Source organism: Sinohyriopsis cumingii, chromosome 10 (assembly GCF_028554795.1).
Source record: "Sinohyriopsis cumingii isolate HCF-2022 chromosome 10, ASM2855479v2, whole genome shotgun sequence".
NCBI classification, from domain to species: Eukaryota; Metazoa; Mollusca; class Bivalvia; order Unionida; family Unionidae; genus Sinohyriopsis; species Sinohyriopsis cumingii.
In genome coordinates, this window is record NC_142970.1 from 31560053 (window position 1) to 31704231 (window position 144179).

Here is a 144179-nt window from a genome sequence, read left to right on the forward strand (position 1 = left end):
ATGTGCTCAATGATTGATGGATTTCTCCAGGTTGCTGCGATGCCAACAGGTTATTGGTCATTGTTCTCGGAATAAATGTATTCAGAATTAAGTGTGCACTCATTCATTTTACATATCATGCCATTATCATGTGACTATTGGACCTCTTACGTCATGGACAGGTGGGTTGCAAAACTTGGAAAGCAATGTGACTAGCAATGCAAATCGTAAATTCCAGGTTAAATTTCATCAATGCTGTATTTTTGTTTTGCCTGTCAGCAGATTACAGACAATGAATGTTGTCTTCACAGTTTCAGAAAAAAAGAAATCATCTTCCTGTTGAGTCATGCAGATGTGGCTCGATGTATGGTCTTTTTTGCAAGGCTAGCTAGTAATTATTTACCCTATGCCAACACTGCATAGTATTGGTTAATTCCAACATTTCGATAGGCACTTGACTCTGATCCTGCATCCCAACAAGGCAACATTAATGTCCAAATATCAAAATGGGGTGGCAAGTGTTATGTATATTTGATTCAATTATATCTGATTTAATATATATTTATTTAAATTTAATTGTTTGTCAGTCTTAATGTTTTATATTTTTCATTACATTATATTGTAATGTAAATTTATTCGCTAGAGCTGATACTTTATTTTCTTCAGAAATAGTTTGACCTTGACTGTTAGTTTATAAACACCAGGTGTTGATCTAAATCCTGACCTTGTTTCAAAATTTGTGGCAATCCACATAAACAAGTTAAATTTTATTTTAAAATGATTGGTTGTTGTCGAGGTTATGATGGGATTTCATACTTAAGATGTAAACAATATTTTTTTTATTTTTTATTTTTTTAGAATAAATTGATTGGTTTTCCTCAGGGTCACTCTGGGTGTACGTGACCTTTAACAAGTACGTAGTTTCTATAAACTTCTAGAAGATGATCACGTGACCGCTTATTTACGTTTAGAGTACGATATAGACTATGTTTTGTAGAATTATTCCCTGTTGCAGCTGGGCTTTTTCTTATACTAGAAGTTCTATCTTGTGCTGTTTGGAATTATTTCGAATTAATTGGATTGAAAATGATTAATTCTGTTATTTTTCTGGAAAATACACGTGCTCATGTGAAATTCTTAATCAAAGACAGTTCTTTCCAGAAATTTATTTTAGTTTCCAAAACTGGAGTGATAATTCTTGTTTCTACAAGGAACTGTATACTTCAACAATACAGATTGCAGCATACGTCATTGTCTTCTATCTTGGATTCTTTGTCGGAATTCAAACTTGAAATCAATAGTACATTTTGCTATTAGGACTTCAAGAATTTTATTCTTGGATCATTTTGGATTTGATTCTATGAAACCGTAAGTTTATATTTTTTTCATTTTTACAGAATTTTTCCAGGGAAATAAATTATTGTATTTTCAAAGCTTGTTGTTTTTTCTCTTTCTTGTGTTACTGTTTATTCGAGCCTAAATACGTGACACAAGGGTCAGAGGAAACTTGGACTAAAAGGAAGGAAGAAAGAAAGAAATGCAAGAGAAGAGTATGAAAGAATAAGTAAATAATATGGAAATACAGAAAAAAAGAAGACATATAGGATCAGTTGTCTCTTTTGCATTTATTACCATTTTATGACACCACCTGGATGGAAATATATGCAAGATTTTTGTGGGAAAACTCTGTGCTAATTGTAACACCATCATTTATCAGACACTATGGAACCTAATTGTTTAGTTGTGCAACTGACTCAGCTAAGATCTTTCACATGTGATCCCACACACTGTACATAGCAGACCTGCCAACCATTAAAATTTGGCCATAAGTTTTACAAAAATGATCCTTAAAATATGAACTTATGGAACAAAAGCAAAAACTACAGAAATAAGAATCTTAATTTTAGTTGACTCGTCGTCACCCTACAGTTGGGATACAGAATTTGAGCTGCAACCATTAGCAGCATTTGAACCTGTCTCTATGGATTTTATACGTACAATCGTGATGAAGAGTGCACCAAAGACATGTGAACTTGATCCAATTCCAACATCACTGCTGCTTGAGTGCTTAAATCCAGTATTGCCTTCATTAACTGATGTTATTAATACCTCTCTCTCATCTGGGGAATTCCCATCATTTTTCAAACTGCCATTGTAAAGCCTCTGCTGAAGAAACCAACATTAGACCATAACGATTTAAAGAACTACCGCCCAGTTTCTAATCTCCCATTCATATAAAAAATCTTAGAAAAGGTTGTTCTATCCCAGCTTGTATCTAAATTCAAACAGTATTTTCAGCAATGTACAATATGCATATCGCCCTTGCCACAGTACTGAAACTACTCTTCTAAAAGTAGTTAATGACATTCTCTCTGCATTGGATAGCGGAAAGATCCCAGTCCTCACCCTCCTTGATTTGTCTGCAGCATTTGACACAATAGACCATGATATATTATTTCACCGTCTCCTGCATGTATTTGGCATTCATGATACAGCCTTACTGTGGTTCAAGTCCTACTTGGTCAACAGGACACAAATTAATGTGAAATCATGGATGACATGTAACATGCTGCAGATGAATGATGATAAAACTGGGGCCATTCTGATCAAAACACAAAGACCTTCTTATTCACATCCTTTAACTCAAACAATAAATATAGGCATCAGCTCAATTTGCAAATATCTTTCAGTTGATGCCACTAAAACACTTGTATGTTCATTAGTACTTTCAAGACTGGACTATTGTAACTCAGTTCTGTCTGGTTCATCTCAATATCTACTCCAGAAGCTTCAAAAAGTTCAAAACACAGCTGCTCGGATCATACTTAGAGAACCACGATCAGAGCAAACCTCCCCACTGTTCTGTACCCTACACTGGCTATCCATTCGATCCAGAATCAAACACAAAATTTGTTCTCTGAACTAGGTTTCACTCTCGGACTCTAGTCCAACATACCTATCTGATCTATCCCATGTGTATACACCAGCAAGAAACTTACGCTCCTCTTCTGACAATCTTATACTCATTATTCCCCCTATGAAAACAAAGTCATATTGACAGCGTTCTTTTGCATACCAGGGCCCAGCAACGTGGGATGAATTTCCCACTGAACTTAGGCACAAAGACAGTGATCACATTCAAGAGGGCTCTCAAAACTCACTTATTTCGACTGCAAGAACAAACTTAAAGACCTAATAATGTTTCTTACCTTAAATAGTAGTCTCGAATCTTGTTGAGCAAGACACTCAAGTTATTTCTTACATTCAGACATACCCCATCATTCTATGGTAGTTTCAGTACTGAGGAGGTTGAACAAGAAAGGAGGGTCTTATTTTGCATTGTTGGAAATTATTTTGTATAATAGAGGCACAGCTTTAGATGAACTCCTATTTTCAGATACTAAAAGTAAGTTTAGTGCTTCAATTAGTTTTGATTTTTGGGGTTCAGTTTAGGGTTCAGTGATGTGGGACTAATGGTCCCATTAAATTTTCAAAAGTGTCAAGGACTGATAGATCAGTATTTCATATTGTATTTATTGTCTGTTTTGTAAAGAAAAAAAATAAGCTTAATTTCACAATACATGTACTGAAATTACACTCACATTAGAATTTCTTTCTTCATTTGAGTGAAATCATTGCATGATACCGTCTGTACCTGTCCCTTGTAGAAAAATTGCCTGATCTCATCTGCAGTCCTCTTTTAATTATCCCAAGATGGATCTGTATATGAAACTTTGTTTGGGAAAGATCAAAGACAATCAGATTAACTCTTCTCAAGTTTAGTGATGGAAACTGTCCACCAATATTTTGTATTTCACAACAGTCTGAAGTTTTTCATGAAAAGTTCATCTCCACATTTTATACCTTACATGCTTTACTTTGTACAGTGATTTGTTCTTTTATTTACATAGTCAGTTCAAATCTATTCTACTGTACAATATGGGGACTGTTTACCACTCACAAATTTGTCTAGAGCTTTCATTAGGTTCCTGTGGTGGATTGGGTGAAAAGAGTGAAGCATGGCCAGATAATTTTAGTTGGATAAATCTATTATCACTTTTTTATATGCTGATAAAATTTTCAGTGATTCCTTATTTGATTTCACTGGTTTCATGTCATTTAAGATACAGGCAGATTTTTTAATGCAGGTACAATTTAAATATGTTAGCTTATGGAAAGTTAGTATTATGATTATTATCAATTTAGATGATGCTATTATTATTACAGGATTATTATTAGTATTGTTAGTATTCATAGTCCTCCATTTCTGACTGTTGACCCTAACTCTTTCATCCCCACGATAAAAAAATAAAAAAATAAAAAATCACATTAAATGCATATAATGTTTAATAAAAGACCTGCCTACCATAAGTTTAAATCCATTTAAATAGAAACCGCACATATTTTGGGGAAAGGGGCCATCTTGGGCACAAAATAATGTGTTTTTCCAATCAGCCAACCAACCCTGTTTTTCGTTGGTGACCCTAAGACTATTTTCCCCTGGGCCCAGGATTGAAATTTAAAAGAAAGAATAAAAAATGGTTTAATTGATTTGTTCATCTAAATGAGTCAGTTTTTTGCTCAGTACTTTAAGCACTTTGTATATTATACTAATCTTTTCTATATATATATATATATATATATATATATATATATATATATATATATATATATATATATATATATATATATAAACTAATCACCCATTCTCTGCACAGGTGTCCCAATAGAAATTCTGAAAATGGATGACAGATCTATCCAACTTTATGAAGAGGCGTTGAAAGCTGGAAAGGAGAAAGTGTACAACATAAGGGTCATGGTTGTCGGACACGTTGGTGTAGGTAAGACGACCTTGATCAAGCGTCTTCTTGGAGAGGAGGTTGACATTTCTGAGAGACAAAGTACTGAGGGTGTAGATGTCCATGTCAATTGCTGTGATGTTTCTTTATCATCCCTTAAATGGATACAAAGGAAAAAAGGTGTGTGACTTTTAATTTTAAAATATATAGATCTAAGGTGATGCATATCATGTTACAGGGTTCGTTCAGTCTTGGATATTCCTTGCATTAGTGGCACATTTTTTCATCAATGGCACAGGTACAATGTGAAATAAAAAAGCCTTGATTTGTACAGAGTACATCGTTATTGTGCGTTCTTCATCAAGTACTTTGACCAGACTTGTGGATGCCTTGCATTTTATACATAGTAGACATGTTTTCATTTTGGAGTCAGAGGGCAAGATCACAGTCACTAAGGGAAAAAGTGTTCATGTTCTGTATCACATGCCTTGGTTAATCCGTGTAGATTAAATGCATGTGAGACAAGGACACCGACTATTATTAGGTTTCAAAGGTCACTGTAAGAGTTACTTGAAGGGAAAAGCAGATTCCACTGAATAATGTAGGTCTTATGCCACAAACGCTGTTCAGGCTTTGTGAATTGCATGTATTTGAGCCAGTAAATGCAAGTCAGTTTTGGACTTTACTATTCAAACTCAATGTCATTGTGACTGAAAAAATGGTTTGTACAATAGTTTGAGTTGTATGTGTGCTACCCTAAACAGATTTTGAAATGGCACTCATTTAAGACAAAAAAGGTGCTTATTTCTTTTTGGCTTGAAAAAGTCAAGTTTCAAACCAATGTAAAAGAGGTTTACACAGTTGACTATTTAGCTCATGGGAGGCATATAATGTAGTGTTTACAGCTAGTTAGTTACCTCGGATTCTCTGATTCCTCCTCCTGTGCCGGACGTTTCTTCTCTGTGCTATTTTGGCACCTTAATCATTTTACATTTTCTTTGCATCTATAAAGGAAAATGAGATGTTGCAGAGCTGTCATTGGCTTCTAAGTGTCAGGAGTAACATCATTTTCATGGTGCTGTAACTCCATGGTTGTAGATCTGGAGTGAAGCCTCTGTTTTTGTCTGTGCACATGCGTGTGTCTGTGTGTGTGTTTATGTGTGTGCACATGTCTGTGAGCTGTGTGTGAGTGTGTGTGTTTACTGCAGAGATTCAGAAAACAATGAAATCGTTAGACTGTTATTACTCCTGTCATTTGCAAATGTATAAGTTAAAGCAGGTCTTCTTATTTCCATTATCTGTTTCCAAATGCAAGAGTACATTGTTAGGTAGTTATGCAAATATCCTGATGTAGATTACCCAAGAGGAACTATAAAATCTGATATCAACTGTTTGATAGCTTCCCATCTCTAGAATGGTGATATAATTTTGTTATGAAACAGTTGATTTTATACTATTGTTTTTAACTGTTTTGGTAACTTTCCAAGGAGCCCTTAGATGATTTTATCGGATATTTTCAGGTGCCTCTGCCTATTATTTCATCATTTACTATGAATATCACCTGATTCCTACAGCACCACTATTTTAATTTTAATGTTGAGTTAGACTTTCACCTCAGTGCTAAATTATTCCTAAATCTTCTAATATTTTTATTCAAGATAAGAATGCCAATGGATTACATAGTTCTCAGTAGGATATAAGTCCAGGTTTGGAAGGTTTGGTCACATTTCTTTAGTATGTGAGAGTCCAGTACATAGAACACTGTAGATCCAAGTTTAGAAACTAAAACACCAGGGCTAGAAACTGAAGGTCCAGGAAGCAGGGACTCTATAGAAAGCCCTGTCTTTGCATTTAAATGACCAGTGCCATAACAAACCTCCATCACAAGTTGAATATTTTTTTAATGAAATATCTTGCAAGTGTGCTTAGGCAGCGACAGTAACAAGTTCACCGGGCAAATAGTCATTGGAAATTTGTATGTTTCTGTTTGCAGGAAAATTTCGAAACAAGTTTTAGAGCCTGGAATGCATGTATGCATTGATACAGATTCATTTAAGCTCGATTACTTTCATACCTAAGGTCAATTTAAGAGTAGTCTCATTCAGTCTGATGGGGATGGGCCAAGTAGCTAACTTTGTATTTATAAATAAATCCACCATTGGTTCAGTTTTTGGCCCATGACTGTAAAGATTTTGGCATCTTAATTTCTGCTGCCCAGAAACACAAAATTAGGTCCAGCAATGCATCTTACTAAAACTACACCATGTTTGTAGATGTAGGTCACTGGCAACTATGTTTAACTCTTCACTCAGTTGGGTTAAATTTTGTATTTGTTCATTATTGAATCTAGTAAACATACTAAGATGATTCAGTCATGAACAAACATTTTATAAGGGACACATTAAATTAATATATCAGTAGCCATATTTTGTGCAATGAGCTTTAGCAACCTGTAATTTTTTATATAAGGTTAACCAGTATTTATTTTTATACATTACTGATCTGAGTTTAAAGTATTCCATTTTACACAGTTTTATTACGAAATATACATAACACTTCTGGGAATGTCTATAGATGGTATATTCCATTTTACACTGTTTTATTATGAAATGTAACACTTGTGGGAATGTATATAGATGGCATGGTAAAATAACTGCTTCTGATAAAAAAGTCTTTCACAAGAGCTACAAGCCCATTTTGTTTCATGCTTTTATAATTTTATTTAATAATGTGGTTACCTGCTGCTCAGTCATGATCATTATCTAGACTTGCTGTTACTCATAAACCAACTGCTAGCAATTTATAGAATATTTCATTGATATTGTTTGATAAGATCTCTAAAAGAAAAAACATAAAAGCAATTAACATTAATCCTCATAATGTATTAGCAAAACAGGTTAAAGTAATTAAAATTTTAAATAAATAAAGGACTAAATAAATACATGCATAAATAGTAATCAGTTAGAGATAAGTCTGCATCCCATTAGCCCCAGTAGTAAATGGGGATAGATTAGCGACAATGGGAATTAGCATTACAGAGACCCCTGGGTCAGATTAGCGACAATGGAAATTTAACATGGCGAAAAATCGTGGGTCAGATTAGCGACAAGGGAAATTAACATGGGAATAAATCATGGGTCACTCTAGCGACAAGGGGAATTTAACATGGAACTATAGTGTGGGTCTGTCTAGCAACAAGGGGAAATTAACATGGGAATAGAGTTTGGGTTTGTCTAGGGACAAGGGGAATTGAATATGGGATTTTTTTTTTTAAATTTAAATTTAAATTTAAAAAAAGGGTAGGCAATTGAAAGGCTATCTCTTTTCGAGAAATATGGCTGGCCCTGAAAAGGGCCTTTGGGTTTATGTTAATGTATTCATTAACATAAATGGTACCGCATTGGTCTTCTTCTTGTCCTTAGGCTACGTCTCACTGTTGGTCCGTAAATCAGCACTCTTTTCAGGCATCCTTGTCTTTCAACGTAGATCCTACGTATCCACAGGCTGGTGTTTGTCCTGTGGACAACGGTCCACTTGGATCGGACATACATGAGCATGTCCGTCCGGAACATCATGGAAGACACAAGCGTAGAAGATTGCACATAGGTCCACATCTTGAAGCGACGAGAACAAGTGAATCAATGCAGTGAACTGCGCTTATTTATAGGTACAGGAAGGATTGAATCGGATTGAATTCATTCACCAATCCGAACACGCGTTACAAAATTCAGTCAGCTCTCATCCAATCCGAAGAGAGCAGTCTGTGACGTCACGTGGTCTATATAGATTCGTTAGCGCTTGTGTGCAGTCAATCTATGCGACAGTGATTCAACATGACGGAAACTCAGAAAACGATCCATTGGGGTGCACCAGCAGGGGAGACTGCCCAAGGGAACCCGGACTTACTTTCAGAAGAGGTACATTGGGATTTTGTGGATTTTCTTACCTCGCAAGAATTTGTTCCGGAACCTTCGTTACCTTCTTCATTACCGCAAGTGGAGAATTTTAGACAGAGACAGAAAGAAGAATTGGAGAAATTTATGCAACGACAAAAGGAAGCGGAACAAGCTTTTCTCCTACAGCAACAGCAACAGCAACAAGAAGAGGTAAGAAAAAAACAACAGCAACAACAGCAAGAAGAAGTAGCAGCAAAGAAACAAGAGGGTGAAAATCAAACGGCTACGGTACTGTAGGGCATTTTAGCGGAGTTAAGAAGTCTGAAACAAATGTATCAGACTTCTTTATCACGACCGAAGAGAATACGACCTTCCCGAGCTAAACACGCCAACCCTGTGACTAAGCCTGTCGTACCACCCTTAGTGATTTCAACCCAATCATCAGAAGTAGGCCTTGGCCGTGGCAAAGGCTTAAGGCAGTTAAAGTTGATTGGTTAAACTCACCCCTACACCAAAATAAAAAGGCCCTTTTCAGGGCCACCCACATTTCTCGAAAAGAAATACAATTTCAATTTGCCAATAACTCAAAAATAGACCCCACCCATTTTACCCTTATAGCACGTGTCTGTGTATGAGTGCTTGAGTGTAGCTTCTTATTTTAAAATCAAAACTCAAAGACACTTACCTTATATCATTCATGTATTCTTTTATCCATTTTTTACAATCCAATTCACAATTCACCACAGAACACTTTAATTAAAAGTTCATTGACTTCTTCTTTCTCCTTGTTTAGTCTCTCTGTTTTTTGAATTTCTTCACCGTTTTTTCCTCATTTTCTTCTCTTCTTCTTATTTTCTCCTGTTTCTTTGCTTCTTTTAAATAGAATTGTCTTCTTTCTTCCTCTTCTTCCTCTGAAGAATCCCTCTCTTCTTCCGAAGAATCCCTCTCTTCTTCTGAAGAATCCTTCTTTTCTTCTGACTCCTCTTGTTTCTTTTTTGGGCAATCTGGAGACCAATGTCATTTTTCTTTACAATAATAACAGGTATCTTGACTTTTGTCTTTTTTAGCCCCTGTTTTTTTTCTTTTTTGACGGTCTGGACACTCTGAAGACCAATGCCTTTCTTCTGACAGATATAGCAAGTATCTTGACTTTTATCTCGAAAGGAAGGAGAGTAGTCCGTCGGCTGGTCTGAAGATAATTTTCTAATGACCCCTCGCAAAGCTCTGACGAAACGTTCCATCTGGGTAGTCTCTCCCATCGTTGTGCTCGGCTTGAGAGTGAAATGAATAGTGAAAGGACAAGACACACACCCTTTTTATATACGCTGGTTTGCCATGACTATAAATTAGTCTATGGCGTTTGAACTTGAGTCATTTGACGTTTTTCACTCAAGATGAAACGATCCTATTCATTTGAGAAGAAAGAAGAAGAAAGTAAGAGGCAGAAACGTGATCTATCGCCTCGTACCAGGGCTGAAATCTTGGCACAAATTCATGCCAGTGATTTTGAAGAGGACATGAGTGAACCAGAATTTGAAACCTCTAAACCAAGTTCACCACCCTTAGTCAATCCTGAAAAATACTATTCCATTCGAGAGACGGAAAAGCGCTCCTCTAGAAAATTTAGAACCACGGCTTACACCTACACGGTGAAGTTTAAAGATTTCAAGTCCGACGTACCCTTGGAGAAAGCAGAAGGGTTTATCACCGAGATGTGGAATTCTTTGCTCACCGCACTCAAGCGACAATGTCAAGCCAAAGAAGACGATCGCTTGACACTATCCATAGATTACGACGGTTTGAAATCCCCTGTTTGGATCGAGTTTAGCAGACCCGCAGAACTAACCCCTTCCAAAGTCATGGACAGGATTCAACACGTACAACAATCTAATGACCAGTTTGACATCACCGATGGTAAAGCCACACTTAAAATGGCCCACGTCTCTCCTCCTCAAGGAACTGGATGCAAAAAGATGTTATTGGTGGACGACCTTCGCAACACTAAAACGAGTCTCGTCCGAATTAACAACCCTCAAGACCAGATGTGTTTAGCCCGTGCCATCGTGGTGGGACGAACCTATGCCAACAAGAACGACACGGTAGAATGGAAAAGAACCTGGAAAACTATTCAACGATGCGATCGAGCCAAACAACGAAACGAAGCAGAACTCCTGTTACGACAAGCCGGACTGTCCAAAGACACACCCTGTGGCATTCCTGAGATGCAAAAATTGCAAGATGCCCTAGCTCCACGCTACACCTTGAAAGTGCACCCTCAAGAAATGCGTGGAACTCTGTTGTTTCGAGGCCAAGATTTTAAGGACGGAAAATACATTCATGTTTATCATCACGATGAACATTTCGATACCATTACCAGTATCACTGGATTCCTGGGATACGGTTATTATTATGAGAAATGTGACTATGGTTATAACAATCGAGAGCAACACAAGCATTATGGAATGAAATGCCCAGGATGTTTGGCCTCTCCACCCTGTCTGAGCGAAGGACCAGTGCCTTGTTCGACTTGTTTGCGCACGTTTGTCAGTCCTACCTGTTACCAACAACATCTGAAGACGCAAGGTTCACAGCAGAAATGTGCTTGTCAGCTCTTGAGATTGTGCCCTACGTGTAGACAAGGCATACGTACCAATAGTACCAAGGCACACGTATGTTCAGGAAAAAAAAAATGTCACATTTGTCACCACATCGTGGACTTGGAACACCAATAATACGTGCAAAAATACCAACCCCCACCAGAGAAAGAGGACGTTCACAAGAAGAAAGGCAATTTCATCTTTTTCGATTTCGAATGCATGCAAGAGACCGGCATTCACATTCCTAATTTCTGCGTGGCTCATCGAGCGTGCGAGAAGTGCATTCAAGAACCTATCTTCAGTCATTGCCCTCACTGCAGCAAGATTCCTGGAGGACGTGAAAAAATCTTTCGGGGACCGAACACGTTAGCCGATTTTGCCCAATGGGTCTTAGACCCCGTCGACAAGACGTGGAGCCAAGAGGACATCGAACGTTACGGAGATTGTCATCGTCATGCCACGGTGATGGCTCACAATTTCTCCGGATACGATGGACAGTTTCTTTTGAGATACTATACGGAACAAGGCACCGAACGTCCTAAAGTGACTTTGAACGGAGCCAAAATCATTTTCATGCAAGTGGGACAAGTGCAGTTTAGAGATTCGATGAGTTACTTGGCAATGCCTTTGAGTCGAATGCCTAAAACGTTTGGAATGACAGAAATGGCTAAAGGGTACTTTCCTCACTTTTTCAATACTGAAGCCAATCAACATGCCGTTCTACCCCATTTACCTGAGGCTCACTATTACGACCCCGACAACATGCGTACCGAACAACGAGAAGCTTTCTACGCTTGGTACCAAGCTCACGCCTCGGACCCTTTCGACTTTCAGGAAGAAATGCTAAAGTATTGTCGTTCCGACGTGGACATTTTACGGCGTTGCTGTGGAAAATTTCGAGAACTGTTCATGGAACACGGAGGGGTCGATCCTTTGAAAGAAGCTTGCACCATTGCCAAAGCGTGTTCCTTAGTGTACCGCCAACGATTCATGCCTGAAAACACCGTGGCTGTCATCAGTCCTCAAACGACCCACTATGTCAAGCGTCAATACTCGGTCAAAGCTCTACGTTGGTTACATTACTTGTGCGACAAAGAAGATAAATGGATTCAGCATGCCCGCAACGGAGGAGGCGAAAAGACCATCGGAACGTATTCGGTCGATGGCTGGGACTTAGAAAACCCCAAGATCATGTACGAGTTTAACGGTTGCTTATTTCACGGATGTTCCGTCTGTTACCCTGACCGTGACACTAAAAATCAGTTTTTGCAACGAACCATGGAAGACTTGTACCAGGACACTTGTCAGCGACGCCTAAAGTTAGAACAGTAAGGATACCAAGTGGTGGAAATCTGGGAACACTTGTACGATCACCGTTTGAAAACCGATCCCGAGTTTAAACGCCTCGTGGAAAGTTACCAGTTCATGGACCCGCTGAACCCGAGGGATAGTTTGTACGGAGGAAGGACCAATGCCACCTGTTTGCTGTACCAAGCCGACGAAGAGAAAGGAGAAGAAATCAAATACTTGGACGTGTGTTCGTTGTATCTCTACGTGTGCAAATATTGTCGCTTTCCTGTAGGGCAAGTGTTGACGGAACACATCGACCTGAAAAACATTCGACAATACGAAGGCTTGATCAAGTGTAAAGTTTTGCCTCCAACGAACCTATACCATCCCATCTTACCTCACCATTGTCAAGGCAAACTGATGTTTCCATTGTGCCGTACTTGTGCCGAAACGTGCAACCAGGACCAACCTTGCCATCACAGCCAGGAAGAACGTGCCTTGACGGGAACCTGGGTCAGCGTGGAATTGTTCAAAGCTCTGGACATGGGATACCAACTGTTAGAAGTGTACGAAATTTGCCACTTTCCCAAGACACAACAGTACCACAAGGGTGACCCTACTCAGAAAGGCATTTTCGCCGACTACGTGGATGCCTTTTTGAAACTGAAACAAGAAGCCAGCGGCTATCCTTCCTGGTGTCACACTCACGAAGACCAAATACAATTCAAAGAGAAATACTACGAACAAGAAGGCATCTCTTTAGACCACATCGAAAAAAACGAAGGCAGGCGATCGTTTGCCAAAGTAATGTTAAATTGCTTGTGGGGTAAAATGGCACAACGACCGTGTTTACCCAAGACGGAATATTTGACAGAACCTTTCCGCTACTTCCAGATGATTCACGACAAAACCAAATACATGAAACACGTGGACGTCGTTCGCGAGGATTTGATCTTGGTCAATTACGAAGAAGATCTGGACTTTGTACAAGACGACCCTTTTGGAAATGTCATCATTGCGGCTTACGTGACAGCTCATGCTCGCTTAAAATTGTACGAAGCTTTAGAACTGTTAGAAGAACGCGTCCTGTACTTTGACACGGACAGTTGCATTTACATCCATCACCCGATTCAACAGCACCCTGACATCGAAGGAGACCGTTTAGGAGCCTGGACAGACGAGCATCCCGACGACAAGATTCTAAGTTTCGTCAGTGGTGGTCCCAAAAATTACGGCTACGAATACCGTGACAAACAAGGAGAAGTGCACACGACGTGCAAAGTGAAAGGACTGACTCTGAATCATCGTACCAGTCGAGTGGTCAACTTTGGGGTATTGAAAGAAGCCTTGCAATCGGGAGAGGATGGAAACTTTAAAGTGACCACTTATCAACCGAACAAGATTGTACGTTTACCCACTCACCACATCGTCAGTCGGCCCCTAGAAAAAGTCTATCAAATCGTGTACCAGAAGCGAGTGAGACTTTCCAATCACTTTACGTTGCCGTACGGTCACGTCGCTATTGGTCTGTATATAAAAAGGAACCCTAGGCAAGATCGATAGTTCATTGTTCATTGAAGTAACTTACCATGTCGTTGACGAAGAAGAAACCAGATTGGTTAGGAGTCAAATGTTGGACATCACCGAGACCAGGGTTTTGAGGCTTGGACACAAGAGGTGGCCCAGTATGCACGAGAGTTATTCAAGGAAAAAAGTTACTTTTCAACCCGTGTTAGTGACGGTGCCAGAAGAACCCGTCACCCAGGACAGGACTGTCGTGGACAGGCCTGAAAGACCCTTTCGGGAGGACACTTGTGTGACCTTACCCCCTACTATAGAACTGGTTAGAACTTTACCCAAAACATGTGGTTGTTGTACAGACACTTGTTTTTTATTCCACGTTCATGGTTATCATGTGCCTTTTATTCTTGTACTTAAGCCTTTAGCTTTTATGTATTTTTGTCTTTCGTATTCATGTTTGAAAAAAAACATTCAATAAACGTGTTCTGAAAAAAGTATATAAACTCTTGTCTTGTTTGTTTTTCGTGTCACAAGTGACATTCCTCACACCATGGCTACCTCTACTGTCTCTGCTCCCTCTTCCTCTACTGTCAAAGTCATCGACGAACACTTAGATCGTGCCAGTTGGGAGGCTTTGTATCTTCGCCATCCCTTTAACATGCTCATTGCTGGACCTAGCGGTTCTGGCAAAACCGAATTCGTCAAACGTTTGATCGAACATAAACATCATTTGATCGATCGACCCCCTCAACGGATCGTGTGGTGTTACAAAGAGTGGCAATCGGCGTACAGCCTCTTGCGAGAAAGTCAAGGCGATTCCATCGTGTTTGTGGAAGGAATTCCTAAAGAAGACGACGGCATCGTCTCTGACTCCCGTCAAACCCATTTGGTCATTTTCGACGACATGTTAGGAGAAGACGAAGAAGAAATTAAACTGTGGTTCACGCGCAAAGGGCATCACCGTAATGCCAGTGTCGTTTACATCACCCAAAATTTGTTTCAACAAAGTAAAGCCCATCGCACCATCAGTCTCAATGCGCATTACGTGGTCTTGTTTAAAAGCCCTCGAGATAAATCGCAAGTGCAAGTCTTAGCCAAACAGTTAGGAACGCCTTGGCTGACTCAGGCGTACGACGATGCCACTCAAACGCCACACGCCTATTTACTCGTCGATTTGAAACCTACGACTCCCGAGGATTTGCGATTTCGTACCCACTTGTTTCACCACTGGTGCCAAGACGGAGGGCCTGTCCTGTACACGTCTCCGTCCTCGACTTCATTTCACTCCCCATCAAAAAATCTATAAAAACCTCAGACCCTTTTTCGTCTGTCTCACACAGTGCGAACATGACGTCCCTTCAGTCGCATCTTCCCGTCAAATTGATTCGTGCCTTGTATGGCATCAGTCGAGAAAAAGATCCACAAACACGAGCTCGTGTCTTAGAAGCTAGTCTCAAAGAAGTCTTACGATGGTTCACGGTGACGGCACGTCAATTACTCCAAGGAATCATTCAGATTCCTCATCAAACCAAACGCTTTCTCGATCGAAACAAAGTCGCTTTGGTCCAACTGGCCGATCCCCGCATCGGCACTCAAACCAAAAAACAAATCATTTTGAAACCTGGAGGGAGCGGTACTCTAGGAGGGGTCATCATTCGCTCACTCTTAAGATGGGATCCTAATGCCCCCAAAGTTATCCCCAAGACAAAAGTCCAACGATGCCCCAAGAAGAAAAAGACCAGGTCCCCAAGGAGAACTTCTCCAGTGGCAGGACCCTCCTCTGACCAGACACCACCACCACCCCGGAAAAAGAAAAGAAGCCCCCAGAAAAAGAAACAGAGAAAAAGTCCCCAGGAAAAAAAAAGTTCACAGAAGAAAACTAGTTGCAAGAGAGGCACTTCGGCCAGGACGCAACCTTACACTCGCAAACCACGATCTGCCACGGCAGTGACTGCGTCTCCGGCATCCTCACGTTTGTCCACTTCTCCGTTGATGACACCAGGAACTGAAGAGTACTTGGAGACGTTGATCACACCAAGAACTTCTCCATTGATGACCCCCAAAAGAACTTCCCCAGTGGCAGGACCCTCCAATTTAGTGGCAGTGGCTGCTGCTCACAAAGTACCTTCTCCCAAAATCAAAGTTCAAGAAAGATCGGGCATGTTACAGAGTTTACTGGATTTGTCCAAGCAAGAACTGGCTCGATTTAGTCCGTTGCGTACCCCTGCACGACGTGTCATGCCTGTCCTCAAACTGATACGACGTAAAGACAATCAGTGGCGACGCGTTCCAGTATAAAAAAGGCCTGTGACCAAGTCGGGTATCAGTGTTTTTTTTTTTTGGTGCTCCTGAAGACTCAAAGATGTCACCCTCCAGAAAACCCCAAGGAAAGAAAAGGAAAGGACTGCCACCACGTTTAGCCAAACATGGGGACATGTTATCTGTCCTGTCCAAAGCTTCTCCACCCCTACGAAAAAAACTCATTCAAACAGCCTCCAAAGAGGTCATCGATACCGTGTGCGAATGTTGTTTGAACGTTTTGAAAGGCACGATCCCTTTGTCCAAACACCAGAAACAATGCTTAGGCAAACATCGTCACGTTCTTCGCCAAATGGTTCAAAAGAAAATTCCCATTCGTCAAAAAAAGAAGATGTTAGTGCAACGTGGAGGTATTTTACCTCTCTTGTTAGGCCCCATACTGAAAGGAGTCTTGGGAACCATGTTGGGAGGACTGGTGGGAGCAAGATAAAAAGGCCTCGGAAGTTCCAAGATCTCAGAATCGACCCCTGACAACCCCATGGAAGGACGAAAACTAGCTTTAGTGCCTTACAAACGATGGATGGAATACCATCGGTGGCAAGAACAACACACCCCGCATTTACCTTCCAATCCCAATTTGAGCGAGATGTCCCAGTTACAACACGAATTGCAGTCCTTGATGGATCGCCAAGATTTGTCCGAAACAGAAAAATCGCAAAAGTACGGTCAACTCTTGCAACGACTGCAACTCTTTCACCAGAAAGCTTTAGACGAAACAGCTCTACCCACTCTGAAAGATTTTAAGACCTTGATGAAAAGTCCAGCACCATCACCAGTACCAGTACCAGTACCAGTACCACCAGTACCCGTGACCAAGACAGAAAAAGGAGAAGAAGAAGAGGAAGGGTTTCAAACTCCACCAGAAAAAGTACGCAAGTTAACAACACCACCTACCTCCAGAATTGGATGGATTAAAAAGATGATGGCCACCCCTTCTTCATCACAAGAGAAAAAGAAAGTGAAGACAGAAGTGAAGACAGAAGTAAAACAAGAACCGATATCCCCCTCTCAGACATCCTTCTCCTCTTCGACACCTATTGCTGGCCGCACACGCAAAGCATTGCAATCCAAGAAAATACCCCAAGAGAAAAAGAGTAGCATCCTCCAAGAGTGGGTGTCTTATTAACACACCAACCAACACAAAAAAATGGAAAAAGTCTTAGCCAGCATTTACTACGATCCCTCCCATCCTGCAGGTTACGCAGGAGTTCAAAAATTGTATCGTGCTGCCAAAACGCGACTGAAAAGTCTCCGTTTACCTCAAGTGCAACGATGGTTACAAGAACAAGCTACCTACACTTTACACAAACCCATTCGACGCAAGTTTGCCAGAAGTCGCACCCGAGTGGAAGGCATCGATCATCAATGGCAAGCCGATTTAGCCGATGTCTCTCATTTGGCCAGCTACAATCGTGGCTACAAATATTTGTTTTGTGTCATCGACGTCTTTTCCAAATTTGCTTGGGTCGTACCCTTGACTTCCAAATCGAGCAGCGAGTTAGTGCGAGCCCTGCAACGGGTGTTGAAACAAAGCGGTCGTCACCCTCTTCGATGGCAAACGGACAAAGGCACCGAATTTCTGAACCAAGCTTTCCAAAAAGAATTAAAGAAACGTGACATTCATTTTTTTACCACCGAGAATCCCGAAACCAAAGCCAGCATCGTGGAACGTTTTCAACGCACTTTGAAAGAACGCATGTGGAAATATTTTACGCATCACCACACTCTGAAGTACATCGACATCTTACCGCACCTGGTGCAAGCGTACAACCAATCTTACCATCGAAGCATCGGACGTGCCCCGCAAGACGTGACTCCCGACAACGAAGTGTTGGTGTTTGAGCGTCTGTTTGGTACGTCCCCGACGAGGGCTGTCCCCGAGAAAAGTGGAATGTTGGCCGTAGGAGATTGGGTGCGCATTGGCAAAACCAAACGCACTTTCGACAAAGGTTACTTACCTAACTGGACGACCGAATTGTTTCGCATCACTGGACGAGTGCATGGCCGTCATCCTGCCGTCTATAAATTGGAAGACATGAACGGAGAAGTGCTCAAAGGAACGTTTTATTTGCCCGAGTTACAACGTGTCACCAAAAAAGAAGACGACGTGTACGACATCGAAAGCATTCTCGAACGTAGAACCCGTAAAGTGGGCAAACGACGTGTCAAATAAGTCAAAGTACGTTGAAAAGGATATCCACGCAGTTTCGATTCTTGGATCGACGCTTCGCAAGTCATCGAGTATAAAAAGAAGTGACCATCATGCCCTTTCACACAGCAGACGCAGCTACGTCGACCACTCCTTCTTCAACTAGTTCTTCTCTGCAAGATTTACAAAAACAACCCTTGTGGGTGTGGTGTGGAGAACGTGTGCCTAAAACGCAAATCGTCTTTTTCTGCCAAATCTTCGTGGTGTATTGTGTCATCGGGGCAGCCATTGCCAATTTGAGTTTGCAACAAGGAGACAAACAATTGTGGACCATTTTATTGAGCAGTTGCATCGGTTACCTGCTTCCTAATCCCTCCCTGAAATTCTCCTCGAACGGGAACCCCGGGAACCTTGTGTCCAGTGCCAGTGCCAGTCACCTCTTCAACCACAATCAGAACCCCATTTTAGACGGAGACACGCCTCTGACGTCCAGTAATATCCCCTTGGACAGCCACAGAACTCTGGAATTATGAGTCACCAAAACCAATTTTACTTAACCTTACCCAGTGACAGTTCCATGGAGGTGTTTCCCCACAACACGTTGTGCTGTTACACGGCCAAATTACCTCAGGCCATCCCTTTAGATCACGAAGCCCATTGGGAAGTGGCTTTGGTAGAAATGATTCACCCTACACAAATCCAAAACATCACCGAAAAGCAAAACACTTTTGAGGTGGAAATCATCAACCAACAATTACAAGAAGCCATGAATGACATCGGGTTTTCAGGGGACACAAGACCATCCAACAATACACCCTTCAATATCTACACCTTGAAAATTCCGGCAGGGTTTTATTTTAGCGGCCAACATTTGGTGGACACCATTGCTTCCAGGTTCGAGTTAGCTTGTGGCAAAGCCCTGAACAGAATCAAAAAAAGTGTCACCCTGGAGTACCATAAAGTGGCTCGTCGCTTACTGATGAAATTTCAGGATAGCCAAACGTTGTCCATCAGTTTTAATCGTGACTTGTTTGATATTTTAGGTGGAGACACAAAAATGGCTCCAAATTTTAAACCAAAGATCAACAGCAATACGGAATTTTACAAGTTTTTTCGATTTTCTGTAGAACTGAACCAAGGACTGAATTTGATGTTTGTGTACTCCGATGTGGTGGAGTACAACGTGGTGGGACACACCTCCGTACCGTTACTGCGTGTCATTCCTTTCAAAGTGGATAGTACCACGATCAGTGACCAGGAAGGTGGAAACACCTATCACGTCCACCGGGAATTTGTCCATCCTCACTATTTGCCTGTCAGCAAGTCGTATTTGGACACGATCAACATTGCTATAAAAGGAGATCTGGGACAAAATATTCCATTCACCAAAGGAAAAGTCACGGTGAAACTCCATTTTCGAAAACGGTTCTCTCACGACTCGTAAGTCATGTATCCAGTGTACCGAGGGGTTGCTCGACAGCGAGGACACGGCTTAGGAGATATGTTAAAATCGGCCTTTCGTTCGGTGGCTCCAGTATTGAAACCGATGGTGACACGCGGATTGCACGCCTTGAAAGATGCGGCACTGACGCAAGGCAAAGAATTTCTCCAAAATGTCATCATCGACAAACAAAGCCCTAAAGAAGCCTTCAAGAGGGCAGGCAAAAATGTCTTGCTGCAAACGGGCAAAGACCTTTTGGGCCGACAAGACACACCTATAAATGCCCTGCACGCTACCGAGTCAGGCATTCAGCAAGGACAAGGCAGAAAGAGACGACGAAGAAAACACCCTTTCACCAGACTTCAAGCTAGAAAGGCCAAGAAAAGAAGAACCGTTCGAGACTTAGACGTTTTCGATTATTGAGAAAGAACAAAAAAAAATGATGCACCGAGAGTCTTGCGCTTGTTCCAAGTCGGAACTGGATCTGTTTGCCATGCCCCCCACCATGATGACTATGCAAGAATCCCAATGGGTGGAATTTCATCCCGTCTCCTCACTGGCCGATTCCGCTCCCATCGAGTTTGAAATCAAAGTACAGCCCGAAGATTACATCGATCTGAATAGCAGTTACTTGTACCTGAAAGTCAAAATTCTAGATAAGACTGGAGGTCCTATAGACGATGAAGCAGTAGCTCCCGTCAACTATTTCATGCATTCCTTGTTCAGTGGAGTGGACTTGTACTTGAATAACAAACTGGTCAGTAGCAGCATGGATACTTACCCTTATCGTGCCTACCTGGAAAATCTCTTGACGTACGGAATAGATGCCAAGAACACTCATCTCAATGCCTGTGTGCTATGGGAAGCTGACGAACCTACTAAGTTTGAAAATTTGGAAACTGATGAAAAGAAAGACAACAATGACGGATTTCTAGAACGAAGAAAGAGAATTACGGGAGTCAACACAAGTTTAGAACTGATGGATCGTTTGCATTTGGACATGTGGTTGCAAGAAAAGTATTTGCTGAACGGGGTGGATGTCCGCCTGAAACTGAATCGTAGCAGTGCCGCTTTCCATTTGATGGCTGATAGTGACGGTTACAAAACCAAAATCCTAGAAGCCAGACTCTACGTACGCCGTGTGGAAGTGTTACCTAAAGTGGGAAACGACATCAGTCAGACGTTGAGCAGAACGACCGCCAAGTATCCCATACGACGCGTGGAAGTGAAAACCTTCACCATTCCCAAGGGACAGCGATCCATGATCGAAGATCATCTGTTCCAAGGACAGTTACCCAAACGTTTGATCGTTGGTATCGTCGAGAATACAGCCTTCAACGGAGCTGCCGAAAAAAATCCTTTCTACTTTCAACACTTTGGCGTGTCCAAGATCGAAGTCAGTCGCGATGGCAAGACCTTGTGTACCAGACCTTTCGAACCTGACTTTGCCAAGAAGAATTACTTGAGATCGTACTTGTCCCTGTACGAAGCCACCGGACAGTTAGGAACCAACACCAGTCACGGCATTACGTACGAGGATTATGCAGGAGGCTATGCTTTGTGGGGTTTCGATTTCACTCCTGACCAAGGCAGCGACGAGGGACATTTCCACCCTATAAAATCCGGCCAGATTCGTGTGGAAATTCAGTTTAAAGACCGAAACCCTGATGAAACGGTGAACGTCATCCTGTATGCAGAATTCGATAATACGATAGAAATCAACAATTTGAGAGAAGTCATCCTAGATTATTAGAAACCATGGAAGACTGTTGTCCCTCTTTACCTAGTGGAGAAACTTTAAAGATGGAATGTGAGGAGACTGTGGAAAAATTGTTGTGTTTTGAAAAAAATTGTTTGATGTTATCATGTTGGATTATTGTTAAAAATGTTAGAGTTGTTGTTTAGTGTTAAGTGATTTTTGAATAAAAAATGTTGTGTTTTGAAAAAAAATGCCTTTGTCTTTTGTTTAGCTATAAGAATGTTGGATTGATGCTCTTTCATTTCTTACTATCCATCTCATGACACTCACTGTACATTGCGACTCGAAAAACCGTGTGGGGGATGTTTTCCTTCACGTCCGCGCTTTGACTTTAAGAACCGGTTTGTTTCCAGTCTAACCATCCATTGTCGACTCATCCTCCTAAGAAGATGTGTTCCAAACTAGCTAAGCTCAACGAAGCCTACGTGAATTTGCATAGGGTCAGACACAGTCTGATACCGAAGCCAGAAGAAATAGAGAATGCGAGAATGTTAAAAATCACTGAAGACCTGATAGAAGAGCTTTTCAGAGAAGAAATGAACAGGGAGAAAGAAGAATGGACAGAGAAGTACAGACTTCAGAGACAGCAGCAACAGCAGCAACAACAACAACAGCAGCAACAAGAACCTGAAGCTGACAGAGGCTTTGTCGATTGTCGTATCGACACCAAAGAGTTCTTCTTCTCTTTCCGAAGAAGCAGACCTATCGCCAGAAAGTCTATCCTCAGAGGAAATCGCATTCTTAGAAACTAAAAAAGAATGCCATAGCAAAACACAAAAAACAGCCCTTTTCAGGGCTACCCAATACTCTAGAAAAGAAATAACGATCGATTTGCCAATGTGTGTAGGTAGAGTAGTGTGAAAATAAACATTAACTCTTTTTAAAAAAAATGTGAGGGTATGTGTTTGTGAGTTTGTGTGTTTGTAAGTGATCAAGTAAGTTGGTGTGGATAGTAGATTAAAATGATGTCTTTATTTGGTGTTTGAGGTGTATATTTGGAGTTAGATTGGATTGCTTTGCGTATGTGGATAGTCTATTGAAGTGATTTATAAAAAATTTTAAAATAGTGATGGGTAGCATAAAAAAGTGAGTGAGTGTTTCTTTTAGGTCCGCGCGTTGTTGTTTTTTTTTTTTTGGTCATGATCTAGGTAAGATCAATTTTATATTTTTAGGGGGATGTTTTCCTTCACGTACGCGCTTTCACTATAAATTGAAACTCGTTCGGCAGTCTAGCTACCCTTGTTGATTGATCAACACAAGAATGAATAGTAGCAGAATAAGCAAACTTCTTGAACTACAGATACATCTGGAATATGTCAGGCGCCTGGTAAATGAACTGGCTGCGGAGGCTATAACAGAAGAAGAAAGAATAAAGAAGGAAGAGGAGGAGAGAAGACAGAGGGAAGAGGAGGAAAAGAAAAGAGAAGAGAGGATGTCGTTCAATATTCCCGAGACAGAGGATTGGGGTGCTGAAGCGAATCATCTTCCCTCTTCGCTCCCCAGAAGAAAGGTGAAAGGAGACTGGGGAAGAAGATGCGTGTGTGGCGCCAGGCCAGGAAGGTGCAATCATTAGATAGTTGCATCTGGAGTTAAAAAAAACAGCCCTTTTCAGGGCTACCCAATAATCTAGAAAAGAAATAACTATCGATTTGCCAATGTGTGTGTAGGTAGAGTAGTGTGAAAATAAACACTAACTCTTTTTTAAGATAGTGTGAGGGTATGTGTTTGTGTGTTTGTGCTTGTAAGAGCTAAGGTATGTTTGTGTGAATAGTAGATTATGGGTTACTTTATTGTTTCTTAGCGTATGTGAAGAGCATAGTTAGGGTTTTGTAAGCGCTCACGTACGATTGTGTGGATAGTAGATTATGGATTTTGTTTATTGTTTCTTAGCGTATGTGGAGAGTATAGTTTGGGTTTTGTAAGCGCTCACGTAAGATTGTGTGGATAGTAGATTATGGATTTGTTTATTGTTTCTTAGCGTATGTGTTTGTGTGTTTGTGTTTGTACCCGCTCACGTACGATTGTGTGAATAGTAGATTATGGATTTGTTTATTGTTCTTAGCGTATGTGGAGAGTATAGTTTGGGTTTTGTAACCGCTCACGTACGATTGTGTGGATAGTAGATTATGGATTTGTTTATTGTTTCTTAGCGTGTGTGTTTGTGTTTGTGTGTTTGTGTTTGTACCCGCTCACGTACGATTGTGTGAATAGTAGATTATGGATTTGTTTATTGTTCTTAGCGTATGTGGAGAGTATAGTTTGGGTTTTTATTATATGAAATGAGAAAGTATAGTTTGGGTTTTATTATATGAAATGAAAAGGCAGGGGGATGTTTTCCTTCACGTCCGCGCGTTGTTTGGTCATGATCTAGGTAAGATCAATTTTACGTTTTAGGGGGATGTTTTCCTTCACGTACGCGCTTTAAGTATAAGAACCCACAGTATTCGTCGTTCAAACCATTCTGCAAAGAATAAAAAAAGAAGATGGCTTCTAACCAAATGGACAAAATACAAACATTACAAGACGTTTTAGACAACTTAGGAATGATGGAGCAAATGTTAATAAGACTGGTTGAAGAGCATTATTCCTATAGTCCCCATCGTGTAAAGATGGAAATTAATAACTTAAAAAAGGTAAAGGACAAGATTAGTGGTGTCATGAAAGAGATAAAGGAGGAGAAGGAGGATGAAGAGGAAAGAATAAGAATAAGCAAATGGAACGAAAAGATTGAAAAAGAAGAAGAAAATGAGAAGAGGAAGAAAGAAGAGGAGGAAGAGAAGAAGAAAGAAGAGCAGGAGAAAAAGAAAGAGAAGAAGAGAAAGAGTGTTGGAGATAAAATAAGAACTTGGTGGAGAAAAAGAAGAAATTAGAAGCAGAAGAAGAAGAAAACCCAAAGGCCCTTTTCAGGGCCAGCCATATTTCTCGAAAAGAGATAGCCTTTCAATTGCCTACCCTTTTTTTTAAATTTAAATTTAAATTTAAATTTAAATTTAAAAAAAAAAATCCCATATTCAATTCCCCTTGTCCCTAGACAAACCCAAACTCTATTCCCATGTTAATTTCCCCTTGTCGCTAGACAGACCCACACTATAGTTCCATGTTAAATTCCCCTTGTCGCTAGAGTGACCCATGATTTATTCCCATGTTAATTTCCCTTGTCGCTAATCTGACCCACGATTTTTCGCCATGTTAAATTTCCATTGTCGCTAATCTGACCCAGGGGTCTCTGTAATGCTAATTCCCATTGTCGCTAATATATCCCCATTTACTACTAGCCCCTATTTTCATTTGCAACTACAGAATTTCTATTTTGCAATCTTTCAGTTCCTACATCATTGCATTAAAAAATCTTACATGCCTGCTCTTTCATTTCATTTGTACTCTTATCTTGTGTAGCTGTATTGGAATCACAGACTTATCTCTTTCATTAATGCCTTTGATCTTAATCATGCAAAAGATTTACTTTGCTTTTGTTTTTTCTTCACATTTATTAATTACTTCCAAAATAGTGACTAGTATAAGATGATGCTACTTGCATTTGCAACAAGCAAGATGGAGAGAATGTTGGCGTATTTCTATGTAACTTTCATTTAACAGTGACTGAAATGTCTTAATATATTGTATTAGAGATACATCATGCTGTCTAATGGTGCTGATGGAAAATTTAATATGGCAGTCATGGCAGCCATATTGAAAATCTTATGTATGGTCATATTCACATGTTGCTTCCATTAATTCATAACTGGCTGGTGTAAATGAAAATGATGGCACTCTTACATCCATAATGGCTGCCACAGCACTTGATTTCAAATTATTTTTATTTATAGAAGAAAAAATATTATCTATCTATCTATCTATCTATCTATCTATCTATCTATCTATCTATCTATCTATCTATCTATCTATCTATCTATCTATCTATCTATCTATCTATATATCTATCTATCTATCTATCTATCTATCTATCCTGCATTTGTCCTGTATGCACCCTTTGGATTTTAGTGACCCTCTGTTGCATGCTAACCTACTTGGTAACATAACTTCATGGTGAGTGGTATCTGTACTAACATCATATAAGCCATTATCCAGGTAACCTAATACTGAAGGTTCCTGGGGGTTCAGGTTAGAAGGAGAAGAGTTTTAAACTAGTTACTTCATACTCCTCTTGCAAGCAGTTTTTATTTATTTATTGCAGACTTTTGTGTTTAAACTGACCATTAAAGTTCTACTGAGTTTTAATTGGATTCATTGTCAAACATCTCAGTGAGACTGATTTCCTTGTCTATACCACATATTATAGTGGTATATATAGATTATTTTTGAGCAACATTCTACTTCAACCTATTTTCTGTATTTATTATTGTATCCTTAAGCACTGCAATTTGCTGTTTTATGCTTAACCACTTTTAATTATCTGTCTTTTTAGCCTTGGCATTAATACACATTTTCCAAGAGCTGTTTAAAGTGACTAAAATAACCTCATTTGAAAAAAGAAAATGGCAGAATTGACCCTGATAAGAATAGATCTCACTCCTATCGTGTCAACTCATCTGTAAAGATATTTAGACTACACAATGGTGGTAAATCATGCTTTGGAGAAAATATGCATGTAAAAGAGCCCTTGTTGACCATATTAATAATTGTGTAAAATGTACTGATACTAATAGTATAGCAGCAGAGAGACTGAGCCCACCAAGTATTTCGTCCAACAGAGCCCTCTATCAAAACCCTTTGATAGAAGGTCTTATTTCGAAAAATAAACCCTCTATTCAGAAACTATGATGACTAAATCCTCTTTTCTGGCTAGAAAGAGTTATTTCGACAAAGATAACTCTCTATAAAGATATTTTTTGACTCTGGGACAGTCGACGAACTCCTCGTGGGGCTCAGTCTCTCTGCTGCTAGCGATGTAAAATATTTTTAATCTTAAAATTTCTGCTGTGAATAAAAAATTTAAGTTATCAAATAATGGTCAATATTGGAGAAGCACATTCCGCTAGACTAGCTCGAGAGCGACTTGAAGCAATAAAAAAATTTCTTCCTCTACGAGATTCTGTAAGACAAAAATTACAAGCAGCAAGCACAAGTTGAATTTGCAACAGGTACAGAACAGTTATTTAAACCCGTCACAACAGTCACTGAAAAAGCTGCTGAAAAAGTTACAACAGCTACTGAAAAAGCTGCGATGGATACTGAAAGAGCTTTACTGGGAGAACCTAAGGAGGATATCGCAGAGGAAAGGGAAGGAAAAAGGGGTATTCTTCTAGTGCTACAAAGAACCGCCGAAAGGACTGAAAAGATTGCAAAGCGAATTAAACAAACAAAAAAGATTTTACGAGATCTTCCAGCTGATATAGCTGCGGCAGTACCGCCCGAAGAAGAAGAAGAAGAAGCTGCTCCAGAAGTAGTACCAGAAACAGCTTCAGCTAAGGCTAAGGCTAAGGTTGATTTGGTTGATACATTTATGACTGGTGCTGTTGATGGTTTAAAAAAAATGCCAGGAAATCTGTTAGGTCCAATGGCTTATGTGCTTTTTACTAAGCGAAATAAATTTTTAAAACCGAGCACGTGAAGAAAATGGGTCGTGAAGAATGGTATAAAGGTATATTTCGTGGGTATTATGATATTCCTCAGGTTAGACAAGACAATCCTAGATGGGCTGATTTTATTGGCGGTATTAACAATTATCTTAAGAAACCTAAACAAACAACAACAAAAACAAGAGAGCGATATTCTCGTGGATCTTGGGTTTATTGATCCTCCTAAAAGTTTAACACCATTAGAAACACAACCAACTAAAACAAACATCCGGCAAAGGTTTGGGGGGTGATTTTATTTCCTGCCCTGATAATATCATCAATGATGTATCACGGCTAGAAGTTCTCTTAGGATGAAAACGAGCTGGAAATAACTCACCAGAAATAATTAATGAAGCGGCTGATATCTGTCAGCGACTATTTCGAGGCGGCATCATGGATACTCACATCTATCGGGAACTTATTGATGAACTTGTCGACAGCGATTAGAGAAATAACAATTAAATAGCATGATAGTACACAATTCTCATCGTAGACCAGTCATGGTCAGGGTGGTAAATTCACGAGTACCTGTATACAGGATGACTTATGGAAACGGATTAGGCGATGTTGTTCAAGGTTTATTTGCGAGGATGGCACCTAAAGCAATACCGATCGCAAAACAATTATTGATGAAAGCCATTGATGTTATTAAAGATAAAGCTATTGGCGCTGCTGGTAGCGCTGCCAATAAAGCATTCACGGCAATCAAGGACAGACTAGCACGACTGATACGTAGAAAACCACCGCCGGTAAAATTACCAGCCACCGCAGACATGCCAGCAAATGTTAGTAAAGTAATAAATGAAGCCGCAAATCAAAAACTAGCAGCGCTGATAAATCCTGAACAAATAAATACAAATTTGATTGCGGGAAGTGGTCTTCGTTTTAGACGATAACTTCTATAATAAAATGTTTAAACGGGAATCCGACCCAGCATTCGACATAAACGAACCGGTGCTTAAAAATGAATCAGTGCGTGATTATCAGTGTTACTCTTATGACGCACGAGAACCAAATAAACGAGGACGAATTGAACTTCAGGTTCAAGATACAAGTAGATATTTCCTGCCCACTGAAGCATTTATTGAGGTAGAAGGTGAAATTATAAAAACCGATGACACAGAATACGGACCCAATGTTAAAATCGGTTTTGTCAATAACGGAATTATGGCCTTGTTTGATAGTGCTATCTACATGATTGATGGAAAAAATATTGAATCAATTCAGAAGGATGTCGATGTTGCTACAACAATAATTGGTCTAGCGAGATATTCTGATGATTATACAAGATCAGCTGGTCCATCAATGATGTTTGCCAAGGACACTTCTAATTTTCCTAACAGTGATCAGTACGATATTAGACGACCAAGAAACTTTGCCGATAACGCTGACGCTGATGTGTGGCCGGTGGTTCGTGGTGCTAATGCAGAATTTAATTTAGGTTTCGCTGCCCGTAGACAAATGCTAAAAGGTAATCGTAGAAATGTTTCATGTGCCATTTCGCTGTCGCACATCTTTGGATTTTGCAGAGATGTCAGAAAGGTGATTTTTGGAGCAAAACATACAGTCGTGCTTGTTAGAAAAGCCGACGACAATGATGCGCTATGGCGACCTCTAGGTGACGCTGGTAAGGTAAACATAACAAAACTATCACTGTGGATGCCGGTAATGACTCCTGCAATTACTGAAGAAAAGCGACTGCTTTCTTTTATGGATCAAGGTGGCAAAACGCTGCTATCGTGGCTTACAACAACCACAGATAGTATTCAAAGTGCCATCAATGGTTTATTCACGTGGCATATAGCATCACAGCAGGGGGTTGCCGCGCCGCGACATATTTTCATTGCTCTTCAGGATGTTGCACGGGTGGGTAATGAAACACGTTCGCATATGATATTTGATCAACTTGGTATCACTGACGTTTCTCTGAGAATAAACGGGCATCAAGAACCATCTGAGAACATACTGTTAAATTTTCGTAATAATCATGTTGCACGTGCATATCAACGATTGACAGAATATCTAGCGCGTGATCTAAATATCGACACTGGTTTGCAAATATCACAATTGGATTTTATATCTCATTATACAATCTATTACTTCTCGCTGGAGCATCTTGATTTAACCAGACAGTCTGTCGTTGATATTCACTTTCGGGCTACCGTGAATAGAGACGCAGGAGTTATAGCTAATTACAGAGCAATCGCGGTTATACTTTCCGATAAAGCAATGTTGCTTGAAGGTGCTGGCGGCCGAATGATACTCGTTGATGCCCCAGTGGAAAACCTGTAGTTTTCCGAAGATACGTAACAATTAGATCAATCTCGTATTAAATAAAATGTCATACAGTCATGTTAATGTCACTCTGACTCCTGGTCAGGTGAAGAAATTACAATCGAAGAACGCGAGCACATGTGGGACAACAATAACACTAAAACACGATCAGCTAGCGGGCGGTCCAAACAAACTCTCATTAACTAAAACCCAACTAAAACATTTCAATAAAGCAGCGCAGGCAACGACTGGAGTTCGACTTGATCTCTCTCCAGCCGCGGTCAAAGATATGGTTAAAACAGGAGGTATATTTCCTCTTCTAGCCGCGATACCAGCACTGATAGCTGCTGCTGCTCCCGCAGTAGCAAAAGCTGCAGCACTTGGTGCAGTTGGAACCGCTGCTGGAATGGCACTAAAGAAAGCCGCAGGGCTACCGGGAACTCCGGCGTCATGGTACCCAAAAAGGTTCTGAACACCGCAGATTTTCTACCGATGTCAAATTTTGATTTGCTTGATGCTGTTAAACAATTGCGTATAAAGAATTTCAGAGTCGTCTTTATGCGAGATCAATTACCAGCACGACCGAATAATACAGAAACCGGTATTATTAATCTCGACAACAGCGAAGGTCCAGGAACACACTGGGTTGCTTACGCGATCGATCCACGTGGAATTATCTATTTCGATTCGTACGGGCTAGCACCGCCAGTTGAATTCCTCAGATACACATAAAACATCCCCCTGACAAAGTCAGGGTCAGGTAAGGTTTGGTACTCAACGCTGCCAACACAAACACTAACCGATCCTCCGATATGCGGTCGTGAAGTATTAAATGTTCTTGATGCAATTTCAAAATCAGCGAGTTCTCCTCACAAAGTCGTGCATGAATACACCACAGATGTGATTTCCAAATTTAAACAACCCCATAACTAATAATGGTTGATATTTACGGAAGATCAAGCAGAACCAAGGAAGAAAAAAAAGATATCGATTTATCAAAGTATGCGACCAAAGATGAAATTGATAATCTTTTAACGTTAACCGGAATAGACCCAGATGAGGTTGTTATTTTTCAAGACCGACACGGAAAATTAAGAACCAGCAACGTTACGTTCAATGACATAATTCGCAGAGTTATTGGAGCTACCACGGACAACATCGTTGTATTCACTGACAGCGGCAGAATCAGAGATTCGTTGATATCAATTGCGATGCTGCGAGATGATGCACAGAAAGCTGCAGAAGGACGTGTAGCGAAGACCGGTGATACAATGACAGGTGAACTCAGCATGAACGGTAACAAAATAACCGTTTTAGCGGATCCAACATCGGCGGAAGATGCCGCAAACAAACAATATGTAGACACCATTGACGGTAAACTAACTACGTTGCGGGCAGAGTATGATGTTCACGTGAGCGCGTTTACAAGACTTCGAAGAAACTTCGCAAAAGCTGATGAGTCCATTGATAAGTTCTTTGGGGCTCCTCCAGTCATCGATATAAAACTTTCTGAAATCAAAGAAAAACTTACTGGTAACGCCAGAGAAGTCAACAAGATTAATACCCGGTTAGGTGTAGTCAGAACAGATAAAAGTTTTTCAGATCAAATCCAGATAATAGAAAATAACATTGGCACGATCAAACAAACACAGCAGGATATCGTATCGGGAATTCCTGACATCGTTAACAAAACCAGTTTGATTAAAGTCCCCACTGGAGTTACCCCGGGGCATATCACCAACATCGTATACACGGTATCATCGGGATTCGCAACATGGTCCCGACAAAATAACACTATCAAATATACAGCAACAGCCACTGGCGTGTACAGGTTGTCTGTGTTTACCGCCGCTAAGTTTGAAATATTCACAACATATCCCTGGAGACATTCCACTGACAAATATTCCGGGGTTGTGTCTGTAATATTAAACAGCGGAACCGAAGAAATATTTTTACTGGAAGCCGCAGACAAGAAATTAACCTCAACATCTTACTGGTGGTGTTTGGAATTCGTCGCAGAAACGCCTCAATTGGTTACCGCGTAAAATAATAAAATGAAATCAGCATCAACGACAACATTAAATGCTCAGCAATATAGATATGATCAAGTACGCGAATGGCAGTCAGAGTTAAAAACCACTATTGACAATTGTGCAACAAAGATAAAAAAATACAAACGGCGTGTAACTGTATTAGACACAATAGTGTGTTCGGTATCCGCGGTAGTTGCATCCACGGGTGTGTTATTATCAGCGCTGACACCAGTGACAACTGCAATCGCGATTACAATTACAGTTTCAACATCAACGACAATTGCAGGGGTTGCTAATATAATTGCAAAAAAAATATCCTCGTGCGCGCTAATAAAATTACGCGAATATGAAAAGTTAAACAGCGCGGCCACGAGCACCTACTCGAAATTGTCCTCGTTGATATCATCCAGCCTTGACGATACAACAATATCCGATGCCGAATTCGCGCAGATCGCAGCCGCATATAACGATTACAAAAACACAAAGTACTTTGATTTGAAACGACAGCAAATAAATAATGACGGAGATACGTCAAGAGATAGCCGCAAACACAACTCCGGTAAAAACATCAATGATAACAATATCTTCGACGCAACCAGAGTTTAATATTAATTTTCCAACTGCAATTCCAGTAAAAGAAATCGCGTTGGCACAATTACGAGTATATCACAGTTGGCCCAACATCAGGTCGACATCATTTCACGGACAGTTGCCAGATAACTCATTTGTATTTTCGTATCAGAATAAACCTGACGGCACACCAGATTGGAATACTATCACACTTCCCACTCGGAGTTATCAGATAGAAGAAATCAACAAAGAAATACAGCGTCAAATGAAGCGTATCACCGGAAAAGAAGCAAAAATATCAATAATCGCACACGAGCCAACGTTGTCAACGATTATCGAAGTTGCTACACCGGGTTACCACGTAGACATTTATAACAGTTCAATCAGAACAGTATTAGGATGGCCTGAAAATCCACCACCGGCACCACCGACACCACCAACACCAACGAAGTCTGATTATATCACTGACGCGCAGTCATATCATGAAACTACACCGTCATACAAACAACATCTCGTCAATATAAAAATTGCAACATTGGGCAACTTGATTAACTTCTATGAAGATGGCAGCGTTATTGTGTGGGTTTTTATTTATGCAGCAGATAGAGTTTTTAATATCCGCGGGAGTGAAATTACTGAATATTTTAAAATTATTAATAAATTACATAAAACACATCTAGTGCATCTACGGCAACGCTTCCAAGAACATCTTGGAAACATTTCCGATATAAATTCACGCAGCGAAATTATTAAACGAATTGAGATATTAAATCAACTTGCCGCGGATATGACATATATTAAACAGCGAGCAATTAAAACAGTAATTGACAGTAAACCCGGTGATAAACAAAAATTTCTAAATAAGTACTCGCTGAGCGAAGCTGGACTACCGAATTTTAAATTACCAGGATACATTTCCCCGGTCATCTTACGAAAATACGTCACTGATGTCATCGATGAATACTTCGATGACATACTTGACCAGTACAAGCGAATATTGCCATCACCAACTATCCTCAGCGCTGACAATTCACAGCGGGCGATGCCAGACATATTTCTCCGGGAATCGTAAATATCACTGATGTCGTCGCGGTCAATCTTGTATGTGACGCAATTGATGGCAGTTACAACATAGACACAACAATATTAAATCAAGCCCAGCAAGGGTTTATACTATACTCATTTACTCCTAAAGAACCACCTGGCTTTTTGATTGTACAAGAGCCAATCAATCCAGTATTTCTGCAGTGTTTGAATCCAACGCTGACAAGGATGAATTTTAAAGTCACTGACCAACAGGGTAGAATTTTGGACCTACGAAATGGAACTATTAGAATTAATTTGCTGGTGAAGTCGTAAAAAATCTTCGATTTTTTTCAAGGACTTTCAAGTCCCAGGACTTTCAATTAATAATATCATATCATAATAATGTCCCAAAAATCTTCGAATTTCCGGAAGTACGATGATGATGCTGAAGATCTCTCTGACAGTGATTTTATTGTTAGTGACAGTGAAACACAAAGTGTTTCCACTGACAGTGATTTTGTTGTCAGTGATGAAGATGAAGATGTCTCTGACAGTGACAACGACGACGATGATGGCACTGTTGGTAACATCATCATCAATGACAGCACTGTCACAATACATTATATTAAATGAACGCGAATAACATAGCAAATGTATCAGCACGTGAAATGTTCCATCGTTGACAAAAGCGCGCTTGAAGAATTCATCCGAAAATTATTTACCGGAAACCATTTACCGGGTTATGTTAAAATAATCATCGATAAGTACGGCAATGATGATTTTTTACTGACAGAATTTCAGCTGAAGCAATTCCGCGAAAACAATATCACGATGATTAATTGTGACGCAGACCAAATCCTCAATTATGTTCACTCGTGCATTTCACGGGATCATCTCGATAAAATACTGCAGTGAAAATTCCTTGAAAATATTTTACTTTATATATATTTTTTTTACCACTGACAATTTCGCTGATTCCGTAGGGGTATTTTGCTATGAAAATCAACAAAATTGTCCAAGTTGCTGATTCGTAGGGGTATTTTGCTATGAAACCCAACGAAATCGGACAATTGCATAATTTACACAGTAAAAAAAAATATTACTTTTTGTTTTACTTCCTTGACAGCGTCAAGGATTTCACTTCCAAGTAAAATACAATCGAGGTGAGGTATTTACTTCTGAAAATCCTAAAGGATTTTCGTGACTGACTTCGTCATTGGTGACAAAGTCATCCTTGATTTCATCAGCGGACATACAATGCTTTAATTTCCTGACCCGATTATTTATTATCTTCTTTGTTTCATACTCGGCTGCCAGTGCCAGCCTGATCTTTTCGATTGCACGAGACAGTGGAACAAATTCATTTATTTGTGTCTCCGCTACGCTGGCCAGTGATTTATACAAATTATTTTGGATCATCTTTATGAATCGATATTGAGCAGGAAGAATATAACGCCCTGCGCAATTAGCTTCGTATAATGATTCAAAATCTGACAGAATAGTTTCAACATTTAGTAATATATTAAATCCTTGTTTTTCTAATTTTTTAATAGCATCAATCACATTATTGATATTTTCTCGATTCATATTTATATATATTTTTATATATTTAAAATAAAAAAACATCACATCTTCTTGAGCTTCTAGCTTATCATATGATAACCTACCAAACTCAGGAGCGGAAACACTACCCCCATACGAGCTCCTAAACTGCCAAATAACAGTCTAGAAAGCCCAGAGGGTGTGTTTGCGAACGACGAGACATTCCCCATTTGTGAACCTCCTAGCTTACCATTTGATATGCTAGCAAGGTTCATACGGGGACAACACATGACATGTAGTATTTACATCTGTAAAGCTTCTAAATTGCCGCCGCATTCTTACACAGTAGTATAACTTAACTCAATCCAGTATTTCTGCAGTGTTTGAATCCAACGCTGACAAGGATGAATTTTAAAGTCACTGACCAACAGGGTAGACTTATCTTAAGACGGCACAAACACATAGTATTTACAATATTTACAGTAGAAGCATATTTACAGCAGTTGTATTTACAGTAGAAGCATATTTACATCAGTTCTATTTACAATTATTTAACTTATCCTAGGACGGTACAAAGATATAACTTAATTCTAACTTATCCTAGGACGGTACAAACATATAGACAACACAGACAGATGCGGGGTTATATTCTACGTCCAACAAAGTTGCACACCCACCCCCGAAAATCAATCCCTTTTTGGGGTAAAAGGTCACCCCGGAACGGGGCGATAACGGAGAAAGTTGTGTAACTTCGTTGGGTTTCGAAACCCCAATATAGTATTAGGACGATATCGTATATAAACCGACTGATACCTGAAAGTTCAGAAATGGCTCAGCGTGATTTGTTTAAAACGTATTTTCTTAAATATGATCGTGTGAAAAATACAGATGAACCATAAACCCGAACAAGTGTAATAAAATAGTGATATTGTCTGTGAAAAAAAGATAAATACAAGTTTGTCCCTGACAGCGTCAAGGATAAAATCATTCTTGCGCTGTCACCTTGATAGCGTCAAGGGAAGTTATTTACTTCCTTGTGCAGAAAATCGTCTGCTGTTACCTGTCAAGGTGACAACGGGGAAATAATTGTATCATTGACTTCAAAAATCGAAGGATTTTCACGCAGTCACTGCAGAGTTATCTCCGTTTGGAAAATTCTCGGATTACAGTAAATTACCTAACAATAACGAAATATAATTTTCTGATTATTATACTTTTTTTGACAACGCGGATTTGGTAATATTTTCTGCAACTTTTTGTACTGAAGCCGCACAAATACCAAAATACTTGCCAGCTGAGGTCATTGAGCAAAATATTATTTCTTCATTTGTATTTAAATTTATAGATACAACTGCCCTAGACTCTCTCCCCCCCCCCCCCCGTATTACCAGCCCTACAATTTTCGCTCTGCGTCACAGCTCTCAGATTAGATAAATTATTATTAAGTTTCTGTCCATCAATGTGATCAATTACAAGACCTTTTTTGATCTCTCCGCGGAAACACTCGAACACAATCCTGTGATTATAATAACGTTTCTTTCCAAATCTTAGATAACCAGATTTTTCAACAACACCAACTGGTTTTTTAAATTTACGATGTCTCACTATTCCCTCGCGAGATGCTTCATAATTTTTAATGGTTGGATGTCGAACAAATTCTTGATTCATTTATATAATAATATATTTGTCTAATTTATAATTTGTCTGAAAACCTAGTTATATAATCACTTTCGGATTTTAGCGCGTCTCCGTTATTTTTTTTATTGTAATATCGCTTGAGTTCACGGTATCGTTTCCCCCCGCACCCCGCACATAATTGTGTTTTACCCCTGACACCAATGCCACATCGCAGGCAGGGTATGGGTCCTGTGCTTCCTCGTTTGATGCTCTGTATGTGTTCACCGCAGAATTCCCTTCTGCAGGACTTCCCACAGACTGTTACGGATCCAACTTTTAACCACTTGCAGTTATTCATTTATATATAATATTTCTTATTTAAATATTTGTCTTAAATATAATATGAAGGGTTTAATTGGCGCCGGGAGATTCGATCTTGACAGACTAAACAGAGACTCACGGCGGCGGAATCTAACTAATCTAGTTAATATTATCAACGAGGGCAAAAAAGAATTCCACGACGACGGCGCTTCTCACGTATGGTCGTCATTTAAAATTATCCGCGACACTGACTCAGTCAATATCATTGACGAACTCTTCCTCGGTGATGAGGTCATCATCGATGCTACAATGACTGATGCCCGAGCAAAAACAATTATTGATTATCTATTTGATATTCATCAAAGCGATGAACACAGTAAGAAATATTTTTTCAGAATAAAATTGATCGTCAACGTTGAAGGCGATGAATGGATTATCCGTGACAAACTCGACCCTGTCCTTGCTAACGGAAAGACCATTCTGTTAAGTAAAGATTCCAAACCAGGAATGCTGACCGGGATTGATAAATCATATTACGCTCGAGCGTATCGTGTAACCGCAGTCGTTTATGGAATCTATCTGGTAAAAAAAACAAAAATTGATAAACTCGCCCCGATGAAGACGTCATTTGTGCTGAATTGTGTGGCCGAGCGAGTAATGGAACACTTTAAAAACGCAAAACGAGGGAACGGTTTAACCGATCTGCGACGTGAAAAAATAACATCGTGGGCCGAATCGGTTAAAGATACTGGGGCAACAATAAATGATGTTGCTGTGCTATCAAGTAAATTAAAATGTTCAATAACAGTAAAAACACTAACCGGAGAAATATTATATAGCTCGAGGCATTATAAAAAGTCAGGATCACCGATTGAAATTATTGATCATAACTCTCATGCCTGGACTGATGCAGTTACAATATTTCCACGAGATCGTGTTGTCAAATTTTATCGCGGAAATATATTTGATGCTATTTACACGTTGAGTAAAACTGACCCTGTGTCGGTGTGGTTATTTAGGAGTTCCGAAGATTCCGAGTATGATCAATTTGTAAAACCCAACGGGGAATTATACCGGACGGAATCGTTGCAACAACAAATGAAAAAACTCGCAGAGAAATATGTGAGAAATGCTAGCATTTCCGAAGACATTCAGCAGTTATTGGTTAATTGTTTTACAGTTCCAAGTGTTGCCGCTCACGCCGCCAGAGAAAGAAATTCGTGGAGACCAACCCGAAGTCAGTTTCTTTCAGATATACAATTAAGTTGTGTCGAGTATGGTCATGGCGGGTTGTGGAATACCCGATATGACTACCGGGATATGATTTCCGTGGATATGATTGCTTGCTACCCAGGAAGCTTTCTCGGAAACGGCGAGTGCCACGAATACTTTAAGCGATTCGGACATCCCACGAACTCGATGAAACGAGTCGCCGTAAACGGCGTTTTACCCGATTTTGATTTGATAGGATTTGCTCGTGTGACTTCGTTTAAATTCGCTGAAGGACTTCATCTGATCAATTATGTATGGTTCGGTAGACACTTCGTCGAAAAGCGCTGGGTACCAATAGTGTTATTGCGATATATGCTTGACAGCGGAATACTGTTGTCGCTGACTGTCAGTGAAGCAATCATATCATATCAACCGCAGACCTCAGGTTGGTTACCAACACCGGAGCGTATTACTCTCGATGAAGTTATCGAAGAATGGACACGAGCACGTCCAGAAACTTCTCTTGATGCTATCCGCGAAGGAGCTCCTGATGTACTTAAGATTTGACTCAAAAACAGTGAAAGCACAGCGAAAGATCTTGGACGAAGAATAATCGGTAAATTTACTCAGGATGCAGCATTTGATCATAAAATGCATCACTCGCGGTTGATTATCGATGATGCTGAATTGGATTTTATAATCGCCGACGCTGTTGCAAGAAATATATTTTGTAACAGGGAGGATGTGTTCTTGTCCGACGGGAAAAAGTTGGGCACAATTGTAAGTTATATCGACGGAGAATCGCCTCAGTACACACATCCAAGATCTTCAATGCTGGCTCATGTTTCTATAAATTTGTTATCGATGGTAAATCGATTTCCTGACACCGCAGTGAGAGTTGCCACGGACTCATTTTATATCGATAAAAAATATTCAGAATCACTGACCGATATAATGAAATTCTGCGGCGGAGATGAATGGGGTTCGTGGAGAATAAAAGCCGAGATGTTACACGAGTATTGTGAATCCGCTGATGTTGCAATCGAGGATAATTATTATAAATCCGAGATGCCAGAAATATCTTCCGCACCATCTGTGGATGATCCAATCACTAGACACAAAACTGTTTATTTAAACGGGCCGGGAGGGTCTGGTAAAACAACTCGAGCGATTGAATTATTTGGAAAATTGGATATGATTGTGCTAACACCCACACACAGGCTTGCCAGGGAAATGAAACAACGAGGAGTCAATTCTTGTACTTATCACAGCTTTTTCAAGTACAGCGGCGGTGTGTGGACGCCTGAGCGAATGGGAACAAAATATATCAATGATATAATAATTTGGGATGAGATATGTACGGTACCGCTGGAAACGTTAAAAACATTTCTTGATTGGCTGCTAACGAAAAATACTGCAGTGATTATATGCGGCGATCACGGTCAACCACCTCCGTTTGTCGGCGCATCTCCTCATGATTGGCTGAGGAATTTTGTTGATTATTACGAAGAAGTGTCTGATGATTACCGAGCACTTGATGCAACGTTGAAAGAATTTAAAACACTAATCAGGCTACAACCGAATAAAATTCAATGTGAAATTATACGCGAGATGATTCCTGAAACTTCGATGAGCGACTTTTTACGCGTGTGGAAACCAGACGATTTGATAGTGACAAGTAGAAAGATAGTCAGAGACACACTTCAACAACAGCTATTTCGGTTGCAACAAAAAAAGTTTCCAATGTTGCCAACGCCGTTATGTTATAGACCAGCTGATACGCGGTTACAGAATATAGATGTTGATATTCCAGGAAAGACAGAGAAACAGAATTTAGTACTGAATGATATTGTGCTAGTTGACATCGATGCTGTCAAAGACGCACTAAAAATGAATAAATCCATGTGGACGCTAGGATACGCAATGACAATTCATTCATCTCAAGGACTGACTATTTCAGATACAATTGTCTGGATCGTTGATGATCGAATCGAATGGTCAAACTTAGTCTACTTAGCTGTGTCCAGAGTCAGAAGAATATCTCAACTGCGAAGAATTGTCTTGAATGAATCAAACCCTGATAAAATTAATAATGAAAACAAAGCGATGATGATGTAATAAGAAAAAATCTTGATGTTGAATTTATTAACGCGTTGAAACAACAGCAGAATAATCACTGTGCGAGTTGTAACTGCATAATGCTATGGCAGTATTCGAATAAAAATTCAAGATAATTTACCGTAGACAGAAAAGATAACAATCGCGGTCATACACGTGATAATATCATGTTGACCCGTCTTGAGTGTAATCGACGTAGAGGCGCCAGCGCTAGTTAAGTGATCGAAATCACTTCAGTGATTTGGGTGGTAATTGTGTGTCCTCAGGAATTACCTGAAGGTGTTCACGTGTGAATCCGCGTTGAGGAGCAGTTGAATCTAATCTATAGATTGCTGGTCTGCCAGTGGATCTTGTCACGGTGGATATCTTGTGTGTGGTAACACTCCAGATGGGATCAGTTGCTCTTAGTTTACCACCTTCAAGTTCGCTTGGTTCATATAAATATCTAACTGTGACATTACCCAGTATCGGCAGTGCTGAAGAATCACGTCGTACGGGTATATTTTTTTTCGTGATCGCGATGGCAGGTTTCATGTTGGTTGTTCGAGTTATTTCATTATTTAGCGCAGTTATCACACTTGGTAATCTTGCAACCCATTCGCGCGATCTCGTATCTTGAATAAATTCCTTCGCGTATTGATATCCAAATAACCGCTCAGCAAGTGTTCGATTGAATTGCTCAACAATTGCCTGATCACGATGAATTTCAGTGTGTCCTCGTCTGACAGTGACGTTATGTTGCTTCATCAACGATGATACTGCACCTTGAAATTCTTAGCCAGGATCAACTTGTAATAAATTTGGCCATCGCAGACCACGTTGATAAATTCTTTCAAACGCAGAAGCAACCTCAGTTGCTGTTTTAGTCGTTAACGGTTCAGCATCTTTGTATCTACTGGCAACATCAACTATGGTTAACGCGTACTTGTATGTACGTCTTCGGATAGTATCATGTGGCAGAAATAAGATATCAGCTTGATGAACCTCGTTTGGTACACTAACATCGAAATGCGCGAAGTGAATTTGTTTAGGACGCGGTAGATAAATTTGCCATATTGCCTGTCGGGATAACCAATTTTTAGCAGTAACTTTTGCAACTTTTGCTGCTTCAGCGAGTTTGCTAATTGCCGCGTTACCTCTCCAGTATCCTCTTGGGGAATAATAAATCGACTCCATTATAATTAATTACCAGCGCGGAAAGCTAGCTTTCAAATACAAGCTTATTTTTCATTGCGGATTTTATTAACCAGGATGCTAACCTCTCCTTGAACGATTTATCAGGATTGCATTTAACGCGTGAATTAATTTCACATCCGCGAGATGGCGCTGTTGTAAATCCTTGCTTCGGTAAGCTACATCATGAGCATGACACGCCTTATCAATAGCGTTTATCGGATACTCACCTGGGTTTGGTTGATCCTGAGCATCAAGTCTGATGTCAAGTCGGGTTCCTGGACCACAGTAATTATATCCTGGAAGATGTTTTTCCCCTGGGTATTTAGCCCACGGTGTTCCTGGTAACTTTGTTAACTTGGCTGCGATATCACCTCCGCTTTTTTTAAAATAAATCTAAATTTTTTTGTGCCTCATTTTTCACACTTTCCTGTAAGCGCTTGTTGATTATTTTTTGTTGTAATTGTTGTCATATCCGCAGTTGGGGTATGTGCTCGGCATTTCACACAATATAAATTCATATTTATTTTATGATATATAAAATGTCAAAGACATTTCAAATGGAGATCACTGACTTTTCTGCGTCAAAGCGACGAGAGCCAATCAAACATAACTCAGTGCTACCAAATTCAATTCGAATGATTATTATAGGCCCACCTGGGTCGGGTAAGACGCAGTTGTTACTTAATTTAATAATGAAGTGGATGAAGTGGGATAAATTATATTTGATAGCTCCATCAGTGGACGATCAGCGGTGTTATCAAGTGCTAAAAGATTTTAACGAAAGTGCAGCGTCGATAAGTGACGAAGATGTTATTGAATTTATAACTGATATCAATGAAGCACCGAGTATCGATGATATTGATGGGAGTATTAATAATTTAGTCGTGTATGACGATATCATGCTGGACAAACAATCAAATCCTGCCAGGATATTTTCCCGCGGTAGGCACAAAAACGTTGATGTGATTTATGTAACTCAACGTTAAACACAAATTCCGAAAGTGATCAGAGATAAATGTAACGTTCTTGCGGTATTTAACGGTGTTGACACACACACGTTACAAAATATTCATCGGACTTGGTGCGGCGGTGACATGGACATAAATAAATTCATACGGATTTGTGACGATAAATTTACATGATCCTAGGACACGGTATCGAGTTGGGTTGGATACAATTTTTAACTAGAAATCCTAAAATATTTTACATGCTAGCAGCAGAGAGACTGAGCCCCACGAGGAGTTCGTCGACTGTCCCAGAGTCAAAAAAATATCTTTATAGAGAGTTATCTTTGTCGAAATAACTCTTTCTAGCCAGAAAAGAGGATTTAGTCATCATAGTTTCTGAATAGAGGGTTTATTTTTCGAAATAAGACCTTCTATCAAAGGGTTTTGATAGAGGGCTGTGTTGGACGAAATACTTGGTGGGCTCAGTCTCTCTGCTGCATACTATAGATGATATTGGATATTGGATATTGTAGGGTTTAACGCCATTTTTCAGCACACGATAGGCTATGCATGGCGGCCAGTATTATTGGTGGAGGAAGAACCCGGGAAAACCCCGGAAAGAACCACCGACCCACGAGAAGCTACTGGCAAGCTTTCTCACATACCCACATTAGCCGAATCCGAGACTCGAACCCACGCAGACAGAGGTGAGATGGCAGTGATCCGTAACGGAGAGCGCTTTAGACCACTCGGCCACTCGGGGCCCCCACTATAGATGATACTTTCCTTTTGATCACACATTTCAATTATGTAATTTTTCATCTTTGAGCCCATCTTCGATAATCAAAGTTCCGATAACCCTATTTACATCTTAGTCAATCGAAAAGCTATATTGGCGCTTTGTCCAAGTGACATCTATTGGATTTCATGTGTTGCCTCCCTTAGCATGTAATGCCAACTAACCAATATATTGGTGCATTGTAGATCAGGTAAAAACTGTAGTGGTAATTGACCTAAAAAGTGTACTTTGTAAGTTTAACATCGAAAGTATGACTATGTACAAGAGCAAAGCCATTACAGGTGTATTTGAGTGAAAGATATTTGTGCAAACATGGACTGGCACTGGACAATTGCTTTTTTATCAGTCCATTCAAGTTATGTGCTCTCCTTGTCTCGATCACCTATGAACAGCGTTAATATTTGAACAACTTAATTTTCATTGAATGCAGCAGCAAGCCACCACATCCAATGAAATTCACAGATATGAAGCACATAAATATTTGATCGGTATGCCTCAGTGTAGATATGGTAATCGGAATCTTCACTAGTGAAGATGCTTTGAGCCTAAATGGTTACATTGAACTTTATAAAATACTCTTCTCCAGAGTCATTTCAAAACTGTGCTATATTGCCACAGGATTCTATCCTGAGTCTTCTTTTGTTTATAATATATATCACCTTCCATTATATATAAATAATACAGATAAATATGCTGATGACACTGTGATGTATTCAAGAGGAAATACACTTACAAAAACAGAACATCAAAACAACATAGTGAAGAAAAACATGAAAAATACTTGCATGTTATTTGGTAGAAGACAAAGGTAACAAAAGCTTAATTAAGGTCACTCAAATTCTTTCCATTGATAATTATAAAAATATTTTTTTTAAATGCGCTGAAATCACACAAAGTATTAAGTGTATATGCGGATGAATTCTTGAACTGGGCTAAAAAAGACCCAGTTTGTGATGTTTGTTCGAAACTGGTCTCAGCAGCTGCTTTACTGAGAAGATATAACAAGTGTCTTTTTGACAACCAGAGAAAGGCTTTTCCATGTTTATTTTACCATTCTTGGTTATGGTGCACTTTGACCTTTATGATGACTTCATTGAAACAATCATAACCAATCCAAAGTGAAATAACTTTCCATAGTGATTCTGACACATGGTTGGAAGTAGAGAACATTGTACCAAGAGGAATGTATATAGCTTTTTATCTCACCTATTTATATTCCAAGTAAGGAAAAGCAACTTACATAGAAGGAACAAGCCTGTAATTGGTAAGACTGTTTGCATAATCTTGCAGTTAAATATTTTCTATAATGAAATGGGGTTCATATTACTGCAGTTTGCTGATAATGCTTTTCTGTTATTAGATTGCTCTCCTTTGTCCTTGAAGCAGATTTGCCCTTGTATTTGGTTTGTACTGAAATGTTTTTAATCATAATCTCTTTGGATTGGAATACATTATTTTCTAGTGAAAAAAATATATCCGGAAATTGATATTAACTGGTCAATATCCATTTTTAGGTTACTAGGAGTAGATTTCTCTTTAAATTTGAAGGATATAGTAAGACCTAGTTATATGACAAAGTTGGAAAAAGAAAAAAAACCTGCTTGGCTGGTGGTGCAGAAGAAATTTATCCCATATTGGAAAAATTAACTTGATAAAATCCTTAAATTTGCCAAAATTTATTTATCTTTTTGCAGCTTTATCATGTCCGCCACCCCATTTAGAAAATGAACAGAATACATTTTTTCCCCAGTAAATTTGTGATGGAAAAGCTGAGAGGGTATGAAAGACACTTGTATAGCTTATTTCAATGATTCACTTGCACTTATTTTGTTTGCTATATATAACTGTCCTGAATTTGGCATCTTTTACTAAATGTCAAAAACTGGTTTCTGAACAAATATTTTGGAAAATTTAGAGGTGCACAGGCACTAAAAAATAATTATAGAAATTTCTAAATCAATTAAAAATATTTGTTGGTGTGATGTTATTTATGCTTTATCACACTGGAAAAATGAACCATTGACTTTTAAAAAATACTTGTCTCAAGATATTTATTTAATATAAATAATGTTAAATCCTATACAAGATGTAGAACAACAGTGTACTTGTTAACACAAGGATGTCTGTTAAGTTTTGTTGAAACAATACAAACAACAAAAACTAGTAATTTCATACAGTATGTTGTTGTTGTTGTTGTTGTTGGGTTTAACACCATTTTTAGCACATGATAGGCTATACATGGCTGCCAGTATTAATGGTGGAGGAAGAACCTGGGAAATCCCTGGAAAGAACCACCGACCCTTGAGAAGCTACTTGCAAGCTTTCTCACATACCCACATTGGCTGAATCCAAGACTCGAACCTACTCAGACAGAGGTGAGATGGCAGTGATCCGTAACGGAGAGTGCGTTAGACCACTCAGCCACTTGGGGCCCCACAGTATGTTGCTCTTATCTCCAAGATGTCACTGAAGTGAAAAAATTAAGCCTTTTGAAAAGTAGAAATAGTTTTCATATAGATTTTGACCAAACTTGTATTTACAGGGTGTTGATAGCATGCTTGTATCATCATAAGTGGTGATATCTTCAAAAGAATAGCTCGTAGACGAAAACACAAGTCACGTGTTTAATCAACACACACGAAGGTAACTCCTTCAAGACCACTACAGAATAGAGAGTAACAGTTGTCTTTCTTAGATCATATCAACATCCTTTTTTCTCTAACGAAACTAATTGAGATCTAAACAAAACATCAATTTATGAACAAGTTAACAGGTTATAAAATTTACAGTTACAAAAAGTACTGGCTTTGGATTTTTTGACTTAGATAAAAATTATTGACTAGACTTTAACTGAAAATGATTTAAAGAAGACAGGATTTTATACTATGCAGTCATCAAAATGCAATGCAAATAAATTCAACTAATTTAGCTAACAATAACTGTAACACTTGAAAACATTTCTAGATCACTACAGGGGATTATTATGTCCCTCACAACTGCATAAAACTGACTCAAAACCTCACATAGTCTTTGAGATAGGTTGGCGTCTTCACTTCGCGCCTGGGTCTTATAACTGGTGTAGTCGCTGATTCCAGGCATGTCGACTCTGGTACGGGACGCCTCTGATCAGGTTCCTTTACATGCGTGTCAGCCGTTTGCTCCTGTACAGTTGTTCTTTCCGGTGATTTATCGCGGATTTGTACTGGGATTGATGTCGGTCTTATGTGTTCACTATTTCTCTTGTACTGAACACCATCCGTTGAAGTTACAATACAGTTTCGGTCGTTTGATTCTGCAATAATACCTTTTCTCCAGGGTTTATCTGGTTTGTGTCGGAAATATACAGGCTGACTGTTTTCAAGTTTTAGTTTAATTCTAGCACTGCGGTCAAAACTTTTCTTGATACAGTCCTTCCTAGCATCTCGCTTCTTGTTTCTGGGCGACTTCTTTTGAACCAAAGGTAGCATTGATCTTGTTTCTCTCCCAAACATCATTTGGGCCGGACTTAGACCAGTGTCCTGTCTTGGAGTATTCCTTAGTTCTAGCAGTGCTTCGTACTGATCAGTCCTAGAGTTCAGGCATTTAACCATCATGCCTTTTATAATCTTCACACCGGCTTCGGCTTTGCCATTTGACTTTGGGTGATGAGGAGAAGTCACGTGATGTTGAATGCCCCACTGTTTCGTGAACTGACTGAATTCGTCAGACGTAAATTGTGGTCCACCATTGCTGATGATTATTCTAGGTATTCCAAATTGCGCAAACTGCTTCTTGAGTTTGATAATGACTTGACTTGATGATGTTGTGGTGAGTAAATCAACGTCTATAAAATTTGAGTAATAATCAATCGCCAGCAAATAGTTTCTACCCTGTATTTCAAACAAGTCTAACCCAATTTTCTCCCATGGGTAGTTGCCGTCATCATGTTGCCGCAGGGGCTCTTTCTGGAGTTTTGGCTTTCTCTCCATGCAGTGTTCACAACTGTCTGCTAATTGTCTTATTTCTTGATTCATTCCCAGCCAGAAAACGGTTCCTCGTGCTCTCCTAACCATACTGTCAAAGCCAAGGTGGGCACTATGTAAACGTTCTTTAATTTGTCCTCTCCAAGCTTTTGGAATTAAAACAGCTTCCCCTTTCAGTATTATACCGTCATAAAAGCTCAGTGTGTCTCTGATAGAGAAATAAGGTCTCACTTCAGGCTTTAGGTCATTTTTGTTTATGGGCCATCCTTCTATAATACGGTCAATCAACAACTGACAAGTTGTGTCTTTGGCAGTTTCTCTCCTCATTTCTGTAATTCGCGCATCCGGAATTTTATCAAACATTTCGACCTCACATACTTTCAGCCTAGTCAGTTCAGTGTCATCTGACAAACTATAAGCACGACTTAGTGTGTCCGCAATGATTAATTCAGATCCTTTGACGTACCGAAACGTAACATTGTATCTAAACATCTTCATTAGAATATCTTGTAGCCGCTTTGGTGCTTGACTGAGTGGTTTCTTCAGGATGGTTTCCAGAGGTTTATGGTCGTTTTCAACAATCACTGGGAGACCATATGTGTACTGATCGAACCTCTCTAGCCCATACAATACTGCAAGCGCTTCTTTTTCTATTTGTGCCCAGTTCCTTTCAGCTGGTTTCAAAGATCTTGATGCAAACTCAAGTGGGTGTCCATCTTGCAGCAGAGCAGCTCCTAGGCCATCTTTACTACTATCAACTTGTAGTACCAAGTCCTTATTTGGATCATAGATTGCTAACACATCTGTTTGCTTTAACAGTTGTTTCACTCTTTCAAAAGCTTCCGTGCATTGTTTTGTCCATTTCCACGGTGTGTTCTTTCTAGTCAGGTTTCTCAATGGTTCAAGAGTCTCAGACAGATTTGGCACAAATTTAGCCATATACTGTACCAATCCACAAAATCGTTTGATTTCAGTAACGTCCGTCGGAGCATTCATTTCAAGAACAGCTTTGATTTTATCGTTATCTGGCTTGATACCTTGTGGTGTGATTCTGTGTCCATGGAAAGTGATTTCAGGGCCCATATCCTTCTTTCCTTCATTCAAAACAATGTGCCTCTCTTCACAGCGTTTGTAAAGCTTTGCCAGCTTTTCATCATTGTCTTTCTGAGCTGCTATTTCATTATCACCACAACCAACGATGATAATATCATCCGCAATTGTAAATATGCCTTCAAGGTCGCTAAGAGCTTCATTCAGTTTCCGCTGAAATATTTCACTGGATACATTCAGTCCGAACGGTAGTCGAGCCCATCTGTATCTTCCAAACGGTGTTATCATAGTAGTAAGTAGACTGGATTTTTCATCAAGTCTAATATGCCAATATGCTTCTTGCACATCGAGTTTCGTGAATACTTTGGCATTATGTAATCCTGGAACTACGTCATCAAAAGTTGGAAGTCTATATCGTTCTCTCACTAGCACTTTGTTCAGCGGTTGAGGATCTAAACATATCCTCCACGATCCATTGCTCTTCTTTGTAATTGCCATCTGGCTAACCCATTCAGTTGGTTCTGTAACTGGTATTAAAATGCCGCGTTCTGTCAGTAGGTCAATTTGTTCTTTCACCTCAGTTCTCACTGCCAGCGGTATGTTGCGAGCTGGCAATGCCCTGGGTTTTGCATCATCTGTGAGTCTGAGGTTCACTTCACCAAGATCTCCGAGGTGGCGTTTGACGCTTCCGATAAAATTATCGGTGTTAATTGTGACCAGTTTCAGTTCTTGAACCGCTTTCAAACCTAGCAAGCAATCTAGCTCATTTGGCACAATTACAAAAGTTACGTTATAAGTTTCATTGTTCACTGGGTTTGTCGCTGTCAGAGTTGCCTCCCCTAAGGATTTCGCTGTTGACTTGTTCCACATTCTGAGATGTGACACTTTCTGTATTCTCTGAGATTTTCGGACAAATCTCTGTTGGATTGTATTTACCTGGGCCCCAGTGTCAATGTGAAATGTTACATCACAGTCATTTACAATCATTTTGGCTTTTGCCTTTGAATTGATCGAACTGTCAATGTAGTTAAGCCAGAATTCTTCTTCTGTAGCTTCTTCGGGCTTGTCATTTTGGTCAACTGTTTGCACTTTCTTGCAGCATGATTTGAAATGGTTCTTTACACCACAGTTGTTACATCTCTTTCCCCAGGCTGGACATTTTTCTTTGCTTCGTTCATGAAACAGTCCACAGAAACCGCACTTAAGTTTCGGTCTTACCAATCCAGTACCAGATACACCTGCTTGTGATCGTGGTTTCGCGTTATCAACTTTGTTCACCGAATCATGTACTTTGTCTTGTCTGATTTCTTGCACATGTCTATTTGACTGTTCAAATGATCGGCAAGTTTGAAGACACTTGTCAAGTTCAAGTTTTTCTTCTCTCAACAACAATTCTTGGAGCTTACCACTTGTGCTGAGTACAATTTTATCTCTTATCATTCTGTCTTTTTCTTTGAAATTGCACGACTCTGCTCTTCTCCTAACTTCGGTAAGGAAATGTTCGAACGATGTAAAGTCATCATATTTCACACACCAGAACCTGTGGGTTTCAAGAACTTCATTCCTCCGTGGATTACAGTAGGCTTCAATCTGTTGCAGAACTTTGTCTGGATCGTTTTTGTCATCTTGATTTGCCCATACAAACTGGTCATAAATGTCAATTACCTTCGGTCCTGCACAGTGTAAAATGATGCTGGTTCGAACTGTCTTGTCTTTGTTTTGGGAACCACTAGCGGTCAAATATATTTCTATCTGTCGCTTCCATCTCTTGAAGTTTTCACTTATGTTTCCTTCAGTAATATCTAAAGTCCCAGGTGGCTTTAACGAGTCCGCCATGTCGAACGAATCAAATCGGGACGAATGTTCAACTAAATGTGATCTATTTTCGCGACCTGGCTTGGTCAAATTTTCGGAGTTTCTTCAACTCTTTCCTTTTATCCAGCGAAAATCAACGTTGCAGACGTTATCAGGATATGCGTTCACCGCTGCCACCATGTTGATAGCATGCTTGTATCATCATAAGTGGTGATATCTTCAAAAGAATAGCTCGTAGACGAAAACACAAGTCACGTGTTTAATCAACACACACGAAGGTAACTCCTTCAAGACCACTACAGAATAGAGAGTAACAGTTGTCTTTCTTAGATCATATCAACACAGGGCAAGAGCAACAAGATCGTGTATGTGTGTGTGTGTATGTGTGATTTGGATTTTAACGTAGCTTTAACAATTTTCAGTCATATCGCTATGGTGTCTGCAGTGTGGCAGTTTTATAGTGATTTCTAGCATGGGGGCATCATACTGCAGACATGTAGCATGATGTCCCACCCAGTCACATTATCCTGACACCAGGCCGACCAGTCCTAACACTAACCTCTTAATGCTGAGGCCAAGCGAGGCAGCTGTTAGTACCATTTTTAAAAGTCTTTGGTATGACTCGGCTGGGGATTGAACCCACAATCTCCCGCATCCAAGGCAGATGCTCTAACTACTAGGCCACCGGAGTGGTGTCAGGGCAACTAAAGTGTGCAGTTGTTGCACATAAATGAACCATATTTTTTGTTTTGGTCAAACTTTGTACATCAAATGATACAAAACTGGTTAGATTTAATTTTAGATTTCTTCACAGAAATATTATCACAAACCAGTTTTTTGAAAATGATAAATTTAAGTGATAATGATAAATGTGCCTTTTGCAAGGAGGGACTAGAACAAAGTGAACATTTCTTCTATGACTGTTCAGTTACTGAGTACATTTGGATATTTTTTGTTGAATTTATCCAGACTTAGGGTACAAATTGTAGACTGTACGAACAGATGTCTTTGGAGCACATAACAACTTTGATGCTCTTATTAACTTCCTAATTTTGCTTGCATCTCTAAGATGCTAGTATAGTTTAAGGCCATTCTTGAAAAAAGAAATAATTTTGCCCTGGCCAAATTCAAAATGTAAACAAAATCATTCAGATACTATAGTGTCCAAATCTGGGAAGGCCATTCTACAAGAAAGGAGAATAATGTTAACTATAGAAGTTTCAAGGCAAATATTAAAGAAATTTGTGATTACAACTTATTTAAATAGCAGTCAATAATTCAATCATGACTTTCTCCATTTGCTACTATTGTATCATTAGCTTCTCATGGCATCATTTCTGCCTGCGTTTTATTTGTATTTATGAGATAGAAGTATTTAATAACTTTTAGATGTTTGGCATAGATATTTTAAATTTACGTACATTTTGAGAGTAAAACTGTTTAAAATTGTTTTGTCATGTTTTAATGCAATACAGTTATGCTATCTTGATTTCTGACATTTTAGAAATAAATAACTTCTGTCTTGGGCATCCAGTTCACTTAATCCACTTACTTAACTTTACACATTGACCATAACATACCTCTTATTTGAACTGAATTTATATAAATGGCATTAAACTGAGTGCCAAGCTGGTGAAGATGCCACTCACAATGCTTTTGACTAGTAAATTATGAAAAACTCAATAAATTATGTTTTTGGAGTGTTAGATTAATCAGTATTGAGTTGAATTGAGAATGTCAAATCAGGTAGGATAGTGATCACAATGATGTGGACATCCTAGCTTCTTATTACAATTTTTGGGATTATTTTCATGAATTTTTAGATCAGGCAATTACTGAATTGAACTGAGAATATCTGATTGTCAAGAACACTTGCATGGACTTGGGCATTCTAAGTTATTTTGAACATTCTTTTTATCTATAATTTAAGTAAATAGGTGTTTTGCCTGCACCTAAATAGATTACTGCATCAATTTGCAGCATAATGAAAATAATCAGGGATGGAATTAATAAAGACTCATCTATTGCAGTATAGAAGAACATCATAAAGATGTGTTAGTTTCATTAAAATAATTATAACAGAAATGAATATATCAATAAAATTATCAATCAGTGAGGACAATATTTACATGGCCTATTTAATTAAATTGTTATAACAGATAAATAGTATGCTTATAAAATAAGCTAGAAATTAATAGAAATCATTTATTTGGTCAGAAAGATGAACACGAAAATTTTTAAAAATATTTTATACTTAAATAAACTCAAAGCATTACTTTCTGAAAATGTTGCTTAAAGTTTGAAAACAGTAATGAACTGAATAATAATAATAATAATAATAATGCTATCACTACTACTACTACTACTAATAATAATAATACTATTACTACTACCACAAATAATAATAATAATGATAATAATAATAATAATAATAACAAAAATAAAAAAAACAAATCTGATTGTGATGTGACTAGTGAGAAAGCTGCTTAGCAAATTGTCTACAAGCAGCCAAAAAATGTATTATATATATATATATATATATATATATATATATATATATATATATATATATATAGATATATATATATATATATATATATATATATGACAAAACTCAAAATCCACAAACCAAAATGCCCAGGAAACTAAAAATGTTTGATGAATCATCCAACAAGCATGAACTACTATGACGACAGTGCTGTCTGGTTAGTAAATTTCCAGATAGATTATTATTGTAGATATAATTAGTTAATTTTTCCAGGTACTTACCGTGTTTACCACTGTCGCTACTGGTGATAGTTCGGACCATGTTTTATGTCATGCCTTCTTTCAATATTGCCAAGGTGGACCGCATGACAAGGGAAGCATGCAAAATAAATAAGAGAAAATCACAGTTTAGGTACGGTGTCATTCACAACTGAACAATAGAAGCTGAGAGTGTATAGATTAGGTATAATACAGTATAAAGTGGTTAAATAAAGGTAGGTACTTATGCATTTATCAAGAATGGCACTCGCTGGCTTCACTACTCCCTATGTTTGATAACTCAAAACTGTAGACAACACCAACTAACAGTAATTCAAAGTATAGTCTTTATACATGTATGTTTGACTCAGAAAAGGAGGCTATTGGGACATTATGCACATGCGCAAGCTGGTACAACCTCTAACAATTATTCCCTCCAAAAATAATAGTAACGAGGAAAATAATAATGTATGTTGTGCTCATTTTCCATCATGTTTGCCAAGTAGTAATACTATATGAATCATTGTGCTGCAGTAAGAGCAGGGAAGTGTTTGTTAACTGATGCTAACTTTGATTAAGAATAATAGATCACTGTGATCTTGTCAGCCTGAGATTCTTCTTTGCTGTCCCACCCAGTGTTAGAAATTTGGACATTAATATTGGGGTAGGAGGTCAGAATGTATCAATTATTAAAAGCACAGAATTCACCAAAGCTACGTAGTAGCAGTAGTAGCATTATCCAGGCGCCAGCAATATTATGCAACTTTATATCAGATGCTGCTGTCCTGAATTTGAGTGTGTGTGTGACTGTTTTTGGCCTTAACATATCTGTAACAATTTTTCAGTCATATCACTATGTTGTATGCATTGTAGAGGTTTATAATGATGTCTAGCATGCAGGCATCATGCTGCAGACATATAGCATCATGTCCCACCTTGTCACATTATCCTGACACTAGGTTGACCTGTCCTAACACTAACTTCTTAATGCTCAGCGCCAAGCGAGGCATCTGCTAGTACCATTTGTATATGTCTTTGGTATGACTTTTCACAGGTTTGAACCCACAACTCCTCACATATGAGGTGGCTGCTCAGACTAATTAGGCCAACAGAGACGTTTCTGAATTTGATAAGTATTTGTAATCTTTTCCATTGAAACCTATTTTATTCTTTTAATAAGCTGACTCAAGGGTCAATATATGAATCTTCATAAAATGGACCTACTACAAGGATGTTGCTCATCTTGCTTTTTCAAACAATTATGTGACTGCCAGCATATGTTATATCAGTTGAAAAATATCATGAAGTAATGAAAAAAATTTGCTTTGATATATAGATCAAGGCCTCCTTATTCTCTCCCTCCCATAGACTAACAAGTAGATCTCCATTTTTATCTGACATATATGGTAGTGGAGAAAAACCATGCCTGGATGTATTTTGGAATAGATCTTTCTGTAAAAATACTGTCAGACTATCGACAGCTTACTAGTAAGTAATGTATATATTTTGACTGACCGCTTTATTTGGACATGAAGTAAAGTCCCTCTTCTTTTGACCGCACAGCAAGATGTGATGGCACGTCTTAACTGCAGCTCTGTCCCAGGCATTAGTCAATTCCTAGTGACCAATTCCTCACTAGATGGTCTCCAAGTATTACTTTTTTCTTGGGGTGATGCTGTGCCTTGAATCCATGCATCAACAATTTAATAAAAGGTCAACAGATGATTGATACACAGGTATTCAGTTCTGACAAGGATTACTATGAAAAAAGTACACTAGACGAGTCACATAAGTTTAACACTAATTGTACACTTCCAGATTAGTCATATGAGGGTAACACTAATGTAGAAGAATCGCACAAGAGTAACAGTAATTGTACACTTCTAGATGAGGGTCACATTAATTGTACACTTCTAGACCAGACAGAAGATGGTTATTTTAATTCTATACTTCAGAGGAGTGGAATTCTATGCTGATATAAGGTTCTTTACCCTGTTCTCTTCTTTGTGATGATGCATCATTTTCATTGTGTCATTGACAATAAAAGCTGATGAATATGTTGATAGCATGGTAGGAGTTTTTACTGAGACAAATGTGAAGAAAACACTGTCAGCGGGAATTAACTGCTGATCTGACTAAGGAATCAAATATGGCAAGTGTCCATTCTTGTCTTTGTTCGCTACTTAATGTAAGACTCCTGTTTCCCAAACATAGTAAATATCTCGGTGGGATGCTTGAATTATTTTCAAATGTGTTATGTGTAGGAATGTTTTGTTTGTTGTCTTCATGGATTTTCTGTAGTCACTGTTGAGAGTGCACTAGGTTTCAAGTATCCAATCCCTAGTATATTTAAAAGTCAAGTTTTGTCTAATTACTTTTTAATCTGTGTTTGTAAACATTTTTATTTGGACATTCTACGATCAACCTGATTTCTGATTTGTTGGCTGTTAAAACTGCAGTGAAGAACCTGACCTTGTTTACAAATAAGATTGATCTGGAAATGTACTTATGTCCCTCATCCTGATTATGTTATTGTGTCATAGTTTTATTTATATCAGGGTTATTTACATTAGAATTACTAATTCCTATCTTAAACATCAGGATTGAAATTAGTCTTTTATTTGTGTTCAAGTATTATTTGAGTGGATGTGTTTATTTCAATCATTGATTGAAATTACAAAGTGGTCATTGACTGTAAGATGCAATCACCATGTGGGAATTACTGTAAACTCATTTGAAGACATTTTTGATTATACTGTATGATTGTGACATATCAAGACAGCACATCAGCATGGTACCAAGCTATTGGCACATCAGCACATTCAAGCCAACTTAATTTTAAACACCAATCAAATTCATTTGGCATACTCTATACCTTTGGACTTGTAGTAGACCTTTTAGGACTATCTGGGATTTAATGATAGTTGTATTTAAATTTTGACTTTGCATACTTTGTCAGGCACTATCTTGGATACAATATACAATAAATAAGCACATGTTACTATTTGTGGTGGGACCCCAAGTGGCTGAGTGGTCTAAAGCACTCACCGTTCAAGATCACTGCCATGTCACCTGTATCTACATGGGTTTGAATCTCAGGCTTGGCTATACGAGAAAGCCTGCCAGTAGCTTCTCATGGGTCAGTGGTTCTTCCCAGGGTTTTCCAGGGTTCTTCCTCCACCAGTTATACTGGCCACCATGTATAGCCTATCTTGTGCTGAAAAATGGCATTAAACCCTACAAGAACAACAACTATATGTGGCATATTTTGGAAGGAAGGTGTAGTGCTACTGAACTCTCAGCAAGTGGTGTAATCATGTCTAGTTGCTATTATCCTGTGCTAAAGCCAAGAGACTAAACACACATTTTATTTTCTGTTTAGACTTTAACACACATTTCTGCCAAATGCAATTTTTTTTACTGGTTAGCAAAATGCCAGGAAAACCCCTCGACAAAGAACATTTTATTTTTTGTTTAGGCTTTAATACAGCAGACACTTTCAGTTGAATACAAGTAACAGTCTTCACTGGTTAGCAAATCTTCAGGAAAAAATATTAATGACTTGGAGATAGAATGACAGATCATTTGCCTGATTACTGCAGTGTTTGTTACCTTACAGACTGGGGAAAGGGAAAGGAGCAAACATTGAAACTTACTGTAGTGTTACATATCATATTGGGGAAAGAGAAACGAACACATTAAAAATAAATATAGTGCTACCAAACAGCTTGGGGAAAGAGAAAGGAACAAACATGAAAAATTACTATAGTGTTACCTAACAGCTTGGGGTAAAGAAAGGAACAAACACTGAAAGGTTCTTTTTGAAAGGAGTAACAATTAAATGATACATTATATATTTAAAATGTATCTGAGACATATTAATCATAAATCTGCATTTTATGATGGCCTAATGTTTTGGACAGCTTTTATTTTCTTCTAGAATTATACAAAATCTAGACTTTTTTTTCACTTTGAGATGCTCAGTCAATAAAATATGTTGATGCAATAAATATGACTCAGTGAAAAGACTAAGTTTTGACCAGGTTTAAAAAAAAGAAAATTTAACACTTACTTCAGCTGCAACTAACTAATAATAATAATAATAACAATAACAGCTTTAAGAAAACAATGACTGTGATTATAATATCTGGCAAGACCTGGTATAGACTGGCAAATTTCAAATATTGTTGGACTGAATATACATAAAGAGGTATAAGCTAATTTTCAAGACTTGGTCACTCAGATCTCTCATTCACAGCTTATTTCATCAAAGTTATTTTCCCACCTGGCATTATACTGGTCATGAAACATTTCAGTGCATCTCTGTAGGTACTACATTCTTCCCTCAAGTGTATGTCACTGATATTTCTTTGTAGCTTACTTATATGGATCAATTTCTGTTTATTGGGCGATTTCATGGGCAGTGCTCATACTGAATTTAATTGATTGTATTGCTGATATGTATAAAAAGTACTCCTCCACTATAAGACCCTTCATTATAATACCATTCATGTTGTAAGGCATTTATAGCCATGGATCACTTTCATCATGTAGCAATGAAGTTATATGTATAATGTATTTCTTTATATGGTAGTCTCAGTACAAAGCATTATACTTTATGGTTCCCATGGACATTGTTACAAAGCTGTATACTCTGTGGTTTTCATGTTCATTGTTACAAAGTGGTATACTTTATGGCATCCATAGACAGTGTTACAAAGCAGTATAATCTATGGCTTCCGTGGACACTGTTACACAGCAGTAGCTCTATGGCAAGCAAGATACTCTATGGCTTACAGAGACAGTGTTACAAAGCAATGTTCTGTACGGCTTCCTTGTTCAGTGCTACAAAGCAGTTAGTTGTGATTTCCCATGGACAGTGTTACAAAGCAGTATAGTCTGTGGCTTCCATGGACATTGTTACAAAGTGGAATACTCCATGGCTTCCATGGGCAAATTACAGAATTAACAAACCTGTATACTCCGTGTTTTCCATGCACACTGTTACAAAGCTGTATACTCTGTGGCTTCCCTGGACATTGCTACAAAGTGGAATACTCTGTGGCTTCCATGGACAAATTACAAAATTAACAAAGCTGTATACACTGTGTTTTCCATGGACACTGTTACAAATCAGTACATGTATATTCTATGGCTTCCATGGACATTTTTACAAAGTGGAATACTCTATGGCTTCCATGGACATTGCTACAAAGCTGTATACTCTGTGGCTTCCATGGAAACTGTTACAAAGCAGTATACTTGATGGCTTCCATGGACATTGTTACAAAGTGTTACACTCTATGGGTTCCATGGACATTGTTACAAAGCAGTTACTCTGCGACTTCCATGGTCAGTGGTACAAAGCAATTGCTTTATGACTTACATGGACACTGTTACAAAGCAGTATACTCTATGGCTTCCATGGACATTGTTACAAAGCAGTATACTCTATGACTTCCATGGACTGTGTTAAAAAACAGTTGCTCTATGACTTCCTTGGACAGGGGCCCTGAGTGGCCGAATGGTCTGAAGTGATCTCCATTATGGATCACTGCCATCTCACCTCTGTCTGCATGAGTTCAAGTCTCCGATTCGGCCAATATGGGTATGTGAGAAAGCATGCCAGTGGCTTCTCATGGGTTGGTGGTTTTTTCTGATATTTTCCTGAGTTCTTCATCCACCATTAATACTAGCCGCCATGTATAGCCTATCATGTGCTAAAAAATGGCATTAAACCCAACAACAACAACTTGCTTGGACAGTGTTATAAAAGCAGTAATGCTATATCTATAATGTAGTACATGATTATAAGTTGATCTTACCTTAAGTGAAATATATACATGCACTTCATAGCTTCCATGGACAGCATTATAATGAGGGAATACTATTGTGTATTTTATTGCAAGGCAGCCTCACTATAGGATGGTCTACTGTATGCCTCCTATGGACAGCATTATAAAGAGGGAACACTATTGTGTAAGCCAGTCTCACTTTGTCAGTATACTGTATGCCTCCTATGGACAGCATTATAAAGAGGGAATACTACTGTGGACTTCATTGCAGGGCAGTCTCCCTAAATGGAGGTCTTTACTCTCAATGGACAGCTTTATAAGGTCGTACTATGTGTGTGATGAATTTTATTTTAAGTTGATATACTCTATGTCATCTATGTATTGTGTGATAATGAGGGAGTAGTATTTGCAGTATTTCTTGCATGTTAAAACCAAGGGCAAGTGTACAAAGAAATTGTCCAAATATATGGGTTGGTATTATTTCAGATTATGATATTCATATATTTATGGCACATATTTGAAAAAATAATCCAGAGCTGTTTTTCTTTTCTTTTAAAGTTTAATTATAGTTATTTCTATTTTTATTCTACTATTATTTGATAACTGTGCTGTTTTATTTTTAGAAGTCTGGCTTGTGTTATTTGGTCCTAAATTAAAATTATGTTGATCAGATAATTTAATATTATTTTAATTTTAAAAATGTTATTTCCACTCCTGAAGAATATAGAAGACTTATTATGATTATTAGTTAGTACGTAATGAAAATGGTGCCAGTCTAGCATCCAATATAGATGCCAACATATCCATGTGGAAAATCTTGTTCTGCTGTCCTTTTTGAATGGATGGTCATATTGATGCAGAGTTTTCACCAAAAGACTTCAATGTTGTTTTCCTGGTCATAAAAAATGGTGGTGATTTTGCATCCATTATGGCCAAAACAGTTACTAGTTTGAAAATATTATCATTGAAAAAGAATAGTGAAATGGGGGTTTCACTTAAATACTTCTTATGCCATCGAGCTGGTCCTAAATGAAAATGATGATGATCTGATATACAATCTGGCCACCATGAAAATCGTATCACTCCAACTGGCTGGATGGTCTTATTTTTTTTCTTTTTCAAAAAGATTTCTAGTGGTGTCTTGTTGACCTTGAATGAAAATGGTGCTGATCTGACATCCGATAGATTGAAAATCATATTATTGATACTCTTGAATAAAAGGTTATATCAACATCAGGTTTTCATTAAAAGACTTTTTATGAGTTTCACTTGGCCCTAAATATAAATGATATCATGGTCACTATAATGTCCATCTTGGAAATATTTGTACAAGTGCTTCTGTTGAATGGACGGTCATATCAACATACATGTTGTTAATAAAATAATATCAGAGATGGTTTCCACACTCACAGTATAGGCCATCAGTCTCAACAAGGGACTCTTACTACTGAGACTGTTTCTTTGCCACTGTACATGCTAAAGTCATGAAACATGGAGATTGTACATAGCTACATGATATTAATGTTACTGGTATATTTCAAGCTTCGTGGGTTTGTTTCACTTACGTTCATGTCAAACCACTGATTGGGAAGCACATCACTAAAGGAGGTTGGTTGCATCAGCTTGGATGCCGTTGTACCCTCCTAGAATTAGGAGGTCCTGTGATTGAGCCCCAGTGTTGCCATGATATTTTCCGTGTGAATTGTGTGGCAGTAGCTGGTTTCTGATGATAAAGGCTTGTCATATTTAAAGGGAAACTTTATTTTCAGTCTTATTAGGCAGGTCCATGAGATCACAGGTAATGAAGACAGAAGGACATGTCTTAGAAAAACAGGGCAAAATGTAAAAACTTAGGTGCATTATGTGCGACAGATAGTTATTGGAGTGCCTGTCTAGAATTACAGAAGTCCTAAATTCAAACCTAGTATGGACATGATTCCTGTGTCATAGACAGTGTCAAAAATCCCTTCTCTGCTGTGTAGGCTTTATTGTCTCATATATGTACAGCATTTATATCTAAATTTATATGGAATTCTCCATTCTTGCTGTTGTTTTATTACTTTTTCTTATATTTATAGGTTACTGCATTTGTATGGGAAAATATGAACAGGTTTTTCGGATGGAAATACTGCATGACCTTGGGATTTCATATTTTCCCATACAAATGCAGTAACCTTTTTATTATATGCTCATTTTCTTATTCTACCCAATTCTGACAATCTAAAGTAAACATAGAAAAATTGAGCATATAATATTTTGTGCTATTTTCACTTTTATTACAAGAATATCAGCATCCTAGTTTGCATACAGACTTCACCTTGGTTAAATCCAAGATAAATCATGCTTGAAAAGTGGATCCTTGTCAAAGTCAGTGAACAGCTGGTCAAAAGTTGTGATAGAGAGTCAGTATACGGGTAAGATGGTGACTGTACCTATTTTTGTAAAGTTTAAAGACTAATCTAATTACATGATACAATGCATAATTCATTTGCATTCACTGTTCCTTGTGTTTTCAGATTCAGAACAGGATCGTAGACTGTGTCGCCTTGCCAAGGTCCTGATTGAGCAACATTCAACCAGCGATAAGGCCATTGCTGAGGAACAGGCTGCAGTACCTCAACAAGGAGTGAGAACTGATAACTCTGCAAATATTACAGACGAAGAGGAGGTTGTGGTCCCTCCTGAAGGAGATGAAATTATTAACAGTCATACAGGAGCTCATGTTTCTGTTGAAGATAAGGAGACAGAAGCACTATCCACTGGTCGCCATTCTCCTCATGAAGACTTTGGCCAAAATATTGTATCTACTGCTAGTCAAGAAAAAGAATTCCCCGCTGCTGTAGCTCAGCCGACACTCACCCAGTCTGAAACAAGCACCATGGCCATGCTAAAATTGTTGAAAGAAAATCCTGATAAATTGAGACGTAATGCTGTCAAATATGCACCAATGACAATATGGGACTTCGCAGGGCAGTACGCATTTTATACAACACACCAGACATTCCTGACAAGACGAGCCATATATCTTCTTGTTTCAGATGTCAGTGGGCAGGTCACTGATCTTGTAGACGATGAATGCTATTTTGATAGTGAAGGAACAATGAAGTGCAGAGTGCATGGTGAGTTTTTACCTGTTAGCCCACCCCCAAATAATAAACTGATTATTCTTAGTTTCTTTATGGAGCTTTATTCCCCAGACAAAAAAGGATAAAGAAGATTATTTAAGAACAAACATTTTTGACAGCCCCACATTCGCAGAACCTTGACATTGCGATTACTTTGGCATCCATATGCATGTCCTTGCAAACAGTTATACCATAAATTAACTTCAGTGTTAAAGTTTTTACTTTTCTTTTATTTCAGTACCATTTAGCCCCACCCTCTTTGTTTGTTTTGTTGATTTTAATGTTACTTTTAACACATTATGCTAGGAATTATTGAAAGGTAATGACATATTTCAAAAGGATAATGCACTGTTGTAATAACTGCCACCCTTTTGACTAAATGTATTATGGAAATCTTAAAAACATCTTTTTATGATTATTTTCAGATCTGACTGAGGTGTGGATAAACTCCATACATTCATGTGCACCATCTTCTGAAGCTGGCATCCCCCCAGTGATTTTAGTTGGAACACATGTGGATAAAATTTCACAGGTACAAATTAAGGTCATTTATGTAAGAGATGTTACAAATATTTTCATTTCCTTCTTATTTTATTATGTCAATCCTTGCTTTATAGTTTATGTGATATATATATATATATATATATATATATATATATATATATATATATATATATATATATATATATATATATATATAGTACACAAAAGGCCAGATTGTTTTTGTTTTGGTAATATCACACAACAAAACAAATACATTTTTGAATAAGACAAGGTGAACTAGGAACTGAGATAATTTTGCCAAAACTTTCGTTGAGAATACTGAAAATTGAATGATTAGCTATTTTTTTTTTATATCACGTTGAGCACATTATTAGCTTTGTCATGCCAATAAATGGAAGATAAGTCCCTTTTGTAAGGACAAGCCATGGTAGCTACCCTGGAGTGCTAAATATGGTGGACAGTCACTGATATAAGAACAGTGTGGCAGCGACTGAATATTTTCTGGAAGTTTGAAAACTTTGTGTGATTTTGATACTTTTACTGTGTGCTGTGCTTTATATTGGTACATATTCTTTCTACTAAGTAAAATGCGCTGTGTTTTATATTGGTACATAATCTTTCTACTAAGTAAAATATGCTGAGATTTATATTGGAAATCTATGGATATATCACAGAATCACAATTACTTGGTGAGTTTTTCCTGTATAATCACTGTGATAATAGGGCCATCAGTTGCTGTTCACAATTGTTTGTATGGCCCTGAAACTCAAGTATACTCAATTACACAATCATTAAATATAGGTTGATTTCATTATACGGATGCACCATGCTTCTACATATGTTTTCTAACATTTGTATTAACTAACATCACCATAAGGTCAAGGCTAAGGTTAGAGTATGTCCCTGCATGCACTGTCTATCATCCATTATCAGTCATCTATCTGTTGTTTGCCTGTCCATCAATAATTTATTGTGACATTACTGGATTCCATATTTCTGATCATGTTTCTATCATACATTGAATATAGATTTTATGAAATCAAAATCACAGACAAGGTTGAGCTTGTTATCACTCAAAAGGCCGTATTTCTGATCTGATTTTGATCGGACTTGTAATTTATGCTTATATCATTAATGTCTTGGACGTGTTTGTTAATGAGTGAGATACATACAAGCTAATGAGATGACCTTGCATCTGATTATCTGAACCTTATTTCTGAGACCTTTTCATTCAAATGTAGAATATGGGTTTATATCCTCAAAATTTCTGACAAGTTTGATACTGACCAGGACCATGCATATGTATGAGATGATCTTGTACCTGATTGGCTGACCTTGATACTACTCTGGAGGTCAAATTTCTGTTCCAATTTTGATCAAACTTAGTAGCTATTATGCATATCTAATTAAGATCTTAGATGGTTTCAATAATGAAAGAGATCCATGTCTGTTAACGAGGTGAACTTGAATAGACTGGCTGAGCTAGCAAAAATACTGTATATTTTATACAGCTGATATGATTTTGATCAAGATTAGAACATAAGCTTACATCATCAAGATATTACATGGATTTAATACTGAGTGAGAACCATGCATACTAATGAGGCAATCCTACATCTCATTGACTTTATTCCAACTCTGGAGGCCACATTATTTCTGATCCAGTTTTGTTCAAACTTGTAATATTTGCCTGTATCATAAGGATCTTGGATGGGTTCAGTTATGGGTAAAATACATGCATACTCATGAGTTCATCTTGCAGCTGATTGGTTGTGCCTGTAACCACTTGGGAAGACATGTTTCGGATCTGATTTTCCTGAAATCCAAAATATTTCCAGATGGGGACAAATATTGCAGAGGGATCTATCTTTAAGATTTTGTTTGCCATTTTTGTCTTAGTTAAGCATAATGAAATCAAAAGATTTTCTTTACTGACATTATATCTACAACTATCTTTCATACTTGAATTTATAATAAAAATATATATGTTACAAATAACTGACTGCTCATTTTGCATAACAGTAGCTGACTAAAATGTGGTTCTCATGTTTCTCGTGTTTCTTCCTTGAGACTTGTTGTCATTCCTGCTGAGTAGGTGACGCAGTCAACTACTTCAAGTACTAGGTAAATTATGTACCAAATACTACAAAAGGAAGTTTTTTAAACACAACAAACCCAGATTCACTTATATTTGAAGTCCATTGTTTGAATGCTGTTGTAATGACAGAATTACATGACTTTAAACAGCTAGAACTGGCATGATCTTGTAAGAATTGTATGATAATGATTCGTAAGATATTTAATGTACACTGGGAATGTTGAAAGGTAAATGTATGCTCCCTGCAGCTCATATCCATTTGTTGTAATCATGTCATGTGATTAGGTCACTTCCATGAGGGTGGGAGGACTGATAATGAGCATTATATAGTGTAATCACTGTAGCGGCAAAATTCAACTGGCGTAGTCATACGTTTTGGGCTATTGTTTATATTTTGTGCAAGGGAGTATGTCCAATCTTATTTAATCTTTTGGATCAGAAACAATCACCAGCAGAAGGAATCGAGTCAGAGACACACACCATGATGTCTGATACTGTAGAGTTAACCTTGCCCACTACATTACCACCTGCTGCTGCCAGCAAAGAACAGGCTACTGTGTCTTCCACCATTTTGCCTATGCAGAGCAATGCAGGTAAGTCTAGGGAATGCAAGAATTTTATGAATCATTATCTGTGATATGAGAGATGTACTTGTTTCTCTTTCATATATGTTCTTGGTTGCATTAACATTAGGAAACTAAGCTCCTCTACCTCTGATTACAGCTCTCCCCAATGATAACACTTGTCTTTTTTGTCAATACTATATATAGACCAAGGGCAGTAACTCTTGCCCATTACATCCCCTTGCAAGTGCCAAGCCCTTCCAAAATTCTTTTGATTATCTCTTTTGTTTTCATTCATTCATGAAGAAATTGTGTATAGTGAGGACTATATTACAGGTGGTCTTCAAAATTGATTTTGAACAAGATTTATGTATATTGTGTTCCATTCATGGGCTTTGTTTATTTTGACTTCATACTCTAACATGGTATCATAGATGCATTTTGTTGTTTATGTTTTTGTAGTAGAACATGTTGTGTGGCCTATTAACAAATTTGAAGTTTTTAATTTAATATTATTTTTACCTTGTTGTCTTTAAGCTGAACAATGACAGTGGTATGTACCCAAATGTAAAAGGTTCAAGACCAATGAGGACACACATGACATGTCTCACCTGCACCAAATGTACATTATCTGGAACATGCAGTGTCTGCCCCTTTGGACAGAGGATATTTGCTACATTGACTTAAGAAAGAGTGTGAAGAACAGAGGGAATTGAAGCAAGACTCCAACTGAACAGTCTTGATGTATTGGACATCCATTCTAAGACAGAGTCAATTGCAAGCTTACAACCTGCTACCACTACTTCAGCCATATTGGAGGAGCAAGAGCCTGCTGTTTGCAGTATGAAAGATCTATCCTATGCATGTGGCTGACCATTATTCATGGCATACTTATTGGCATGATACCATGATGCATGCAGAGACAATGGTACTGCCTCTTCCTTGCCTCCATGTATGTTCTACCCTGACCTGTAGAAATTGTTGAGGATAACTCAAATATAATGTGAAGACAAACTAGAAAATGTAATACACTCAGCTCTAACAGTGGACGGAACTGAGTGAATGAAATTTGTCATATGTTGCCACTTTCTGAATGGCCTTGATTTCCTATGGCCAGTCAGGCCTATAAGGTCAAGACATCCTAAGACTTATATAAGAGAAGAATGTTTCCTTCCTTCTTCATCCACAGTCCTCAAACAAAATGGAATGTTGACTATCTGTCCAATAAGATAAGAGATCTGGGCATTTTGAAGGCATTCTTATTAGAGTAACAATTACAAGTGACCTTTTCCTCTTCCTGATATAGAACTCATTTAGAATGCCTTTAATACTGAACATCCAGCTCTAGATGAGAATAGTCTGGCTGTAAATATGACTACTGCTGTGTTCAGTCAAGTTTACAGAAATGTTTACTATACCACATCAAAACTGGTATGTAACATTGTGGCCATGTTATCAATGTTGGACCTAACATCATTATCTGTTTTTCCTTTTGGCAAAAAATAAGCTAATGAGCATGCCTGGAAGTTGATGGCTCAAAATGCAAAAGTCATCAACTGAACAGAGCATATTTCCATGGTGAATTCTTTGAGTATCTGCTAACTTGCTTGGTGTGATAAAAAGCATGTCTTCATTTGACGTCATATAAACCACATTATGCTCTGACGCGTTGTAATAATACCTTTTCTGGAGACATACAGTTCAGGAACTGCCTTTATGACTCTTTGTTCAGCCTTAAGGATTGGGTTGGGTGGCTAAAAATTGGGTTTCTCATCCCAGAAACCTCCTAACTCCAGCTGTTAACTCACTAAACCAACCGCCTGCGGACAGCCTATCAGTGGATGCCAGACACCTACATTTCCATGACCGTTGGATTATTCTGTTTCCGTAGAATGAGTAGGTAATTCAAGTTATTTCATACAAGTTTTGGATTTTATTTATCTATCCCCTTCCTCTTTCATGCTCAACACTCATGACATATTTACTGTCAGATAGAGATGAGAAAATTATGCAGCATTGGATCTGGTCATTATTTGTCAAGGGGTCGGTGAATAATTTTATAAAACTACAATCTCTGGGGTCTTTTTCCATGCTTTTCCTTGTACGAAAGGTGAATGGCAAGCTCAGATTGATCATTGACCAAGGCCACCGCAGACACTTATTTTCTCAGAAATTGTGAGTATTAAAATCGTTATGTCTTTAATCTGCAGAAATACAAGATAAAACTACAGAATTGATGAAATGTTACCTGGTACTTGCGATTTGCACTGCTAATTGCATGAATGCACAAATCTAAAAACCCACATTTTCAAATGTTGTAGAGAAAGAAAAAAAAATATTAAATGAAAGTCGTATGCTGGTTGTACTAAAAATACAAAAACAAAAGAACACAATATTCTCCATATTTATATACCCTGAGAACAACTTCAGGAGTTTTATTGTATCACGTAACTACCACGTTGACATGTGCTCTCTGCTTGATAAATCAGACTGGACAGATTGCTAGTTTTTACAAAAGCTATCTGACTTTCATTTAATTTAATTAAATTTCTGTACAACAGCATTAAAAAAGAGTTTGTTGTTGATGTCATGTGACTATTGGACTTTCAAAGTCGTCATTTGAGATTTGTGAAGTCATGTGACTAGTAATGCATATGGCAAGTACAGGGTCAGGTTTCATCTATGCCGTAATTTTGTCTAGTCTGTTAGCAGATTAAAGATATAACGTTTATGATACTTGCCATTTATGAGAAAATAAATAATTTCATATCGATTTCGTGCAGGTATGAGTCGATATAACATAAGTTTAAATTTGCTAGGCCCACTGTAAGCGACTAATATATGTTGCTATGTATGGTGGCGGCAAATTCCAAATTTTCGATATGCAATTGCACTGACCCCACACCACAACCTAAATGTCCAAATATGAAAAATGGGGTGGGAATATTCAGAGGAGACCTGGATGAGAAAACGGGCTGCTATTCGTTTTAAGCCAAATTTATAGTCCAAAATGTTGAATCTCAGAGCTGAAATGAGAAATTGTCATTCCTTGTATTATATATAAGAAAATGATACAAGCCCTTCTATCAATAGAGCCCTGGGGACTGGTTTAACAAATCACAAGAAGACAAGTTGATTTTATGGAAAGGTCAGTTCTTGTTTATACAACAGTATATAATTTTGAAGGTCTTTTGGCAAAATTTAATTCAAACCTTTTGAAAATGTTTTTTAAATGATGGAGTTTTAACCATATCGTCTTAAGGAGGTTGGGTTGTTTGAAAAATCTTGTTTGGGATTGTATTGGCACACATAAATTTAGGGTTAAACTCTTTTCTTTACAAGACAAGATTTTAATTATTTGCATTTATTTTTTATACTGTAATAGGAAATGTTCGCTTTTTATAAGATGCGTATATACATGTGTATATATGTATATGTGTATATATATATATATATATATATATATATATATATATATATATATGTTTAGTTATATATAGTATTCTTTAGAATTAAAGGTTTGAAAGGAAACAAAACTAACTTATGTTCATTTTGTTGTTCCCACTTGGCAACATAATGCAAGTCAGCAAAATAATGATATAATTTTTATTCTGTACATTGAAATGGCTTTACATTTCAATTAATAGGAATATAATCAAACTTGTTTTGTGTGATACATTTTGTGGTTTTGTACATGGTCATCTTTTCTGACTTAGATGTTTTGGCGAGTCTTGAAAGAGAAACTTCTTTAGATTTAGAAAATCCATGTTTTAGAATCTAAAGTGATCTTTAATTCCATTTAGTAATGGTCTTATGTGAACCTTGAAAAAAATAATTTCATCCTTGAAAAACCATGGAAATGACCTGGAAATTTATCGTTAGAAAAGCGTGGGAACGATGCACCTGGCACATAAGACACCATGGCAGAGGACACCATCACACCATGCTTCTGTCAGGAAGGACATATTTAAACATCTGATTCTGGAGAGAATGTTATGAGCAAGAGCATCCTCCATTTTAAAGACATGTACATAAAAGTGGCATGTATTCAGTGACTAGTGCAAAGTCAACAACAGCATCCTTCTGAGTGCCTCAATCCCACAATTGGCTGCTTGCGGCAATGCTGGCCCCACTTCATCCTCAAAGACCACCATTTAATAATATCCAGTACCTTCAGGCTTCGTGGCAGAGTGCATTGGCTGGCAGAGTGCGTTGGCTGGACAGTTGTTACATGAATAGGCCAAAATTTCTCACACTCTTTCAAAAGTTGAATCACTCTTGAGTTTTTACATCATGAGATTCAGATAAATTAATTTTATCTTTGGCTAGCAGTGTAATTTAAATGTCCTCTCAATGGACGAATACTAGCCACAGATAAGATCAACTTGTTCTTAGGTCCTAATAACACAACAGTGCTTTGTAACCTAGAATAGTTTGCCATCAGCGGTCAGTCAGAAAGTTATTATATGCACTTTTTCATAGGTAAATCATGAGAGACATCCTAACAAGATTCTGCCATTTTCTGAAGTACTTCTTGAAATGCAGAAAGAATATTTTGTCAAATTTGAACGTGTTTTTTACTTCCAGTCAAGCTGGTAAAAGAGGATATAACCCCTAAAATGATGGCATTGAGGTTGAAGTTGATGATGCACTCAACATTTTATAACGTTTTGCTAGAGGAGAGTTGACCTTTGATCTCAGCTGATGAGATCAGAGCAATCTGCAAGCTAAATTCTTTGCTGGTATGCATATGCAAACTTTTGGACTTTTTTATTTCTGGGAATTGAAATCCGGTTTGTCCAGTAACCATTGGGGAAATGATCACAAGACGCAGTTGATATCATAACAACCTACTCACTGGCACTTTATATACTTTCACTAGATCTACCTGGACTGTTTTAATCGGTAAGACGAGTTCATTAATTCTTAACCATATATACATATATATATATATATATATATATATATATATATATATATATATATATATATATATATATATATATATATATATATATATTGGCCACTGGTCATGTGACCATCAATGGTGCTGCTCTCAGGATGGGAGAGCAGCGTATCATTCATATAGGGAATCCAACCTTTCTTCCCTCGAAGGATGACCAGGGTGTATAGGTAGGATGATCATCATCCCTTACTCCTATAACATATTATCCATATACAATCATCATTGATGAAAGTATTTAATGGAGAAAGCAATTTTTTTCAGCAAATCTTTTTCCGCCAATAACACCAACCTAATTACATTATATTTTTAAAAGATGGAAAAAAACCCACATCTCTACAGATGCACACATTCTCGTCAATGCATCATTCACCTTAAAACTAGAGTTACTGCCCTTGGTCTATATAGTACAGACAGAAAAGATGATTTTCATCCTTTGGAAAGACCATTCTAGTGGCCTAGTGTTTAGAGCGTCGCCTTGGATGCAGGAGGTCATGGGTTCGATGCCCGGCTGAGTCATAGCGAAGACTTACAAAAATAGTACTAACAGCTGCCTCGCTTGGTACTCAGCATTAAGAGGTTAGTGTTAGGACTGGTCGGCCTGGTGTCAGGATAATGTGACTGGGTGGGACATCATATTACATGTATGTGGCATGACGCCCCAGTGCTAACATCACTATAAACTGCCGCATGGCAGACATCGTAACGATATGTTTGAAAAATTGTTAAAGCTTCATTAAAAATCCAATTCACACACACACACACATCCTTTGGAAAGGTAGCAGAGCTTAGTTTCATAATGGAAATGTAATCAGGTAAGCATTTTTGGAAATACAGTTTACTCAGAAATTTTCAACCACTCACCCTAGTTAGGTTAGTTCAGTTTAGTCGTTCATGTCAGTCAAAATTGGGATAAATTACATTTTTAGACACATAGTTGCTTAATAGTGGTTAATTAATGCAACTATTCTGTTTAAGTAACACTAAAATGTTTCTGTTTTTGGCAGTTATTTGCTTAATACAGGCATAATTTCTACAAATACATTTCTGTTTAAGGCAAATAATCAATTTTACATTTGTACTTTTAGGAGTAAATTTATGTCTAGGTTCTACAATAATTATATTTAAAGGTCCAGCAGCAAATTTCATGAAAATATTTAAACTCTTGTTAGTCTGGTTCAGGAATAGTATTATGTTAACTATTGCAAACCCTGTTGGAATTATCTGTTGGATGTCAATGGTACAAGTCCATGAAAATATTTAAACTTTTGTTAGTCTGATTCAGGAATATTATTATGTTAAAGATTGCAATTATGTGTTGGATGTCAAGTCCATTCCTCTTGTTTTTGCAGGCTGAAATATGAAATATTAAATTTGTTCACTTTAACTTTAAATTGCATGGAATCTTACTGCCTTAGATAAAGCTAACACCTAAACCACAGCAAATTCAGAAATGAGAATCAAACATTTTATATTACGGGTACATTAAAAAAATTAGGTATATCCAAATTTTGTAGTTTTTGACATTTTTTTTATATTTCCTTTGACAACTATATGGTCACCTCATTTTTGGTTTAAAAACATCCAACTAGATTCATTTAAATGTTATGATCTCTGATACATATATGCATATAGAAAGTAAAAGAAGGCATATATACATATAGGAGACTATTTGCCAAATCGTGGCACGTAAACACTTCTCCATTTTAGCTTTTTGATGGACATGTGACCTATATTTTTTATTGTGATCTAGCTTGTGCCATGTTCCATTCTGTAAAGCTCATTTAGCGCTTGTATCATGGACTAGCTTGGCACAGGAAATACCACATAACATTCATAGTGCTGGAAATATTTTACATATTTTAGAGGAAATACAATATCTTAAGTCCAACTTGATACATCAAGAAGTTTTCATGGATAAAGCTACCATATCAGCAAATTAAAAATATTTGTTATTGCTCAGAAATATCATACTGTAATATCATCAGTTTTCATGGGGGACCAATTTTCGTGGTTTTCGTTGTTGTCCTGAACCACGAATTTAAATCCCCAATGAAAAATAAGCCACGAAGGATGATGTTCCCCGCTTTTCTTTCACTTTTTTATTCCTAGAGATTAACACAACTACTAGTATTTGATAAATCAATGTCAGTACTGTGATCTGGTAATTAAATATTAGCTTTACCATGTGTTTGTTTTATATTTTAATTTAACCTTTTGAAACAAGAATTATAAATCATTTTATGTTGTTTCAATGCACACGTTCGATAAGGTATCCGATAGCCATACTTTTACACTATTTGCCTTAAATCGATATGTGAATTAAGTAACAACAGAGAGAAAAAGCATAAGGTATTCAAACAGTAGTCATACTGAAAATGAAAGAAAAAATAATACAAAATAACAGAATATGAAAATTAAGTTTAATACTTATTCAAATCGATCCTTCATTCCAGTACAACTGTTGTTGGAACATTTAAATCATTTGAAAGCACATTTCATTTTGTCCATGCATTTTTAATCCAAAAGAACAACAATCCTGTAAAATACTATAACTATTTCTTGAAACACTACTATTAATGAAACACTATGTATATACACTAATTACAGCAGAGTACTAAAGCTGACACTACACATATGTTTGGACAAAGCCACTGTATCAACATCATGTCAATCAAGTCTCATGGTACTCACTAATGTGTCTCAGATAAATAATCCCCCAAATTGCTGAATTAAACAAGTCCAGCTTTCTCAAAACCACTGATAATTAGGTCCGATCTTTCATTCATTGTTGCATGAGCTGCAATTTATCCATTCAGAGTGTGTGTGGGGGGTCTATGTTGAAGCTTACCACTCTTAAGCCACTGTGTTAACGCTATGATTGTCAGAAAGTATTGATGGTGCAACTTCATAGACATTGGTTTAAGAGATCATTCATATGTACTTTTATAACCGATTGGCCAAGTGTTGTTGGCTGCATCAGCTTCCTTTGATGTTGAGCACTCAAAAGAAAACATGGCAAAAATGATCAATTTTGACAGGTGTTTTATTTCTGCTCATAGAGATGGAAGTGTTGATTTAGTGTTATTGGCTGCATTGGCTTTGACTGATGTTATTTACTTGGTTAAAAACACGGTGTAAGTATTGAACTTGCCAGGTCTTTAATTTGTGCTCATACAGTTGGTAGTATTGTTTTAAACATTAAAGTGACAGTCATTTGCATTGGCATAGTTTTATTCTTTTGTATTCTTTATTTTAGGTATTTGTAGAAGTTAAACCATGAAATTGAATACCTACTAATATGCAGACTTTGACAGACATAACCACGAATTTAAGAACCCACAAAAATGCCTTTGTTTTACAAAACCACAAAAATTGAGCCCAGGATAACTACAGTATATGGTTTCAGCACTCAGCTGTTAAAACTGCTAGACATGGTCTTTTCTTGAATATCTGAAATTCTTTTCAGTCAGTAGAACATTAATTCATTCAAGGGACTTTGAGCTCCAGTGGTCAAAGACCAGAGGAGCTCTTTGGAGGTCTGTTGTTTGCTAGCTGAAGATTGTTTGCTATTGCTACATGGAGGATTGCCATGAAACTTTTGTCTAACTGGTCCTAGATATAAAATAGTGAGATATCCAACGTAGAGATAAGCATGAAAATAAATCTTGTTATCCCTACCTCTCCTTAACAGAAACATATGTCATTTTCACCAAATTACTGCTTATGATGTCAAGCTGGGTCTAATTGAAAATGGTGCCAATCTGACATCCAACATAGCCACCGTTAAAGTATCACTATTCATTCTGAATGGGAAATCATATTAACATGGGGTTTCAAGGCAAGAAATTTTTTTCAGAAGAATTTGTCATTTATCATCATTTCTTTAAACACAGTACACATTTCCATTTAACTTATTTCTATTTAAAAGAGAACCTCTATATAAAAGGGAACACGGATACTTTTTCACATGTTTGGTACTAAAATGTGGTTTTCAGAATTGTGCCAATATTCTGTTCAGAGTGAAGACGGTGAGTTTTAAGACCCTTGTAATATATGGCCCATTGTAAAATATATACTAAGAGAAATTGTTGTGTCAAACCTCACCTGTGATTTCTTGGTGGAATTTGCATTTATGAATATTTTTGTTTTCAACTTTACTGCTCATACACCATAAGAAATTATTGAATGGTCTGCTGTTGACCTTCATCCATCAGCACAAGTTTACTATCAATTTTATGACTTTGACTGTTACCATGATACTTTACATCATTTTCATCCAATTGTCTAGAAGATCCATCATGGAAATTTTGCCACTTGTGCATCCAGAATGGCCACAACAATGGTTATCTTGAAAATCTAATTATTGCAAATCCTTCTGAATGAACGATCATGTCAACATGGGATTTCCACTAAAAGTATTTTAATGATGTCTAGTTTTCCTTAGATGAAAATGGTGCCATCAGATATCCAATATTATTATTGCTACTCCTCTGGAATGGAAAGTCATATTGACACAGGGTTTTCATCAGAAAACTTCTTTTGATGTCTTGATGGTACTAAGTCAATGTGGTGTCGTTTTATGTTCATTATTGCCAACACAGTGGCAGTCTTGACCATTTATCTCTGCTTCTCCAAAATGAATGGTCTAAAGAGCATTGCTTTTTCACTAGAAGACTGAATATGCTAATTGTTCCTAAATGAAAATAGCAGTAGTGCAGATTAGAAGTCTATTGATGGGTATCATAGCAGCCATCTTGAAAATCGTGTTATTGCTACTCTTCCTGCCTGAATGGAAAGATGACTGAGTTCAGATATTCACCAGAAGATTTATTTTAATGTCTGTTTGGTTTGTAGTGAAAAAGATGCTGATCTACCACATCAACCATTTTGACAATCTTTCAATACATCTCCTAAATGCAAAGTAATATTGACATGAGATTTTCACCAAAAACTTTATATGGTGTATAGTTAGTAACTAATGAAAATGGTTTGGATCTGATGTCCAATATGGTCTTGACATTATGTGCTTTTTAAGTAGATTGGAATGACTTGATCTTGTGTGAAAATTAGTGGGAACCAGCAGCAACCCTTAAAATGATTCTTTTGAATGTAAGCTATACTGTATCTACATTTTTCTTTGGTGCAGAGTCATTACATACTTACAGAAAGTCTGGATAGATATTGTTCTGTCTGTGTGGGTTCGAGTCCTGGATTTGGCCATGAGGGTATGTGAGAAAGCTTGCCAGTAACTCTTTGTGGGTCAGAGGTTCTTTGCGGGGTTTTCCTGGGTTCTTCCTCCACCAGTAATACTGGTCACCATGTATAGCCTATCTTGTGCCGAAAATGGCATTAAATCCTACAACAACAACAGATGTTGTTTTCTTGAGTTTAACACCATTTTTGATTGCATGATAGTATGTACATGACAGCCAGTATAACAGTGGTGGAAGAACATGGGAAAACCTTGGTAAGAATCACTGTCCCGTGGGAAGCTACTGGCAAGCTTTCTCACCTACTCACATTGGCTGAGCCTGAAACTCAAATCCTTGAAGACATAAGTAAGATGGCAGTGATTGGTAAAGGTGATTGCTTTAATCCACTCAGCCACGGAGGCCCCAAGTGATAAAAGCATTAGATATATTCTCTAGGCTCTTCAAGACATGTGATGGAAAGTGATAAAAACTGTATTCTCTTTGCTCTACAAGACATGTGTTAAGGAGCTTTCATAGACACATATACAGTTACCAGCTGAAATTGATGCATAGACAAACTATGTAAATTTATCATAATGTTGGAAACTGAATAGTATGTGCATTCACCATCTGATTGCATCGTGTCCATAATAGTATTTTTATCGAAAATATGCACAAAATTTATAGAATTTCTTTGCCAGATTCCATTCAAATCCAAATATTGAATTCTCACTAATATACTATACTATACTATATTATTTAAATCTTATTGCTTCACAGTCCTCTGTGGGCAAACTTTAGTGAATGTATGAAAAGAAAACTAACTATTGGTTATAATAATAGTCTTCTTTTTCTGTTAAGCTTTCAAAGATGGAACAATGCCTCCAACATGTTTGGAATTTATGACGTATTCAGTTTTGAAGTAATAAGAAAGTATGTGTTCTCAATGATGACAAGAATATCTAATAGTTCGAACTGTACCTAGAAATCTCTGTGGAACTATGACATTCATTTAAATTCTCATATAATAATTAGATGGAACAAATTACTCTTTACATGTGCTACATAATTTTATTCCTAACAATGCCATTGGTGCAGATGTGTCTGTATACTTGTACATAAGATATGTGATCTTTAATGTTTAAAATAATTTTACTTTATATTTTAATTTAGATGTATGGACTATGTAGTCTGAAATAAGAAATTCTTTTTTATATCTTATTTATAGTAACTTAGGAAGTACTATAGTTTGAGAAACATTCATATATGATCATTATGATAGAGATGTTCAAGGGATTTGATTTCTGACTCGCAATAAATGTTCAAATCAGATATTGGGAGCTTCTGATATGAAACTGAAATTTATGTTGGATGTTGACCTGATAAATTATTTGAGATGAACGATGAAACAGGTTTGTAACTGCCTGTATAAAGTGCTATCTAAAAAAATCACTGGTGAATCATTTTCTAAAGGATAGAGAAAGAAAAACATAAGCAGTGTGTATTGATCTGAATAATTTGTTAATAACTATGACTACACTAATGAAAAAAAGAGTACAATGAAACACCAATATAACATATTTTGTTACCACATGAATTTGTATACAACATGATTGAGCCATCATTTCTGAAATTTTACAGTAATTGTGCCAGTTTCTTAGTATATTACAAACCTTTAAGTGTAAAATTAAATATTAAGCATTTTATTTAATACACGTAGGGGTGTCAATTGTATCAGGTATCTGTCCATTGATAATAACCCAGGTAATAAAATGAGCCATTGGGTACCCATTTACCGCATTCAGTTCTCAAGGTACTAATTTAGATATTCAAACTTCAGTAATTTAAAATTTTTGAATGTTCATGATCAAACCTATATTTAATGGTATAGACATATCCTTGATGCAAATTTCAGAAGACAAGAAAACCTTATAAGCTATGTCATTTGTTTAATCGACTGGTACATGTGCTTCAGGCATGCTCTGAATTGAGCACAAATAGACAAATTGTAATTTCCGTTATGAGTTTGCCAAAACCAGGTTTGTAAAAGTATTGAAATTCCATCAGTAAACATTGGATCTATTTATTCTCAGTTACATCTAGCATAAAAGTTTTATATATTCTTTTTCATTAAAATTGAACTTTCGTTATCATCCAGTCCTTGCCAGCCTAACCCATATATGCTGTATTTTATGTTCACTCATTTCTAGACTCGTTTGACTGCACTGGTGGCCAAGTGGTTGGAGCGTTCGCTTTAGATGCAGGATGTCATGGGTTTGATCCCCGGCCGAGTCATACCAAAGACTTTAAAAAATGGTACTAATAGCTGCCTCATTTAGCGCTCAGCATTAAGAGGCTAGTTTTAGGACTGGTGTCAGGATAACGCGCCTAGGTGGGACATGATGCTACATGATGCCCCAGTGCTATACATCACTATAAACTGCCACACTGCAGACATCATAGCGATAATGACTGCAAAATTGTTAAAGCTACGTAAAAAAATCCAAATCACACAAATCAAAATCACACTAGACTGGTTCCCATTCTTCCATATCATTAGCAAGTCCTTTGTGCACTCACATGACCAATTGGTCAGGTAGACAGGTTACCTTTCACACCACTCCATATTGTGTTTTCTCTTATGTTGAAGATAAGAAGACCATTATAGCATAGTTAATATAAATTCTTGTCTAAAATAGTAAGAGAAGAAAATTGAGAAAACATTATAAAGATTATTTAGAATTTATTTTATAATAGTATACCGCTCCGGTGGCCTAGTGGTTAGAGTGTCCATCTTGGATGCGGGAGGTCATGGGTTCGATTCCCTGGCCAAGTCATACCAAAGACTTAAAAAGTGGTACTAACAGCTGCCTCACTTGGCGCTCAGCATTAAGAGGTTAGTGTTAGGACTAGTCGGCCTGGAGTCAGGATAATGTGACTGGGTGGGACAACATGCTACATGTCTGCGGCATGATGCCTCAGTGCTAGACATCACTATAAACTGCCACACTGCAGACATTGTAGTGATATGACTGAAAAATTGTTAAAGCTACGTTAAAAATCCAAATCACACACACATTATAATAGTAAAATGCAAAATGAATGGCAGTTTCAATCAAACTGTTATTTGGTCTGTTCTTTTACAAATTAGCAGAACACTATGGTGGCTTAAGTGATTAGAGCATCCACTTTGGATGTGGGAGTTCGTGGATTTGAACCCTGGCCGAGTCATACCAGAGTCTTATAAAAATGGTACTAACAGGTTTTAGTTAGTTGCATTCGAAAGACGCTTTATTTTGCAAGATTTTTACGTTAAAAGGAAAAATGGTGAAATTAATTAATAAATAATATTCCAAATTAAAACTTTTGGCTTGTGCTCAACATCACGCGAGTTTGGCTTGCAAAGCTCTTTATGACAGTGATTCAATCAATGCCACTATTGTACAACATACCAGCTATTTTAATTTGCTAAGCCTTTCATGACTATGACTCAGTCTGTGCAACCATATTATTTCTGTTAATGTTTTATTTAGTACAATTTGCTTCTTTTGTCATTTTGCAAGACTATCCCTACAATAAAGTACAAAAATAATATATTTCTTAGTGCAGTCAGATCTATCTAAATGATCACCAGTATATTATAGCAGTCAAACAGTCTCAATAGGCATTCTAATTTCCTTTATGATTCATATATATAATGGTTACTTATTTTTGGCAGTGAGTGGCCAGTCGATTCCTGATGACAAAATAGTTTATTCATTAAATACATTCCCACAATCACATTAACATTAGGAATATAAGCCTGTCACCTCCTGAATCCATATCCACCAAAGGATGAGGATTACTCTATTTTGTTTAAATCAATAATTACAAAGGACAGTAACTCTTGCACATTACCTGCCCTTGCCACTGTTAGGTGTTGCAGCTTTTAAGCTTTGCTTCCTTTCACAGCATCATACAAGATAAGCCCCCCCCCCATTAATCCAAGTCTATGTGTATGAAATTCAAGCCATCCATTGCAGATTTTGGATTTGGACTCGTTTTAGACCACAAGAACTTGGGCATACTGTCTTCAGTTTGCACGCTGTCATGGGTGTTATTATGTGAAATATTTATTGCATTATTAACACACTAAATGCAGAAGATGCAAGAAATGCAAAGTGAGAGAAGACAGACAAGTTTTGACTGGCATGTTCAAAATGTTACCCTCTACTACCCATTCTGCACATGCTATTCATGATGTGAAGAAACCTGGTTCATCATTCTGCAAAAATCAGCAAAAGGCAAAGAAAGGGGGGGGGGTGATGTAAAACCAGAACAAATGGATGTACTAAGTATACATCCAAATGCAGCATTAGTTGTAAATCTTGTCAGGAGTGCAACTGGGATCATCCCCACCTAAAATCAGGACAATTCTTTCCATTATGAAATCAGCAGGTTTATGGTAGAGGAATGCAAATTTCTTGCAGTCACTATTGGATATGCCAGCTTTTTCAAGATGGAGACAGTGAGATCTGTCCAACTCTCCATCCAAAGTCACTGTTGGATATGCTAGCTTTTCAAGATGTAGACAGTGAGATCTGTCCAACTCTACATCCAAAGTCACTGTTGGATATGCCAGCTTTTCAAGATGGAGACAGTGAGATCTGTCCAACTCTACATCCAAAGTCACTGTTGGATATGCCAGCTTTTCAAGATGGAGACAGTGAGATCTGTCCAACTCTCCATCCAAAGGGATGAGTATGCAGTCAGTCTCATATTTGCTTCACATCTCGGCTGACGAAGTTAGGACAGTTGCAATAAACATTGCATGTTAGTGAACCTTGGATGGTGATCCGAGTACAGTTCTCTAGCTTTGTCTCACAGACCTCTCATCCTAAATAGCTCAGCTTTATGTCCATTACCTATTTAACTTTTTCCAAAGCCACCTAGCTCAAGAAGTTAATTTCAACAAAAATATATAAATACATTATTCATTTTAATTTTCATTTTATAAATATTTTATTTTTTGGTTAAATAAAGCAAGTAAAAGAAGTGAAAAAATATATGCATCTACAAAGTTTTCTTTTTCCATTTTATTTATTTTTGGTTACTTATACAAGTTAGCCTGCACTGCCAACTTGTATTATTTTAATGCCATAAAGCTTGGTACATACTGAAATAAGTGGAGTGTGTGGACACATTAAAAATTTATTTATGGAGAACTTGAGTCACATGTCTTCAATTTATTCAACAGTTAATAATGTGTGAGACTAAATGCCATTACGTCATTAAATTTTTTTAAATAAAATTTGTTTCGGAGATAAGGCTTTTTTTATGAAGTATTATCTCGTCTCATAATTAAACTATCAACAAATATGTTGTATTGTGGCCTGAGTGGTGAGGTCAGTATACATCATGACAACTATATCATTGGATCACCAATATGGACATGTGTATACATACACACAAACATACAAAGACATTCATTTACATGGGAAGAGATGCAAACTTTGGAAATGAAGAGTTATGATTAAATGCAAGTAAATGATGATAAGGGACAATAATAAATGTACATGCAGTATTATATTGACTGATGACAAGGGACAATAATACATGTACATACAGTATTATAGTGACTGATGACAAGGGACAATAATACATGTACATACAGTATTATTGTGAATGATGACATGGGACAATAATACATGTACACACAGTATTATAGTAAATGATGATAAGGGACTATAATACATGCACATACAGTATTATAGTGAATGATGACATGGGACAATAATACATGTACATACAGTATTATAGTGAATGATGACATGGGACAATAATACATGCACATACAGTATTATAGTGAATGATGACATGGGACAATAATACATGCACATACAGTAGTATAGTGAATGATGACATGGGACAATAATACATGTACATACAGTATAATAGTGAATGATGACATGGGACAATAATACATGTGCATACAGTATTATAGTGACTGATGACAAGGGACAATAGTACATGTACATACAGTATTATAGTGAATGATGACATGGGACAAAAATACATGTGCATACAGTATTATAGTGAATGATGACATGGGACAATAATACATGCACATACAATAGTATAGTGAATGATGCCATGGGACAATAATACATGTACATACAGTATTATAGTGAATGATGACAAGGGACAATAATACATGTACATACAGTATTATAGTGACTGATGACAAGGGACAATAGTACATGTACATACAGTACTATACTGAATGATGACATGGGACAATAATACATGTGCATACAGTATTATAGTGAATGATGACATGGGACAATAATACATGTACATACAGTATTATAGTGAATGATGACATGGGACAATAATACATGTACATACAATATTATAGTGAATGATGACATGGGACAATAATACATGTACATACAGTATTATAGTGAATGATGACATGGGACAATAATACATGCACATACAGTATTACAGTGAATGATGACATGGGAAAATAATACATGTACATACAATATTATAGTGACTGATGACAAGGGACAATAGTACATGTACATACAGTATTATAGTGAATGATGACATGGGACAATAATACATGTGCATACAGTATTATAGTGACTGATGAAATGGGACAATAATACATGTACATGCAGTATTATAGTGATTGATGAGAAGGAACAATAATACATGTACATACAGTATTACAGTGACTGATGAGAAGGAACAATAATACATGTATATACAGTATTATAGTGAATAATGACAAGGAACAATAATACATGTGCATGTATATTATGGTGAATGATGACAGGGATCAATAATACATGTACATGCAGTATTACAGTGAATGAAGACAGGGAACATACAGGATTTTAGTGAATGATGACAAGGAACAATAATACATGTACATACAGTATTATAGTGAATGATGACAGGTAACAATAATACATGTACGTGCAGTATTACAGTAAATGATGACATGGAACAATAATATACATACAGTATTGTAGTGAATGATGACAAGGAGGAACAATAACACATGTACATGCAGTATTTTAGTGAATGATGATAATAGTCAATAATACATGTACTTGCAGTATTGTAGTGAATGATGACAGGGAACAATAGCACATGTAAGTGCATATTATAGTGATTGATGACGGACAATAATACAGACAAGTATTACAGAGCATGATGACAGAGAACAATTTTTAAATACATATACATGTGGTATAATGTGTATTGCACTGTTTTGCATGCATTGCAGACTGTACATTACTGCACAGTGTATCAGAACTGAATCACACTTTTCGATAAATGTATCAGAACTGGATCATACGTCCTGAAAGAAGAGGTGTGAAAGCAAGTAGCCATAACAGGCAGGAAGAGTGAATCCAGAATAATTATCATTTGGGCAAAAGGGACTTTAACATCATTTGGGTGTGAGAGAAGGGGATAATATGAGGACTCTAATATCATTTGGGTGTGAGAGGAGGGGATAATATGAGGACTCTAACATCATTTGGGTGTGAGAGGAGGGGATAATATGAGGACTCTAACATCATTTGGGTGTGAGAGGAGGGGATAATATGAGGACTCTAACATCATTTGGGTGTGAGAGGAGGGGATAATATGGGGACTTTAACATATTTGGGTGTGAGAGGATATGAGGACTCTAACATCATTTGGGTGTGAAAGGAGGGCATAATATGAGGACTCTAACATATTTGGGTGTGAGAGGAGGGGATAATATGGGGACTCTAACATCATTTGGGTGTGAGAGGAGGGGATAATATGAGGACTCTAACATCATTTGGGTGTGAGAGGAGGGGATAATATGAGGACTCTAACATCATTTGGGTGTGAGAGGAGGGGATAATATGAGGACTCTAACATCATTTGGGTGTGAGAGGAGGGGATAATATGAGGACTCTAACATCATTTGGGTGTGAGAGGAGGGGATAATATGAGGACTCTAACATATTTGGGTGTGAGAGGAGGGGATAATATGAGGACTCTAACATCATTTGGGTGTGAGAGGAGAGGATAATATGAGGACTCTAACATCATTTGGGTGTGAGAGGAGGGGATAATATGAGGACTCTAACATCATTTGGGTGTGAGAGGAGGGGATAATATGAGGACTTTAGCATTATTTGGGTGTTAGAGGAGGGGATAATATGGGGACTTTAGCATCATTTGGGTGTGAGAGGAGGGGATAATACAAGGACTCTAACATCATTTTGGTGTGAAAGGAGGGGATAATATGAGGACTAACATCATTTGGGTGTGAGAGGAGGGGATAATATGAGGACTCTAACATCATTTGGGTGTGAGAGGAAGGGATAATATGAGGACTCTAACATCATTTGGGTGTGAGAGGAGGGGATGATATGAGGACTCTAACATATTTGGGTGTGAGAGGAGGGGATAATATGGGGACTTTAGCATCATTTGGGTGTGAGAGGAGGGGATAATATGAGGACTTTAACATCATTTGGGTGTGAGAGGAGAGGATAATATGAGGACTCTAACATCATTTGGGTGTGAGAGGAGGGGATAATATGAGGACTCTAACATCATTTGGGTGTGAGAGGAGGGGATAATATGAGGACTCTAACATCATTTGAGTGTGAGAGGAGGGGATAATATGGGGACTTTAGCATCATTTGGGTGTGAGAGGATTTATATTTTTATTTGGCTGCTTCTGGTTTAAACATAAAGAAAATAACTTGTTGATGGTGGTGAAGTGAGCAATAAATCAGATTAGTGGTCATGGAGGTGATGGTGACAAAGTAGAAAGGAGAATAGGAAAGAACATTAATTTAGGAACTGTTATCTAAATTAAAGATGAAGATTTCAACCTAAACAGTTTCTTTAGCAGATTTGAATGCAGAAGACGTGGACACTGAAAATGAGCATAGCAAAGGAAATGTTGAAGGTTGGGAAAGCAGTGACACAGAATATGATTTGGACACAGAATATGATTGGGATTCAGAATATGATTGCGATTCAGAACATGGTTCGGACACAGAAGATACTGTGGATTCAGAAGGCAGGGACATAGAAGATGCTGAAGCAGAAAAGGTATATCCATGAGCGTGTCATGATGTCAGTCATTCATTAGAATATAAAAGCTTCAGATCTTTTGCTTCAATAGATTAATACTTGTTAATAACTGAATCTGTTGCTGACCAGAAAAGTAAGTTCTCTGGCTATATATATATATATATATATATATATATATATATATATATATATATATATATATATATAATACAACATAATTTTTTGTTGTTTATAATTTTCATACTTGGATGGCAAATTGAGCAAAGAAGAGAATATCCATAAATGGTATTTATTTTCCCATTTGTTTGCTAATTAATACTATAACTGTATTTCCAAAATAGTAGCAGGTTTCTATCAGACAATGCCTGCAACATGTCATACTTCTCATGTTAAGGGTATCCAATAAGATTCACAAAACTAGTGAATACAAAATAGTTAAAAAAAAACTAAAATGTCAAACCTGAAAAAGTAGCTGTTAGAACTATCCAAAAAAACAAGATTGATTCATCTATCAAAAAAAATTTACTTTTCAAAACAAAAGATAGATTGGTTGGAATAAGAAGTGAAATTTTCATATCCCAAGGCTGTTAAGTTGTTGCATTTCAATTGATAATAATGAATATTAATCAATTTGAGTTTGGTTTAGAATATGTAATGTGCTACCGTAATAATGGATAGTTTCCTGTGCTACTGGCATGTATAAACTTTGTGTGACCCTTGGTTATGTATCATGTGCTATGTGTCATGAACTATTATACCTGTTTTGACCAAATGTGGCAATAGTTATCATGGCTAGAAGAGTTTTCAGATTATGTAAATTATGCCATTCTTTGGTCAAGTATGGATGACATGGTAAACAGTAAATATTATTTTAATCCTCTGGCCAGAATTGGATCATAACTTGAGAAAAAGCATCATGGCTAGAAGGCCTTTTAGGTTTGTACAAACAAAGCCAATCAATGTTCATACATGGTACCTTTGTACAAATGATGCCAATCAACCTTCAAACATGGTACCTTTGTGCAAATGATGCCAATCAATCATCAAACATGGTACCTTTGTACAAATGATGCCAATCAACCTTCAAACATGGTACCTTTGTGCAAATGATGCCAATCAACCATCAAACATGGTACCTTTGTACAAATGATGCCAATCAACCTTCAAACATGGTACCTTTGTACAAATGATGCCAATCAACCTTCAAACATGGTACCTTTGTATAAATCATGCCAATCAACCTTCAAACATTGTACCTTTCTATAAATCATGCCAAACAAACTTTAAACATATGAGCATACAAATGTGTACAAAAGAAGATTCACCATGAAATATAGCTGTGGTACTAAAAGAAGAACATTGAAAAGACATTTCCAATACTGTATAACATAATTTGATTACATCTGACAACATTTTGGCATGAATACACTTCAAAGGTATTCTTAGAATTTCATTCCACCATGAAAATGACAGTTTTCACTAAAATTAGAAAAATCTTTAAAAGTCTTGTGCAGAAGTGCAAAGAGAATTTAAGCAAACATGACAAAGTATCCTGGCATAAAGACATTTCATATTTTGTACAAATTATACCAATCCACCATCATATATGGCCACCATTACTAAAATTGATACATTTTTAAAGGACTGATTCTCACAAATTCCACAATAGAATTTGACAAATGTGACAGCATCTTGGCATATGGTACTTTTAGGTTTATACAAGTAATGTCGATCTACCAACAGATATGCCCATCATGACTAATTTAAGGGGATAAAAATTTGAAATGATATCTCTAAAACATTGAATAGGATGTGTTCAGTCTTGAATGGAACATTCTGACATGGAGGCATTGATGTTGATCTGTCACCAAATATGGCCACCATTACTAAAGGGGATACAAATTTGAAATGATATCTCTAAAAACATTGAATAGGATGTGTTCAGTCTTGAATGGAACATTCTGACATGAAGACTTTGATGATGATCTGTCATCAAATATGGCCACCATTACTAAAGGGGATAAAAATTTGAAATGATATCTCTAAAAACATTGAATATGATATATACAGTCTTGAATGGAACATTCTGATATGGAGACCTTGATGTTGATCTGTCATCAAATATGGCCACCATTACTAAAGGGGACAAAAATTTGAAATGATATCTCTAAAAACATTGAATAGGATGTGTTCAGTCTTGAATGGAACATTCTGACATGGAGACCTTGATGTTGATCTGTCATCAAATATGGCCACCATTACTAATGGGGATAAAAAATTTCAATGATATCTCTAAAAACATTGAATAGGATGTGTTCAGTCTTGAATGGAACATTCTGACATGGAGACTTTGATGTTGATCTGTCATCAAATATGGCCACCATTACTAAAAATAGAGAAGCATTTGAACAACTCACAAAGCACCGCTCAACTTAATTTTACTAACTTTGGGAGAAAATATCCTGATTTGAATGGTTTCAAATATGTGTACTTGATATCAATCCACCAATAAATGATGACTTAAGAGTTACTATTCCTTATGTGTATAAATGTTGACTAAATAGTCACTATTCCTTATGGGTATAAATGTTGACTAAATAGTCACTATTCCTTATGTGTATAAATGTTGACTAAATAGTCACTATTCCTTATGTGTATAAAAACATTCAGCCAGCAGACTTTGACAACTATGACATAATGCCTCTTGGCATAGTTGCTTTTAAATATACAACAAATGATGCTGATCTGGGAACAGAGATTGATAATAATGGAAAGACTTATGAAATCAGTAAATTAACTGTGGTTTTCATAAAATATGCTATGTACGATATTACATGACCTTTCAACAGAAAGCATCCTATTGACCCATATTTATTGGTTATCTGTTCTTGAAATTGTTTATTAGGCATCAGTTATTGAAGTTTGTGATGTTGGGTCCACTGGTTGACATTTGTTTAATGCACAAAAATTATGTACAATTCCACAAATACTATTATATGTGGTAAAGTAGGCAAGTTTGCCATTACTCATTTTGTGCCCTTTTATTTCCTATTTTAAAGTAGGCAAGTTTGCCATTATTCATTTTGTGCCCTTTTATTTCCTATTTCAAAGTAGGCAAGTTTGCCATTACTCATTTTGTGCCCTTTTATTTCCTATTTCAAAGTAGACAAGTTTGCCATTACTCATTTTGTGCCCTTTTATTTCCTATTTCAAAGTAGGCAAGTTTGCCATTACTCATTTTGTGCCCTTTTATTTCCTATTTCAAAGTAGGCAAGTTTGCCATTACTCATTTTGTGCCCTTTTTGTTCCTATTTCAAAGTAGGTGAGTTTGGCATTGCTCATCTTTTTTTCTATTTCAGTATCGTCATGAGATATGTGAGAAATACTTCAGAAAGATCCGCTATTATCTAAGAGACAAACCTACCAGGTTTCATTTGGTCAATGAGGACTTTGCCATTGACAACACAATTGTAGACCCGAAATTGAAGGATTTGAAGAAAAAAATTGTAGAAGTTGCTTCTAGTCAGACATATTGGGGTGAGGAGATACCTGCACGGTGGATCCCGCTGGAACAAGAGCTGATGAGGCTCAGGGCTGCTGGAATCAAGGTATGCAATTCCATGCAAGAATTAAAACACAAGTGGCAAATTTTAAATATTTCATGCCCTCACTGCAATAACAGAAGTGGCATATTGTTTTGCTGCTGTACGTATTTTGCATGTCTTGGAAGCATTTTGGCACAATGGCACAAGACATTAAGGGGAAACTTACATCCGAATGATGGTCATAAGTTGGCAGCCAGTTTAGCATTTGCGGTTGCCAAATCAGTGTTTAATCATTTTTAATGTATATTTGCACTTTTTGGACTCTCTGTCCAAACACTTTGCATGGTTGACCGAAATTATTTAAGGTTGACATTTGAAACTTCTGTGATAAATAGAAGACATAATTTAATTTGCAGATTATTACCAAATTACAGCTGTTTCAATCCTTTTGTGCATTTTAAAACTTTTTTGTTTGTTTTGGTGACCAAAACCTTTGTATGTATGTGTGTGTGTGTGAGAATGAGAGAAAGAGAGAGATTAGTGGACTGATTGCCTGTACCTTACCTAAAAAAAAAAATGGCCAACGTGTGAGACAGAGAGAATTTTTTATTGTGTCAATAACACAATAAAAGTTTATCTGTCTCTGTCACAACACACATGCTATTTAATTATTGAGACAAGCTATGAATTAATGATTAACCAACTTGTGTTGTGACAGAGAGAGAAATTTGTATTGTGTTACTAATGTATAGATAATAGGTCTCATTAATTAACCAACATGTGTGCTGCAGAGAGAGGCAGGAGACAGATATTTTTAATGTGTTAGTATTTCATAGCTTATCTAATAAGAGTCAACTTGTATGACTTTAAAGTTTGTAACAAGTTGCTTTGAATCACATGAGGCATGCAGTGCAGCAACCATGCTTGCTGTGGTTAAGCATGTAGGTACACCACACATGCATGCTGTGGTTATGGTAGTAGAACATATATTCATGCTGTGGTAGTGCCTGTAGAGTATGCTTGCATACTATGAGTGTGGCATTAGAACACATACATATCTTGTGGTAGTGCCAGTAGAATACGGGGCCCCCGAGTGGCCAAGTGGTCTAAAGCGCTCACCATTCCGGATCACTGCCATCTCAACTCTGTCTGCGTGGGTTCGAGTCCAAGGATCGGCTAGCATGGGTACGTGGGAAAGCCTGTCAGTAGCTTCTCGTGGGTCAGTAGTTCTTCCATGGGTTTTCCAGGGCTCTTCCTCCACCTGTTATACTGGCCGCCATGTATAGCCTATCTTGTGCTGAAAAATGGTGTTAAACCCTAGATAACAACAACAACCAGCAGAATACATATACGTGTTGTAGTAGTGACTGTAGAGTAAAACTGCATGCTGGTAGTGACTAAAGTGCGCATGCATGCTGTGGTAGTGCTATAGAAGATATACATGATGTGGTGCCAGTAGAACAGGCATTCATTCATGCTGTGTATGTAGATGACAGATTCATGCCGTAGTAGTGTCAGGAGAAGACACATGATTGCTGCTATAGCTCCAGTAGTGTACACGTATATGATGCAGTATTGCCTATATAACATGTATGATGTGGTTACAGTGCCTATAGAACATATATGATGTGGTAATGCCTATAGAACTTGAATGATGTGGTAATGCCTATAGAACGTGTATGATGTGGTTACAGTGCCTATAGAACATGTATGCTGTGGAAGTGCCTATAGAATATGTATGGTGTGGTATTGCCTATAGAACATGTATGATGTGGTAATGCCTATAGAACATGTATGATGTGGTAATGCCAGTGTAATATATATACGTCCTGTGGTAGTGCCAGTAAAACAAGCATATATGCTGTGGTAGTGCCAGTATAACATATATATGCTGTGGTAGTGCCAATAGAACACATGCATGCTGTAGTAGTGTCAGTAGCACAAACATACATCATGTGTTAGTGCCAATAGAACACATATATGCTGTGTTAGTGCCAATAGAACACATGTATGCTGTGGTAGTGCCAATAGAACACATGTATGCTGTGGTAGTGCCAATAGAACACAATTGCATGCTGCAGTAGTATCAGTAGAACAAACATGCATATTGTGGTAATGCCAACAGAATGCAGATGCATGATGTGGTAGTGCCATAGAGCACACATATATGATGTAATAATACCAGTAGAGCACAAAGGTATGCAGCAGTAATGCTGATATAACACACACACATGCTGTGGTAGTACCAGTGGAACACGTATGCATAATCTGTTAGTGCCAGTAGAACATACATGCATAATATGTCAGTGCCAATAGAGTACTCTTGATAATAGAACACGCATGCTATAGTGTACCAGTAAATGAGACATGCATGTTGTTGTATTACGAGTACACATACTATTGCTGTGGTAGTGCCAGTAAAACACACGTATGATATAACACACATACATGCTGTGGTAGTGCCAGTAGAACACAAATAAATGCTGTGGTAGTGCCGAACAACACATACATGCTGTGATAGTGCCAGTAGAACACACATACATGCTGTGGTAGTGCCAGTACAACACATAAATGCTGTGGTAGTGCCAGTAGAACACACATACATGCTGTGGTAGTGACAGTAGAACACACATACATGCTGTGGTAGTGACAGTAGAACACACATAAATGCTGTGGTAGTGCCAGAACAACACATACATGCTGTGATAGTGCCAGTAGAACACACAAGCATGTTGTTGGCCATTGGCCAATAGAGAATAGGCAACTATTTATGTGAGCATGGAGAAAATGACTGGATATTCAGACTGAATTAAAGAGAAGAACACCTTATGTTGAACATTTAATGCACTTAGAAACAAGAGAAATATTTTATTGACTTAGCAGCATTGTCATATATCATGCACACACAAAATCACAACCACACATCCATTACATTCAAAAATACACAATGTTTCTGTCTTTAAAATCCACTGGACAGTGGAATGTAGTCACAATTATATGCAGTCTTTGCTGATGTAAATTACAAGTGTAATTTGTGTTTATCTTTGCAATCATTGAAACTGGATCATGCTGTTGTTCAAATGTCCCTGCTTGATTCCCAGAGAAAATCTTGGTCTGTATTAAAAGTGATCTGATGTAGTTCAATCATGACATATGCTTGTCCTACAACAAACAGAAAGTGTAATGCACATTAGGGACTGATGATTTAAATTTGTTGGTAGGAGGGTGACAATATTTTAAGCATTGTGGCAGCCTTACAAGTAATGCAGAAGTGACAAACAATTATTGCTACTGCAATAATTTTATCAGCACTAATGGTTATACAAGCGTGAGCATGTGCTTATGGCCAATTTGTTTTATGAATGAAATCATCTGAAACGCAATGTCGATTAATTGTTTGTAGATTAACAAGTATAAGATAACAAATAATAACAAGACCTGACCAGATTGTAGCATGTTCTTTAGTTTTGATGCTGCTTTGTATATGGATTTCATACATTCAAGAATGACTAATGTTGATATGGTGTTTATATTGTTTGCAAAGAATGAATTGCTCCTCTTAGCTGCTGTGCTTTATAAAGCCAGACTGTGTTAACCATGAGTTCTGATATTTAGCTTTGCTGGGCTTTATAAAGCCAGACTCTGTTGACCACGAGTTCTGATATTCAGCTTTGCTGGGTTTTATTCACTTTGCAGATAACAAATGCTTCCCTGAATTACTTTTCAGCATGTTATGCCTTTTAAATACAAACACTTGTTCCAGTTACCAAAGTAATCTTGCTTTCTTTTTTGTGGAGTAGAACTTGACTTAAAACGAAAAATATTGCTGATGTACATCAGCTTGAATCTTTAGTGCATACATAAACATACTCAGTCAAGGCATTAGTGTGCATATGCAAACATACTCAGTCAAGGCATTAGTGTGCATATGTAAACATACTCAGTCAAGGCATTAGTGTACATATATAAACATACTCAGTCAAGGCATTAGTGTACATATATAAACATACTCAGTCAAGGCATTAGTGTGCATATGTAAATATACTCAGCCAAGGCATTAGTGTGCATATATGAACATACTCAGTCAAGGCATTAGTGTACATATATAAACATACTCTGTCAAAGCATTAGTGTGCATATGTAAACATAGTCAAGGCATTAGTGTACATATATAAACATAGTCAGTCAAGGCATTAGTGTGCATATATAAACATAGTCAAGGCATTAGTGTGCATATGTAAACATACTCAGTCAAGGCATTAGTGTGCGTATCTAAACATACTCAGTCAAGGCATTAGCGTGCATATATAAACATACTCAGTCAAGGCATTAATGTGCATATATAAACTTACTCAGTCAAGGCATTAGTGTGCATATATAAACATACTCGGTCAAGGCATTAGTGTACATAATTATATAAACATACTCAGTCAAGGCATTAGTGTACATATATAAACATACTCAGTCAAGGCATTAGTGTGCATGTATAAACATACTCAATCCTAGCACTAGTGTGCATATGTAAAGATATTCAGTCAAGGCATTAGTGTACGTATCTAAACATACTCAGTCAAGGCATTAGCGTGCATATATAAACATACTCAATCCTAGCATTAGTGTGCATATGTAAACATACTCAGTCAAGGCATTAGTGTGCGTATCTAAACATACTCAGTCAAGGCATTAGCGTGCATATATAAACATACTCAGTCAAGGCATTAGTGTGCATATATAAACATACTCGGTCAAGGCATTAGTGTACATAATTATATAAACATACTCAGTCAAGGCATTAGTGTACATATATAAACATAATCAGTCAAGGCATTAGTGTGCATATATAAACATACTCAGTCCTAGCATTAGTGTGCATATGTAAAGTTATTCAGTCAATGCATTAGTGTGCATATATAAACATACTCAGTCAAGGCATTAGTGTGCATATATAAACATACTCAGTCAAGGCATTAGTGTGCATATATGAACATACTCAGGGCATTAGTGTGCATATATAAACATACTCAGACAAGCCATTAGTGTGCATATGTAAACATACTCAGTCAAGTCATTAGTTTTCATATATAAACATACTCAGTCAAGGCATTAGTGTACATAATTATATAAACATACTCAGTCACGGCATTAGTGTGCATGTATGAACATACTCAGTCAAGGCATTAGTGTACATACATAAACATACTCAGTAAGGCATTAGTGTGCATATCTAAACATACTCAGTCAAGGCATTAGTGTGCATATATAAACATACTCAGTCAAGACATTAGTGTGCATATATAAACATACTCAGTCAAGGCATTAGTGTGCATATGTAAACATACTCAGTCAAGGCATTAGTGTGCATATATGAACATACTCAGTCAAGGCATTAGTGTGCATATGTAAACATACTCAGTCAAGGCATTAGTGTGCATAATACATAGTCAAAGCATTAGAGTGCAATAACTTTAATCTTCAATGCACATCTCCTTGATTTACCTAACAATAAATAAATTGGGTTGTTCCATTTCGTTCACTTTACCTACAGTAAGAATCTTCATGGGCTTCCCACAGCAGTGATCAATATATTTGGTACAGCATCATCAAAACTACTGCCAGCCAGTTAATTACTACGTGAAATGATAATTGCTAATCTCTGAGTACCTTACATTTCTATTGTCTATGACAATCATCTGTATAGACTGCCCCAAGGGATAGTTGTACATGAGCTCTAAGCAAGACTGTTTGCTTATTATACATGCTACATGCTATGGACATACATCAAGGTGGTCAAAATCTCCCTCTCCTCTTGTTTAATTCTAATACTATTGCAAATCATGTTTGTTTTTTGTTTTTTTTTAAAGAAATCATATCATTGGGTTCATGAATCAAAAATTGTGGTTTTAGTGTGACTGTGTATGATTTTCTGGATAGAAATGTATACTTTTCTACATGTTTGTTGTGAGAGATTTTAAGACATATAACTTGGAAATGAATGATCAGCAGCATAATTTATTAGATTTTATCAAGTTAAAGATATGCCTTTGTTTGGGGGTAAATTTCACTGTAGTCGTGATCCAAGGAAATGATAGAGAAAATATATTTAATGGTACTTACCAATTATACAGATGTTGAGTATAACTGAAAAATTACCTTCTGCAAAAAATAAAAATATCAAATTAACAAAGAAAAAGTCCCTTGCAGGTGATTCCTCGGAGTCTTTTGGAAGACCTAAATAAGGCTGGAGCTGTTCAGATATCAACATATGAACTGGATTTGTTTGTTAGATATCAACATGACATTGGCACAATCCTTTACTTCAGGTGAGGTTGGAATTGCTATTCCTATTTTGAACCAATGAAACATTTTCTTACCACAAGTCAAAGAGAGATTATTCTTTCAGTGAGAATAGAGTGATATATATATATATAGGACCCCCAGAGTGGCCAAGTAGTCTAAAGTGCTCACCGTTATAGAATAATGCCATCTCACCTCTGTCTGCATGGGTTGGAGTCTCGGGTTTGGCCAATTTGGGTATGTGAGAAAGCTTTCCTGTAGCTTCTTGTGAGTCGGTGTTTCTTTCCAGGATTTTCCCAGGTTCATCTGCCACCATTTATATTGGCAGCCATGTATAGCCTATCTCGTGCTGAAAAGTGCAGTTAATCCCAACAACAATAACAACATATATATATATATATATATATATATATATATATATATATATATATATATGTATACATATATATATATATAGAGAGAGAGAGAGAGAGAGTTTACATTCAAAATGTTTATTGATACAAATGTAACAAATTGGGGTTGGGCTACAAGATCTCACAACTTAGAAAAACCCTTCACTTACAATGGATAAGACATTTACATGGATTGCAGCACTCAGTTAAAATCATTTCATGTACTTTATGTAAACCTATGTTATTCAGGAGCAGAGAGAGGAGAAATGAATTTTTAAATAAATGACTGGAGCGGAATGGACAAGAACATTACCAAACTAAATGCAGTGGCTAACATCTTCCTCTCTTTCTACATTAATTTTGGCAATGATTGATTGAGGAGAGAAATCAAATTTTGAATAATTTTTAATTATGTAAAGCATTTTGTGTCTTTAATATATGATTGGAACAAGTCAGATAAGTGAATAGTAATGTCTGCTGTAAAATCACAGAATCAATTGAACAAAATTTTATGTATTTAGTTTAATGTAGAATATATAAGCTTGTTTAACCTTGAGAGATAATCAGCAAATATATAATGTTTAACTTCATTCAAGATTAGGTAATGTTTCCTTTTGCAGGAATAACTTGAACTTTTTGACATTGACTATATGTGTCTCCTAATAACAAAAGGTACTTGAAGATTTTGATGGAATCGGAACCACATTCAGAAAACTGTGATACCAAGTTACAAGTTCATTGCATATAATGCACCACACTGATATATTGATTTGTTTTCAGAGTTACTTCTAGTTTGTAAGTAAGGTCATATAGGTAAATGTCCATGTGTATAGGCAAGGTTAGAGTGTATAGGCAAGGTTAGAGTGTATATGCAAGCTTAGAGTGTATAGGTAAGGTTAGAGTGTATATGCAAGGTTAGAGTGTATAGGCAAGGTTAGAGTGTATAGGTAAGGTTAGAGTGTATATGCAAGGTTAGAGTGTATAGGCAAGGTTAGAGTAAATAGGCAAGTTTAGAGTGTATAGGTGAGGTCAGAGTGCTTACTGAGTAATGGTGACTCACTTTTTCTCCAGGACTGAGAAACAAAAAAATAAGAGTTGGCAATTTGGAACATGAATGTTATTTCTACCTTTGTACCATCCACAGCACGGAAGTATTGAAGATGAAGATTGTGTTGGACCCTCAGTGGATGATTGATGCCCTTAAATCCCTCATCACGTCTGAAATGTTTGTCCTAAGAAATACCCCAGCTGTCTCTAAGAAATGGTTTGAGTTCAGGGAAAATGGAAAACTGTCTCCAGAACTCATTGGTTTGTAAACAATATATTTTTATAATTTTATTTCCTTCTTAAATTTCATGTGAATAAAACAAAATAACAAACTAGAATGTTTTTGAAAATTACATGTATCTTTTAATGTACCAATGTGTATGTGCGTTTGCTTGGTAGTAGATATAAATTTTGCATTTGATACAGTTATTTACCGTCATTTCAACTGAGCTTGTCTAAAAGCATTGTAGCCATGTGGTATGGTTCTTATTCTATCTTGCCTGCATCTGTCCACTGTCCATCTTTTATATTTATTCATCAGCATATCTTATTGATCATTTTGAGGTCTCCTGGTGATAGACTGAAGAGTTTATAAGATGTCCTGTTGTGCACTGTCAATCTTCTATTTTCTATCCACCAGCATTTGATAGATCTCTTAGTGATGGACTGAACAGTTTATACGATGTCCTGTTGTGCACTGTCAATCTTCTATTTTCTATCCATGAGTATTTGATATATCTCTTAGTGATGGACTGAAGAGTTTATAAGATGTCCTGTTGTGCACTGTCAATCTTCTATTTTCTATCCATCATCATTTGATATTCATCATTTAATAGATCTCCTAGCTATTGTCTTGTAGAGCTTATGTCGTGTCCTTTTTGCTCTATTTGCTATCCATCATCATTTGATAGATCTCCTAGCCGTTGGCTTGAAGAGCTTATGTTGTGTCCTTTTTGCTCTGTTTGCTATCCATCATCGTTTGATAGATATCCTGGACATTGTCTTATAGAGCTTAATTGTTGTGTCCTTTTTGTTCTATTTTCTATCCATTATCATTTGATAGATCTCCTAGCCATTGTCTTGAAGAGCTTATGTTGTGTCCTTTTTGCTCTATTTGTTATCCATCAGCATTTAATTATCATGTTTAAGATCTCTGGTCATAGACCAGAATAGCTTAAGGGACATTCATTTGTCCTTAGTTTATCTTCTATTTTTTATATATCAGCTTTTAATAATCATTTTCGAGACCTCCTGGTCATAGAATAAAAGAGCTTATGGGATGTCCAGTTGTCTATCGTCTCTCTCCTATCCATCAGCACTTTAAACTTATCATTTTTAAATCTCCTGGACACAGGGCAGAAGATCGATCCGTCCATTGACACAGTTTTGTTATTGCTACTTGTCCTAAGTTATTTGGAGGAATACCATGAAACTTAAACAAAGACCATGTATCCCCTGGTCCAGTTAGTTCTAAATGAAAATGGTGTTGCTAAGTCAAACAATATGGCTGCAACAATGGCCATATTGAACATCTTATCGCCATTTTCAGCAAGGACTTAGTTCTAAATAAAACTGTGCTGATCTTTCATCCAGTATGGCCCCATTAAGCAGGTGAAACGAAAAGTAGTGTTTTGTTTGATTCCTTCAGATACTTTGCTGTCTGTCCATCCTTTTGAGGGACTCTTGTTTCTAAAACTTACTGGGCTAGTTGGATCAGAATTGTTAGGAAATGTTTCTTCATATAGTACCAAATTATATGATGAAGTCATCACACTTCCCAATATTAAAGCTGAGACGGATGCTAGATTGGGTAGTATTAAAAGATAACACAGACTCTGCTCCATGATTGGTACAAGTATTAGACTCTAACGCTTATTTACTGCAGGGTAGAATCTGGTGAAATCAGCTACTTTCCACCTGATGGTGTCCAATAGAAAGACTTTGTGACCATTGTGGTGACAATAAAGGTTAATTTGCCAGATTAGATTCATGCGGTGGCCCTCCGAGAGTTAGGCATTGGTACATTACTGTATTTTGATTGGATATGTGTAGCTTTTCAGTGTTTTGGTGATTCTGAAGCAATAAAAGACGCTTGACAAAAGTCAAATTGAGCGGATGCTAAGGGTCACGCTTGTACTCCTTGTGTTAATTTATAGTACCGATAAGGTGATTTTGTGTTGTCAGAGATTTCGTCGTACTTTATTGATAACATGTCAGACTACTGTGCTGTGGGTCAGCGGTTCTCCAGCTTATTTCTCCACCAGATACACTGGATGCCATTTTTAGCTCATCATGTGCTAAAAGAATTATTCACTTGGCTTACTTAACTTGACATTTTACATAATTCCTATTAGCTAGGCTATTAACACGATGTCATTAATATCCATGAATTGGCCTTATAGTCATCCACCATCAGGATAGTCATGATCACTTAAGATCTTGGTGGCATTAATTTTTATCTCGTGTCATGTAGGGTTTTTCACTACCTGGAAATACCCATATGGGTTTTAATATAAAAATTTGATCTTACCAGGTCAGATGTCTGTTAAAAAAACAAAACATTTGTGATTGGAAAAATGGGGTTGAGAGAGTTGGGTGGGGAAACTGGACAAAATGGGAATAGAGTATACTGACCTGGCTGAGTAGTTCCCTGCAAAATGTTGGTAACTTTCATCCATATTTTTATTTGTTAATGAGTACCGTAGTATCTTGTAATTATTCACATACTTTGATTGAAGGGTAGGGATATTATGATACAGTCTTCTCCATACCTATCTATGTAAATTCCTTGGATATTTACTATGGCATTTAAGCTAGACTTCAGGGATAGTGTTGGTTGTCCCAATACTTTTGGAAGTTTGATTTCGTTGCATGATGTCATGTTATATTCCAGTGAATTTGCTTTCTCTGTTGGTAGAGTCACTCAACATGCTGATGATAGGCACCACTGATTATGCACCACTGATTATCAAACATTATCTAAGCAATTCCAATAAACATATATCATACTCAGGGAACTGCTTGAAGGTTAATACAGGATCATCAGTGATTGTTTGCCAGAATTACAGTTTTGAAAGATGAGATGGGACCGCATGTAGTACAAATGAATAGAGTTAAGGATGCTTTCCATTTGGCATATCTCTGACATTGTGGCACCTACACATGTGAGTAAAAGTATGTTGTCTTAATTAAGTTACCCTATTTGAACCAAATTTGAACATCTTAACTGTGAGCAGTATAGCAGCAGTGTTTTGATTGTTTAACAAAAATTTGTTTAAACAATTCCTACCTGGTAGCCATCTGTGAATAAAGCCTTTTTGGTTACATTTGTCTTGATTGAAGGAAATAGTGTTTAAGCTATACATTTTAACCTTTGAATTTTATTTTGCTAGATTGTTTATTTCACAGTTCAGTGGATAAAAAGAGATGATTTGATATAATGATATTTGTGATATCCAATGATCTATGCCCACTTGATCCTATTATGCCTAAATGGTCTTAAAATAAATAATAGAACGAACACCAAAAGTTTTATAAAATTCAACAAGTCATTTATTTCCCTAGAATACAATTACAAATTTCAAAAGAACTTATGGTATTGTGAATTAAATCGCAGATAATCCTAGAATTTCTAACACAGGTCCTAATGAATTAAATCCCAAATAATCCTAGAATTTCTAACACAGGTCCTAACGAATAAAGCTCTGAATAAACTTTGTGGTATTACAAATAAAATCCAGTGTTTAAGGTATTGATGTGCGAGTAGTCTGAATACAAATAAAATCCAGTGTTAAGGGTTGTGATGTACATGCAGTCTGAATACAAATAAAATTCAGTGTTAAAGGTTGATGTGCGTGTAGTCTGAATACAAATAAAATTCAGTGTTAAAGGTTTTGATGTGCGTGTAGTCTGAATACAAATAAAATCCAGTGTTAAAGGTTTTGATGTGCATGTAGTCTGAATACAAATAAAATCCAGTGTTAAAGGGTTTGATGTGCATTTAGTCTGAATACAAATAAAATCCAGTGTTAAAGGTGTTGATGTGCATGTAGTCTGAATACAAATAACATCCAGTGTTAAAGGTGTTGATGTGCGTGTAGTCTGGATACAAATCAAATCCAGTGTTAAAGGTGTTGATGTACATGTAGTCTGAATACAAATAAAATCCAGTGTTAAAGGTGTTGATGTGCATGTAGTCTGAATACAAATAAAATCCAGTGTTAAAGGTGTTGATGTACATGTAGTCTGAATACAAATAAAATCCGGTGTTAAAGGTTTTGATGTGCATGTAGTCCGAATACAAATAAAATCCAGTGTTAAAGGTTGTGATGTGCATGTAGTCTGAATACAAATAAAATCCAGTGTTAAAGGTTGTGATGTGCATGTAGTCTGAATACAAATAAAATCCAGTGTTAAAGGTTTTGATGTGCGTGTAGTCTGAATACAAATAAAATCCAGTGTTAAAGGTTTTGATGTGCATGTAGTCTGAATACAAATAAAATCCAGTGTTTAATTTTGTGATGTGCATGTAGTCTGAATACAAATAAAATCCAGTGTTAAAGGTTTTGATGTGCGTGTAGTCTGAATACAAATCAAATCCAGTGTTAAAGGTTTTGATGTGCAAGTAGTCTCAAATGTACTAATAATGTACCAATTGCCTGAAGTTTATTGATGAGCCAGCAGTTTTTTGGATGAATCACAATAATATCAACCAAGAAATACTTTTCTGAATTCACTGCAAGTCTAAGTTAATGTCTCCTTCTAAGAATATTATAGACTACTTTGTAATACCAGAGAAGAATAATACAAATAAATAATTTAACCCAAATCAAAATACTGAGCACAACAATAATGATTGATTCTGGTAATATTTTATAGTTAGATATTTTTCAAGTAAACAAGATTATATAAAAAATCTAAGACACAAAAGAAGAACCCAGATGAGGGCCAAAATTTCATTGATAGAACGATGTAAGTTATTCTTAGACAGGGTCTGTTACTAAAATTATAATAAAGAACATGATAAGCATAATGTCCTTGACTAATATGTATCCTACACTCACAGAGAATTGTAAGCTATGCAGCTTACAAATGTCACTGGTCAGGTTTGACATGAACTTGATTTTGAACATGGTCAACTACAAAATACAATTTTACATAACCAATAATGATGGGGAAAAAAACCAAACAGATACAAATTACATATACTTAATACTCCTTGCATGTGTCAGTCAAGACCATTTTGAACTGGTGGTCATGTCCTACAGATACAGACTTTGGCTCAGATGTCATCCTTACCCCAAAGGACTTAATCTCTGGGTCATAACTTGGAAACTGTTGAGATCTCCATCACTGAGATATGGCTCAGGTGTCATCCTTACCCCAAGGGACTTAGTCCCTGGGTCATAATTTGGAAACTGTTGAGATCTCCATCACTGAGATATGGCTTAGGTGTCATCCTTACCCCAAGGGACTTTATCACTGGGTCATAATTTGGAAACTGTTGAGATCTCCATCACTGAGATATGGCTCAGGTGTCATCCTTACCCCAAGGGACTTAATCCCTGGGTCATAACTTGGAAACTTTGAGATCTCCATCACTGAGATATGGCTCAGGTGTCATCTTTACCCCAGGGGACTTTATCACTGGGTCATAATTTGGAAACTGTTGAGATCTCCATCACTGAGATATGGCTCAGGTGTCAGTCTTACCCCAAGGGACTTAATCCCTGGGTCATAACTTGGAAACTGTTGAGATCTCCATCACTGAGATATGGCTCAGGTGTCATCCTTACCCCAAGGGACTTAATCTCTGGGTCATAACTTGGAAACTGTTGAGATCTCCATCACTGAGATATGGCTCAGGTGTCAGTCTTACCCCAAGGGACTTTATCACTGGGTCATAACTTGGAAACTGTTGAGATCTCCATCGCTGAGATATTTCTAAGGTGTCATCCTTACCCCAAGGGACTTAATCCCTGTGTCATACCTTGGAAACTGTTGAGATTTCCATCACTGAGATATGACTCAGGTGTCATCCTTACCCCAAGGGACTTTATCACTGGGTCATAACATGGAAACTGTTGAGATTTCCATCACTGAGATATGGCTCAGGACCTTGACATACCATCACCACAGAAACTCAATTCTTGGGTCATGATATAATTACTGAGATGTTGATACTCACCCTATAATGATACATATCATATGTACACAATATAAATCATTGAGATGTTGGTACTCATTGAGATGTTGGTACTCACCCTATATACATATCATATGTACATCATAGAAATCATTGAGATGTTGGTGCTTACTCTATAAGTATACATATCATATGTACACCATATAAATTGTTGAGATGTTGGTACCCACCCTATAACTATACATATGATATGTACACCATAGAAATCATTGAGATGTTAGTACCCACCCTATAACTATACATATCATATGTACACCATAGAAATCACTGAGATGTTGGTACACACCTTATAACTTATATATACATATCATTTGTATACCATATAAATCATTGAGATGTTGGTACCCACCCTATAATGACACATATCATTTGTATACCATAGAAATCATTGAGATCTTGGTACCCACTCTATAATGATACATATCATATGTATACCATAGAAATCACTGAGATGATGGTACCCTACCTATAATGATACATATCATAAGTACACCATAGAAATCATTGAGATGTTGGTACTCACCCTATAACTTATACATAATATTATGTACACCATAGAAATCATTGAGATATTGGTACTCACCCTATAAAAATACATCATAGTAACTATCAACATTCATGCCCATTAATCATACATTTACTGCTTTTGTCCTTCCATCATCACCCCACCGACCCTCATGTACTGAAAGGGCAAATCATATGCTAATGGACCTGTCCTCAAACATACAGTAGGACTTCAGTGTCCATATTGAAAGTCTTGTTATCACTACTTAATATCCAGAATGGATGGTCATATTGACGTGATTTTCATTAACACACTTGTTATGATGGAATGGTTGGTCATTATAAATGAGAATATAAATCCAATATGGCCACCATGCTGGCCATCCTGAAAATCTTGATTGTTATTCCTTTAGAATGGATGATCAAAGTTGTTGCTGTTTGGGTTTTCATTTAGAGGTTTATGTTAGTGTCTATTTGGTCTCAGAATGATATTTGTTTCCCTAAGACTTCAATATGGCAGCCATTTTGAACCTCTTACTACTCTTCCTCAATATGTCACCATATCTGTATGGTGTTTTAACTAAGACATGTATGTGATCATATCTGCATGGTGTTTTTACTAAGACATGTATGTGATCATATCTGCATGGTGTTTTTACTAAAAGGCATGTATGTGATCATATCTGCATGGTGTTTTTACTAAAAGGCATGTATGTGATCATATCTGCATGGTGTTTTTACTAAAAGGCATGTATGTGATCATATCTGCATGGTGTTTTTACTAAAAGGCATGTATGTGATCATATCTGCATGGTGTTTTTACTAAAAGGCCTGTATGTAATCATATCTGCATGGTGTTTTTACTAAAAGACATGTATGCTTACTGATAAATGAAAATGGTGTTGACTAGACCTCCAACAGATCCATGCTTGTACCAGTAGGTACAACAGCAGACTAATCGATGTTCCATGCAACATGACTGCTATGGAGGTCATCAGGAAGATCATATCATCACTAGATCTCTGTATGGCATGGTCATATTGACATTAAACACTTGTAAATATTTGTTATTAGTCCTAAATAAATAGTTTGAAAAATCTTGTGCATGTTACTTCTCCAGAACGGTTGGGCATGCCAGACTTTGTAGCTTTATTCTAATGATCAAGCTGAAAAATCTGACATTTAATTTAATGTCAACAGTCCTGACTTTTGTTGTACTGGCTTGCAAATATGATAACACAAACAAGTTTAATGTGATTTTGATCATTTGACTTAGTTTGTGGATATGTCTGTATTGGATATATCTCTGTTGTATATGATTATATCTGTATTGGATTTAGCTGTATTTTTTATATATTTATTGGATATATGGATATATTTGTATTGGATATATCTGTATTGGATATACCTTTATTTCATATATGGATATATCTAAATTGGATATACCCATATTGGATGTACCTGTATCGGATATATGGAATATATCAGTTTTGGAGATATCTGTAGCACATGTTGAATAATGCCACATTAATAATTTCATTTTTCCACCCAATAAATTTTACTTATACATATAATAAGATTTAGAAATGGTATGTCCCACGAGAGGCTCGAGTCATTCGGAGTACAGTATAGCATATTGTTGTGTGTTTTTACATTGAAACAAGTTATCATTTACCCATGATACTACGTCAAAGGTCATGCTTAAGAATTTCATTCTCAGCATGAGGATATGTTGGAAACACATTAAATCAAATGTAAGAAAATAGTTTTGCTATCCAATGTTGTGCACTGGAATTTTTCAAGACTATCAATATAGATTCCATACTCCATATTTATAATTCTATGTCTTATCATAGATTACTGGAAATTATTTTTGACCAGTAGAGCTTCTGTTTCTTTGTTGACTATTTGTTTTTAAACCAGATATAACGAACTAAAGATCATTTTCACTGATATCAAAAGATTATTGTTTTTCTATTGTTATCTCAAAAGCATTGCTTATGCAAAAACCTGACATATCAATGTGACAACTAGTTTTGTTTGATTTCAAGATGCTATCTGGACCAAACAGAATAAGCCAGATCTCCATGACAACAGAGATCACATTTTGCACTTAATGGAAGAGATGAACATCATTGCCAAACCAAAGCTTTATGGTGAAGATGCATTGGAAGTCAAGGTCAGTGCATTTTATGGTGTACATATTCTCAAAGTTAATGAGTCCACATCTACATTTTATCACCTGTCTAGTCTTATATATAACAAGTGTCCATTCAATTTCATCACCTGTCAAAGTCTTTTAACGGGGTATAGATGTATTAGGCTTCAGTGGAATGTCAGCTTAGTATAATGGATATGAGAAGTGTAAGCCAAGTTAAGAAAAGATCATACATCCATTGTTCCCATTCATGCAACAAAACATAATGTTTTATCATGCATTAACATCACTTGACATATAAAAAACAATGTCCTGATATGTACATTAACAGTACCTGACACATACAAAACAATGTCCTGATATGTACATTAACAGCACCTGACACATACAGTACAATGTCCTGATATGTACGTTAACAGCACCTGACACATACAAAACAATGTCCTGATATGCACATTAACAGCACCTGAGACATACAAAACAATGTCCTGATATGTACATTAACAGCACCTGACACATACAATACAATGTCCTGATATGTACGTTAACAGCACCTGACACATACAAAACAATGTCCTGATATGTTCGTTAACAGCACCTGACACATACAAAACAATGTCCTGATATGTACATTAACAGCACCTAACACATACAAAACAATGTCCTGATATGTACATTAACAGCACCTGACACATACAAAACAATGTCCTGATATGTACGTTAACAGCACCTGACACATACAATACAATGTCCTGATATGCACGATAACAGCACCTGACACATACAAAACAATGTCCTGATATGCACATTAACAACACCTGAGACATACAAAACAATGTCCTGATATGCACATTAACAGCACCTGAGACATACAAAACAATGTCCTGATATGTACATTAACAGCACCTGACACATACAATACAATGTCCTGATATGTACATTAAGAGCACCTTACACATACAAAACAATGTCCTGATATGTACATTAACAGCACTTGTCACATACAAAACAATGTCCTGATATGTCTATTAACAGCACTTGACACATACAAAACAATGTCCTGATATGTACATTAACAGCACCTGACACATACAAAACAATGTCCTGATATGTACGTTAACAGCACCTGACACATACAAAACAATGTCTTGATATGTACATTAACAGCACCTGACACATACAAAACAATGACCTGATATGTACATTAACAGCACTTGATACATACAAAACAATATCCTGATATGTACATTAACAGCACTTGACACATACGAAACAATGTCTTGATATGTACATTAACAGCACCTGACACATACAAAACAATGTTCTGATATGTACATTAACAGCACCTGACACATACAAAACAATGTCCTGATTTGTACATTAACAGCACCTGACACATACAAAACAATGTCTTGATATGTACATTAACAGCACCTGACACAAACAAAACAATGTCCTGATATGTACATTAACAGCACTTGACACATTCAAAGCAATGTCCTGATATGTACATTAACATCACTTGACACATTCAAAACAATGTCCTGATATGTACATAAACAGCTCTGAACACATGCAAAACAATGTCCTGATACGTACATTAACAACACCTGACACATAAAAAAAATGTCCTAAAATGTACAGTAACTGCACTTGACACATACAATACATTGAGCCAATATGAGCATTAAAGGCACTTCTGACATTGCTAATGGTGGCCTGATATATCAGTTTAACAGATCTTGGCATGTATGAGACATTGGCCTGATATGTGAATTTAACAGATCTTGGCATGTATGAGATATTGGCCTGATATGTGAATTTAACAGATCTTGGCATGTATGAAACATTGACCTGATATGTGAATATAACAGACCTTGACATGTATTAAACATTGGCCTGATATATGAATGTTACAGATCTTGCCATGTATGACACATTGGCCTGATATATGTATTTAACAGATCTTGGCATGTATGACACATTGGCCTGATATGCGAATTTAACAGATCTTGGCATGTATGAAACATTGGCCTGATATGTGAACTTAACAGATCTTGGCATGTATGAAACATTGGCCTGATATGTGAATTTAACAGATCTTGGCATGTTTAAAACATTGGCCTGATATGAGAGGTTCACATACAGAAATTGAAGCCTGGTGCACTCACTACATTAAGTATAAGAACTGTACTTTGTTGATTGATTTTGGTGTAGCTAAATTTCTACTGATTTGCAAGCAGGTATTAGTGTTACTCAGTTTCTACTAATTTCTTATTTTATACTAATTATCCTGACACAAACAAGTGTTAAACTTCTTTAAATTGGCCATGTTGGCCATGATGGGTAGACTGACTCATTATCTTCTCTGGACTAGCATCCTTTTATGGTGCATGGGCCATATTGGCCAGGATGGATAGACTGACTCATTGTCTCCACTGTACTAGCATCCTTTTATGGTACATGGGCCATATTGGCCATGAGGGGTATACTGTCTCTACTGTACTAGCATCCTTGTATTGTACATGGGCCATGTTGGCCATGAGGGGTAGACTGACTGTCTCCACTGTACTAACATCCTTGTATTGTACACAGGCCATGTTGGCCATGAAGGGTAGACTGACTCATTGTCTCCACTGTACTAGCATGTTTGTCTTGTACATGGGCCATGTTGGCCATGAGGGGTAGACTGACTCATTGTCTCCACTGTACTAGCATGCTTGTATTGTACATGGGCCATGTTGGCCATGAGGGGTAGACTGCCTCATTGTCTCAAAAGTACTAGCATGTTTATATTGTACATGGGCCATGTTGGCCATGAGGGTTGACTGATTGTCTCCAATGTACTAGCATCCTTGTATTTTACATGGGCCATGTTGGCCATGATGGGTAGACTGCCTCATTGTCTTCAATGAACTTGCATCCTTTTATGGTACATGGGCCATGTTGGCCATTAAGGGTAGACTTACTGATTGTCTCCAGTGACCTACCATGCCTGTATTGTACATGGGCCTTGTTGGCCATGATGGGTAGACTCCCTCATTGTCTCCAATGTTCTAGCATGCTTGTATTGTACATGAACCATGTTGGCCGTGAAGGGTAGACTGACTTGTTGTCTCCAATGTACTAGCATGCTTGTATTGTACATGAGCCATGTTGGCCATGAGGGTTAGACTGACTCATTGTCTCCACTGTACTAGCATGCTTGTATTGTACATGGGCCATGTCGGCCATGAGGAGTAGACTGACACACTGTATCCACTCTACTAAACATGCTTGTATTGTACATGGGTCATGTTGGCCATGAGGGGTAGACTGACTTACTGTATCCAGTGTACTAGCATCCTTGTATGGTACATGGCCCATGTTGGCCATGAGGGGTAGACTGACTTATTGTATCCAGTGTACTAGCATCCTTGTATGGTACATGGGCAATGTCGGCCATATGTCCTATTAATAAGCCTATTAGTAGACCTATTTGCTCCTTTCCAGCAGAACTAAATTTTTGCTTGCTAGTTAGAAGTAATAATTCAGATAGAAATTGTTACCACACCCTCTATCTCAATTTTGATTGTATATCACTGTGACCTGATACATTCAAACTTGGCGGATAGTGTCCACGCTGTCTGTCCTTGTGGGGACAGATTTAGAACACACCCCATTCCCTCGCAGTTTCTCTAGGACAAAGCTGTAACACCTAGGTTAGAAGTTGCGCTATCTAACATTTTTGTCTCTTACTCTGTATCAGTCTGGGCCTCTTACTCTATCAGTCTGGGCCTCTTACTCTGTATCAGTCTGGGCCTCTTACTCTGTATCAGTCTGGGCCTCTTACTCTGTAATCTTACTAGGCCAACTATCTTTAAACAATGTGTGCATGAAACCTAAGCTAGAACACTACCAATGTCAGAAGTTTCTTATGTAGATGGCTAAATTTTAAACAACCTGTTTACCAAACTGTCTGAGATTTTCTAGTTTTAGTTTCATGCAAAAGAAATTCCTATAAGTTTCTTGAGGAAGTAATTGACAAGAAATGTATCATTAGCCAATGCATTATAGATAGGAAACATTAGCTGTATAATGATGTAAACATTATATGTATTTTGATATATTAAATTATAGATAACAAACAGTGAACACAGGTACTATGTATTATGGTTGGTCTAACTTGATTTAATTATCCAAAAATAGGCATTTTTATATTAATAACTCTAGCTACGTCACTGGGTCAAGGTCTTGGACTGGTTTGATAATGAGTGATCTTGCATGTGCATTGACAAAGCTTGCTACAACTTTGAAAGTCATATTTTTGTTTGATTGTAACCACATTTCAAATATAGGTTTATTTGAGCTTTTTTAGCAAACTAGAGACTTTTTCTGATCCAATTTTTATCAGATTTTGGTTAATTTGTTCAAATAATTAAGATCATTGATAAGTACAGGTATGAGAAAGTTTGATATCAATGTATATTGAGGTGATCTTGCATCTGATTGTCTGAACTTTTCAGTACCTTATTGACTATTTCTGATCATATTTTGATCAAACTTGGTATAGAGGCTTAAGTCATAGGGTGCATATTGTACTTTTACAATGATCAAACTTGGTATAGAGGCTTAAGTCATAGGGTGCATATTGTACTTTTACAATGATCAAACTTGGTATAGAGGCTTATGTCATAGGGTGCATATTGTATTTTTACAATGATCAAGCTCAATATAGATTGAAGAGATTATTTTACACATGATTGACTTGGCTTTTACCACTTAATAGATGCCATTTCTGACCCACATTTAATCAGATTTGATAAAGCAGCTCATATCATCAAGATGTTAGATAATTTTGATTAAGATTAACCAGTGCATATCTATATTAGTTGGTCTTGCATCTGAGACAATGACATTTTGTTTGACCACACTGGTCATGGAGGTTTTAATACATCGATCAAAATAGGCCTGCATCATTAAGTGTTTGTTGAATATAATAATAAGTGGAATTCATGGACATTAATGTAGTAGCTACCCAGTGGTCATTGGTTTTTACTTTGTTTGCCTGAGTTCTTCCTCCACTAGATGTACTGTCTGCTTTGTATAGCCTCTCATGTAATGAAGAATGGCATTAAAACACATTAACAATGGAAACAAATTAATGTTGATTGCCCATGTATATTTATATTGGCATAAAGTATGCAGATTATATCGAAAATGAACATATTACATCTTCAAATTATTCAAATTAAAACTTAATCTATTGATTTACTAGGAGGAGAATTACTACCTTGCCCCATGCATGCTTCGTCAGGAAACACCAGAAGATGTTATCTGCCCAAAACCAAATCCTCAGATGGACACCTCATCAGTACTATGCTATGTTTTTGCAGAGAAATATCTGCCATCACCGATATTTCATAGACTTCTTGCTTCCTGTGTTGCTTACTGGCCTCTAGCCACAAAGAAGAAAGAGAACAAGCAGGAGAATCAGATTTTTTGTGGTTGCGGTGTCTTTCAGCTTGATCAGAGTCACAAACTAATCCTACACTTTAAGGAATACGTCATATTTATGAGAGTCATAAGAATGGGGATCAAGGAGAAGACGCCATCTTCAGAGGTGTGTATTGAGGCAAGAAAGTTCATCTCTGCCATGCTTTCCAAGATCATTGGATACCTGAGCCAGAACCTGAGATATGAGTATTTTATACAGTGTCCTGAATACAATGGTGTTAGTGTCAACAGCCTGATTCCTGTGTCCCTTCTTGAAGAGAATTCAGAAATACGCTGTGATTTCCATAACAATATGATTGAGTCGTGTAATCTGCTGAAATTCTGGTTTAAAGATCAGGTGAGTACTAGCATATTGTTGCAGTCTCATTTTGTTTCTCAGTATGTTTCCTTAAACACTTGCAATATTATGTTATATTATTTTATCAGAACTGAGCGCTGAATTTTATCAAGTGTAATAGCTCAGACAGTGGATTATAGTCGTAAATCTTTTTTATAATCAGGTTTGACCCAGAATCAAACACAAAATCTGTTTATTATGACTACAGTAAAATAAAACTATCTGATCTCACCCATGTGTACACTGCATATAGAAACATGCACTCCTCATCTGACACTCGTAATCTCATTGTTCCCATCGTTTATCCAAAGTTATATGGACAATGTTCTTTTGCATACCAGGACCGAGAGGAATGAATTATCCAAAGATTGATCTTAAAACTCACTTATTTTGACTACATGAACATATTTGAAGACTTAATAATGTTTACATCTTTAATTTTTGTCAACATGTTTTTGCTTTGTAATTTCAGGATGTTTGTATATATGATGTTGTAAATGTTTTTGTGTGTTATCTAATTTACTAAAGTGCATAGGTTTTCTTAATATTAGGCTCTATACTAAGTCTACGTATTATTATTATTATTATTATTCTCTGGCAAAGTTATTTTATTGAATGGAACACCAAATGATACGTATGTACTAGCGCGGAAGCAGTGTATTTTAGCCATGCTATGGGAATGTCAATTTTTCAAGTTGAATTAAACTTCAGTGTCATCATAATACTAAGAAAGGATTAATATTGATTTGTCGATTTTGTCTGAAAGTTTGATATACATGAAATGTCAAATGTATCCCACTTCTGTGAATGTTATTTTGTTAAAATTTCAGGACCGATCAGGAGATGTTAATGCTTGTAAGTATATTGTATTTCCTAATTCATAATTGGCTTTAACTAGTTTTGACTATGATCTGATCTTGATCAGGATCATCTCTATTATTCTTGCCTGCAGTGAATATTACAATAATCTGAATCTTGGAATGACTATGATCTGGTGTTGATCAGGATCATCTCTTTTTTCTTGCCTGCAGTGAATGTTACAATAATCTGAAACTTCATATGACTATGATCTGATGTTGATCAGGATCATCTCTTTTATTCTTGCCTCAGTGAATGTTACAATAATATGAATCTTGGAATGACTGTGATCTAATGTTGATCAGGATCATCTCTTTTATTCTTTCCTGCAGTGAATGTTACAATAATCTGAATATTGGAATGACTATCAGCTGGTGTTGATCAGGATAATCTCTTTTATTCTTGCCTGCAGTGAATGTTACAATAATATTAATCTTGGAATGACTGTGATCTGATGTTGATCAGGATCAGCATGCAGTGAATGTTACAATAATCTGAATATTGGAATGACTGTCATCTGGTGTTGATCAGGATCATCTCTTTTATTCTTGCCTGCAGTGAATGTTACAATAATCTGAATCTTGGAATGACTATGATCTGGTGTTGATCAGGATCAGTGCATTTTTGTAGGAATATGATCTATTATAGGAAGTTTGGTATGACTGACTTTTTCTCAGTGTTTCACCTTTGTTTAGCTGTCAGAGGGACATCTAATATACCTCAGTCCCCGTATAATGACCAAGATACACTTATGGGGACATCTAATGTACCTCAGTCCCCGTATAATGACCAAGATACACTTATGGGGGACATCTAATGTACCTCAGTCCCCTTATAATGACCAAGATATATGTACTTAATTCTGGCTTTGTCAAGTAGTTTGATCTGTGGAGACTGGTATCATACTAATGTCTGGATAGAATCTCTTCTGCATCATGTTAGTTTTGTCAGAACCTCTTATGGTCCGTTTGTTGAAGCATCTTTTATAAACCTAACCCATGATAGTATTTTCATACTTTTCTGAGAATCTGTGAGAAAAGGAATGCGCTACAAGCCTAGACTATAGTAAAACATTACAATTCAGCAATAATTACAAGTTCATTTCTCTTCTTTGGCAATCTGAATGTTTTGGTAAAGAATCAGTTTCCTTCAATAGGATAATAGATAATATGATCCTAATAATAAGTTGCTTCTATAGCTCCTCTCCATCTCAAGGTCCCCAGTCCAAGTAATATTGATCATGTTCCTTTCAAGAGCCCCAGTCAGAGTCATGTAGCATTACTACCTCTGAAGGTCACCAGTCAGTGTCATATTGGTCAAGTCCCTTTTCAAGATCCAAATAACTCCACCAACTCTCAAGGTCCCCAGTCTGATTATTTTAGTCCCACTCCCTCTCAAGGTCTCCAGTCTTAGTCTTGTAGCCCTACTCTCCTTCAAGGTCCTCAGTCTTGAGTCATGTAGCCCAACTCTCACAAGGTCCCCATTCAAGGTATTGACTATTTTGGGAACGATAAAGATAGACTTCTCTTCCCATTTAGGACTTCACATTTTAGTTTGTTTACTTGAAAAATGGGAAGAAAGGATCAGAAATGTCTCTTCTTGCCTGCTAAGGACATCACTGACATTTTAGTGTCCACCATTTCCAGGTGGGTTGAATTCACTATTAACAGAGCTTATCAATCCATCACTGAGTGGAACATTTCACTGATGTGAATTAAAGTCCATAAAGTTAAGGCTGTTTCTATTTCATGGGTCTATGATAATTATGCACCATTGGATTGTTTCTATTTCATGGGTCTATGATGATTATGCACCATTGGAGGACATTATAAAAGCTGTGTTTTTTCAGTTAGACATTATTTTCTCCTTCTTTCTTCAAACTTTTGGTGCACCTTAGAGAAGGCATATTTCCTTGGGCCCTATAGTTAAAGCCCAAAGTATGTATTAATCTGCTGCCAACTTACAGTAGTTAACACTTTTACTGTAAAGGTGTGTGTATCATTTTTTTAAATGCCATTTTCTTGTGGGTCATCAACAGGTAATTGATAAAGGCAATAGTGATATTTAATGTCTTATTGCTGGTACATATACTTTAGTGTGGGGTTGTAAAATTAGATTTAATTATGTAAAACTTAATTATCATTATGAAAACTTTCATTATCTTATGTCATCACAATATTGTATGGGCCTGTGATGTGGGAATCAGACTGGGTCTGAATTTTGTGCTATATAATAGGAGGAATGAAGTTACAAGCTTGGACAATGGTACTTTTGTCTCAGAAGAAGCAAGCAAGGTATTTGTAACAGGTAATTATCATGAAACTAAAATTAGTTTTACAGAAAAAACTCCATTTTCACTAAAAAGTTCTTATAAAGAATGGATGGGTTGTAAAGGTAATGAGCACAGATATGACATCCCAATATGGCCACCATAGCATCCACCTTGATAATCTTTATTCACTATTGCTCTTGAATAGAATTCTATTTGTATTGACATGGAGTTTTCACCAGAGGACTGCTCATGGTGCCTGATTTGTCCTAGATGAAAATAGTGCTTACATAACCTCCTGTATCACCACCATCTTGAAGACCATGTTACCAAAGCTCCCTTTTTTAACATCAACTTTGAATTATCACCCAAAAAAATTCTTACGATGTTTAGCTTGACCTAAACAAAATAATTTTTTTCAGACATCAAACAGGGTCGTCATAGCCGGTAGCTTGAAACAAATGTTATTGCTACTTTTCCTGGATGGAATCCATCTTAACGTTCAGCTTTTTTATGAGAAAAATGTCAAGTATGACCATAATCATTTTAAAATTTTTGTTTTTGCCAGTTATCGTAATTGTAAGTTCATTGGTTTTTGGATTGCATACACTTCAGGTTTCAAATATCCCTACCTAATTTTTAACCTAATTATGTCTTATGCTTGCCTGTATATGGATTATGCTATTTCAGTGAATTAAAAAAATTGCATTTGTTAATTTCTATTATCATTTTTTTCACTCATTAAGTACATTAGAGATTATTCTTAAAGAATGCCTACTGCATAAGAATGAGTTAGATGTTAAGCGAAATGGGTATTTACAGTTTGACTTGTTGATGAAAATTCTTAGTAGATATGTCTCTGTAACTTTAAAACATGTCTGAATTTTTCTGATCAGAAAAAGGACAAATTAATACTGCTTTACAAATTTGAAAGGAAGAATATTAGAGTGATGTAATTCAGCACTGAGATTTAGCATTTCATCATGCTCATCCCACAGACGATAATTGGATCTCACCACATATCAGAATTGGTGGACTTCATGATTATTTTACAAAAGACATGTTGACTGTTAAAATGAGTGTTGAATTAAATAATTTGTCAGTATCTTTTATGTTTGTATTCTGGTTCTAATAACATGGATTTAGTTTGTTTTACCAAGTAGTTTGTCCTGATGCAGGTCCAGGTTAATAATAAAATGTTTTATTTTTCTTCTGCATATTAAGTTTTTATCAAAATCACAAACATTGCAAAATACTGGGGTAACTGAAATCAATTTGTCAATAATCTACAGAGTCAACAATACCCTGCACCTACCCACACATTTCCCAGTGAATAATATCAGGCCCACATGGGGCCCTTGTTTATTGTTTGATTCTGTCAAGGAAGGGAACAAGGAGACCTTCTACAGCCTGAGATACTATCTCCGTGTAAGGTTTTAACCAATCTGACAGCAGTTCAGAAATCCCTCTTGCTTCATAAATATGGATGCTTTCACCCACTCTGACAGCGGTTCCACAATCCATCTGCCGTCATAAATATAAATATTTTCACATGTGCTGACAGCAATTCCAAACTTCTACTGTCTAGATAAGTTTGGATGCTTTCACTTACTCTGACAGCGGTTCCACAATCCATCTGCCATCATAAATATGAACATTTTCACATGTGCTGACAGCAATTCCAAACTCCCACTCTCAAGATAAATTTGTATGTTTTCACTTACTCTGACAGCGGTTCCACAATCCTTCTGCCATCATAAATATGAACATTTTCACATGTGCTGACAGCAATTTCAAACTTCTAAAGTCTAGATAAATTTGGATGCTTTCATCCGCTCTTACAGCGGTTCCAAAATCCTTCTGCCTTCATGAATACAAACACTTACATACTCTGACAGCATTTCCAAACTCCCACTCTCAAGGTAAATATGGATGTTTTCACCTATATTGACAAAATCCCCTTGCCTTCATGAATATGGTTGTTTTCACCAACTCTATCACCGGTTCAAAAATTCCTCTGCCTTAATAAATATGCAACTTTCACATTTGTATATTAATTGTAGTGCATGAGTCACAGACTTGTTGCCAGATATTTAGTACATTATATGTACCATAAGCTTACTTATCGGTGAACAGGGATAAAAATAGGGTGGATTGTGTGTTGGTGTACCTTGTAGTTTAAACCCCAGGAAAAGTGTTTCATACATCTTACATGAAATTAAAAAACTATTTTTTTGTGAGTTTTTCTTTATGTGCTATAAAGATTGGCTTTTGATACATCTTAAATTAAATTAAAATTTATTTTCTTTGGGTGTTTCTTTATCTCTTATAGAGTTAGAAACATTTCATTATAAATTCTGTTATATATGTACATTGAAATTTTGTTCCAGCAAGAGAAACCAAGAAAAAGAGAAAAGTAAAGCAGCAAATATCCGTAAAGCTGCCCAGCATGAAGAGGAAAAGGAAAAAGAGCAGTGCATTGAAAGGACCAGTGACAAAGAAAATTTCAAACACCAGTCAGTCAGATGTACCAGACAAAGCAGAAATCACTGATGTTAAGGACAGTAAAAAGACAGGTATCTCTTACTTAGTTAACATGATGTACCATATGAAATATAAATCACTGATGTTAAGGACAGTAAAAGACAGGTATCTCTTACTTAATATGATGTACCATATGAATTAGAAATCACTGATGTTAAGGACAGTAAAAGACAGGTATCTCTTACTTAACATGATGTACCATATGAATTAGAAATCACTGATGTTAAGGACCGTAAAAAGACAGGTATCACTTGCTTAACATGATGTACCATATGAATTAGAAATCACTGATGTTAAGGACAGTAAAAAGACAGGTATCTTTTACTTAACATGATGTACCATATGAATTAGAAATCACTGATGTTAAGGACAGTAAAAAGACAGGTATCACTTGCTTAACATGATGCACCATATGAATTAGAAATCACTGATGTTAAGGACAGTAAAAAGACAGGCATCTGTTACTCAACATGATGCACCATATGAATTAGAAATCACTGATGTTAAGGACAGTAAAAAGACAGGTATCTTTTACTTAACATGATGCACCATATGAATTAGAAATCACTGATGTTAAGGACAGTAAAAAGACAGGTATCTTTTACTTAACATGATGTACCATATGAATTAGAAATCACTGATGTTAAGGACAGTTAAAAGACCGGTATCACATACTTAACATGATATACCATATGAATTAGAAATCACTGATGTTAAGGACAGTAAAAAGACAGGTATCACTTGCTTAACATGATGCACCATATGAATTAGAAATCACTGATGTTAAGGACAGTAAAAAGACAGGTATCTCTTACTTAACATGATGTACCTTATGAATTAGAAATCGCTGATGTTAAGGACAGTAAAAAGACAGGTATCTCTTACTTAACATGATGTACCATATGAAGTAGAAATCACTGATGTTAAGGACAGTAAAAAGACAGGTATCTCTTACTTAGCACGATGTACCTTATGAATTAGAAATCACTGATGTTAAGGACTGTAAAAAGACAGGTATAGCTTACTTAACACGATGTACCAGATGAAGTAGAAATCACTGATGTTAAGGACAGTAAAAAGACAGGTATCTCTTACTTAACATGATGTACCTTATGAATTAGAAATCACTGATGCTAAGGACAGTAAAAAGACAGGTATCCCTTACTTAACACGATGTACCTTGTGAATTAGAAATCACTGATATTAAGGACAGTAAAAAGACAGGTATAGCTTACTTAACATGATGTACCAGATGAAGTAGAAATCACTGATGTTAAGGACAGTAAAAAGACAGGTATCTCTTACTTAACACGATGTACCAGATGAATTAGAAATCACTGACATTAAGGACAGTAAAAAGACAAGTATCCCTTACTTAACATGATGTGCCAGATGAATTAGAAGTCACTGATGTTAAGGACAGTAAAAAGACAGGTATCACTTACTTAACTAACATGATTTACCAGAAGAAGTAGAAATCACTGATGTTAAGGACAGTAAAAAGACAGGTATCTCTTACTTAACATGATGTACCATATGAATTAGAAATTGCTGATGTTAAGAAATAGAAAAAAGACATGTATATCCTACTTAACACTAATTTCATTGTTTAAATCAACAGAAATAAATTATAATGGGTTGTATCAAAGACCATTAACACTGTAAGCAATGAACAGTGAGAATATAAACTGAATACTTTATAGTATACACTTGTTTATAGTTTAATGGTAGTGACCTTTTAGCAAATTTTAGTTGGACAACTCACTATTTAGCTCACCTGTTCATAATGCCAAGTGACCACGTCATAATGTCAAATGACCAATTCATAATGCCAAGTGACCTCTTCATAATGTAAAATGACCAATTCATAATGTCAAATGACCAATTCATAATGCCAAATGACCTATTCATAATGCCAAGTGACCAATTCATAATGCCAGGTGACCTCTTCATAATGTCAAATGACCAATTCATAATGCCAAGTGACCTATTCATAATGCCAAATGAACAGTTCAATGAGGGTGACCTATTAATGTGTCACAAATCAAAAGGTTCACTCTTAGAAAGTTCAATAGAAAAGTGTTAGCCATTCTGGAGAAAGTGAAAATATTTTCCATGTGGTTATGCTGGGAGAGAATCCATTGCTAGTGGATTTGTGAAAACTCTGCTTATCATGTCAGACAGAGGACTGGAAGGGTGAAGGGTTAAAATTCAGTTAGCCTGGTTAAGCTATTGTGTTGTGTCCTGGGCAAGGCACATAACTTGCCTTGGTTCTAAACAATATTAATGGTGTTGCTGTGCCACAAAACACAAAACTAAAATGAAAACTATACAGTTGTTGAGGGGGTCATCCTAGACCCACCAAAAAAAATGACTACATAAGTCCCCTGAAATATTTACATCATAGTTAGAAAAAAGAATACAGTATGTGTTCTCGTTGGCAGCCCTTTTCTAACATTAACTGGCAGGGGCTTATGACAAGTGATAAAACATTGTCTTGGATGTTTCCTGCACCAATATTAGACTCTAGCTTATTTCTTGATGTTGTACAATGTAAAGTGTCAAATTTAATGACATTCCTCCATCATTATTATCCTTATATATTAAAGAAATGCATTTATTTTGTTTGTAAGTGACTGCTTCAGCCAAAATCAATATATCTCACCCAGTCAGTGATGAAACAAAAACTAACTCAATTGATTCCATTTATATATATATATATATGATTCTTTGCCACCTGGTCATTTATACAGCAAGGAAATATATAAATGCAATACAACTTCAAAATACCCAAAATGGTGCTTGATGCTTGACTGGTCATGTATATTGCTAATATTTTTTGGAAGTTTATTGGCTGTTTGTTTTATCTTGAACTGGAAGTGTGCTTGATTGCTTTTGAAAAATAATTAAGTGATTACAATAAGACCCATACTCGATTCAAGAGAGATTTATTTCAGCTAGTGTTATTACTATGAGTAGTGAGGTTTTCCAGAACTCTACCCTCAGTCATGGATAAAGGTCAAGCATACAATATATACAAATTATGCATATCACTAGTATTAACCAAATACATAGTATGATATTATTTTGGGCTCTGACACTGAACTCAAGAATAGTGAAATTCTCTCTGATCAACAGTAAACACCAGTAAGTAACCAGACATAAAATTCTGTTTACAGGAGTGTCTTGTTCAGATCCTGAATTGCTCTGTCAAGTTCTAAAGAAGTCAACACAAGTTGCTTCTTCCAGTCGAAGGACTCTGGAAGAAAACTGCCAAAGAGCTGGGCTGAAATTTCATGGTGAAACTCCGGGTAATGGGAACTGCTTCTTTGAGGCTGTGTCTAGTCAACTTCATCGATTAAATTGTGCTGTACAAAGGTCACCACAACAACTACGCCAGGATGTAGTTGCCTTCATGAAGGCTAATGCCATACTGCAGGTAAGTAAAAGACATTGCAATCTAGTATATGAAGACATTTTACTACATATAAGCATGGAGTCTTGAATATGAAGGATATTTTGCTATACGTAAGTAAAGGTCCGTACATTCTGGAATATGAGGACTATACTTTACTACAGGCCAATAACAGTCTATACATTTCTGGAATATGAGGGACAATAGACCATAGGTAAGCAAAAGTAAAAGGAGTCTTTTAATATGAGGGACATTTTTTTTATATTTTCCAATATTTTCCAAGATTGAATGAAGCAGCTACATGAAATTAAATGTGTAGACATTATGGGATAACAGGTATACTAAGTCTTAAACAGATGTGTAGACATTATTGGATGGCTGCTAAGTGTTAAGCAAATGTGCAGATATTATAGGATGGCTGGTAAGTCTTAAGCAAATATGTAAGCATTATGGGATGGCTGGTAAGTTATAAGCAAATATGTAAGCATTATGGGATGGAAGGTAAATCTTAAGCAAATGTGTACAAGACAGTTAATTCCATATTCATCAGTCATCTTGTACAAAATGTATCTATGATTCATGCGTGTTTGTACATACATACATACATATATACAATTTAAATTGTGTGTGCTGTAATTGTGAGGTAGTTTTATGAAGGTTTGTAAAATACGTGAGAAACAGACACAAATGGAAAAAATGTTCAATTAGGTATATTGGTTATTGTGGAGACTGTGTATAGGAAACTACCAGGTTTGTAGGAAACTTACTGGGACAGGCACTTGAGTTCAGTTACATACAGTAGTCCCTCTCTTGAACGGCCCCCCTGACCATTGGCCACCTGCTTCTTATGGCCTGAACGCCTTGCAACAACAAGTTTGTATCCAAAAGTACCCCTCAAGAATGGCCACCCCTCTAACGTGATCAGCGGCCAGCATATTAGTACAAAAATGGAACATGTTCCCCTCACAAGCAGCCACTTTTAAAAAATGTATCTAGAACCAATATTTAATTCATATCGTGACATAAAATATGTAATCAGATTATCACTATCATCAATACATGTCTCCCAATGTCGTTTCCGTTACTGAAAAACGTGTTGACCAAAGTACATGTAACACTAATATTATTATATCATTGTCTATAAAAGCTGACATTTACAGGAAATGGGCTCAACAATGTTATGATAGAGTTTTGGGCTTCACACATCTGTCGAGTTCTTCTCTTTGATGATTACAACCGGACATAATTGTCAGGATCATAATAAAGTCAGCATAGGCTAAAAATAGATTTTGTGCATTAACACACACAGAAATTAACCTTGAACAGATCAGGGTACCAGACAAAGACCGAAAAATCATGTGACAAGACATTTATTGTTTCCTTTACGAAGGCATTTTGACCACTTGACAAAAGTTTTGACTGCATAATTAAATTGCATACAGTTAGCAACATCTGAATAAATCATTACCAAACATTAACATGTCATCACGTAAATGGAAACGTATCATTTTAGAAGAAAGTCATTTATTCTACTTGATGACATTAGGTGAGGTGGTGGTGGGGGACTTGACAAACAATTTTATGTAGAAAAGACTCGAATAAAACAATTTTATTGTTGAAAAGACTTGAATACACAAAGTCATAATCAATAAGGAGGTTATTCAGCAGCAGTGGAAAAAGGGAGCAAATTGAAAGATAATTATATATGTACCAAGATTTAAATGACGTTTTTGAATGGTTTTCAATGTGCATGACAGCAATATCCACTTGCTTATCATGCTTTTGCCAAGAACTAGAACGATTAATGGATATTCAGTTGAAATAAGTCTATTATCATAACAAGAAGAACCTTTTAATAATTAATGTTACCTTTAAACGAAGATAGTAAATAAAGATATTAAATGCTTTGAAGTATGTAGCTTTCTTACTATGTACATTACATTTACTTCTCACAAAAGATTTAGCCCCCCTCTGGAAAGGCCACCCATCTTATAAGGCCACTTTCCCACTGCAGAAGGGGTGGCCATATAAGAGGGGAACACGGTATATGAAATTTGTGGAGACTTTGTATGGGATACTGCCTGATTGTTAGGAGACTTGCTGGGACAGACATTAGATTTCAATTGCTGGGTATGGAACACTGCCTAGCTGGTAGGAAACTTTGTGGAACAGGGGCTCCAGGTGGCTGAATGGTTTAAAGTGCTACCACCAATAACTGATATCGCCTCTGTCTGTGCGGTTTCGAGTTTCAGGTTCTGCCAATGTGAGTACTTGAGAAAGTTTGCTAGTAGCTTCCCATGGGGTGGTAGTTCTTCCGTGAATTTTCTTGGGTTCCTCCTCTACCAGTGATACTAGCCAATCTGTTTTGTTATGGTTTGTTTGGTGACTGGGTTTGGGCTACTACTGAGTCTCAGTAAAAAGCTTAGTGGGTCAGACACTAGAGTTTAAATATGTATGTTATTTGTGTGGAGACTGGGTATGGGGTACTACTGAGTCTCAGTAGAAAGCTTATTGGGTAAGACACTAGAGCTAAAATAGGTATATGGTATGTGTGGAGATTTGGTATTGGTAGTACCAAGTCAGTAGAAGACTTTGTTGGTCAGACACCACAGTTCATATATGTATATGGTTTCTGCAGAGACAGGTTATGGGGTAGTATGAAGTCAGTAGAAATCTTAGTGGATTGGACACCTGAGTTAAAATAGATATATGGATTGTGTGGAGATGGGGTATGGGATACTACTGAATCAGTAGAAAACTTAGTGGATCGGACATTAGAGTTCCATAGATATATGGATTGTGTGGAGACTGGGTATGGGGTAGTACACAGTCAGATACACCACAGTTCAAATAGGTATATGGCTTGTGTGGAGATGGGGTATGGGATACTACTGAGTCAGTAGAAAACTTAGTGGATTGGACACTAGAGTTAAAATAGATATATGGCTTGTGTGGAGACTGGGTATGGGGTAGTACACAGTCAGATACACCACAGTTCAAACAGGTATATGGCTTGTGTGGAGATGGTGTATGGGATACAACTGAGTCAGTAGAAAACTTAGTGGGGCAGTCACTAGCTGTGTGCCTTTACGTTTATTATGGCATAAGTGTTACTTCATAATCAGGTCACCGATAGACAGTATAGTGTTTATCAAGGGTCATGTCTCCATTTTACTTGTTGAACTTTACTTCAGTGGTTTCATAAAGAGGTCTTCGTTTCACTTGCTGAACTTACTTACACACTTCCATGGTTTCATATCATGTCTTCATTTTACTTGCTGCAATTACATGCTTACAGACTTCATTCATACATCTTTGTTTTACTTGCTGTAATTACATGCTTACAGACTTCATTCATACATCTTTGTTTTACTTGCTGTAATTACATGCTTACAGACTTCATTCATACATCTTTGTTTTACTTGATGTAATTACATGCTTACAGACTTCATTCATACATCTTTGTTTACTTGCTGTAATTACATGCTTACAGACTTCATTCATATATCTTTGTTTTACTTGCTGTAATTACATGCTTACAGACTTCATTTGTACATATTTGTTTTACTTGCTGTAATTACATGCTTACAGACTTCATTCATACATCTTTGTTTACTTGCTGTAATTACATGCTTACAGACTTCATTCATACATCTTTGTTTTACTTGCTGTAATTACATGCTTACAGACCTCATTCATACATCTTTGTTTTACTTGCTGTAATTACATGCTTACAGACTTCATTCATACATCTTTGTTTACTTGCTGTAATTACATGCTTACAGACTTCATTCATACATCTTTGTTTTACTTGCTGTAATTACATGCTTACAGACTTCATTCATACATCTTTGTTTTACTTGCTGTAATTACATGCTTACAGACCTCATTCATACATCTTTGTTTTACTTGCTGTAATTACATGCTTACAGACTTCATTCATATATCTTTGTTTTACTTGCTGTAATTACATGCTTACAGACTTCATTCATACATCTTTGTTTTACTTGTTTCGCTTATACTCTACACACTGCAACAGTTTCATACCTTTGTACTTGCAGAACTTGCACAATTACACATTTCATTAGCTTCGTGCTAGGCCTTCATTTTGCTGAACTTAACACACTTACTGCAATTACATCATTTCAGGCCTTCATTGTAATGACTGAATTTAGACGCTTATAAGCTTATATATGTCAGAAAAAAAACTTTCAGTGATGCGCTTGCAGTGAGATGAAGTAACAAGTCATGTAGTCAGTTTACCTCATCGATGACCATGACAGTCTATAAGATTATTTTCATACAATTCTCTAGTGGAAGCAAGACTAGGAAAGATCAAATGACATCATGACAGATAAACATCGTTTTCTTGAGAGTGAGGTTGAACAATGAAAGCACATATCAGATGTAGTATAATGTGCATCATCATCCATAAGTTAGTATGAGGAATGCTAATATTGATTATATGACATAACCCTGTAGACTATACAATGCTTCTCCACTACTCAGGGAGCTGAAGGTACCATAAACTTGGCTGAATTCATATATGTTGGCAACTTTAATGACTACTGTGAACGGATGGTCCAGGACGGGGAATGGGCAGATCATGTTGTCGTTGTTGGGATGGCCCGGATGTTACAGACGGATATCATGATCGTGACCAGTGCACCTTCTTCGGGACCTGATAACATCATCGCATGGGTTGTCGGCCAGACCAATTTTAATGGGCAGCCAATTCTTCTGGGGCACATATGGGAGAGTCACTACCAGTCACTACAGCCCATGGGTAAGAGTATATAAAAAATTTAGTTTCTTGACATTTAATTATGTTTAAACAATTATACCCATAAGTACAGTGGAAATAGTATTGTGAAATTCTTGAAATTGAAAAACCCTTCCAAAAGCCATTGTATATTATTTTCATGTTATGAGGTAACCAGAATTGAGCGTTGGTGTAGAGCAGTATCTAACTTTCCCTTTAGGTGTCCATATTCACAAGGAAACATGCTTATAAGGTGTCTATATTCACAACTATACAAGCCTATTTATGGTCTATAAGGTGTCCATATTCACAAGAGTACACTCCTTCATATGCTCGATAAGGTGTCCATATTCACAACAGTACACCCCTTTATATGGTCTATAAGGTGTCCATAGTCACAAGCTTCAAATATTTATATGGTCTGTGATTGCTCTGCAAGCATCTATAGGTGCCCTGGATCACTAGAATAAAGCCCCTAAGTTGTGGAATTGTCAGTTTGGAATCTTGAATAGCTCCCCAAGGGTCACTAAGGTATAGCCCCTAATTTGTGGAATATGTCAGTTTGGAATCTTGAATAGCTCCCCAAGGGTCACTAAGGTATAGCCCCTAAGTTGTGGAATATGTCAGTTTGGAATCTTGAATAGCTCCCCAAGGGTCACTAAGGTATAGCCACTAAGTTGTGGAATATGTCAGTTTGGAATCTTGAATAGCTCCCCAAGGGTCACTAAGGTATAGCCCCTAAGTTGTGGAATATGTCAGTTTGGAATCTTGAATAGCTGCCCAAGGGTCACTAAAGTATAGCCCCTAAGTTGTGGAATATGTCAGTCTGGAATCTTGAATAGCTCCCCAAGGGTCACTAAGGTATAGCCCCTAAGTTTTGGAGTATGGTGGTTTGGAACATTGAATAGGTTCCCTAGGGTCACTAATATAAGCCCCTACGTTGTAGAGTATGGTGGAGTGGAATACTGAATAGATCACCTAGGGTCACTAAGATAAGCCCCAACATTGTGGAGTATTATGGTTAGGAAAATTGAATAGGTTCCCTAGGGTCACTAAGATAAGCCCGTAAGTTGTAGAGTATGGTGGTTTGGAATACAGAATATGACTGTGTACATGGGTTCGAGTCTAGGATTCGGCTAATGTGGGTATGTGAGAAAGCTTGCCAGTAGCTTCTCATGATTCAGTGGTTCTTCCCGAGGTTTTCCCGGGTTCTTCCTCCACCATTAATACTGGCCGCCATGCATAGCCTATCGTGTGCTGAAAAATGGCGTTAAACCCCACAACAACAACAACAACCAGATATATGAACTCTTAAGGTGGACCATCTAGACATGATATGAACTCTCAAGGTGGACCATCCAGACATGATATTTATAGGTTAGTGCATTTGTATGGGAAAATATGAACAAATTTTTCGGATGAAATACTGCACGACCTTGGGAGTTCAGTATATTCATTCGACAAAACGAGTTCATATTTTCCCATACAAACTCAGTAACCTTTTTATCATATGCTCATTTTCTTATTCTACCTAATGCTTAATTATATTAAGAAAATACACTACAAAAAACAAAGTAACTGAATGTATGCCATATTCAAACTAAATACACAAGTGCAGATTCACCATTACACAACAACAACATTATTACTGCACACATAACTCCGTCCAGATAAATTTGAACTTAGTTGCGTGCTCTGCATAACTTTCAGAAGAAAATGGCATGTCTAGTAAAAATTCAAATTTGGAGTCATATTGTGAATGAATGGGCATTGCAACAACTTTTCCATTCGATCTGGAATAAATAGATTTTGGTACTTGTGTCAATTCTACGAAATGTCATGATTATGGACTGGATTTATATGTGACAATTCCACATAAAATATATCGGATTGAAGAAGCGAGGGAGAAGCGTGTTGACATCTGCAAATGTGTTTCTGTTTCTGTCATTGAATGTTTGAAATCATAATGTGGGAAAAATATGAAGTCTTTCAATTGCAATTATCAAAAAAGGCACTATGGATTTTAATGCTTTTTTCATTTTGAGTGCAGTAAGGAGGATGTAATTGCACTTATATTCGAAATTACAGTACAATTTCGAAATGTGTAATCAAGATTGAGAACCTATGACATTGCTCATGTAATTTGAATTTGCAGAACTAAGAAAGTACATTTTGAGTAAATTCAGGATATAAAACTGTAAGTATATATATATATTTGCCATTCTTATTACCAGCTAAAGAAGACAGTTTATGCCTTGTCACTTGCATGTTATTTGTAAAGACCCTTTTTGGCATCTACTGTATAGCTAGCATAAATCTGAAACATTGTATCAAAATATTTAACGTGGAATGTGCCAGAGATGCTGGTATGTGACGGTCCACGAAACATCAGCTTTACTTCATTCAGAAACAAATTTCATCAAACAAAAAGTAAAGCACCTACTATGTGAGTGTACATATTTTGTTTACAAATCAAAAGAGCTAGCGTCTGCATCAATTGTTTGTTTACAGTAGAAAGTAGTTCCTTTATAAGTGCAATATGAAGTTGCGCGCGAGTTAATTATCGTAAAATATTGAACAATTCTGACAATGCAAAGTTAACAGAGAAATAAATGAGCATATAATAAGAACTCTTATGCTAGAAAACCATTGTTTATATGCCATTTTGTTTGGGTGGAGTAGCAATAACAAGGATTTTAAGGTGATTGCCATGGTGGTCATATTGAATGTCAGATGGGTAGTTTTTGCTTGGGAGGAAATAAACATCACAATAAGTCTTCTTTGTAAAAATATGAATGTGACCATATGTTTGTATCTGAAATGAATGTATTTGCTGTGTAAAACCTTAAGTAGTTCTTTAGAGATGTGGGTAAAATGACAGATTTTCTCAACATTACAAACGCTGCAAGAATAAACATCAGAGTGTTGCATTCAGATAATGTGAGAAAATAATGTCATCGAATGGTAGATAATGTAAGCAAAATTACTGGGTTGATTGTATGGGCTTTCCCCGGACTTCAGAGTTAAAACTTGCAGTATTTTTTAGCAAGAAATTGGCCTCAGACACAAACATCGTACATCATGTTATATATTTAAAACATTTACTGCATTTAACTTATTTCTGTATAATGCCACCAATTCAAATCTTTTTTGTTTAAAAATGACAAAACAAACTATATTGACCATTGTCGGTATAGGCACTAGAGAAACATATACTAAATAACAGATAAACTTCATCCAAAGATTATAAGATTCTTCTGAATACATGTCATTTGGAGTGTGAACTTTTTTAAGAGTTTAGCCTGAAAGTGTTATTTGATTATTTGAAAACGCAAGCAACTCGATATCCAAAATGTGCATTTTAAATTCTACTCCACTGTTTGTCTGTATAATATGCTGCACCACACAATGTTGGTGTGTCAAGAAGATAACAGGTCTGATAAGTGACTTGTTATCCCAAGAAATAACCTAACCTAATTTCCACTTTTAAATGGCACTCCAAAGACATATTTCTTCATCAAAATCATCATGCAATTACATTAATATTAGGAATTAATCTATGTTACCTTTTTGACTATGTCTTTCTTAAATTGTGAAAAAGGACATTCCATATACATGTATATGGATCATATAGATATGTCAAGGGAAGTAACGCTTACAAATTAACTCCTCTTGTTCTGTATATGTAGCCACCCTTATATAACATAATTTAACTTAAGCATTGAACAAACAGTGCCCCAAAAATGCATTGCAATTTACATTTAATTTTGACCAGATAATATCTATTTCCACTTGTAAAGTCAAAAGAAATGTGTTTCTCCTCCTCCAAACCTGCTGCCAACTGTTAATAACTTGCTTTCCTTCCTGTCTATTGAGTAATCTCCCCAAGCCTGTTGGCAACTGTTAATGACTTGCTTTCCTTCCTGTCTATTGGGTAATCTCCAGTTGTGCAACAGACTTTAACAGACTCAGATCACTTTATTACTGCCCATCATTCAAGATGGAGACAGCGAGGTCTCTCCATGAAATGCATGGAAACCGTTCTTGATCTGTCTGACACTTATTCCTATTCACACATCATGCAAATACTTTCACTTCATCTACAACGGGGTAGTAAAAAATTTCTGCACCTTTATATTCAGCTTTAATCTCAGCACTTTAAATGTTCATCAAGATGTTGGGCACCACCAAATTCCACTTTAGGATGCTTTTCTCCACAGCGATGGCAGTGTATCTGGTTGATATATTGAAGACACTATTCACTAAGTGGCAGTGTACCTGGTTGATATATTGAAGACACTATTCACTAAGTGGCAGTGTACCTGGTTGATATAGTTAAAACATTATTCACTAACTTTAGTTTTGGTTAATGATAATGAACATCCTTCTCTACCTGATTAAAATTTTAGAGTGGATAGTCAGTTCACAAAGCCCCAGAAGTCTTGGGGAGTAGTGTAAGCTAAGATTAATGTGTTTCCTGTGCAGGAGATAATAAAATGCCAGAAGTCCTGGGGATTAGTGTAAGCTAAGGTTAATGTGTTTCCTGTGCAGGAGATAATAAAACACCAGAAGTCCTGGGGATTAGTGTAAGCTAAGATTAATGTGTTTCCTGTGCAGGAGCTAATAAAACGCCAGAAGTGTTGGGGAGTAGTGTAAGCTAAGATTAATGTGTTTCCTGTGCAGGAGCTAATAAAACGCCAGAAGTGTTGGGGAGTAGTGTAAGCTAAGATTAATGTATTTCCTGTATAGGAGCTAATAAAACGCCAGAAGTCCTGGGGAGTAGTGTAAGCTAAGATTAATGTGTTTCATGTGCAGGAGATAATAAAATGCCAGAAGTCCTGGGGAGTAGTGCAAGCTAAGATTAATGTGTTTCCTGTGCAGGAGATAATAAAACGCCAGAAGTCCTGGGGATTAGTGCAAGTTAAGATTAATGTGTTTCCTGTGCAGGAGATAATAAAATGCCAGAAATGCTGGGGAGTGTGGAAACTATAAATCATGTTGTTTTCTATCCAGATGACGAAGCCCATGAAGTCCAGCAGAGTCATGAAGGGAAACAGCCTGTCAAGGAGGAGACAGCTACAAAAAGAGAACAGAAAGCTGTAAGTAGTCCATATCTGATTCATGCAGCTTTGTTTACCACATGACAGAGCCAGTATTCTTTCTTAAGTTTAGTTTACTACACGAGTCAGTAGATTTGCTTTCTTTTAGTCAACATAAAGATATCAAAAATCTGAAAACAATATTGATGATTTTGGTACTTTTTAAGAAAGAAATTTTTTTGTGCACAAGAAAAATACAAGTATATGAAATTTCGGGATCCACACCACAACTGTGTTATATCCGAATTTGTGTTATGATGGAGTGCGCTATAGCGGGGTCACACTGTATATATGTGTACATGTATTTGTGTATGTATGTACATGTTTGCAAACATTTGTGCATGTGTGTGAATCTGTGCATATGTGTTTGTATCTGTGTGCATGTGTTTGTGCACATGTCTATGTATTTGTACATATTATGAAGATGTGTTAGGTAACTGTACCTGTGTTTTTGCACATTTGTATGTATATGTGTACATCTATACATGTGTTTGTACATAAGTTTGTACATATGTACATAGATATGTGTATATGTGTATATGTCTGTGTACATGTTTTTGCAGATGTGTTTGTATCTGTGTATATGTGTATATACATATGTTTGTGTACATGTGTTTGTACATATGTTTATGTCTTTGTACATATGTTTGGACATATGTATATGTATCTGTATATGTGTGTTGTCAATATTTTGTTGATCTTAAGTTAAAGTGGCGCTGATTTGATGTCTAATATGTGGTCATCATGACATACTTGTATTTGCTACTCAGATAAAAGGGAAGGGAACTTCATGTTGAGATGCAGTTTTCATCGGAAGAGGTCTTATGATGTCGAGTTGGCCCTAAATGGAAATGAATTACCCATAAAATGGCAGCCATTAAAATATCGCTATTTGTACTCCTCCCAGATGAACAGCTATATCATCATGGGGCTTTTGACACATGGACAGCTATACCATCATGGGGCTTAACCAGTACACTACTTATGATGCTTAGTTGATCCTAAATTAAACTGGTACCAGTTGTAAATCTAGTTTGACTGTCATGACAGCTGTCTTTCAAATCTTGTCACAATTCGGAATGGATCCTTTATATGATGTTGGCTTTTGACCAAAGAACGCTTGATATGTTTACTTTGTTCTGAATGAAAATTGTTCTAATCTTGATATCCATTATATTCACAATATTAGTTAGATTGAAAATCTTGTTATCGCTGAAGAATATCTGAGATTTGGTTTAAGCAGTTTCTGCAGTTAAAAGAAAGAAATGGCCTTATATTGAATTCCTGGAGATCCTTTTACCCAAGTAGAGCATCGGATCCCTCATGGGAATTGTTTAATATTTTTCTGAAAGCATGTACCTATGATTTTCACATCCATTGTGACCTCGTTATGGAAAGATCACAGATTAATGAGAATTATTAGGGCAAATGACTGAACATTACTCATCAGGTTCATTTGTTGTTAATGCTTATAAAATGTTCTTTAAGCTACAGTATTTACCTTCAGACAGTGTGTTAATTATCAGCCTTGGATCAGTGGAATCTTTTGTTTCAAAAGAAAAATAAAACCCGTTTCAAGTTTGTTTTATTGTGTTTTGATCACTGTTGACCCTTCAAGAACATCCCATGTGAATGTCTAGGCAGTATCACTGTACCCATTATCAAATTTTGCACCATGCACATGTATGTAAAAGTAGGAAAGAACATCAATATACCAGTAATCGTATTTTACTTAAATTGCCTGATATATTCAGCAAAGATCTGTCTGAAAAATGGAATCTGTCATAATATAAAATGAAGGACGTACAGCAAATAAAAAAGTCTCAAATTCAGCAAGGTGCAGCATGTATATAGCTGTCAGCTGTTCAGCAAGATTAGCGTGTAGAGATGGAAAAATGTGGAGTTTCTGTGTGAGTGATTTTTATTTTTAACTTGGCATTAACACTTTTGCAGTAATAATGTTATGATGTCTGCACTGTGGCAGCTCTTACACTGATGTCTAGAACTGAGGAATCATGCCGCAGACTTGTAGCTTCATGTCCCACCCAGTCACATTATCCTGACATCAGGCCAACCAGTCCTAACACTGACCTCTTAATGCTAAGTGCCTAGTGAGGCAGCTGTTAGTACTATTTGTATAAGTCTTTGATATGACTCGGCGGGGGTTCAAACCCATGACCTCCCAGATCCAAGGTGGACAATCTAACCACTTGTTGAGTTTCTAGTCATTTCAATTAAATGCCATCGCTGTAGTTATTGGAAACCTGTGTTTAGACATTTTTGTAAACTTTGCAGTATCAAAGTTCAGAGATTTCCTTTAAATATCTGGATCTTGTCAACATGTGCATGATACATTTCCATTGTCAGAAAAGCAAGGAAGTGAGCTCATTGTATTCTATGTGACCTTAACAGTAGTTATTTGCGATGGTTTATATCACTAACTTGAAAACTTCTATCAAAATGCATGACTATGCACTCGCAGTGTCTGAGGAACTAAGCTATGTGAGAGATTTCAGTAAGTGATGGTAGGGATGGAAACACTCTTAATATCGGAAGGAATTTACATGAAAATATAGGAAGTGATGGATTTTTATTGTTATGGTTTACTCATGCAGTCCTTTCATGAAAGGATCATAAACTTTGAGCCTGTCGGTGAATATTTAAATGTTCTGTTTTACACAGGCAGACATCCATTCATGGTAGCATTGTGTAATTTTAGCCCGTCGGTGAATATTTAACTGTTATGTTTCATCCCAGCGGTCATCCTTCATGGAAGGATTGTGTTATTGTGAGCCTGTTTAATATCATTCCATACAATAATGCTTGAATACTGAAAGCTTATTTCAAATCATTTTTCTTTTAGTACAGTATGTGGTTATTTCACATAGTGGACCTTAGATTAGGGGTATACATATTGCTCTGTTATGGTCAGTTATAATGACAATACAGACACTTGGTCAGTTAAAAACATAATGCACACACTTGGGATCTCATGTGTTATGTATTTATTTATTTTAACCTTTCTGTTAAATCCACACATACAATTTACAGCCAATCATTGTTCCAGAAACGTTTATGAATGGAGTCTCAAGCATGATTTTGCAAGCTTTTTTATGTAACTTTAACAGGTCTTTACGGCTTATACCAGTAGAATTACCCCATATAATATTTTGAATAGTTAAAAATATATACCTGAACAAAGCATATACAGTGTAATATTTCAGAAGAATGTCTTTTTCTTAATCTACAATTAGTCAAGGGTAAAAAAATGGATTGATATCTATTATCCGCTTTCACGCCAAGAATCATATCAAGACATTCATTCATCAACATCTGTAACTGACAGTGTTTGATTATCATTCAAAAGATTGCTTCATTCTGGTAGTGAGAAGTAAATCTTTGGTTTTATCCAAATTTAGTAACACTGAATTTTCGCTACACCTTTGTCGAGTATGATCTTGTTGGCACTTGATAAGGTTGTATCACCTACTGTTAAGAACCTTTGGTCTTAAACTAAGTAACATAAATGAGTGAAACCAACAAGATTTGTAAAATTCAGCAAATAATGTTTTTCCCCCCAAAAAACAAAGAGAACATTTATAAAGAATTTTCAACAAATAATTTATTTCCATAAAATACAATGTTAAAATTTAAAAACAACAGTATTGTGAATTAAATCTGAAATAGTCCCAAAACTTATATCAAAAGTCCAAAACTTTAGATGATTCAAATGAATTTTAGTAGTGTTCTGAATGAATTCCAGTTTTGAATGTATTGATGTACCAATAGCCCGGAATATAACAATGTGCCAAAACTTTGTATGTATCACAATGGTACAATCTGAAATGTCCTTGAATGAATTCACAATAATCCTATAAGTGTGATTTACCTGTAGTCCAAATAGTAGTCCTGCAGTCCAAATAGTATCAGTGAACACATTGTAGTGTTATGTATATTTACTTTAATTGTTGGTCTGTTAGATTTAATTTTTTTTTATTCCATTACATGCTTCTGTAATGTAATTTTGTTTACTGGATTTGAATAGAGTTCATTTCTGACTGATTTTTTTTAAAAAAAGATTTATTTTTTATGTAAACAACTAATAAATGAAACATTGTATTTAGTTGCTGACCTTGATTCACAATCATTGACATTTTTGGTAAACAACTTTTAAAATATTCTTTCTCAGAGTAAGAATCATTAAGTTGAGTCAATGTCACAGCTGGTCGACGTGATATTTATCATGTAAAAAGCTTGCATTCCTTATAGAAGGTTGAACGCTTGACCCCGATCCAGGAATCTGTTTTGCGATTTAGTTAGTTTTATAGCTGATGTTATGATATGAATTCTAGTTGTTGTGCCTTAAGACTTGAAAAGTCGAGTTGCTTTATGTTGTGTCCAGTTTCGGCTGAGTTTTTTATTTTCTTCAAATTATTGAAGTTCAAGTGATTCTTTTCCTTGGAAAAATATAAGTGCTCTGATAATTCTTAAACAGAGACATTCCTTGGAAATTAACTGTAATAATATTTTCCGTGATTCAACAAGAGGCTGTTGACACATCAGTACAGCGCTGACTATTACAGATGTTATTGCTTTCCATATTGGATTCCATCGAGATTTGGACTCTGATTCACTTAGAAATTTTCATTGATAGGACTTGTGTTTTTTAATTCTTGGGTTATTTTTGGACTTAATTTGCAATACAATTAAGTTCCTCTTCTTATATTTTTCATTTAGTATTTTAGGGAAATAAATTATTTGTTTAATTTTACAAAACTTGTTGTCTTCACTCTTTTCTGTTACTTTTATTTCAACAGCATAGTTCCGATGAATAATTTAAAGACATAAATCCTCTCAAATAGTAACTGAAGTAAATCTTAAATTGATTTGACTGATACTGATGTTAATATATGCAGTTAGTAATTATAAGATAATCAACCTTAAGATGAAAATGTGAGACAAAGTTTGAGGACCAGGATGAGGGTCATCTTAAGGGAAATTTTCATCAAAGAGTAAACAATTTTTTAAAAAAATTCTAAAGTCATAATCAAGACCAGGTCTAGAACTCAAACCTAGTACATTTGTTTAACCTATATGAAATTAGGCATGTATGCACAAACGCCTACTCACGGTCAATGTTGAAGTGTTACAGATGTCTGACATGGAAGGATACAAATCTGCAAATGGTCTGTCATGATAGACTACTTGGTGTTTTGGTGGATAATAACCTATCATGGACTGAACATATCAAACATATCAGTAAAAAAGTCAATTCAAGTTTATGGCTTCTCAGTAGGATAAGACATTTTCTACCTGAAAGGCACAGAAAACTATTTTATAACAGTTACATACAACCCTATTCGGACTACTGTAGTAAAGTATGGGGTAATTCAGATGATAAAAACATAGCAAAGCTGGCACATCTTCAAAAAAGAGCATTTGGGCTAATATCAATCCAGAAAGAAACCTAGGAAAGTTTAGCTGGTAGGTTAAAAATATTACCTATTGAAGACCGAATCTGTTTGAGAAAAGCCAAATTAATGTACAGGATATCTCATAATAGTGCTCCTGAATATTTACAATCACTATTCCAGTGTAGGCTACCTGGTAATACTCCCCATCTGCGATCCATGTCTACCAAACAGTATAAAATTCCCAAACCAAATAAGGAGTTATTTAAAAAAAGTTTCAAATAATCTGGAACTCTGCTCTGGAATAGTATTCCAGTTGAGATTAGAAATGCCTACTCTATTTCCTTCTTCCAAACCCAATATATCCGGTGGCTTCAGAGATGCAGTTAAAATAGATAAATTCCTTTGTATGAGGGCCTCAAGGTAGATTAGTGTTTAGCTAATTGTGTTACCCTCTTTAAATAAGGTCATTATTATTATTATTATTATTATTACAGAAATGATTTGAAGGAATATTTGAAGAGTTTCTTCTGATAATAAATGTTAATTGTTTTATGCTGCTTGAGCTTTTTAGTATTCTAACCATAATACTGTACATTAAAGTCCTGTCAGAATTGCTATTGATCACACATACTTTTATGATTATGCTTAGGGTATTGTCTATTGATTAGCAAGTAAAGTGTCATGCTTGCGTAAGCTTGTCAGCATTGACATGATCACAAGTAGACTTAACCACGGCAAAATGGAAACCTTGATGTTCTGTTTTATTTTTTTTAAAACAGTTAATAATTTGGACTATGTAGGAGATTTCAGTAAGTGATGGTAGGGATGGAAACACCCTTAATCTCGGAAGGAATTTACAAGAAAGTGTAGGAAGTGATGGATTTTTAATTGTTATGGTTTACCCACACAGTCATCCTTCGTCCTTTCATGAAAGGATCATGAACTTCAGTGAATATTTAAATGATGCGTTTCACCCGTGCTGACATCCATTCATTGGAGGATTGTGTAATTTGAGCTTGTCAGTGAATATATTTAACTGTTATGTTTCATCCACACGATAATCCTTTTATGGAAGGATCGTGTAATTTGAGTCTATTTAATATTACTCCATACATAAACGTCAGAATACTGAAAGCTTCTTTCATATTCTTTTTCTGTGTGTACAGTTTGTTGTTATTTGACATAGTAGACCTTAGATTAGGAGAATACGTATTGATGTTATGGTTAGTTAAATAGATAATGCAGACACTTGGGAGCTCATGTCTTAAATACTTTATTAATTTTAACTTTTCTGACAAACACACACATACAATTTTCAGCCATTCATTGTTCCAGAAATGTTTATGAATGGAGTCCTCAAGAATGATTTTGCAAGCTATTTTATGTAACTTGAACATATTTTTTACGGTTTCTAGCAGTAGAATTACCCCATAAAATATTGGAAAACTTAAAAATATATGCCTGAACAAAGCATATTCAGTGTGATATCTCAGAAGAATGTCTTTTTCTTAATCTACAACTTAGTCATAGGTAAAAGGTACAAATTTTGCTTCTTTTTGGTAGTGAGAATTAAATCTTTGGTTTATCCAAATGTATTAGTCAGTTTTCATTACACCTTTGTAGAGTATAATCTTGTTGGCACTTGATGAGGTTGTATCACCTACTGTTAAGAAAGTTTGGTCTTAAACTAAGCAACATAAAAGAACGAAACCAAAATATTTTTAAAATTCAACAAATAATGTATTTCTCGTCCAAAAAAAAGATACCAATTAAAAAAGAATTTTCAACAGTTAATTTATTTTCCCACTATGCAGTGTTAACAGGGTTCATATGGTCTTTGAAGGTCTTTGACAGTTTGGGAAAATGAGGTAGCATTTTCAAGACCTTGAAAGTTTGGGAAAATCTAGCAGATTACCACAAAGTCTTTAGAAGTCTTTAAAAATTGAAATAAACACAAACATTTTAATTTCTTTCCATAATCACAAATAAAATTTTCCAAGGTTGTTAGATTCAGATGTAGTCGAGTTTTCCTGGTTTCTTTCTTTTGATGATCTGTTCAGTTTCATTTCATCATTAAACAGTTTTGTAGTATTCGTTGTTTTCTCATATAACATAGCTTGTTTCTAAAATGCTAGTGAAAATATGTCTTGGAAATCTGTGGTGTTTGAAAGTTTGGGAAAAATCTTTGAATTTATCATTCAGAATTTTGTATGAACCCTGGTTAAAATTTAAAAAGAACAGTATTGTGAATTAAGTCCCAAATAGTTCCAAAACTTATATCAAAAGTCCGAAACTTTAGATTATTCGGAATGGATTTCTTTGGTGTTCCGAATTAATTCCAGTTTGAATGTGTTGATATACCAGTAGCCTGGAATAAGGCAGTGTGCCAACATGTTTGATGTATCACAATGGTATAATCCGAAATGTCCTTGAATGAATTCACGATAATCCTGAAATTTTGATTTACCTGTAGTCCAAATAGTATCAGTGAACACATTGTAGTTCTGATGAATAATTAAAGACATAAATCCTCTCAAATCGTAACTGAAGTGCACCTTAAATTGATTTAACCAAGACTGATGTTAATATGTACAATTAGTAATTCTAAGATAAAAAACCTTAAGATTAAAACCCTAAGAGACAATTTGAGGACCAGGATGAGGGTCATCTTAAGGGAAATTTTAATCAAACAGTAAACAATTAAAAAAAAATATTCTAAGGTCATAATCAAGACCTGGTCTAGAACCTAGTTCACATGTTTACCCTACATGAAATTATGTATGCAAGCACAAACACCTACTTACAGTCATGTACATTGGTCAATCACACATCACAAATGAGACATGCATAATACAAACAATCAAGGACAAAAGCCAAAAACACAATACAAACCAAATATACATGTTGTATTTGTCATATATCTTGGGGCATGATAAAACAAATAATTTTTTTACTGTCATAGAACTTATGGTGAACCTTTTTGTACATAGGTCATGAAATAAATTTGTGATGAATATGCACCTCCCACAACACTGAACGTTACAATAAAATGGAATATTTATTCTTGCTTTGATAGTAAATGTTGACCAGTGATGTGATTTGTATCTTCATAAATTAATCGCGTCACCTTATAAAATTTTAATAATTAATGGATTTTCATATGCCACCTATATATGGTTGCGATTTTCTTTCATTTCTACAGCTTTTGTTCTGTTCTCACATCACTGCTGATATGTTTTTTAATGTATTTTATAGCAATTATCCCATTAGACAAACATTGTCACTTCATTTCAGTGTTAATGACTTGTTTGTTATGATGATGCAACAATCGGACATACCTGTATATAACATAAATTCCTAACATTGTAATCTGAATTTTAGTGAATTTTTTGTTACACTGATGCAATGCTTCTGCATACATATTTCAAATTAAGAACACTGTAATCTCAATGTTAAATAATTGTCTGTTACTTCTACGCATATATCAGGGTTAGGCAATACATGATCCAAGTTTTGTGAGGGTCATCCTTTAAATGCAGGTATTCATAAATGACTGCATTAAAGGTTTATAATAATAAATATGGACCTTTCAAGTATGGAAAATTAAAAAAAAATAATTTTGAAAACAGGCATTCTTATTTGACCTTTAAGATTGATATGTTATTGCTACATTCATCCACTCCTTAACAGCTTACGCGATATATTTTTCAGTTATTTTATTTTACATAATTTTAACTTCTTTCTCCTTTTAACAGCTGATCACCAACATAATAAATAAGAATGCATTAAATTTAAATTTATTTTTGTACTCCGCAAGATCTGATTTCCATTATTGAAAAATTTCTATATCTTGAATTAAATAACTAAAAACTGCATCACATTTCAGTCTTATTTAATTGTTTACTCTCAAAGCCTGATTTGGTTTTGTAATACACATGAAAAGCATTTAATACCTGGTGATAATTATTCTATCCATTACATATTACATTCTAGATAACTAAATTCAAAAGTCCATTGCATATTACACCGTAGCTAATTAAGTACACAGTCCATTACATATTGTATAGGATATTAAGTATACAAGAAATTACATAATGCATAGCATGTAATTAAGTATAGTCAATGGCTGATTGTATCTTAGGTAATTAAGTATACAGCTGAGTACATATTACATACTAGTCAATTGGACTATTCAGGTGATTACATATCACATACTAAGCAATTATACTGTAAAGTCCATTAAATATTACATATTAGGTAACTAAGTATACAGTTGATTAGATATCGCATATTAGATAATTAAGGTTACAGTCCATTACATATTAGGCAATCAGACTATATGGTCCATTACATTTGACATACCTTGTATTTAAGTATACAGTCAATGAGATATTACATACATGGTAATTAAGTATAAAGTCCATTACATAATACATACTAGGTAATTAAGTATGCAGTCCATTACATATTATATACTAGGTAATTAAGTATGCAGTCTATTACATATTATATACTAGGTAATCAGACTTTACGGTCCATCACATTTTACATACCTCGTATTTAAGTATACAGTCGATGAGATGTTACAAACATGGCAATTAAGTACACAGGCCATTACATATTACATACTAGGTAGTTATGTATAGAGTCCATTACATATTACATATTAGGTAATTAAATATACAGTCCATTACATATTACAGACTAGGTAATTAAGTATACAGTCCATTACATATTACATACTAGGTAATTATGTATACAGTCTATTACATATTACACGCTAGGTAATTAAGTATGAAGTCGATTATATAGTACATACTTGGTAATTAAGGATGAACTTCATTACATGTTACATTCTTGATAATTAAGTATACAGTCCATTATGTATTATGTACATGGCAATTAAGTCTACAGTCCATTCCATATTACACACTAGGTAAATAAGTATGCAGTGGATTATATAGTACATACTTGGTAATTAAGGATGCACTTCATTAAATTTACATACTTGGTAATTGAGTATTCAGTCCATTATGTATTACATATATAGTAATTAAGTATATAGTCCATTACATATTACATACTAGGTAATTAGGTATATTATACAGTCCATTACATATTACATAATAGGTAGTTAAATATAGAGTCCATTACATATTGCATACTATATAATTAAGTATACAGTCCATTACATATTACATACTAGGTAATTAAGTATACAGTCAATTACATATTACGCACTAGGTAATTAACTATGCAGTCGATCATATAGTACATACTTGGTAATAAAGGATACAATTCATTACATGTTACATACTTGGTAATTAAGTATACTATCTATTATGTATTCATACATGGTAATTAAGTGTACACTCCGTTACATGTTACATACTAGGCAATTAAGTATGCAGTCGATTATATAGTACATTATTGGTATTTAAAGATGCAGTTCATGACATGTTACATTCCTGATAATTAAGTATAGAGACCATTACATATTACATACAAAGCAATTAAGTATGCAGTCGATTATAGAGTACATGCTTGGTATTTAAAGATGCAGTTCATGACATGTTACATTCTTGATAATTAAGTATACAGTCCATCATGTATTACATACATGGCAATTAAGTATACACTCCATTCCATATTACGCACTAGGTAATTAAGTATGCAGTGGATTACATAGTATATACCTGGTAATTAAGGATGCATGTCATTACATTTTACATACTTGGTAATTGAGTATACAGTCCATTATGTATTACATACATGGTAATTAAGTATACAGTCCATTACATATTACGTACTAGTAATTAAGTATTGTATACAGTCCACTACATATTACATACTAGTTAATTAAGTATAGAGTCCATTACATATTACACACTAGGTAATTAAGCATACAGTCCATTACATATTGCATACTAGGTAATTGAGTGTACAGTCCATTAGATATTACATTCGTGGTAATTAAGCAAACAGTCCATTGCATATTACATACTAGGTAATTTAGTATACAGTCTTTTACATATTACACACCAGGTAATTAAGTATGCAGTCAATGATATAGTACATACTTGGTATTTAAGGATGCAGTTCATTACATGTTAGATACTTGGTAATTAAGTATACAGTCTATTATGTATTCATACATGGTAATTATGTATGCAGACTATTAAATATTACATACAAAGCAATTAAGTATGCAGTCGATTAAAGAGTACATACTTGGTAATTAAAGATGCAGTTCATGACATGTTGCATTCTTGATAATTAAGTATACAGTCCATTATGTATTACATACATGACAATTAAGTATATGGTCCATTCCATATTACACACTAGGTAATTAAGTATGCAATGGATTATATAGTATATACTTGGTAATTAAGGATGCACTTCATTACATTTTACATACTTGGTAATTGAGTGTACAGTCCATTATGTATTACATACATGGTAATTAATTATACAGTCCATTATGTATTACATACTAGGTAATTAAGTATAGTCAGTTACATAGTAAATAGTAGTTAATTAAGTATACAGTCCATTACATATTACATACTAAGTAATTATGTATACAGTCCTTTTATGACATTCTTTGAAGCTATATTGATCTTTTTCATACATTTCAGGAGATCCAAGGAAAGCCAGGTAAGGAACAGAAAGTTTAAGATGTTTCATTTTCTTTGCGTAAGTATGCATGCATTTTTATTACAGCCACCTAGTCAGGATTATTTTTTTCTGCAGGTGGGTATTAAATATGGTTTTCCTTATTGTCCACTCAGTTTATATATAGCTTTTATGTGTGAAAGACAGATTGCTTTACAGACTGCATATCAGACATTAACGACGACACAAGATGGAGTAGGAGCTCAAAAGAGAGCTCTAATTTTGTACAGTTCAAAGGTAAAACAAAAAAATGAGTAATCAAAAAGTTAATATTTGAAAAGCAGAGGAGAAAAAGAAAATGAAGGAAAAAAATAAACCTAACCCTGACAAACTACCGGAAAACTTTGTTGGAAAGCTCATGAAATATATCTTTTGAGTAAATATGATTGATACACAAAAATAGTTTTATATATTAATGAGGCTATAATACATGTACGTCTTTCAACATCGTATCTCCACATCCATACAGAATTTTCCAGGCTGACTTAAGGTGAATTTCAGATGGGTTTTTTAAGCACTTTCTGCGTAAATGATTATTGCTCATAAGGGAGCTTAGGCAAAACTTCAGGTGGAATTCAGGGCAGAATTTAGGCGAAATATGCAAATCAGTTGTTCAAATATTCCATTTAAATAAAAGGAATCCATCTTAGATTTCTACCTGAAATAAAAGTCCGCCTGAAATCCTGGTTCAAAATTTTCCAGGCGGACTTAAGGCTGATTTCAGACAGGTTTCTTAAGCGTTTTCTGCCTAACCATAAACTTAAAGAAGCTTAGGCGAATTCCAAGTGGACTTTAGGTGGATTTCTGAAATAAAAATCTGCCTTATGTTTCCGTCTAAAAAAGACTGCCTAAAATGTCTACGTAAATATCATCCAATAAAAAATCTGATTCAGATTTCTGTTAAACTGTCTAATGATGCTTAGACATTATTGGGTATCAATGATACTATTCACAATCATTTTTAAATGGATCATACATTTTATATTAGACAGACATTATCAAATAAGATTTAGGGTTTTCTTGTCCTCATTTTCTTTCTTGCATAAAAAACCTAATATGTGATGGCATTATTTAAGCCATTCATTTCAATGAAAGTTTGGTGAGATTTCATACAAATTTTTAATAAACTTTCATTGAAATTTTAGTAAGATCTCACTAAAATATCATTGAAATATTTGTGAGATTTCACAAAATTCTGACCAAAACTTTCACCGACATTCTGGTGAGATTTCATTGAAAGTTTTGTGAAAGTTTACTAAAATTTGGGCCATTATATAATATTTTGCTGAACTTGAAGTAATTTTAAACATTTCAAAAGGTTTCACATAAATAATGGATATGAATTCAACTGGACTTTATTAAATAAGGTAATATTTCATTGTATATGAAACAAAATTATACAGATGTTGTAATTATATGACATCCAAGGCATGAGATATGGGAGTTATACTGCAGACTTGAGTTTTTATTATGTACAAACTATGATGCTGTTGTGGTCTCTTGAATTAGTCCTTGTTCCATAAGCATCCTTGACAAACGTTTATCATGATATAATTACTCTTATTTTACACTCAATTTAAACACAACACTAGAATATTTTGAAAATATACACAATAATACCACTAACGATATTAACGGATGATTCTAATTTTGGGCCAAGAAAACTCCGCAAAGATATGACTATCTTTGATAGATATGGGTATCTGGAAACAATATCAACAATTCCCACCAGTGATCTATACGTTATACCTCCTTCAATTCTGGAAATTAATCAGTTTGGAGTTACATAAGTTCCAAATCATCCTGATTCAATTCCGTGTCATATTTAGCATGTTAGCTGTTACTGTAAAGCTCTTTGTGGCACAAAAAACAAAATGCTAGTCCTGGTGTTCAGTTTTCATACAGATTGACAAATTACGTTCCCATCGACTTTGCAATCAAGCTGTTCTCATTGCTGCACATTTTTCAAATGGTTATTTAGATTCATATCCTTTACAACAATTCGAATCGCCATGTTTGGCAAGCATGCTCGTTCCCATCAGTTTCCATTACGTGACAATTCATTGGCAAGTACAAACTTTTCACCAATCAGAAAGCTCTTTACAGAAATCATCTGTTAAATAAAATACAGAAAAAATACTTATTCGAAAGCTCATTGCGGAATGAGATGGGGCAGAACATTATAAAAAACAAAACAAACAGTTTCAGAGATGATATTTAAAAATGTGTTCATATCGAGGAAAATCAGATTCAGGTCAGGAGAAAAGCAAAATTCTGGTTTAAAACGGAAAACAAGAAAATGATCTTGCATGAGGACAGTGAAATGCAGTTGAAGGTAAACAAAAAATGCAACAAAACTTTGAAAAAGAAACATAACAAGGAAAGATGCGGAAAAAAGTTTTGATTCCCAAAAGGAACAAAAAATTACAGCTATTAGAAGCAGAAAATATAAATGCTGCTGAAAATCATTCAAATTGTACAAGAAAACAAAAAATTAATTTTATTATATGTTATTGTTTTTTTAAAATTGAAATGTCATTGATATTACAATCACAAAATATCACTATATTTTAAGAATTGTTGGCAAACTCTCAGTGAAATTTCAATCAAATTCTCACTGATATTTTCAGAAATGTTGGCAGAGTAAAAGAAATTTCAATCACAAAATTTCAATGATATTTCAGAAATTTTCATAATATCTCAATGAAATTTCACTGAAATTTGGCAAAATACCATAATTTTAGTGAAAAAAGGATATTTGAATGAATTTCACAAAATTTTCACTGTGATTTCACTAAAATTTCAGTCACATTTTCACTAGGGTGTGTTATTTGTAGACCATATTTTAATAGGAAGCAAAAAAGCTTATTTTTCAGAGTAAACATCAGATCAAGTCCAAAATCCACCTTGCACCAATTTTCCAAAGATTCATCTGGGCTTGTAGTTCTTTTGATAAAGTTGAAAATTATGCCTTACATTTCTGCTAAAGTCAGTCTAAGTTAAAAATACGTCTTAAGTAGGAAATTGAACTCGACAATCAGAACTTTTCCATGTAACAGTTATCCTTTAGGAGGAATATGAGAAATAATATGCTTAACTAATCAATGGATTCAGTCGTTCACCTTAGCCATATTCCCAGTCCGCCTAAAGTCCATATGAATTTGTTTTTTCTTTAAGGCTAATTACACCCCAAATCCACATAAAATTTAGGCAGTATCTGCCTAAAAATGTTGCTCAGGCAGGCTATAATATATGTACATCATTCAACAACCCCTCCCCACATGCTATGATACATGCAAATC

General features: G+C 36.4%; 2 protein-coding genes across 2 annotated transcripts; both read left to right on the forward strand.

The window, feature by feature from the left end:
* Positions 1–4720: 4720 nt before the first annotated feature.
* On the forward strand, positions 4721–111513 carry LOC149789841 (uncharacterized). Its single transcript, XM_089973136.1, has 12 exons — positions 4721–4958; positions 60848–61450; positions 61882–61988; positions 64498–64651; positions 83673–83878; positions 87220–87468; positions 93607–93725; positions 95236–95399; positions 103899–104026; positions 109263–109838; positions 110669–110693; positions 111374–111513. The coding sequence occupies exons 1-12, from the start codon at positions 4721–4723 to the stop codon at positions 111511–111513; spliced, it is 2709 nt and encodes a 902-aa protein (XP_089829262.1).
* Positions 111514–115361: 3848 nt separating this feature from the next.
* On the forward strand, positions 115362–140894 carry LOC149789842 (OTU domain-containing protein DDB_G0284757-like). Its single transcript, XM_089973369.1, has 5 exons — positions 115362–115541; positions 118689–118948; positions 123434–123710; positions 128700–128785; positions 140841–140894. The coding sequence occupies exons 1-5, from the start codon at positions 115415–115417 to the stop codon at positions 140877–140879; spliced, it is 789 nt and encodes a 262-aa protein (XP_089829495.1). The 5' UTR covers positions 115362–115414; the 3' UTR covers positions 140880–140894.
* Positions 140895–144179: the final 3285 nt, after the last annotated feature.

Bases quoted from the DNA above. Each gene is read 5' to 3' on its own strand.
- LOC149789841 (XM_089973136.1), top strand. From the start codon at position 4,721: ATGGATGACAGATCTATCCAACTTTATGAAGAGGCGTTGAAAGCTGGA. The intron at 61,989-64,497 runs GTACAAATTAAG...CTTTTGGATCAG, and splicing joins ATGTGGATAAAATTTCACAG to AAACAATCACCAGCAGAAGG. The intron at 110,694-111,373 runs GTAAGTATATTG...ACTTTTTCTCAG, and splicing joins ATCAGGAGATGTTAATGCTT to TGTTTCACCTTTGTTTAGCT.
- LOC149789842 (XM_089973369.1), top strand. From the start codon at position 115,415: ATGAAGAGGAAAAGGAAAAAGAGCAGTGCATTGAAAGGACCAGTGACA. The intron at 115,542-118,688 runs GTATCTCTTACT...TTCTGTTTACAG, and splicing joins TAAGGACAGTAAAAAGACAG to GAGTGTCTTGTTCAGATCCT. The intron at 123,711-128,699 runs GTAAGAGTATAT...TTTTCTATCCAG, and splicing joins CCAGTCACTACAGCCCATGG to ATGACGAAGCCCATGAAGTC.